Source organism: Papio anubis, chromosome 2 (assembly GCF_008728515.1).
Source record: "Papio anubis isolate 15944 chromosome 2, Panubis1.0, whole genome shotgun sequence".
Taxonomy (NCBI): Eukaryota; Metazoa; Chordata; class Mammalia; order Primates; family Cercopithecidae; genus Papio; species Papio anubis.
Window position 1 is genome coordinate 42,077,481 of NC_044977.1, and position 115,878 is coordinate 42,193,358.

At 40.3% G+C, this 115,878-nt stretch overlaps 4 protein-coding genes, 4 long non-coding RNA genes and 1 pseudogene across 17 annotated transcripts in view; 4 read left to right on the plus strand and 5 right to left on the minus strand.

Annotated features, from left to right (window-relative positions):
- Positions 1-4,423, minus strand: part of LOC103881870 — a 62,288-nt gene extending 57,865 nt beyond the window's left edge. For both annotated transcript variants that reach the window (XR_004182069.1, XR_004182068.1), the window contains exon 1: positions 1,502-4,423. This is a non-coding gene — a long non-coding RNA (uncharacterized LOC103881870). The remainder of the gene's footprint in view (positions 1-1,501) is intronic.
- Positions 4,424-8,963: 4,540 nt separating this feature from the next.
- LOC110742527 lies at positions 8,964-11,967 on the plus strand. The gene is made up of 2 exons (XR_002520293.2): positions 8,964-9,672; positions 10,175-11,967. It is a non-coding gene; the product is annotated as an uncharacterized LOC110742527 (long non-coding RNA).
- Positions 11,968-13,210: 1,243 nt separating this feature from the next.
- On the plus strand, positions 13,211-15,280 carry LOC101011143 (annotated as a pseudogene).
- Positions 15,281-24,011: 8,731 nt separating this feature from the next.
- CSTA (cystatin A) lies at positions 24,012-40,676 on the plus strand. The gene is made up of 3 exons (XM_003894003.5): positions 24,012-24,367; positions 36,490-36,591; positions 40,445-40,676. Exons 1-3 carry the CDS (start codon positions 24,302-24,304, stop codon positions 40,571-40,573), a joined length of 297 nt encoding a protein of 98 aa, XP_003894052.1. The 5' UTR covers positions 24,012-24,301; the 3' UTR covers positions 40,574-40,676.
- On the minus strand, positions 24,359-36,483 carry LOC110742528. The gene is made up of 3 exons (XR_002520295.1): positions 36,386-36,483; positions 28,337-28,463; positions 24,359-24,442 (listed from the first exon to the last, which is right to left on the minus strand). It is a non-coding gene; the product is annotated as an uncharacterized LOC110742528 (long non-coding RNA).
- Positions 36,894-49,157, minus strand: LOC103881872. Its single transcript, XR_001899620.3, has 5 exons — positions 49,009-49,157; positions 41,466-41,534; positions 40,525-40,630; positions 37,516-37,666; positions 36,894-36,978 (listed from the first exon to the last, which is right to left on the minus strand). It is a non-coding gene; the product is annotated as an uncharacterized LOC103881872 (long non-coding RNA).
- A 7,460-nt stretch (positions 49,158-56,617) lies between these two features.
- CCDC58 (coiled-coil domain containing 58) lies at positions 56,618-80,392 on the minus strand. 2 transcript variants are annotated; one of them, XM_003894004.5, is made up of 5 exons: positions 80,289-80,392; positions 68,901-69,026; positions 65,406-65,552; positions 60,263-60,322; positions 56,618-57,195 (listed from the first exon to the last, which is right to left on the minus strand). In XM_003894004.5, exons 1-5 carry the CDS (start codon positions 80,337-80,339, stop codon positions 57,145-57,147), a joined length of 435 nt encoding a protein of 144 aa, XP_003894053.1. In that variant the 5' UTR covers positions 80,340-80,392; the 3' UTR covers positions 56,618-57,144. The 2 variants fall into 2 exon arrangements, with proteins under 2 accessions (XP_003894053.1, XP_009198360.1); XM_009200096.4 differs by having other exon boundaries at positions 80,263-80,346.
- An 862-nt stretch (positions 80,393-81,254) lies between these two features.
- On the plus strand, positions 81,255-107,273 carry FAM162A (family with sequence similarity 162 member A). Of its 8 annotated transcripts, none has more exons than XM_021934108.2 (8): positions 81,271-81,407; positions 84,146-84,222; positions 84,536-84,587; positions 90,734-90,838; positions 99,653-99,775; positions 101,526-101,634; positions 104,574-104,682; positions 107,010-107,273. In XM_021934108.2, the coding sequence occupies exons 1-8, from the start codon at positions 81,374-81,376 to the stop codon at positions 107,100-107,102; spliced, it is 702 nt and encodes a 233-aa protein (XP_021789800.1). In that variant the 5' UTR covers positions 81,271-81,373; the 3' UTR covers positions 107,103-107,273. The 8 variants fall into 8 exon arrangements, with proteins under 8 accessions (XP_003894054.1, XP_021789800.1, XP_021789801.1 ...); XM_031663042.1 differs by lacking the exon at positions 81,271-81,407 and adding an exon at positions 81,412-81,433; XM_021934109.2 differs by lacking the exon at positions 90,734-90,838 and having other exon boundaries at positions 81,273-81,407.
- Positions 107,274-111,725: 4,452 nt separating this feature from the next.
- On the minus strand, positions 111,726-115,010 carry WDR5B (WD repeat domain 5B). The gene has a single exon (XM_003894007.5). It carries the CDS (start codon positions 113,233-113,235, stop codon positions 112,243-112,245), a length of 993 nt encoding a protein of 330 aa, XP_003894056.1. The 5' UTR covers positions 113,236-115,010; the 3' UTR covers positions 111,726-112,242.
- Between the last annotated feature and the right edge of the window lie 868 nt (positions 115,011-115,878).

Here is a 115,878-nt window from a genome sequence, read left to right on the forward strand (position 1 = left end):
AAGAAGAAGAAGAAGAAGAAGAAGAAGAAGAAGAAGAAGAAGAAGAACCTCACAATAGATCAGAGATCTGAATATAAAAGATGATGCTGGCCAGGCATGGTGGCTCACGCCTGTAATCCCAGCACTTTGGGAGGCCGGGGCGGGCAGATCACGAGGTCAGGAGTTCAAAACCAGCCTGGCCAATATGTTGAAACCCCATCTCTACCACAAATACAAAAATTAGCCAGGCGTGGTGGCGCGTGCCTGTAGTCCCAGCTACTCAGGAGACTGAGGCTGGAGAATCACTTGAACCCGGGAGGCGGAGGTTGCAGTGAGCCGAGACCACGCCACTGCACTCTGGCCTGGGCAACAGAGCAAGACTCTGTCTCAAAAAAAAAAGAAAAGAAGAAGAAGCTAAACCATATAAATACTAGAAGAAATCAACAGTGAATTATTAACTTTCTGTGACTCCAAATCCAGATTCAGTAAAAGAAAATACTTATTGATAAATTTGACTACATAAAAATAAAAAATTGTCACATCACAAAAAAGAGCACCAAGGCAAAGTTAAATGACAAATCACTAAGAGAAAAATATTTGCAACATCTATCATAGATGATGGGCGATACCCCAAAACCCAATATAAAAATGGGCAAAAGACATGAACACACCATTACATGAAGTTAAGAAAAAGGCTGTGGAGGTGAGCAGGCTCCTGTCCTGATAGGTTATAAGCAAAGTTAGCACCATCTCTCTTTTAATAAAAAGAGAAATAATCAAGCTGCAAGGGCTTTTATGTCAGATTGTTTTAAGACACATCTGAGGGATACTTAACTGGAAATAACAGACTGAGTTAGGAAGCTGCTACATAGCCTGACAACAGGGTTAGTTTTATCAATGATTAATAACAATTGAAGTCTTAGGATAACACCAAATCGTATTTGCGAGCTTCTATCTGGCTTTAAAAGTAACTAAGTAAGAATGTATGCTTAACTTTGAAAAAACAGCTCTTTCTGTTTCTAACACTTGATCAGACACCATAATGATCTCTTTAGGCAACGATTCCTTGTTAAGCGGCTGGAGTTAAGGTTCCTTCCAACCACTAGATCCTGTGAGACTACGATAATTCTGTGATAGCCCAGTGGAGAAAGCATAACAGAGGTGCCATTGGCCACTTGGTGGCAATACATCCTAATTGCATGTAAAGTTCTTAAATGGTAATAAACAGCCTGCTAACAGACTTGGAAGCTAATTTATAAAGACATTTCAGGCAGTTTACAAGGTGCCTTAGTTGGAAAGATCAGCTAAATGCTTAATATCCTTTAAAGGTGCATTAGAAGCAAAGCAAAACATACCTTGTGTTTGCCAAAAATATTTGTGGTTACACTCTAGAAAATTCTATTAGGAAATATCTTTGGAGCTAGAAAAGGTTCAAAAGGAAAGTAAAACTGCTGACATAGGAGCAATAACCAAAAAATACATAGACAGTAAAGAGATTTCATTAATAATATTAAGAACCTACCACTGTGTAGTCATCTGAGCTGGAACAAATCAGTTAAACTTTCAGGACTTCAATTTCCTTGCCTGAACTGTGAGCTAGCTCAGAGGTCAGCAAATGTTTTCCATAAAGCACCAGGTAAAACCTTGCAGGCCAGCAGGGTGCAGTGGCTGGCACTGTAATCCCAGCTACTCAGCAAGCTGAGGTGGCAGGCTTGCTTGAGTCCAGGAGTTGGAGCCTGCAGCGAGGTATGATTGTGCTACTCCACTCCAGCCTGGGCAACAGAATGAGACTGTCTCTGAAAAGAACACTTTTAAATGAAAAAAACTTTGCAGGCCATATGCTGTTTGTTGCAACTTCTCAACTGTCATTGTAGCATGAAAGCAGCAATTAACAATACATGGCTGTGTTCCAACAAAACTTCATTGGTGGACACTGAAATTTGAATTATACATAGTTTTCACACATTATGAAATACAACTCTTTCGATTTCTTTTCAACCGCTTAAAAATATAAAAACTATTGTTTGACGGCTATTTAAAACAAAACAAAACAAGCAGCTAGACTAGATTTGACTCACGGAGCTGTAGTTTGCGAACCATTGGGCTAGATGTTCTCTAAACTCCAGCTTTATGTCTTTGTTGATTAAACTGGTATTGATTCCTTATTTAGCTAACACTAGGTTTATATGTATTTTACACTATCTTGCACGTTTTTCTACAGCCTAAAGCAGTTTCTCAATCTTGATTTACTTATATCCCCATTAAACAAGAATTTAAAAGATGTCACATCTTTTATACAGCTCATATTATTTGAAAAGTAGTTATCTTTGTTCTTCCAAATATGTATGTGGGTTTCCAAATTTTACATGTCCTTCTTCCTGCCTGTCTTCACCACAGAATCCCAGAATTATCCTCATGTGTCTAAGAATCACTGCCTTATGGTTGTTTAGACTTGAAAATTCCCAACTGGAAAGCCCCTAAAAAACCTCACTTCTCTTTTCTACTGAAAAAAAAAAAAGTTTTCCACTAAGTCTGCTGTAAATGAGAATGGCTAACTTAGACTTACTTCATGGAACAGCGAGTTCCAGGTAAGAGCTCTACTTGACCTTCTGTTCGTCCTTTCTTCCACACGGTCAGAATCTGAAGTATGAGCCGAAACAGGAATCCATGCATTCGTTCTTCTCCCCTATTCACCCGTGAGAACACCCATCTTTCCACCAAGATCTGATCAGTTGGATGGCCACGTAACTGGTTCTAATAGCTACAAGAATAAAATGTTGGAAATTTACACTTATGGTCAGTCTGTGCAAAAATTCCTGTAAATGGTAGAGAAGAGAAAGAAGCTAGCTGCTTTTAGACCCATACCTGGTGACAGGCAGCCTTAAAGCTACTTCTAGAAGGAGACAGGTTATAAAATGCCCCATCTCCATGAATAAGTCTTTCGAGCTTAGGGAGCTTCGTTGCTAAAGAGGAGAAGCCCTGGGGGGATGCACATTGAGTGCCCTCAGTAAGCCAGGAACCGTGCAGCATTTGGTCACAGCGTCTCTCCTATTATGAAGTCAGTGGGGACTTTTAACACCTTTAGGACAGCTGAGGAATCATCTGCCTGGACACAGCTGGAAGCTACTTCACCTTTGGAGTTTTACTACCACCCTCCTTTGCTCCAGGCCTCAGAGTTCTCTGTGCATTTATTTCCTTCCACTTAACTGGGACAATATTCTCAAGTTTTACTTCCATTTCAAGCAGACATCTTGTCTACACTCTCTCCATTCTAGAATTTCATGTCTTACAAACAGAAAGCAGAAAGTCTTGCAGACTTCTGCTTTCTAACATGCAACATCTCCCTCTTGTGACAATGAGGACAGACTGACCACCAGCTTTAATGGGGGAAAGGCCAGGGAGAAGTTCAAGAAGAATAAAAATGCAGGGAAATACCTGAAATATTATCCAGCCACATGTTTACTTTTCAGTACTTATATAGGTTCTTAGATGACTTGCTTGCACAATTTAATATCTGTAATCATCACCCCATCTACTGAAATTAATTGGCAAATACACTTTCTACTTCTAACCCCATTTTCCTCAACTAAGTGCTTCTCTCTACTCTGGCCCTATATTTCCATAGTAGAGTAAGATCACTTGACAAAATTTTATGCAGCTGTTAAATGTCACATTGAGGAAGAATATGTGATAATATTCACAATAAAAATAATAAAGGTAGTAGGAACGATAAAATCACAATTTTATAATGTCTATACTTAAATGTAGCCTTTAGAAAAAGGTTGCAAAATTCCTCACCAGAATTTTAAAACGTGTCTCTCAGTGGTGAAATTACAAGTGGGATTATTGTAATAATGATTTTCTTTTCATATGTTCAAATATTTCTGAAACTGCCTTTACAAAATTATAACTGAGAAAATTACGACAGTGAAAGAAATCAGACCTAACCGACTGTACCTCGCTTCTAACCTTTAAGTTGTCCTTGTTCATTCTTAAGCATAGGCCAAGTTAACTTTCGGAAAGAATTCAGTTCATGGTTTGACTCTGAAACAAAATTGATAATAGCTCTTTCTGAAAAGACCTTCTCCTGTCTAGGGGCCAGTCTGTCTTTGTAGGACTAACAAAGTAACTACAAGATTAGAAATTACAGTTTAAGGGTCATGTAGTTGTTGGCTCTGAGTCTGAACCTCCCCGAATTGTTCCTAGGGATAATATCATTATTGTAAAACCTAAGATGAGTGCTTGAGATATTTTGGAGACCCTGCACTCGATGGATCAGGTGAGACTAACCAGACCGGCAATCTGGCTCAACCAGTGCTGCCATCCCACCCAGGAACAGAAAACGGCAAGAAAAATTCACTTCAACTCCCTATGATTCCATCTCCATCCTGACCAATCAGCACTCCCCACTTCCCAAGCCTCTACCCACCAAATTATCTTTAAAAACTCTGATCTTGGCCAGGCGCGGTGGCTCACACATGTAATCTCAGCACTTTGGAAGGCCGAGACAGGCAGATCACAAGGTCAAGAGATCAAGACCATCCTGGCCAACATGTTGAAACCCCGTCTCTATTAAAAATACAAAAATTAGCCAAGCATGGTGGCATGGGCCAGTAGTCCCAGCTACTCAGGAGGCTGAGGCAGGAGAATTGTTTGAATCCGGGAGGCAGAGGTTGCAGTGAGCGGATATCATGCCACTGCACTCCAGCCTGGCAACCGAGCAAGACTCCGTCTCTAAATAAATAAATAAATAAATAAAAGACAATACTTATCCAAGTTTAATGTGTGTAGGACTCACCTGGGGAAACTTTATTGCAGGGTGCGGTGGTTCATGCCTGTAATCCCAGTACTTTGGGAGGCCGAAGCGGGCGGATCACCTGAGGTCGGGAGTTCGAGACCAACCTGATCAACGTGGAGAAACCCCATCTCTACTGAAAATAGAAAAATTAGCCGGGCGTGGTGGCACATGCTGGAGGCTGAAGCAGGAGAATCGCTTGAACCTGGGAGGCAGAAGTTTCGGTGAGCCGAGAGCGTGCCATTGCACCCCAGCCTGGACAATAAGAGCGAAACTCCGTCTAAAAAAAACCAACCTCTGATCCCCAAATGCTCAGGGAGACTGGTTTGAGTAACAATGAAACTCTGGTCTCCCACACAGCCGACTCTACGTGAATTACTCTTTCTCCATTACAATTCCCCGTCTTGATAGGGCTGTGTCTGGACAGCGGACAAGGCGAACCCATTGGGCAGTTACGTTTCTACAATGCACATGTGCTATTTTTATAATCAGAGAAATACTATTTTTAAAACTAAAGCATTTATTGAAGTATGATTTGTACACTATGTATATGCTGTACTTCAAAAAATGGTTTTAAAAATACAAGAGCAGGGATCTCCAATGACGAGAATAATAAAGAAAAGAAACCTTCCCTGAGATTATCTCAGTCTCTGGCTGGGCTTTCTTGCTCACCAAGGACATTGTTTATACTAGTTAAATTTCCTGTCTGTCCCATGGAAAATGTACTATCTTATTTTTTTTAATTCTCAGCTATTAATGTGCTTAATAAAAACATTTTTCAAATCATACGTATACTAATTACTGATCCAAAGAGAAGACTGTACTACAAATGTACTGTCTCCTCACAAATGACTACAGAACCAGGAAGTAACCTTGATATGTCATATAGATGATGAATGTCCTGGCTCGCTGGTTGAGTCATGAAGAACCTGTTGGGTAAATCTGGTCTAACTACCTGTCCTAGACTTTGTAACTGCTGGCCCCACCCTCTCTCTCCAGGCTCTGCTGTGTCTCATTTGTTTCAGGAGAAATCTGACAGCCTCACCTTCTCACATAGGCTTGCAGGTCAGATAAGGTAGAGGAATGGTATCAGAAGTAGGAACAGCACTGGTCTTAGGCATCACTAGTGAAAAATTATGAATGTGAGTAAGAAGAGCTCCCCTGTCACTGCCAAATCTGGGCCTGACTTCTCTTATAATTACTTTACTTTTCTTATGTCTGACTCAGTTATCTTTACCTCCACTTGGAGTCTTTTTTATTTTTATTTTTTATTTTTTGAGATGGAGTCTCACTCTGTCGCCAGGCTGGAGTGCAGTGGTGCAATCTCGGCTCACTGCAACCTCTGCCTCCTGGGTTCCAGTGATTCTCCTGTCTCAGCCTCCTGAGTAGCTGGGACTACAGATATCTGCCACCACGTCCAGCTAATTTTTTTGTATTTTTAGTAGAGATGGGTTTCACCATGTTGGCCAAGATGGTCTCAATCTCTTGACCTCGTGATCTGCCCACCTCCGCCTCCTAAAGTGCTGGGATTACAGCCATGAGCCACCGTGCCCAGCCTGGAGTCTTAAAGTGGTTTGCATCAATCCACGATGCCATGCCCCTTCTGTCCTCTGGTTTGGGGGTGGCTGTGTAACCCCAGTAGCAGAAGAGGGATGTTTCTGTGATTTGGGCTGAGCACTGTAACTGATTAATATTCTTTTAATCCTGATCTCTGACATTCACTCTGCAGGGAAAGCCTCCAAACTTTACCCTGGATCTCTAGGCCTAGCAGACTTGAGGTTAACACTAGTTTAACCTCCAGGATTTTAACTATCTCCAATGTGTTCATTCATTCAACTATTGAATGTCTGAAATGTGTGCGACACTCTGCTAGGCACTGGGGATACAATGGTGAACAAAACAGACATAGTCCCTGCCTATGAAGTTTATGGCTTAGACAGAGGTACAAGCCAAAACAAAAACAAAAAGAACACTCCAAAAAAGCAAACCAGGAATTCCAGTAGATTGTGGTAAGAGCTCTAATGACAATGTGCCACAGGAGTATACAGCACAGGCACAAGGATGCGGTGGGTAGGAAGATGTGTCCCGGGGAAGAGACATCTCAGCTGAGTCCTTGTGTTAATCTGCTAGATCTGCATTACAAAGTACCCCGGACTGGGTGGCTTAAACAACAGAAATGTATTTTCTCACTCTAGAGGCTAGATGTTTGAGATCAAGGTGTGGCAGGGTTTATTTCTGCTGAGGCCGCACTCCCTGGCTCATCATCCCATCTGCTCCCTGTGTCTTCACATGCTATTCCCTCTGTGCTTTTGTGGCCTAATTTTCTCCTCTTATGAGGATACCAGTCATATTGAACTACAGACCACCCTAATGACCTCAGGTGAACCTAATTACCTCTTTAATGACACTATATTCAAATACAGTCACACTGTGAGGTACTGCAGGTTAGGACTTCAACATATGAATTTAGGTGGGGACACAGTTCAACCCGTAACAGGCATAAAGGATCAATAGAAATCAGCCTGACAAATGGAAGCAAAAGGAAGTGTTTCCAACCTAAGCAAAGAGGCAAGAGGAATAAGGCACCTTAGGAGAGCTTGACAGGAGCCAGGTCAGAGAAGGCTGTGCTAAAGAGTGAGAAGTACACTCTAAGGATAATGGATAACTATTGAAGGGCTTCCATTAAGGAAACAATATAATTGGCTTTGCTTTCTAGAAGAAATATTTGGATATTGTGTGAAGAAAGAGGAACATGATTGAAGGAGGAGGCCAGGGGAAGCTATTGCTATTCTTCAGTGGTGAGATAACCACGGCCTGAGCCAGGGTGGTACAGGCCAGATGGACGGAAGTGAAGGGAGTCGATGTAACTGACAAGCTCTGGAAATTCCTGGATGAGAGGGCTGAGCATCAAGGAAGAGTGGAGGATAACACCCATCTTTCTAACTTGGGAAATGAGAAGAACAAGCCATGGACTGTGAAAGGATGAGAACATACAGGAGAAGGTGAAGGGGTCAGTCGGAAGTAGACCCTGTAACCAAGAGACCACCCAATATTATCCACCCAACATCTCTACTAAGTGCCACATTTTACATTATGAAAGGAAAGAAGAAAAACTACTTAGGTATCCAACCTGGCTTCGTTTTGGTTATGAGACTTTTATCTCTTCTATTTCAAATATTGAAAAATTAACCCAAAAATCCAAATGCATCCTTCTATCCTGTTTTACTTTCTTCATCTCCCTTTATATTTCTAGACCCTTCACAATGCAGCTGAGGACACAAAATATAAGGATGATTGCTATAGTTTATAAGATATCTGGAAACAAAAATATGATGTTTCCATTTAGGAACACTAACTACACATATACCAGACACAGAGTTAAATTTTCTACATACATTTTCCATTTAATTCTCACAATCCTGTGAGGTAGTTAATTACCTCCATTTTACAGACAAGGAAACAGATGCTCAGAAAGGTGAAGTCACCTGCCCAGGTTTACAGAGCTATGCAGATTATTGACCTCAGCTGTCCCTCACTCCAAAGTCCGTGCTATTAACTGCTGTGCTACTCTACCTCCAGCAAGCCCTCCTTCGAGAACTGGGATGAAGTTAAAGCCATTCCACAAAAGCCTTCTTTTTTTCATACCTCTTTTTACTAAAAAATAATAAAGTATTATTAGTAAAAACGTCCAATGAACTTGAGCTCCATTTTAGAATACAGTAGGAATAATGCTCCTGGAACTGTGCAACCCAGCAGGTCCATAACTGTGCTGGCTGGGATCAAGCTACCAGGCCTCAGGCTTAATTCAGGCCATGTATAGAGACTGCCAGCCAACTCACTTACACGAACAGACTTGATGAGTTTCTGATCAAACTGTCCAAGCATCTGGGCCATCCCTTGGCCAGCAATGCAGAGAAATTGGAGCCCTGTAATCATCAGGGAATATAACCTTGAACTCCTGGCTGTCCTGTTGTGTTTTCTTTACTTTGGATTTTTTTTTTTTTTTTAGACAGAGTCTTACTCTGTTGCCCAAGCTGGAGTACAGTGGCGTGATCTCAGCTCACTACAACCTCTACCGCCCAGGTTCAAGTGATTCTCCTGCCTCAGCCTCCTGAGTAGCTGAGACTACAGGCAGGTGCCACCGTGCCTGGCTAATTTTTGTATTTTTAGTAGAGATGGGATTTCACTATATTGGCCAGGCAGGTCTTGAACTCCTGACCTCGTGATCCACCCGCCTCAGTCTCTCAAAGTGCTGGGATTACAGGCGTGAGCCACTGCACCTGGCCTACTTTGGATTCTTAAAGGAAGACCATTTAAACTGGCAACAAAGTCTAGTCTCAGTCCTCTGATTAACAAACACTGTAACCCAAACTGATCCTTAGTTTCCTCAGCTGCAAAATGGAAAACTTGACCAAGACATGTTTTTCCAATGACCTTTAAGGACTCCAGAAGTCCATGTTAGCTGGTTGCCCTCTTCTCCCAATGAGAAAGTGGTGAGATCTATGAATTTGTTCACATATTTGCTGGGCAGCTGCTGTGTTTCATAATCTAGGAGATGTGATGGCTAACAGTCAAGACAACAGTTTCTGCCATGGAAGAGATTATAATCAGATCAGCAAGAAGATAAACAGAAAAATATGTGTAATAACTGAGATAACAGGAATATGTCATACAAACCGAGAACTACAGGAAACCACAGAAGGCTCTGGGTGGTGTGGTTTTTGAAAGCAGTATTGCACATAGATTAACGGAGAACAGAAGGAATCACATCCTTGTCAAGGGGCATTGTATGAACAAGGAGACAGGAGCAAGAATGAGAATGAGAAAGAAGTGCAAGAGGATATAAGAAGACCCAGCTAGAGAGAAACTCTGAGAGAGAATCTGGTTCAAGAAGACCTGTGAGTACTTGGAGGCTATTCTTAAAATTGTAAATGAATTTGATAGATGACAGGAAGTACCCAAGTTAGGAAGCAATATTTTTTCAGTGTATGAGAAAGAGCTTGGTTTTCAGGAGAAACTAGAAGGGTAGGATCCAACCAGGGAGTGTCAACAATAAGCCAATAAGAGGTTGAAAGCTTTAAGGGAGTGATAGCTGTGAAAACAGCAAGGAAGGGTGAAATTGAAAGACTTTGCAGAGTCATAACTGCCAGTACGTTTGCATAATTCCTGGCAATATTTCCCCTCAGTTTCTACGCAGTAAGCTTTTACGTTGTAAATTGCCAACATCTTAGAAGTATTATGCCAAGACCTCATTTGTTTAGTGTAATGTAAGGTTTGGGTTACTAATACGCTATTTCAGTCCTTAAAGTGTCCTCTGTAAGAATCCAGTTTTTCTAAATATCAATGGATACAAAAAAATTAGAAGTTTAAAGTTTAACTCTCCCTTCTCTTCTCTCCTAGGTGGCTGTGTCAGTGCAGGCAAAAAGGAACCCTAGAAGGATCCAAGTGGAAATGACATAGAAGATAATGATAATCCCATGAAGTGGTGAAGCTATAACCACCACCTGTCCCTGTTGATTAAAGAGCTCCACCTGCCTAGGCACAGCATCCTCAACTAGGATTGGGGGTAGGCCATTGGGCTAGGACAAAACTTTGCAGGACTGACACATTACAGGCCCCCGCGTAGTATATACTAGAAGTGCTGCAACAGGAACCCAGAATCCACCTGCACCCACCTCAATATGAGTAGCACGTGTTGCCAACATCTGCTTTGGCTCTTTCCTTCAGCTGTTTTCATGTGTTTTCTCTTTGTAAAAATGGCTTCCACCTACCAGTGGACTACTTTTCCAGATTCCCACCTTTTCACCTCCCTCCTGCCTCTATAAACTTAGGACACCAACATTGTAAGTTACTAGGCTTCTAAATTTAATACATATGAGAATCACCTAGGGAGCTCTTTTTGAAATGCAGATTCCTCAAGAGATTGTAATTTAATTAATCAAACAATGGGACTCAGGAATCTGTAGTGAACAGGCATCCTAGCTGACTCTGGTGTCGGTGGTTCCCAGCCCAACTTACCAGAGCACTGCAAAGTTGAACCTAGCAGCATAATTAATCCATGCTAAAGCCAAACTTATAAATGAACATTTATCAAGAAGTCTTTGAGAGCATGGTTCTATGATTATGTATGAGTCTTAGGGCTCATTTTTCCTAGGGTGTAAACAAAGTCACACTGGGAGAGCCTATGATCCCAGTGTATATTTCTGGCAGGGCATAATTTTCTCTATAGGGACAGGCACAGCAACATTGATTGTATAACGTTACTCCACCCTGGAATTTACTATTAGTCATAAAAACTGAGGCAACTCCAGTATTGCTGGTTCATTTGATGAGTATACAGGGTGGGAAGGCCTCTACAATAACTTCTTTCTCCCCTAAAGGGCAAAAATGCAACTCAACTCACAATCCAGGCTACTGAGCAAAGGTTTGAATGACCCCTGAGCCCATACAAGCTTCTCTACATTGTTCTGAGAGGACCCAAAAGCCACTGGTGTTGTTGAGACCACTGGTTCCTTTGTCCTGAAGAGAAGAGGGAGAGAAATGATTGCTGCTACACTCACTTTGAAGTGAGAAAAGTTGTGGGTGGCTGAAAATTTTACTCTGGAAAGATGTTAGGTAGCTCGTTGTTTCTACAGCCCTGCAAACTATGCTCCTGATACAGAGTGCAGCAAGTGGGGCGGGGAAGTGCTGGGAAGGGAAAGGCATAGTCCCCGGCTGGGGCTCCAGCCCCAGACCTGTGCCCACAGACCTAGGTAAGGACAGGCATTTGTTTTCATGCCCAAATATTGCATTTCCCAAGACCACCCTGGACTGCCATGCTCCTATCCTGTGCCTATAAAAACTCCAAGATCCTAGCGGGCACACACACAAGCAGCTGGACATCAAGAGGAACACACCAATGGCTGAGGACACAAGCAACTGGAAGTTGAGAGGAACACACCAGCATAAGAGCCGACAGGGACCGGCAGATGCCGGAGAGGAACACACCAGCATAAGAGCACACCCACAGGCACTGACAGACTTCGGCAGGCCATCGACTGGTGGAACAATGCAGAGTTTGGCTGGGCTGGTCAGAGAAAAGCCCAGCTGCTGGGAAGCCCAACTGCAGGAGAAAACCACCGTCCCACTCCAGCCCCCTTCTGGCCTTACCATCTACCTCGCTGAGAGCTACCACTCAATAAAAATCCTTGCACTCATTCTCCAAGCCCACATGTGATCGGATTCTTCTGGTATACCAAGGCAAAAACCTGGGGATACAGGACGCCCTCTGTCCTGATGATGAGTCAAAGGGTCTAATAGAGCTGATTGGCACAAGCTACCTACAGACAGCAAAGCTAAAAGAGCTCTTTGTAACACACGCCCACTGGGGCTTCAGGAGCTGTCAGCATTCACCCCTAGATGCTACCGTGGGGTCGGAGCCCCACAACCTATCCGTCTGCAAGCTCCCCTTAGAGGTTTGAGCAGCTGGGCACTGAAGAAGTGAGCCACTCCCCCTGTCACACACCCTGTGAGGGGGACAAGGGAACTTTTCCCGTTTCACTCCCACCCCTCACCCTCTGTGTCCTGGCACCCAGAGAGAAGCCCTAGGGCAGGCACTCCCCCAGCCTTGTTGGCTTTAGTTATGTTCATCCCATCTTCCATCTTCATTCTCAGTGCATCTGCGTAAGCCTCATTGAAGTTAGCCAAGTCCGGGACCACAGAAGCAGATATGGGTTAAACAATCCCCTCACATTCCAATCCCAGCCTTTCTTTCCCCTAAAGCATCTCCATCCCTAACTCACTGCAAAGTACTAACCTCTAACTCATGGAGGCTCAGAACTCACCTTTTGGGGATCTCCTTATGGCCTCACTCCCTGGTTGTTACTGACAACCAGCCCCAGTGGAAAGCCAGAGCCCTCTGTGGCCAGAATGATTTTTTTTTTAATTTGCCTTGTCTTGGCTACAATTATTTTTACTTTTTACAATAAAAAAGTTTTTCCTGTACTTTTAGGAATTTTCTATAGCCTGAGAAGTCAAGGATAGCAAAGAAACTCCAAGTGGCTAGAATACCATGACCCCAATAATTAGTATGTGGTTAGCTAAGAGATGTAAATTCATATGTACATTATACCTTTTGAGAAATAACTATCAGCTCAATTAAAGATAATCATTAAAGAAAATTTAATGCAAACTGTGTATATGTATTTGAGACAGGGTCTCACTCTGTTGCCCAGGCTGCAGTGCAGTGCAGTGGTGTGATCATAGCTCACTGTAACCTTGAGCACTTGGGCTCAAATGATCCTCCTGCCTCAGCCTCCCAGGGAGCTGGGACTTACAGGTATGCACCACCATGACTGGTTTACATTTTTTGTTTGTTTGTTTGTTTTTTGTAGAGACAAGGTCTCACTGAGTTGCCCAGGCTGGTCTCAAACTCCTGCCCTCAAGCAACCCTGCCACCCTGGCCCCCTAAAGTGCTGGAATTATAGGTATGAGCCCCTGTTTGAGGATGAACTGTATATTTAAAAAGAGTTTATAATCTAGAGAAAACGTAAGTAAATATAAATAGCTATATGTTTAGATACATTTTTGTTGAGTTCTCAACATTTCTCTAGAATTATTTAATCCAACATTATTTTTCCAATATTATAAAACTTCCTCCTGCCTTGTGCAGCAACTTTTGAACTGTCATCCTTGCCAACTTTAGGCTGTTGAAATGGATATAGGCAGGTTCCTAGACAAGAATGGAAGTAGAATAGACTCTTGTGGTTTAACAAATCAGAACAAGTTTTTAAATCAAAGAAACGCCGCCGGCTTTACACGTAAGTTGAGAGGTGATCACCTAATTGATGTGATGCATGGATGCTATAAACCACCTTACTTCCCAGAGTGTATTTGCTCACCTCATGCATAAAATTTCACCATTCTATTTCTTCATCTTAAAGCACTTACTCAGTCAAAATGTAGATACCCATAAGATTTTTTTACATGTACTGTTTTGCAAAAGATTTGCAGAGTCTTTTCTAAGAGTTCATTCTATTTTTTTTTTTTTTTGTCATATCCTTTAGACTCAGTAAGAGTCCATTTTAATAGATGACAGAGGAAAAGTAGAAGAGGATAGATACATCTACGGGGATTGGTGAAAGGATAGAAATCTGAGAGCCTGATGGTTTTGACTTCAGCAATCCATAAATTCATTAAGCCTGGAACTTAATGCCTTTACCAACAGAAGAATTATATACACAGATTCATCCATTAGCTAACTATTTTATGCCAATAGACACTGCCGAGGAAGCATAAAGTCTTTCTTCCCACTGCTGTCATGTCTAAGTCAGAGTCTCCTAAAGAACCCAAACAGCTGCAGACACTCTTCATCTGAGAGTTGAGCTTTGAAACAATCGACGAGACTCTGAAGAGCCGTTCTGAGCAATGGGGAACGCTCACCAACTGTGTGGTAATGAGAGATCCCAACACCAAGCACTCCAGGGGCTTTGGGTATGTCACATATGCCCTTGTGGAGGAGGTGGATGCAGCCATGAATGCAAGGCCACACAAGGAGGATGGAAGAGTTGTGGAACCAAAGAGAGCTGTCTCAAGAGAAGATTCTCAGAGACTAGGTGCCCACTTAACTCTGAAAAAGATATTTGTTGGTGGCATTAAAGAAGACTGAATAACATCCCCTAAGAGATTATTTTGAAGAGTATGGGAAGAATTGAAGTGATTGAAATCATGACTGACGGAGACAGTGGCAAAAAGAGGAGCGTTGCTTTTGTAACCTTTGGCAAAAGGAGGGGCTTTTGTTTTTGTACCCATGGCTCCGTAGATAAGATTGTCATTCAGAAATGCCATACTGGGAATGGCCACCGCTGTGAAGTAAAGAAAGCCCTGTAGTAGCAAGAGATGGCCAGTTTTTCATCTAGCCAACGAGGCTGCAGTGGTTCTGGAAACTTTGGTGGTGGTCATGGAGGTGGTTTTGGTGGGAATGACAACTTTGGTCACAGAGGAAACTTCAGTGCTTGTGGTGCCTTTGGTGGCAGCTGTGGTAATGGTGGATATGGAGGCAATTAGGATGGCTATAATGGATTTGGTAATGATAGTGGTTATGAAGGAGGCAGCCCTGGTTACTCTGGAGGAAGCAGAGGCTATGGAAGTAGTGGACAGGATTCTGGAAACCAGGGCAGTGGCTATGGTGGGGGTGGCAGCCATGACAGCTATAACAATGGAGGAGGCGTACGTGACTTTGGTGGTGAGAGTGGAAGCAATTTGGGAGGGCATGGAAGCTACAGTGATTTCTGAAAAAATAACAATCAATCTTAAAATTTGTACTCATGAAGGGAGGAAACTTTGGAGGCAGAATCTCTGGCCCCTATGGTGGTGGAGACGAATACTTTGCCAAACCACATAACCAAGGTGGCTATGGCAGTTCCAGCAAGAGCAGTAGCTATGGCAATGGCAGAAGATTTAAAATCCTGCCAGGAAACAAAGCTTAGCAGGAGAGGAGAGCCAGAGAAGTGACAGGGAGCTTACAGGTTACAATAGATTTGTGAACTTAGCCAAACATAGTGGTGGCAGGGCCTAGCTGCTAAAAAGAAAGCATATTTTAGACAATACTCATGTACATGGGCAAAAAAAGCACTCAAGGAGTGTATTTGTGACTAATTGTATAGCAGGTTATTTTAGTTTCTGCCCAGGTTGGCAGCTCTGCCTTCTTGGTGCATGGCAACTTCATCTGTTCTTCTGATATCACCACTTTGGTTCATCTTGTGAGTCAATGGTGCTCGATTGCATTGTTTTCGTCTCCTTGGAGGTGCTTTTCTTTGCATCTCCAATGGGTTCATTGTAGAACTTCAAATGTCTAGTGTGTATCCAAACAGGAAGCTGATTTTCTCCTGGTGAAACACAAGCAAAACCTCTTCCCCAGGTTATCACCTTCCCTATTTCCCATGTCTTATTTTTGTTGTCTTTCCACCAAATCAGTTTTCCTTCATGTGGACTGTTCTTTTTACCAGTAAGATGTTGTTCTGCAGAAGTAGTAGTTTGATTTCTATAAATGTTTAAAAAAATTAAAGTATAGAGTGCTAGATTAAGTTGCATCTGAGGAGTGGTACACTCCTTACTGTCTCCCTCTTCTTTTTGTTCAACTAACTGAGTTTTGAGTGTTCTATTAGTTCTTTCAACTATGGCCTGTCCTTGGGAATTATAAGGAATTCCTGTTGTATGTGTAATTTTCCACTGATTTAAGAATTTTTGGAATGCTTTAGTACAATATCCTGGCCCATTGTCAGTTTTAATTTTTTCTGGAATTCCCGTTACAGCAAAACAAGATAATACATGTTTTTTAACATGGGAAGTACTTTCTCCTGTCTGGCAGATTGCCCATATGAAATGTGAATAAATATCAACTGTTACATGAACATATGACAATTTTCCAAATGAAGGTACATGTGTAACATCCATTTGCCATAATGCGTTAGGACACAGACCTCTGGGATTAACTCCTGCCTCTTGAGTGGGCAGGTGTAGTACTTGACACTGGGTGCAATGTTGTACAATATCTTTTGCCTGTTTCCGTGTGATATCAAATTTGTTTTTTAACCTTGCTGCATTTACATGAGTCAAAGCATGAAGTTCTTGTGCTTTTATGAATGCAGAGGATACCAATAAGTCAGCTTGTTCATTTGCTTTAGTTAAAGGTCCTGGTAAATTAGTGTATGCTCGAATATGAGTAATATAAAATGGGAAATTCCTTTTTCTTATAGTTTGTTGTAATAAATTGAACAGCTGGTTTAACTGAGCATCCATGCTATATTTAATTAGAGCTGTCTCAACATCCCTTGCAGCCTGTACTACATATGCAGAATCTGATACAATATTAACAGGTTGATTAAAATCTTGTAACACTGTAATGACTGCAACCAACTCTGCCCTTTGAGCCGATTGATATTGAGTTTTGATTATTCGCTCTTTTGGCCCTGTGTAAGCCGCTTTTCCATTGCTGGAACCATCAGTAAATACTGTCAGAGCATTTTCTAAAGGTTCATGTCTGGTAATTTTAGGTAAAATCCAAGTAGCCAATTTTAAAAACTGGAAGATTTTTGGTTTTGGGTAATGATTATCAATAATTCCCATAAAATCAGCAAGACTAATCTGCCATGCACCAGAATTGATAAAGGCTTGTCTAACTTATTCCTTGGTTAAAGGAACAACTATTTTGTCTGGGTCATTACCACAGAATTTTATTATTCGTAATCTTGCCTGACCAATTAATGTAGCTATTTGATCCAAGTACAATGTAAAAGTCTTAATTGTACTGTGAGGAAGAAATGACCACTCCACAAGATCAGTATTTTGAACAATGATGCCTGTTGGAGAATGTGCAGTAGCAAAAATCAAAAGTTGGAGTGGGGCTAAGGGATCTATTCTACTTATTTGTGCTGACTGAATTTTTTCTTCCACTAATTTAATTTCTTTTGTTGCCTCTGAGGTTAATATTATTTTACTATTTAAGTCTGGGTCTCCTCTTAGGATAGAGAACAAATTTGACATGGCATAAGTAGGAATGCCTAGAGTTGGCCAAATCCAATTAATATCGCCTAACAATTTCTGAAAGTCATTTAATGTTTTTAATGTGTCTTTTCTTACTTCTATTTTTTGTGGTTTAATTTTTCTATTTTATATCTGCATCCTTAAATAATGAAAAGGAGTAGAGGTTTGAATCTTATCAGATGCTATTGTTAGTCCTGCGTTGGCAACCTCTGCTTGCAGAAATGTGTAACAGTCAATTAATTTGTCTCTTGTTTCTGCAGCACATAAAATACCATCAATATAGTGAATGATATAACAATCTGAAAATTTGTCTTTAACTGTTTGAAGGACTTGACCTACGAAAGTTTGACAAATAGTTGGACTATTAAGCATTCCCTGAGGTAACACTTTCCACTGAAACCTGGTGGCTGGTTCTTTATTATTTACGGCTGGTATAGTAAAGGTAAAGTTTTCACAATCCTGCTCTGCCAGAGGAATGGTAAAAAAGCAATCCTTTAGATCAATTATAATTAAAGGCCAGTCTTTTGGAATCATGGCCAGGGAGGGCAACTCGGGTTGGAGAGGCCCCATGGGTTGAATTACAGCATTTATGGCTCTTAAGTCCGTTGACACACACCATTTGCCTGATTTTTTCTGAATTACAAATACAGGAGAATTCCAGGGCGAGACTGAAGGCTCAATGTGTCCCTTTTCTAATTGTTCCTTTGCTAATAAACGTAAAGCCTCCAGTTTTTGTTTCGGTAGCGGCCACTGATTTACCCATACCGGTTTTTCTGTTTTCCAAGTTAATGGAATGGGTTTAGGAGGCTCTACAGTGGCCGCCCCTAAAAAGGATACCCTATTCCTTTTCTTTCTTGATTTTCCTCAGTCTCAATTGGGACTTTAATGCCATTTTCATTTTTTCCCAATCCCTTTCCTGGTATATATCCCATCTTAGTCATGATCTTTTGACTCGTGGGGCTGTATAATGGAGCGGGCATAATGATTTCTGCACCCCACTGTTGTAACAAATCTCGGTTTGTTGAAACAAACCCAATAGACTAACAGGAATTGAAGTAATCGTTGGCTGAACAGTACTTTCTTGATTATCTGGCCCTAAACAATGTAAAATCATTGTACTTTGAGACACTTCTGAAGCTGTGCCTACGCCGACAAGTCTTGTAACAGCCTTTTGTTTAGGCCAATTTTTTGGCCACTGATTTAAAGCAATGACAGAGACATCTGCTCCAGTGTCTACTAACCCTTCAAACTGTTTTCCTTGAATAATGGTCTTACAGGTCTGCTCTCAGAGACCTGACTTGCCCAACATGCAGCCTTTCCTACCGGATCAGTGCTTCCAAACCCTCCTGTTCTTTTTATCTCATTGTTTCCAACTTTAATATAAGGTAGGAGTAATAATTGAGCAATCCTGTCTCCTGGACTGGCACTCCAAGGAACTGAGGAACTAATAACCAATTGAATTTCACCTTTATAGTCTGAATCAACCACACCAGTACGAATTTGAACTCCCTTTAGATTTAAACTTGATCTTCCTAAGATTAGTCCTACAGTCCCCTCAGGCAATGGGCCGTATACCCCTGTGGAGATTTTTCGTGGAGGCTCCCCTGGAAGCAGAGAGACTGCTTGTATAGTACATAAATCTACTGCTGCACTGCCACATGTGTGGGGGGGATAATTGCCGTACTGTGATAACTGGCTTATTCCCTGAGGCACTTGTGGCAGTGGGGGTTGTTCCTGAAAACCCTGGGGAACAAAGGGCTGAATTGGGAATGCCCCAGTTTGTTGTGGGGCCTGAGGCTGGCCCCTCCTCTGTTTCCTGACAGTGGTTGCCCATTTTTATCAAATTTAGAATGACATTGATTACCCCAATGTTTTCCCTTTTTACATCTTGTACATAGGCCAGGTGGCTCTTTATCTGTTGTAGTAGCTTGAGTAGTTACATTTTGTTTATTTGAGACTAGGCAATTGTTTTTTAGATGACCTATTTGACCACAATTATAACATTTTCCCCCAAATATTCTAACTTGTCCTCCTAAAGCAACTCCTGTGATTACTTGAGCCATAAACATAGCTTTATGCATAGCTCCTCCAATTCCATCACAGGCTTTAACGTACTCTGATATTACATCTGATCCTGCCGGGACCCTTCCTTTTAATGGCTTAATGGCTGATTGACAATCAGGATTGGCGTTTTCATATGCCATCAACTCCATTATGACTGTATGGGCATTCTCATCAGTAATTGACTTTGGAGCAGATCTTGAAGCCTTGCTACAAAATCAGGGTAAGGCTTTTTAGAGCCTTGTCTTATTGTATTGAAGGAGGGGCAGGTGGTTCCTGGGTCTTGGATTTTCTCCCAGGCCCTAAGGCAGATAGCCCTAATTTGCTCAATGGCCTCATTTGGCATTATTACTTGTTGACTAGCAGTGCTCCAATTTTGACCTATTCCTAATAGTTGATCTATGTCTATGTTAATTGAAGGATTGGCAGTCCTATTTCTTAGGACCTGTTCTTGTGCCCCATCAATCCGCCAAGTCTTAAATTGTAAAAATTGAGAGGGTGAGAGTGATGATTTTGCCAGAATCTCCCAATCATAAGGAATGAGTCTATGTTCACGAGCAATGGAATCTAATAATGTTCTCATGTAAGGAGAGTTGGGTCCATACTGTTTTACTCCCTCTTTCATTTCTTTTAGCATTTTTATAGAAAAGGACTCATATCTGGCTTCAGCTACAGGAGGCTCTCCCTCTTGGGCCCCTTCTCCAGGTGGTCTTGATTCTAATATTAGTGGGAATTGCCACGCTTCAATAGCTCCTTGTTTTCTTGCCTCATCAATAATTTTATGTAATGCACCACTCCGTCCACTAGGCAGTGCTGTAGGATTACGTTCCATGGTGGGCAGCTGAGGATTTAGCGCCCTGCCCTGTGGCGCTGGAAACATTCCTGGCTGTCCATATGGATTTTCTGGGGGCAGCCGATACTGAAGTTTGGCTGGCGGCCAGTATTGATAGGCTACTGGCAGCTGGGTCTTATTTTCTACCGGCTGATATTGTGGACACTGTATTTGGATTGGCATTGCCATGGCAGAGACTCTATCTTTTTCTATTTGATCTTCTTTTGGAGTTTGTACTTGTTTAACCTGCATTTGAGGTTGTAAAGTTACAGGCATCTGAGCTGCTGTAAGAGGAGTTGGCCATCGTGGTTTAGACTCTGATGGCTCTGCTAATTCTGGACCTTTTTCTTCTAATTTTAACGTTTCAGGATCTATCACCTCCTGTAATTGATTATCGCCAACATTTTGCATTGACTGAGCCATTACCGGCTTTGCTACACATTTACAATGTGAACTTTCTGTTCCTTTCTGGGATTCTATCCCTGCCTCTTTTTCACAATCTACTGCACAGCTTTCAGGGACATCAGAAACTGAAACACTATCTTCTTCTGTTTGAAACGGTTCTAAAGCTACTTTAATAATGACCCAATCATTCCATACTGTAAGTGGTATGATTTTACCTTCCCTACTTGCTTGTTTTAATTATTTGTCAATTTTTTCCCAGTCTTTTAGATCTAAAGTTCCCTGTTCCAGAAACCATGGGCAAAACTGTTCTATTGTTTGAAATAGCATAATTAGATTATTGGTAAGAGACTTTAACTCTCCCTCTTTTTAAGAGAATTTTAATAAAGCTGCGATAAGAGGCATATTTACTTTTAGTTTGCCCCATTGTTACCCTAGGTTCTTCCGAGCACACCAGCTTACCGCAAGGCTGACTGTAGACATACTCAGGAGTCTCTCGTCGACTTGTCCTCAATGACCAAGCTCGAGCGTACCTTCACCTTAGAGAAAAGCACCCACGTCGGGCACCAGATGAAGGGGTGGCCTGCCCCTCCACACCTGTGGGCGTTTCTCGTTAGGTGGAATGAGAGACTTAAGAAATGAGACACAGAGACAAAGTATAGAGAAAGAAAAAGTGGGCCCGGGGGACTGGCACTCAGCATACAGCGGACCCACGCCGGCACCAGTCTCTGAGTTCCCTCAGTATTTATTGATCATTACCTTTACCATCTTAGAAAAAGGGAAGTGGCAGGATAATAGGATCATCGTAGGGAGAAGGTCAACAGTAAGACATATGAATAAAGATCTCTATGACATGAATAAGTTTAAGGAAAAGTGCTGTTCCTTGGTATGCATATGCAAACATCTCCATAAAACTTTTTAGTGCATAAAGAGCAACATTGCGGCTAGCACGTCCCACCTTCAGCCCTAAAGTGGTTTTCTCCTTTCTCAGTAAACAGAACATACAATCCGGTTTTACACCAAGATGTTCCATTGCCCAGGGATGGGCAGGAGACAGATGCTTTTCTCTATCTCAACTGTCAAGAGGTCTTCTTTCCTCTTATGGACCTTTGGCAGTGTAGGTGTCCCTAGGTACTTGAGATTAAGAGAATGGTGATGACTTTGCATACTGCCTTCAGGCACTTGTTTATCAAAGCCCAACCTGCACAGCCCAAAATCCGTTAAACCCTGAGTCACCACAGCACATGTCTCTTGCAAGGACAAGGTTGGGGGTAGGGTCACAGATTAACAGCATCTCAGATACAGAACAAAATGGAGTCTCTTATGTCTACTTCTTTCTATATAGACACAGTAACAGTCTGATCTCTTTTTCTTTTCCCCACAGTTACAGGAGGAATACAAAAGACAAAAGCAATATTTGCTTTGGGGAAGTTTTTACTTCTACAATAAATTATTGAGAATCAATAGGAAAGAGCTGAAAGTACAGGGCATAGACCCCAAAAAGAGAAGAGTAGACTTGCTATTTATCATATCCCTTACCAATGGGGAGATTCAATAAGGATGGCCTGGACTAGGATGTAAGTGAACAACTAAAAATGGGCTGCAGGCTTGGAAAAATGTCAGGGGCCTGAATATGAAAGGACTTGACTTCGGGAGGTCACATGAAGATGAGTAGAACCAGTGGCCTATGACAGCTGAGCCAAAATCTTCAGACGACCTGTGGCCTCTTGAGGGAGAACCTTGTCATCTACATTCACTGTTCTTCTTAATCCACAGGGTAAAGGCATTCTGTGGAGAGATTACCTGTGTAGCGCCCCTTAGTTTAGCCCATAAGATACTCACTTAGCTCCAAGAATTTGCCAAGCACCTACCAAACATCATTATAAAGAAACAAGCACCTCCCTGTATTGTGATATAGAACAATCTCCAAAATATATTGTTAGGAATAAAACAAAAAGTGTAATCATTTATATAGAATACCATTTTTATAAAAGAAAACCTATATAGATGTATATTTATCTATGTGTATGTGCATGTGTGTGTAGCCAATTATTATTATTATTATTTTTTTTTTTTTTTTGAGACACACTATTGCTCTGTTGCCAGGCTGGAGTGCAGCGGCACAATCTTGGCTCACTGCAACCTCTGCCTCCCAGGTTCAAGCAATTCTTCTGCCTCAGCCTCCCGAGCAGCTGGGACTACAGGTTCATGCCACCATGCCCAGCTAATTTTTGTATTTTTGGTAGAGATGGAGTTTCACCATTTTGGCCAGGATGGTCTCAATGTCTTGACCTTGTAATCCACCTGCCTCGGCCTCCCAAAGTGCTGGGATTACAGGCGTGAGCCACCGTGCCCAGCCTCCAATTATTTTTATATTTGTATGTGTATAGAATGTCTCTGAAGGATACAGAAGAAGTTGGTGCCAATAGTTGTCTCTGGAAAGTAGAAGGGTGTCTAAGGAATTAAGTGAGTGAATAATTCCTTATATTGTAAAGCCTGGTTCCTTTCAAACATTTTTATCTTGTGTATGTATTATATATTCCCAAAATTGAATAATATAATATACATAAATATTCACACAACATGGTCATTTTGCTTCTAGATAAGTTGCCTACAGAAGCACTCACTCATGTACAAAAGGGGAAAAAAATGCAACATTGTTTGTAAGAATGAAACACTAGAAACAACCAAAATCATCATCAGTAGGGAAATGAGTATATAAAATATGAACTAGTATATAGCAGTTAGATAGGTAGACTAAATAGATAGGTGTAGCATAAAGTAGCATATCGCAGTTAAAGGAAATGAACAGGATTGATCTATCTGTGGATTGATCTATGTGTATATCAACATGGAAAGGCTCAAAAACATGTTGAAGAGAAAAAGGAGCATAACATAGAATATATTTAGCATACAATTTAAGTGAAATTTTAAAAACACACCAAGTAAACGTATAAAAATGACCTGGAAGGATATCAATTCACAATGTACTTTGCCTTCTGGAAGGCAAGGTTGTGTGGAGTGTGGGGCTTCCTCCATATCTGTAATATTTTATTTCTTAAAAATAACTACCAAAATAAAAGATAGCAAGCAAACATGACAAAAAGGTTAAAAATTTTAACTCTGAGTGATAGAAATATAGATGTTTGTTATTTTATTCTTTGTGTTTTTTCTGTATGTTAAACATCTCCAGATATTTAAATAAGAGTAAAGAAGACACATCCAGCCAAGGTCCTCCAGATAGATCGTCTTGCTTTCTTTCTACAGTCAAGTAAATTCTAAATTAACCTTGACATTATTAGTAAATTTTGCTTTAAAAAAAATAAAATTTTGTGTTAGAAGTTTTAAAACATTTGGAAATTCTAGTTGTAGTTTCAGATTTCATAATTCAGATGATGCAACAGGATGGAACCATTGTCAAAGAGAATGCGGGGATGTTTGATGCTTGTTAGGACATGACTCCTATACTTGCCTGTTTGTTCATCCTCCAACCCCTCTTTCTTCCAAATTCCATGTAGCATATTCTGTCCAGGAAGCAAGAAGACTTGCTTGGAGGCATACTCATTTTCCCCGTGCCTCTTTGCTATTTCTGGAAAATAAAGCATTCTATAGGCGGAGCTAGTGAATGCCTCTTTTAACACACGAGTCTCCACACTTCCCTGTTCACTTTGGTTCCAGCATCCTGTCCAGCAAAGAAGCAATCAGCCAAAATGATACCTGGAGGCTTATCTGAGGCCAAACCCGCCACTCCAGAAATCCAGGAGATTGTTGATAAGGTGAGTTGATGCCATTCAGGAAAAAGTCTGAGCCAAAATCTTGATTCATAAGTTGTCCTGGTGGAAAGGATGTGGCTGAACATGAAAACTAGAAGTTTAGGATGTGTGTGACTTTGTTCAGGTTTCTTTACAACTAAGATGAAATAAGAGGTTTTCAGATGAAACCTCGAATAATCCCCAAACTGTGAGTGTGACCTTGAGCGAATCACATTTCTTCTCTGAACTTCATTTTCTCCATGTGTAAAAGAAGAATTTGTATTGTATCATCTCTAAAGCTCAATCCTAGATATGATTCTAGCATTACTAATTCAGTTTCTGATGCAACTTTTCTAATCTCACCAAGTGAAGCCAACATGTAATTGAAGTGTAAGGTTATTAACAGTTTGATGAAGTAGTCTTGGAATGTACTGCAGGGAAATTTTTAAAAAATAGATTGAATGAAGAATAATATTGTAAAGGCAATCTATTTACAAACTTCATACACTTTTGCCCAAATATACAGTGTTTTAGTCTTTTCAGAGTTAAAGGGTGATTCAGCTAATGGAGAAGAGAAGTGATAGTCTAGAGTGACTCCAAAATGTCAGAGGCTGCCAAATTATATATAGAAAAATAGAACTCAATGTTGTTAGCGGATTGATATGTTTTTCTCTTTTTCTTTTTTGTTTTGTTTTTAAGAGATGGGGTCTCACTCTGTCACCCAGGCTGGAGTGCAATGGTGTGATCATGGCTCACTGTAGCCTCAACTTCTCCAGCTCAGGCGATCCTCCCCACTCAGCCTCCTGAGTAGCTGGGATTACAGACTCATGCCACCATGCCTGGCTGATTTTGGGGGTTTTGTTTTGTTTTTAGAGATGGAGTTTCATTCTGTTGCCAGACAGGTCTTGAATTCCTGGGCTCAAGCCATCCACTCACCTAGGCTTCCCAAAGTATTGGAATTACAGGTGCGAGCTACCACACCCGGCCCTGATATATTTTTCTAAGTGTTGTGTGATTAGCTATCATCTAGCTATGCAGTAAACATTTAGTTGCATATTTTATGAAGGAAAACATGTACAAATTACCATTTTAGGTTTTCAGTTTGTTACCTTATTTTCTTGTATTATTCCTTCTTGTTTTTTCTCTCTGAAACATCATTCTATGACAGCATGGAACACAAGATCAGCTTTTGTGTGATTATAAGAGTTGGGATCTTGTATATTCAGGGAACTAGAAAGCTCTCTAAGGGGCCAGATGCCTAGAATCCCATCACTCATTCTTGGGGACTAATTATTTCTCTTTCAAGCGTTCTTTTTAAAAATAAATATCTTGGAGCTTTTTTTCTGGGAAATGATATTAAGTCAGTAATTTCTTCATGTGAATCCGCAGATCAGATCCATGTTCTCAAACTTGAATGTGCACATGAATCACCTGCAGGTCTTGATAAACCTTAGATTCTGATTCAGGTGGCCTGGAGGAGGTCTGAGGTTCTGCATTTCTACCAGACTCCCAAGTGCTGCTGCTGCTGCCACCCATGGCCTCACTTGCCTGCAGAATCAGAGATGTATGGCATCCTACAAGGCCAGGGGGAGATGGCGCTTTAAAAGCCAGGGTGCAGACTGGGTGTGGTGGTTCATGCCTATAATCCCAGCACTTTGGGAGGCTGAGGCAGTTGGATCACGAGGTCAGGAGTTCGAGACCAGCCTTGCCAACATGGTGAAACCCCGTCTGTACTAAAAATACAAAAAGTAGCTGGGAGTGGTGGCAGGTGCCTGTAATCCCAGCTACTCAGCAGGCTGAGGCACGAGAATTACTCAAGCCTGGGATGCAGAGGTTGCAGTGAGCTGAGATAGTGCCACTGCACTCCAGTCTGGGCAACAAAGCAAGACCCTGCCTCAAAAAAGAAAGTCAGGGTGCCAAAATAAAATTTGTCTATTTCATTTGAAAAATGAAGGTAACACCTCTTGCCCTACCGATGTCAGAGCTGTAAGGACTAAGTGAGAAAATGTGCATAAAAATAACTTGAAAATGAAAAACAAATGTGCATAGGTGAAGCATCACAATTGTTTGCTTCAAATTTGTGGCTGAAAGCATCCCTGACCCTAAAAAATCCCCCTGAGACTCTCTAAGGACCAGAGCTGTAGAAAGACAGGGAAAAATAAATTTGAAATAGAGACAGTACAGAAAATTTTAATGATTTTTAAAAAAATCTATCACTTGCTTAGCAATAATTATTAATTTTTAAAATAAGAAGCTACCAGAGGGCCTTGCATTGTTAATAACACCTATCTGTGAGTCCCATTTTAAATTATAAAATTGATTTGAAAGTGTGTGTGTGGCAGAGAGGAAGCTGCTTCCCTTTGGCTCAAATGTCATCAGAGAGGTAGAATGAGAGATAAACATTAAGAACAGCTACCTCACCCCAGAAAGGAGCTTTGCAGTTTTAAAAAGCTTGACCTCCATTCAAACTCTGATTTCGTCTTCATAACCCCTGGGGCAGGCAGGGAAGGTATTGTGTCTATCTTACAGATGATGAAACCAAGACTTAAAGAGATTAAGAGTCACTTAGTTAAGCTGGGCAAGGTGGCTCAAACCTGTAATCCCAGCACTTTGGGAGGCTGAGGCGGGCGGATCACCTGAGGTCAGGAGTTCAAGACCAGCCTGGCCAACATGGTGAAACTCTATCCCTATTGAAAATAAAAAAATTAGGCGGTGTGGTGGCAGGTGCCTGTAATCCCAGCTACCCAGAGGCTGAGGCAGGAGAATCACTTGAACCTGGGAGGCGGAGGCTGCAGTGACCCAACATCGCGACATTGTACTCCAGCCTGGGCCACAGAATGAGACTCCGTCTCAAAAAAAAAAAAAAAAAAAAAAGAGTCATCTAGTTAAGAAGTTAGCTCACCCCCAGTGTCTGACTGCCTGCACTCTCCACCACACAGTGGCAGAACACAGAGGAGCTTTGTTAGGAAAGGGAAATACACTGAGTGGAGAGAGTGTGTTAAGTTTGTCTTCTCAGTGGAAGCACCAGCCTCAAATTTAAGTCAATATAGGAGGCCAAGGCAGGCGGATCACCTGAGGTCAGGAGCTCAAGACCAGCCTGGTCAACATAGCAAAACCCGTCTCTACTAAAAATACAAAAATTAGCTGGGCATGGTGATGGGCGCCTGTAGTCCCAGCTACTCAGGAGGCTGAGGCAGGAGAATCGCTTGAACCCAGGAGGTGGAGGTTGGAGTGAGCTGAGATCATGCCACTGCACTCCAGCCTGGATGACAGAACGAGACTCCATCTCAAAAAGTAAAAAAAATTTAAAATTTAAAAGTTAAAAAAAATTTTTTTTAATCATTAGAGGGACAGGTGCGGTGGCTCATGGCTATAATCCCAGCACTTTAGGAGGCAGAGGCGGGCAGATTGCTTGATCTGGGGGATTCAAGGGCATCATGACAAAACTCTGTCTCTACCTCCTCGAAAATACAAAAAAAAAAAAAAAAAAAATAGCCAAGTGGTACACACCTGTAGTCCCAGCTACTTGGGAGGCTTAGGTGAGACGATCACTTGCACCCAGGAAGTTGAGGATGCAGTGAGCCATGATCATGCCACCACACTCCAGCCTGGCCAACAAAGTGAGACTTTGTCTTAAAAAAATACATAAATAAATAAATAAATATAGGAAATGAATATCAGTGAATCATTTCATGGTTGGTGCATTTCTTGTATATCTCCTAAGTGTCTAGCATTATGCTAATTATTATAGAAGCTACATAAGGGCTGTAAGATATGGCCCCTGGCCTCTAGGAGTTTACACGGTAGTTGGGAAAAATTGAGATATCTGGAACAGTATATAAAACAATATCCAATTAAGTACTTTTTCATAATCATAGGTTTTGGACCAGAAAAGATGTTAGAGATTGCTGGTCAAACCTCCTTCCTTTCAGGTGAATAATTACTGTGAGGCAGTTCAGCTACTCCCGTGTTAAAGCCTGGATTATCACTTACCTGCCCTCTCTTGCAGGAGTGAGCCTTAGGGCACAATTCCCAGTTCAGTGTTAGAAGGTAGAGGAAGAGTTGGAAAACTCGTTGTAGTTTAGGAAGCACTTCCACATCATTTATATCGTTTATGCCCCTACAAACAGCCCCAAGAGGCAAGTGTTATTACAACCACTTTATAGGTGAGAAACTTGAGTCAATTCCTTCTCCAAAATTACAGTTAGGTCCCCATGCAGGAACAGGGAAAATGGGTAGGTGCTGGCAATTCAGGGACAATCTCCACTACCTGTCACTTACTTGCTAGTTTTATTTTTTTGATTTTTGAATGTATTTCTGTTTTTTTCTTTTCTTTGAGACGGAGTCTCGCTCTGTCACCCAGGCTGGAGTGCAGTGGCCGGATCTCAGCTCACTGCAAGCTCCGCCTACTGGGTTCACGCCATTCTCCTGCCTCAGCCTCCCGAGTAGCTGGGACTACAGGCACCCGCCACCTCGCCCGGCTAGTTTTTTTTTTTTTTTTTTTTTTTTTGTATTTTTTAGTAGAGACGGGGTTTCACTGTGTTAGCCAGGATGGTCTTGATCTCCTGACCTCGTGATCTGCCCGTCTCGGCCTCCCAAAGTGCTGAGATTACAGGCTTGAGCCACCGCGCCTGGCCCTGTATTTCTGTTTTTTAAAATCACCTGTTAAAGTGCAAGTATTCTCAGAGGAGCTGAAGTTTATCAGCTTTCCTTGGCCTTCTCAGAGAGCTTCTTAGTGGAAGGCCAACTGAAGAACCCCATTAGAAGAAGAGAAAGAAGGAAGAAAAAGACCATCACATAGAGAAGGGAAGAGTATCAAAGACAAATGTTAACTGCATAGTCAAGGAATTTGATATCACAGTGAAAGAGGAATATTGGATGAGGGCAGAAAGAAAAGAAAGGCAAACAAAGGGGATGGCAATTGAGAAAACTTGAAAGTTTTCGAAGGCAGGAGAAATGAGTTTTCCCATTCTGAAAATAACAGAGACTGAACATGTCATTGTAGCATCATGTACTAAAGTACACTTGGAAGAAAACCCTCTTCCAAGATTCTCTGTATTAGCTGAGGTCATTGCTATATTCATCTTTCCTATTTGGGAAGACAAGTTGTCAGGATGGAAAACAACTGTGGTCTTTTCATTCAGAAAACATTGATTAGGTAGACAGAACTGTGTGAATTGCTATGGGGGTAGCAGGGACATAAAATAGTGCCTGCCCTTGTGGAAATTTATAAAATTGAATGGATCTAAGAGGGACACATCCCAGAAAGACAGAGCCATACATAATCCCATTCATGAAAAGCCACAATCTGTATCATGAAGAACCAAATAAATGAATGGCCCAACAGCAAAAGCCTCCAGATCATTATTGCTGATTCATTATCTATATAATATGTTAATGAGCGTTTGATGAGAATTGTGAGCATGTTTATGAGAAGGAAAGAAATGTTATTTAATTATTTTTAGAAGGGTTATACATGCAATGTGCATGCACACAATGAACACACACACACACATACACACACACATACACACGCTCCCCTTAGTCATAAACCTAATTGCTAAATACTATTCCTGGCTAACACACAGAACATGATTTTTGTCGGTCAGGACACCACACAAACACCTCATCTGCATACCATCCTGGGCACACCCTGGAACTTAGTATGTCATGGCTCTAACCCCATCCACAAATTTGCATTCCCCTCTCTGACCACAGCCTCCTCATTAGTCGCCTCTCCCACTGTCCCACACCCAAAGAACCTGCCATTCAGCCACACCAGAATCCTTCAGGCACCTACCTTCCCATCTTCATGATAACACACCCAGGCCCACTCAGTCTCTCATCCAGCCTGGACCCCATGACAGGAGGATAGCTTCAGATACTCCTCCACTCATGATGATTTCCTTGACCCTGGGAGCTCCTGGCTTTCTAATTCTCAATTAAAGGTCACGCCCACTGCCACCACTTTCTATGCAGCTACTACTGTTCCAGAATCAAAGAACTTTGCCAAAGCGAGGTGCAGAACCACAGAAAACTCACCCATTACAAACCTGTGGATTAATGCTGAACAACCTGGACAGGACCCAGGACTGCCAGAACATACTTTCAGTCATATTTGTTGGTCTTTTTCTAGAAACCCCACACATGTAAATCTCTCTTCAGTTCCTCAATCCCTCCCACCCCCACGTTCCCTCCAGCAGGATGTCTCAGTTCCTACTCTTCTTACGCCAGCCGTCCCCAGCCTTTTTGGCACCTTTGTGGAAGGCAATTTTTCCACAGATGTGGTGGAGGGGATAGTTTTGGGATGAAGCTCTTCCACCTCAGATCATCAGGCATTATATTCTCATAAGGAGCATGCAACCTTGATCCCTTGCATGCAGTTCACAATAGGGTTCCCATTCCTGTGAAAATCTAATGCCGCCTGCTAATCTGACAGGAGGCGGAGCTCAGGCCATAATCCTCACTGGCCCACTGCTCCCCTCCTGCTGTGCAGCCCGATTCCTAACAGGCCGTGGATGGGTACCGGTCTGCAGCCCAGGGGCTGGGGACTCCTGTCTTAGGAGATTGCAGGCCTCTGGTAAGAAAACGCCCCAGCTGACCCTATCTCTTGCTGGATCTCATTCCTCCCTAGACTCTGTTCTCCTCTCTTCAGCCAGCCCTTCCTCTCTTAGCCAGGTGACTTCATTTCTTGCATCCTCAATGCCTTGTCCCATACTTTCTTCTTCCTTCAAAACATACTTAGACAACAAATGTCCACAAGTCACATCTTACTGGCCCTATTGTCCTTTCATGTTATTATTCAAACTCTCCTTCCTTACTCTGTAAAACTCCCCCAAATGTAATTCATAAACTTTGCCACCAATATTTTTCTATCCATTTTCTCTAAAATTAGGCACAGTCCTATTGTTTCTGTAGAATGACTACAGATTAGGGGAAAGTCCTGGGTGTCAGGTACCTCATGGCTAAAATCCTCAGATCTCAGAGAATAAACACCTCACTAAGATTCATGCTCAGTAACAATGAGAAATGCTTGAAGAACTCTGGGGTAAATGCATCATACCAGGTGCTCCTCCCTGGTAGCCTCCTGCCCTGGCTGGAGACCAAGTGACAAACCTCCTCTGTATTCCTTCAGCTCCCGTCACCATCACGCATGGCAGACTGAGAAAGGTGAAGGCCAACTGCATTCAGCAGGAGATGTGTCCATTCACCACCAGTCTCCCACCACTGTTCCCAGCTGGCCTGCATCCTCCTAGTGCCCACCCTGGGGAGTCTTTCAGTGTCAGGCTACCTTCTGAGACTTAAGGTTTCACTGACAAGCTCCCCTACTCTGCCCCTTTCCCTGCTCCTCCGCTCAAATCTCATCACTCAGGTCCATGTCGTCATCTAACATTAAACCATGCAAATCTATTTTACTGGGAAGAGGGAGGGAGGCTGCAGGTTACAAGTAGAGTGAACCAGAAATCAAGGTCCACAGTCTGACATGTGCCAGAGCACTTCAAGAAACAAACCAGATCTTTTAAATCCCCCCTGTCATGGAAAATTCTGCATTTGTGGATTATACAGATATGATGGAAAGGTTAAAGATTTAGATATATTTCTAGGACAGATAGAAATGAATACTTGGGGCCAGGCATGGTGGCTCACCCCTGTAATTGCAGCACTTTGGGAGGCCAAGGCGAGTGGATCACCTGAGACCAGGAGTTCGAGACCAGCCTGGCAAACATGGTGAAATTCGGTCTCTCCAAAAATATAAAAAATTAGCTGGGAATGGTGGCAGACACCTGTAGTCCCAGCTATTCAGGAGGCTGAGGCAGGAGAACTGCTTAAACCCAGGAGGGAGAGGTTGTAGTGAGTCAAGATCATGCCACTACACTCCAGCCTAGGTGACAGAGCAAGACTCCATGAAAGAGAGAGAGAGAGAGAGAGACAAAGAAAGAAAGAAAGAAAGAAAGAAAGAAAGAAAGAAAGAAAGAAAGAGAGAAAGAGAGAAAGAAAGAAAGAGAGAAAGAGAGAAAGAGAAAGAAATAAAGAGAAAGAGAAAGAGAGGGAGTGAGGAAGGAAGGAAGGAAGCAGGGAAGGAAGGAAGGAATGAAGTAAGGGAGGGAGGGAGGGAGGGAGGAAGGAAGGAAAAGAAAGGAAAGAAAAGAAAGAAAGAAAGAAAGAAAGAGAGAGAGAAAGAAAGAAAGAAAAAGCAAGAAAGAAAGAAGGAAAGAAAGAAAGAAAGAAAAGAAAAGAAGAGAAGAGAAGAGAAAAGAAAAGAGAAAAGAAAAAAGAAAAGAAAAAAGAAAAGAGAAGAAAGACTGGCTGGCTTAGGATATGTGCTTTAAAAAAAACATGACTGAAAAGCAGAAGGAACACAAATCAGATATATAAGTTATCAGGCAAGGACTTTAAAATAACTATGATTAATATTTTTTCAACTTTAAGCAGTCATGCTCAACTCATGGCCTCAGATTCCTCATTCATAAAATGAGGTTTAAATGGATACTTTGGCGGTTAGTGTAGAGATTAGCCCTTTCAAACTCAGCTCCTAATTTGACTGGTGTCCAATGCTGGCCACCCCTCCTTTGGAATCTCCAAAAGCTTTGGAAAGGGACCCTAAGACAGTAACCTGTTTCCTTACTCTGCTTCTCCGTGCACCCTTTCTCCACTCTCCTGCCCCTAGCTCTTCCCACTTCTGGTTTGTTCTCACTATTTGTCTTCTCCCTTTCTCCACTTTGAAATTTCGTTTCCATCTCAACAGAGCAGTCACATTTTTCCCGTCTATTCTCAAGGTTACAGGAGAACTGAGTGGAGTGTTTGGCCTTTCAGAAGTGGTCTGAGAGCTCACAGTTTGCATATGTCTACATCTTTGAAAACCGTTCTGGTACTCAAACTGAGGCATCAGTAGTAAGGGATTCAAAACATCTGCCCAGGGAGGATTGTTTGAGTCCAGGAGTTCGAGGCTGCGGTGAACTATAATCATGCCACTGCACTCCAGCCCGGGTGAGGGGGAGATCCTGTCTCTTAAATTTAAAAACAAAAAACAAAAAACAACTGCCCACTGATGGGAAAGACGAAGGACTGCCTTAGGAAAATTCTAGATGCATTGGAGGCCTGATTGAAGTTGTATGGACATGAAATGCTTTCATGAAGGGCATAAAGGCAAGTTCTCAATAAACAAGGTATATTCAGTACACAGGGTTATATCTTTTTTCCTCCAAAGGATAGAAAAGAATTGAGGTTGAAGGACAAAGCCACAGATATAAAGACAACAGGAGATAGGCAAGTACCACCTCAGAAACAGCAATAAAATTTTGGAAGTTGGAAAACAGATGAACAATGGAAAATGCTGAGCAGTCTAAACAGAAGCTAAGCCCACAGAGGGGAAAGTCTAAGCCAGAAGCAAGCAGATTTACCTGCAGAACGTCACAAAGGCGCAGGCATGAACAACACCAAAAACTCGTAGCCAGGAGTAAGGCCTGGGACCAAAAGCAAGAGGACTGATCTGTATGAGGGACAGTGAGACCTCCCCGAGTTCCTTCTCCCTCACTGTCCTCCACCCTGGCAGAAGACGAGCTTTACACTTAGCAGGAACTGAGTCAAGAGCTCATAGTAGACTCTTGCATATCAGGCCCAGCTGAGAGTGGGAATGAAGTACTGTACAGAAAGCTGATGGGTTCAGTAAAAATTTACATATTAAATTTGGGACTCTGTCTCCCTTCTCATGTTTGGTTCGGGAATGCTGACATTTAAACCCAACCCATATCCCTCCATGGTAGACAGAATGATGGCCCTCCAAAGATGTCCATGTCCTAATCCCTGGAACCTGTGACTAGGTTCCTTTACACAGCAAAATAGACTTTGCAGGTGTGATTAAATTAAGGCTCTTGAGATGGAGAGGTTATCCTGGATTATCCAGGTAAGCCCATGCAACCACAGGGTCTTTATTAGAATTATACCCAAATACTGCACTCTAATTAGTATATTGTTTTCCACAGGGGTATAGGTCAGCAATTCTGAAATTATTTTATGTATACGTTAGAACTGAACAAATAGGCAAATACATTGCAAATAATAAGAACCAGGATTCTTCCTCAGCGTTTGAGAAAGGAGTTATAATAAGGAAAGGGGAAAAGCTAAATAAGTCCTGTGGTATTTGATTTTTAAAATTTTATTTATTTATTTATTTTATTTATTTATTTTTTTTTTTGAGGCGGAGTTTCACTCTTGTTGCCCAGGCAGGAGTGCAATGGTGCGATCTCATCTCACTGCAACCTCCGCCTCCCAGGTTCAAGCGATTCTCCTGCTTTAGCCTCCTGAGTAGCTGGAATTATAGACACCCAACACTGTGCCCGGCTCATTTTTGTATTTTTAGTAGAGAAGGGATTTTATCATGTTGGTCAGGCTGGTCTCAAACTCCTGACCTCAAGTGATCCACCAGCCTCGGCCTCCCAAAGAGCTGGGATTACAGGCATGAGCCACCATGCCCGGCCGTGGTATTTGATTTTAATCAGAGGAAAAAAAATATATATGTGTGTGTGTGTGTATATACATATACATATACACACACACACATATACACACACACATATATATATACACGCATGCACATACACACACATACCCATACACACACATATATAATGACACATACATAAATGTGTGTATATGTACACACATACAAATGAGTAAAGATGTGTGCACATGTGTGTGAGTACACATATTATTTTGTAGCCCTTTCCATTGAGTGGGCCTAGAAGCAATGACATCTAGTAACAAGAGACACAGCACCCAAATCTTGGGTCTTAAATACCATTCTCCAATAAAAGGAGTGGGGACTCCTTGGAGAAATAGTTGATTCCAGCGAGGAGGCAAGGAAACTTCAAGATAAACCTGGAACATCTGACTCTACTTGTGTAGAGTCAGAAAGTTAGGAAGTGCTTATAAAATGATGGAGGTGTGTTGAAAGGACACAGGCATCAGGTGAAGGAGCTCCCAATGGCCAAATCTAGGACATTTGAGTAACAAAATAAAGAGTAATGAATTGTAATCCACAGAGTAAAATAAATATCCATGAGTCATATTAACATAAAATAAGTAATTAACTACATGAAGAGGAGAGAACAGCTCTTCCTTACAGTAGAATTGCAAATAATAAATGTACAAGAAATTATTTTTTAAATTACCATTTGGCCAATACCACAATTAATCATTGTTGTGGGCAAGAACCGTCAATGGATGCTAAAATTCATGAATGCAAGTACAGCGAGAAACAAGAGTCCTCACAAGACACTAACTAATTACAAAGGGAAACAAATGGTAACTTTACAGTGGAGAAACCTGGCAGACATCCTAAGTGATCAAAATTAACATCACCAGTAATGAAATGTAGCTCCTGATAGGATGCACTTAAGCACAACATCACTTTTGTGCTATCCTTACAAAAATGTGTAATACTAACATAAGAGGAGATCACACAAACCTAAACTGAGGGACATTCTACCATCTAACAGGCCAGTATTCTCCAAAAACATCAAGGTTGTGAACAACAAAGGAATGAACCCAGATTGTACGAGACTGAGTAGAAATGACAACTAAATGCAATGCAGGATCCTGCATGAGATCCTGGAGCAGAAAAGAGACATTTTCAGGATAACTGGCAAAATTCTGATAAGGTTTAGAGACTACTTAATAGTGATATACCATGTTAATTTCCTGATTTTGGTGATTATACTATGTTATGTAAAATGGCAAAATTAGGGGAACTGTAAATGATATAAGAGAATTCATTATACTAATTTTACAACTTTGAAGCCTGAAATTATTTTAAAATAATGTTTTAATCAAGTAGTAATTATTGCTCTACTGATTTTTGTTAATCAAAGATATATATAACTCTTAGAGTTTAACAGTCAAAATGCTCCTATATTGCATTACCACACTGAGTTTATGTGAATTCAGCCTAAAGCAACAAAATTTGATGTTTTAACCTATGTAATTGTATTAAAATAGGTGTTTTCTATTGAAATAATAAAAATAGCTCACAGATTTCATTACCATCTTTGAAGACTTTTAGGAGGATGAGGTTCCCAGATGTGTACGTCACATAGATGGAGTCTAATATAGCTTTGATTATTTGTTTCCCCTTTTCTTTTCTTTAGGTTAAACCACAGCTTGAAGAAAAAACAAATCAGAGTTACGAAAAATTGGAAGCTGTGGAGTATAAAACTCAAGTCGTTGCTGGAATAAATTACTACATTAAGGTTAGAGTTCAGCACCTACTTTAGCGCCAAAAGATCTATTTCTCATTTTATGTAAAATGTTCCCTGATTTCCCTACCATATAATTCCTTCCTTACAGTTGTCCTAAATTAAGATGCCCAGCATGATTCCTTCCAAGTGGTAGACTCTCAAATTTGGTAAATGATGTGATGCCATTTTTTTTCTTGTGAATTCAGAAAGCTTTATTACATTGATTCTTGATTTCTGGAAATTGTATAGAAAAAGATTTCAGAACAGTTCAGGGCATGCTGGATTTGTGGCTGTGCTGCTTCTTAGGTAAGGAGGGAGGATCACGTCTCATCTGCCTGAAGGCGTGGGGCTGGACCACATGGTATCTTGAAGCCGATTCCACCTCAAAGCTGTATGATTCTATATGTTTAAATTAAATAAATTAAAGTAACGACTCAAATCATTAGCTGGGAAAATAATTTAAACCTTTCTTGTCCTTTAAATAAGCATTTTGATTAATATAATGTAAATATTATTTTGTAATTCAAATTAGTAGATTTAACTTATGGCACTCTAGGTATAGTTTAAAGCAGTGGAGTAGTTAAAATAGTTTAAAAGTTAATTTTATAGCTCTGTCAGAAAATTACACGATACATTGATCCAGTTCTAATTGAAGTTACCAAGATGAAACCAACTGAACAAGTCAACCATGAATATTTAAGAGCCATTTTTGTCCTTATGTATTAAGAAGATGATAATTCTGATTTTAAAAATAAAAACAAATATTAAAGTATGTTTACTTAATCTTTACTTAACCATTCGACCAGGGCACAGTGTGGCTTATTTCTCTTTAACAAACAATTCAATGAAAATATAAACATTTTAAAAGACGTTTTCAGCAAAAAATAAACATAAGTAAGTGGAGCTAGTCAGCTTAGCATAAGAAAGTTTCAGTACCGAGCTATGTATATGGATCAGCCCTGTTCTGCCAAATGTGAGCTCCTAGTAAAGACCAGGTCCCGGGGAGACACATGTCACAGAGGACCCTGCTGTATCCTCAGAAAACAATGGCACCATTTCCTCCATTTTCAATCTGATTTCTTCATGGCTGGAAAAGAACGTTTTCCAGTTAAAAATGATTATGTGCAAAGATAGGAAGCATTCCATCAACATTAGAATATTTATTTTAATAATTTATGATTAATTCAAATGCATACATTTCACATGTTACCACATATTACATTTCACATATTACCGCATATTACCAGCTCACATGTCTCTTCAACAGTTCATCAGATAATTATCTTGAAAATTTCTTCTCTTGACCACTCTTTTGCCCTCTCTTAATCAGTCTCTTTCTCTCTCTCTCTCCTTCTCTCTGTCTCTGTCTCTTTCTCTCTCTGTCTCTCTCATCTTTTCTTCCTTCTGCTATCAAATTTTTCCTACTGGATCTCAGCCACTGATCCCAGTTCCCTTTTACTTCCTGGTAGTCTGGCTGTTGATCCCTTTGCTCTGAGCCACTCTAGATTTAAGGTCTTGCCAGTGACGAGACTTTCTCTATGTATTTCAGGTACCTATCAAGAGGCAGGTGGTAGAATGGAAGGACCACAGGCTTAGGTGTCAGAGTGTCCTGGGTTTGAACCCTTGAAGCTCCTCCTCCTCTCTGAGCCTTCATTCCCTTATCTGCACAATGAGGGTAATAATCTGCTTCGCAGGGTGTTGTGAGGAATAAATAAGCTGGAAATTTATTGAGCACTTACAATTCACCATGCACTGTTCTAAGAACAGGGCTTATATTATCTCATTTAATCCTCACAACAAATCTATGAGATAAGTACAATCACTTCCCTTGGGTTACCAATGAAAAAATTGAGCTCCAGGGTGGTGAAGAGACTAAAAAGGTCATACAACTATAAGATCTGAGTCAGGATTTGAGCCCAGATAGACTGAGCTTAACTACTGGCTGTGCTGCCTCTAATATAAAGCACAAAATAAGAGCTTTTAAAAGGTTACACTGGCCTGGTGTGGTGGCTCACGTCTGTAATCCCAACACTTTGGGAGACCAAGGCGGGAGTATAGCTTGAAGCCAGGAGTTTGAGATCAGCCTGGGCAACATAGCGAGACCTTGTCTCTACAAAGAAAATGTTTTAATTACCTAGGCATGGTGATGCACATCAGTAGTCCTAGCTACTTGGGAAGATGAGGTAGAAGGATCACTTGAGCCAAGGAGTTTGACATTGCAGTGAGCTGAGATCGCACCACTGCACTGCAGCCCAGGCAACAGAGCGAGGCCTCATTCCCCCATCAGTACCCTCCAAAGAGGTTACATTGTAGAGTGAAAAGAATGTAGATGCTAGAGCCTAACAGATCTGTGTTTGAATATTGGCTGTGCCACTTATTAGCTGAGAAATTTATGGAAAATCACTTAATCTCTCTTACTCTGCTTCCATATCTGTAAAATTTCATTGCTCCACCTTTCTTCAGGCCTATAATATAAGTTAATATAATCATTTATATAAAATGTTCATCATAGTGTCTGGCTAACAGTAAACATTTGATATATGGCGTTTGTTAAAATTAGGATAGGAAGTGACATCAGAAGCACAATAAATATTTTTATAAGACAAAGCATTTATTGTCTCAAGCAAGAACCAAAGTAAAAATTCTTACCATAATTTTCCAGGTCTCAGATTCATGTCCAAACTACTGCTTCTGCTTCAACCTTCATACCAATGACTTCCTAGCAAAACCCCTTAGCTTTTTTTTTTTTTCTTTTTTGAGACAGAGTTTCACTCTGTCGCTCAGGCTGGAGTGCAGTGGCACAATCTCGGCTCTCTGCAACCTCCATCTCCCAGATTCAAGCGATTCTTCTGCTTCAGCCTCCCAGGTAGCTGGGATTACAGGTGTGCACCACCATTCCCAGCTAATTTTGTATTTTTAGTTTTCACCATGTTGGCCAGGTTTGTCTCAAACTCCTGACCTCAGGTGATCCACCCGCCTCGGCCTCCCAAAGTGCTGGAATTATAGGCGTGAGCCACAGTGCCCGACCCCTTCACTCTAGAAGGGAGGGTGTCCGCCCCCTGGGCTCTGCTCAATCTTACCAGTGGGCGTTTATAAAGTAGGTTCTGATATAGGTATATGAACCCTGCATCCCAAATTTTCTAGGGCAATTCTGATTTTCTTTTCCCTTATCAGACTGTATGGCAAATAAAGTGTTCCAAGTTGGGAGTCAGAAAACAGCATCACCAAAAATATAGGCTGTCACTGGTTTTCTTGCTCCATGCATCTTTGAAAATAAAATGCTGTCCTTTGTACCCAGATTATACTAAAAATAATAACAAAATAAACCTAGGACCTATGCCTCTTGCCATGCCATTAGTCTACAATTTTTTTTTTTTTTTTTTTTAGGCAGAGTCTTGCTGTATCACTCAGGCTGGAGTGTAGCAGCACAATCTCGGGTCACTGCAACCTTCTCCTCCTGGGTTCAAGTGATTTTCCTGCCTCAGTCTCCCGAGTAGCTGGGATTACAGGCATGCACCACCATGCCTGGCTAATTTTTTGTATTTTTAGTAGAGACAGGGTTTCGCCATGCTGGCCAGGCTGGTCTCGAACTCCTGACCTCGTGATCCACCTGCCTCAGCCTCCCAAAGTACTAGGATTACAGGTGGGAGCCACGGCGCCCAGCCTACTCTAATCTTTCTCTCCTAAAATAAGGTGGTGGATTTATGAATACAAAGAGTCTAAGAATGGGTGGACTAGGTCTAGCAATGCTATTCCTCAGCAGCTTTTTGGACAGACGTCTTTATAGATCTGTAGCTCTCTCACTTGATGTAGACCCATTTGAATAAATCTCCTTTTGCTTTCTCTTTTTTTTAATACTTTTCAGGTACGAGCAGGTGATAATCATTATATGCACTTGAAAGTATTCAAAAGTCTTCCCGGACAAAATGAGGACTTGGTACTTACTGGATACCAGGCTGACAAAAACAAGGACGATGAGCTGACGGGTTTTTAGCAGCATGTTTCCAAAGTGTTCTGATTCCTTCCACTGGCTACTGAGTCATGATCCTTGCTGATAAATAAAACCATCAATAAAGAAGCATTCTTTTCCAAAGAAATTATTTCTTCAATTATTTCTCATTTATTGTATTAAGTAGAAATTACCTTTTCTTTCTCAAAATCAGTGCTACTGCTTTAGAGTATAAATTCCATATAAATTGATGGCAATTGGAAATCTTATAAAAACTAGTTAAGCCTAATGCAATTGGCTAAAGGATAGTACCACACTCACCCCCACCATAGGCAGGCCGGATCATGGACTATCAGTTCGTCAGCCTCCTTGTTCCCTGTGGCTGCTGATAACCCAGTATTCCATCTCTACCCTCATATTTTAAAATTAAATCAAGTATTTTACAAAGTGTGTGTATATGTGTGTGTGTGTATATATATATAAAATATATATATATGTATATATATATAAAATATATATATATATATATATTTTTTTTTTTTTTTTTTGAGATGGAGTCTTGTTCTGTCACCCAGGCTGGAGTGCAATGGCACAATCTCGGCTCACTGCAACCTCTGCCTCCTGGGTTCAAGCGAGTCTCCTGTCTCAGCCTCCCAAGTAGCTGAGATTACAGGTGCCCACCACCGCACCTGGCTAACTTTTGTATTTTTAGTAGAGACAGGGTTTTGCCATGTTGGCCAGGCTGGTTTCGAACTCCTGACCCTAGGTGATCTGCCCACCTCAGCCTCCCAAAGTGCTGGGATTACAGGCGTGAGCCACCATGCCTGGCCTATATTTTTATTCTGAAACAAACGTAAACATAGAGAAAAGTTGCAAAAAAAAACCAAAAAAACAAAAAACTTTTTTTTCCTGGACATTTGAGACTTAAGTTACTTACCATGATGCCCCATCACCAACAAATACTTCAGTGTGCATTTCCTCCAAACGAGGATCTTCTCCTGCAAAACTGAAATACAGCCATCAAAATCAGGAAATTGGCAGGTCATAGTGGCTCATGCCTGTAATCCCAGCACTTTGGTAGGCCAAGGCAGCAGGATTGCTTGAGGACAGGAATTCAAGACAAACCTGGGCAACATAGCGAGACCATGCCTCTACAAAAAAAAAAAAAAAAATTAAAATTTAGCTGGGCATGGTGGTACACACCTGTAGTACTAGCTACTTGGGAGGCTGAAGTAGGGGGATGGCTTGAACCCAGGAACGCGAGGCTACAGTGAGCTATACTCATGCCACTGCACTCCAGCCTGGGTGATGGAGAGAGACGACGTCTCTAAAAAAATAAAAATTAAAAATTAAATTAAGCAATTAGGAAATTAACACTGATACACTGGTAGCATCTAATCCCTAGACACCATTCAAATTACCCCACTTGTCCCAATAATGTCATTTATGACAAAAAGATCCAAGCCAGGTGAGGTGGCAAGCACCTGTAGTCCTAGCTACTCAGGTGGCAGAGGCAGGAGGATCTCTAGAGGCCAGAAGTTCAAGGCCATGGTGTGCAATGATCATGCCTGTGAATAGCTACTGCTGGGCAACATAGCAAGACCCCATATCCAAAAACAGATCCAATCCAAAATCATGTGCTCCATTTAATTGCCATTTTCCTCTTCTTTAATACCTTTATTGAGACATAAATTGAAACATACAACTTACTCATTTAAACTGTACAGGTGAATAGTTTTATACCACATTCACAAATGCATGTAAACCTCACACAATTTTAGAAGATTTTCATCACCTCAAAAAGAAGTCTCATACCTGTTAGCTATCACTTCTCCAGCCTCCTCCACACATACTTCAACCCCTAAGCAACAACTAATTTACTTTCTGTCTAGATTTGCCTGGTCTGGACATTGATATATGTGGAATTATATAATATGTGGTCTTTTGTAACTGGCTTCCTTCACTTAGCATAGTTTTCAAAATTCATCAATGTTGTAGCATGTGTCAGTATTTTATTTCTTTTTATGCACAAATATTTCATTTTATCAATATATCACACGTTGTTTGTTAACTAATCAGTTGATAGACATTTAAGTTGCTTTCACCTTTTGACTATCAGGAACACTGCTACTATAAATATTTGTGTACAAGGTTTTGTGTGTATATATGTTTTCATTTCTCTTGGGTATATACCTAGGAGTAGAATTTGCTGGTTCATATGGTAACTAACTCTATGTTTAATTGTTTGAGAAACTTACAGATGAGAAACTTACAGACTATTTTCTGAAGAGGCCACAGCATTTTACATTCCCACCAACAGTGGATGAGAGTTCCATTTTCTCCATATCCTCACCCACACTTGTTATTATCTGAGTTTTTTTAAGGTTAGCCAACCTGGTGGATGTGAAATAATAGCTCATTGTGGTTTTGATTTGTATTTCCCTGATAACTAATGCTGTTGAACATCTTTTCATGAGATGATTAGCCATTTGTATTAGGTTGGTGCAAAAGTTAGTGTAGTTTTTGTCATTTAAAAATAATAACAAAAACTACAATTACCTGTCTTAGTCCATTTTCTGTTGCTTATAACAGAATATCTGAAACTGGTAATTTACAAAGAAAATGAATTTATTTATTACAGTTATGGAGGCTGAGAAGTCCGAAGTTCAGGGCCAGGCACAGTGGCACATGTCTGTAATCTCAGTATTTTGGGAGGCCAAGGCAGGTGGATCACCTGAGGTCAGGAGTTTGAGACCAACCTGACTAACATGGTGAAACTCCGTCTCTTTACTAAATACAATAAAAAAAAAAATTGACAGGAGTGGTGGCACATGCCTGTAATCCCAGCTACTTGGGAGGCGGAGGCAGGAGAATCACTTGAACCCGGGAGGCAGAGGTTGCAGTGAGCTGAGATCGTGCCATTGCACTCCAGCCTGGGCAACAAGTGTGAAACCCTGTCTCAAAAAAAAAAAAAGTTTGATACTGCTAAAGGCTATACTATACTAGACATGGGATTGCCACCATGTCTGGCCTGTCTATAGTTTTCTTATGACACCTTTGTCTGGTTTTGGTAGAATTGGTGAATTGTTATTAATTCTTCTTTAAACCTTTTTTTTTTTTTTTTTTTTTTTAAGAAATGGTCTCACTCTGTTGCCCAGGCTGGAGTGCAGTGCCCAATCTCAGCTCACTGAAACCTCCGTCTCCTGGGTTCAAGTGATTTTCCTGCCTCAACCTCTCAAGTAGCTGGGATTACAGGCACCCACTACCACCCTGGGCTAACTTTTATATTTTTTCAGTAGAGACAGGGTTTCACCATGTTGGCCAGTCTGGTCTCAAACTCCTGACCTCAAGTGATCCACCTGCCTTGGCTCCCCAAAATGCTGGTATTACAGGTGTGAGCCACTGTGTCCAGCCTTCTTTAAACCTTTAGTACAATTTAGCAGTAAAGCCATCTGGGCCTGGGCTCTTCTCTGTGGGTAGTTTTTTAAATTACTAATTCAATATCCAAACTTATTATAGGTCTATTTAGGTTGACTGTTTCTTCTTGAGTCAGTTTTGGGAGTATGTGTTATTCTAGGAATTTGTTCATTTTATCTATGTTATCTATTATTGGCATACAATTGTTCATAGTATTCCTTTATAATCCTTTCATTTCTGTAAGGTCAGTATTAATGTCTCCCCTTTCATTTCTGATTCTAGTAATTTGAGTATTCTCTCTTTTTGCTCTTAGTCTACCTGTAGGTTTGTCAACTTTGTTCATCTTTTCAAAAAAACAACTTTTGTTTCAATGATTCAATGTAGTGTTTTTCTATTCTCTATTTTATTTATTTCTACTCTAATGTTTATTATTTCTTTCCCTTTGCTTGCCTTGGGTTGACTTTGATCTTCTATTTTCTGTGTCTTAAGGTAAAAGGTTAGGTTATTGATTTGATATCATCTTTTTTGGCATAAGTGTTGACAGCTATAAATTTCCCTCTAAGCATTGCTTTAGCTACATTCCATAAGTTTTGGTATGTTGTTTATTTTCATTCATGTCAAAGTACTTTCTAATTTTCCTTTTGATTTTTCCTTGATTTCTTTCTTGATTTCTTCTTTGACCCATTGATTATTTAGGAGTATGTTAATTTCTACGTATTTGTAAAGTCTTCCATCCTTGCTCCTGTCCCCCATCCTTGTGACTCCCACCTCCACCCTCCTCACCCCATCACCTGCCCCCCAATGCTCAGTCATTTACATCCTGTCCTAGACCACTGCCACTATCCCTTTACCTAAGTACCTGCCCTCTCCACGCCAGCTATGCTCCACCATGGTGGGTGGGCACCTGCCCATGGAGAAGCCAACTCCAACATCTAGTTTCGGACCATCCAAAACCAATATCTGCGCCGGGCGCGGTGGCTCAAGCCTGTAATCCCAGCACTTTGGGAGGCCGAGACGGGCGGATCACGAGACCATCCTGGCTAACACGGTGAAACCCCCCTCTCTACTAAAAAATACAAAAAACTAGCCGGGCGAGGTCGCGGGCGCCTGTAGTCCCAGCTACTCGGGAGGCTGAGGCAGGAGAACGGCGTAAACCCGGGAGGCGGAGCTTGCAGTGAGCTGAGATCCGGCCACTGCACTCCAGCCTGGGCGACAGAGCGAGACTGCGTCTCAAAAAAAAAACAAAAACAAAAACAAACAAACAAACAAACAAAAAACCCAATATCTGCTGTTCTTGGCCCTACTTAATGGATTTGGGGCTGAATTGTTAAGGAAGGAGAGAGGAAGAGGGAGTGGAGGGGAGAGTAAAGGAAAAGGAGAGAATGAGAGAGGCAAAGTGAAGAGAAAACTTGTTTTAAACATGCTCGGGTTGGGCTGGGCACAGTGGCTCACCCCTGTAATCCCAGGACTTTGGGAGGCTTAGGTGGGTGGATCACGAGGTCAAGAAATAGAGACCATCATGGCCAACATGGCGAAACCCTGTCTCTATTAAAAATACAAAAGTTAACTGGGCATCGTAGCGTGTGCCTGTAGTCCCAGCTACTGGGGAGGCTGAGGCAGGAGAATCGCTTGAACCCAGGAGGCAGAGATTGCAGTGAGCCGAGATCGCGCCACTGCACTCCAGCCTGGCTACAGAGCGAGAATCCGTCTCAAAAAAAAAAAAAAAAAAATTGCTCAAGTCAGGTGGTGGTGGCATGCACCTGTAGCTACTTGGGAGGCTGAGGCACGAAGATTGCTTGAGCACAGGAGTTCGAGGTTGCAGTGAGCTATGATTGCACTACTGCACTCCAGCCTGAGTGAGAGAGCAAGATCCTGTCTCTTAAGAAAAAAAAAAAGATGTTCTAAAGCGAGCTTGTCCAACCCACGACACGACCCACAGGCACCCAGGATGGCTTTGAATGCAGCCCAACACAAATTCGTAAACTTTCTTAAAACATGAGTTGTTTTTTTTTTTTTCCCTCATCAGCCATCATTAGAATTAGTGCATTTTATGTGCGGCCCAAGACAATTCTTCTACCAATGTGGCCAGGGAAGCCAAAAGATTGGACACCCCTGCTCTAAAGTCTGCCTCTGGGCTCTGCACTCTGTCCATCACCCCATTAGTGCCACTTGACAATCCTCTGTCCCAAATAATAATAACAGCCAATATATATTAAATGCTTACCATAGTCTAGGTAGTGTTCCAAAGACTTTATAAACAAAACTTATTTAACTTTTTTAACAATCTCATGAGGTAAATATTATTGCTATCCCCTCTTTACAGAAGACTGAGTGTAGAAAGATGAAGTTACTTGCGCAAGGCCACATGACCAGTTAGTAGAGAAGTGAGGATGTGATCCAGGCTGTTTGCCTCCAGGGCCAATGCTCTTAACCCCTACACTTTACTAACATATGCTCAGAATTCCTTCCCTCAGCTATTCTGACCCCTTGAAGCAGATACGTAAGGGAGAGTTGAAACACTGGTTGTTTTTAAATAGCCATTACTAACTCTTACTGCCTCAGAATGGAGAAGCTATCCTATCCATCTGCCTTCAGCTCCTAGCACATAAACAGTCAATAAGTGAACTAAAAGATCTCCACTGGCTGACTAGTATTAGTACTCTGGAGCTCTTAGGTAACAAGAACAACTAGAGACAACTCTACTGGCTCAGTAATAAGAATTCTTTTCTGAGCAATGCAAAAACATAGACACACACACATTGGTAGCTCTTTACACAAAGCAGTTGATCAAAGATACATGAAACTCCATAATTAGGGTGATTAGATTTACTTTAACCTGATTTTGGGGTGGAAAGTCTAAATACATCACACATTTAAAAATTAATCTAATAAGTGACATACAAAACCTATGCAAAGAGAATGACACTCATGCACTGCCATAATGATGTTTTTGTCAATGACAGACCACATATACAACGAGGTCCCATAAAATTATAATGCAGCTGAAAAATTCCTATCACCTAGTGACATCGTAGCCATAGTAAAAATTTAATGCAATGCATTACTCACATGTTTTTGGTGATGCTGGTGTAAACAAACCTACCTTGCCACCAGTCATATAAAAATATAGTGCATACAATTATGTGTAGTACATAACACTTGATAATGATAATAAACAACTATGTTATTGGCTTATGTATTTACTGTACTACACTTTTTATCATTATTTTAGAATGTACTTGCACTTTTTTTTTTAACTGTAAAACAGGCTCTGGCAAATCCTTCAGGGGGTATTCTAGAAGAAGGCATTGTTATCGTAGGAGATAACTCTATGTGTGTTATTGTTTCTGAAGACCTCCCAGTGGGATAAGATGTGGAGGTTGAAAATAGTAATATTCAGCCAGGTGTGGTGGCTCACGCCTGTAATCCTAGCATTTTGGGAGGTCAAGGAGGGTGGATCAGTTGAGGTCGGGAGTTCGAGGCCAGCCTGACCAACATGGAGAAACCCTGTCACTACTAAAAATACAAAAATTAGCTTAGCATGGTGGACCTTGCCTGTAATCCCAGCTACTCAGGAGGCTGAGGCAGGAGAATCGCTTGAACCTGGGAGGCCGAGGTTGTGGTGAGCCAAGATTGTGCCATTGCATTCCGGCCTGGGCAACAAGAGCAAAACTCCGCCTCAAAAAAAAAAAAAAAGAAAAAAGAAACAAATAGTAATATTGGTCATCCTGACCCTGTGTAGGCCTAGGCTAATCTCTGTGTTTGTATCTTCATTTTTAATAAAAAATCTTAAAAAGTAAAAAAATTAAAAATTAAAAATAGAAAAAATCTTCTAGAATAAGGATATAAAGGAAAAATATTTTTGTACAGCTGTGCAATGTTTCTGTTTTAAGCTAAATGTTATTATAAGAGTCAAAAAATTTTTTAAATTTAAAAGTTTATAAAGTAAAATATTACAGTAAGCTGAGGCTAATTTATTGTTGAAGAAAGAAAAATTTTAAAATAAATGTAGTATAGCCTAAGTGTACAGTGTTTATAAAGTCTACAGGAGAGCACAGTGAGTCTCAGGCCTTCACATTCACTCACCACTCACTCACTGACTCACCCAGAGCAGCCTGTAGTACTGCAAGCTCCATTTATCACACCATTTAAAAATCTTTCATACTGATTCTTACTGTACCTTTCTATATGTTTTTTATTTTCTTTTTTAATTTTTTTAGGAGACACAGTTTCACTCTATTACTCAGGCTGGAGTGCAGTGGCATGATCGTAGCTCACTGCAACCTCAAACTCCTGGGTGCAAGAGATCCTTCTGCTTCAGCCTTCTGAGTACCTTGGACTACAGGCACATGCCACCATGCCTGGCAGATTTTCTTCTTTCTTTCTTTTTCTTTTCCTTTCTTTTTTTTGCAGAGATAGGGTCTTGCTATATTGCCCAGGTTGGTCTTGAACTCCTGGGCTCAAGTGATCCTCCTGCTTTGGTATCCCAGAGTGCCTGTTCTATGTTTACATAGATACACAAATACTCACCATTGTGTTATGATTGCCTACTGTCCTGTATTCAGTACGGTAACATGCTATACAGGTTAGCAGCCTAGGAGCAACAGGCTATACCATACAGACTAGGTATGTAGTAGGCTGTACAATCTAGGTTTGTGTAAGTATAGTCTATGATGTCTGCACACTGACAACATTGTCTAATGGCATATTTCTCAGAAGGTGTCCCCATTGTTCAGTAACATGTGACTCTACAATAATTCACTGTCCAAAATAAAAGACTTGAACAAATAGATAAACATATCCTGTTGCTGGTTAGGTATACTTCATGTTAAAGAGAACATAACAATAAATAAAAATAAATAGGAAAAAATATCAAGTAACGTGTGCAGTGATTCTTGATCTTGCCTGCATATTAGAGTCTCTTAATTTATAAATTAACACCAAAATATCCAAGGTGGGGTACTGTCCGGAGCTGCGTGCCCCGGCCATAGCGAATAATAACTGACGATTAAAAACGCCTGAGCTTTATTCATTTCCACCTTACACCTCCTCCCTAGATTTACCTTTTTCCCTGATCTGCTGTCTCATATGCCAGCACAAGATGGCGCTCTTCCTGCTTCTTCTTCACCTATTTTTCCCGCGCCCGCGAAAAATGTTACTTTGTAGCGCAGGCGCCATCTCGCGCCCGGGAAAGTTTCCAACTGACAGCGCAGGCGCAACATGACGTCCGACCGGAGAAACCAATACCTACCTGGTCACGCCCTCTGCGATGAGATCATCTCCGCCTCTGGCCCAACCCCTTCCCCTCCAAGTGTATATAAGGCATTGCATTACCGCCATTAAACGAGACTTGATCAGAGCACTGTCTTGTCTCCATTTCTCGTGTCTCTTGTCCCCCAAATTCCCACTCCCCCCTCCAGGGCCTGCTTCGACGATCCCGCGGGCCGGGATAGGGTACCACTGCAGATCGATTAAAAAATAATCTCTGGAAAATAGTCCAGGTGATTCTGATGTCAGCCAGGGTTGAGTGCTAGGATGATATAAAGAGAAAAGGTTTAATGGAAATACTAGCTCTAATTGAATTAAAAATATATCTTAAAGTATAAAATGTATTACAAAATATTCCACTGAGCCAGGCCAGGCGTGATGGCTCAGACCTGTAATCCCAGCACTTTGGGAGGCCCAGGTGGGCGGATCACTTGAGGTCAGGAGTTAGAGACCAGCCTGGACAATATGGTGAAACCCCATCCTACTAAAAGTACAAAAGTTAGATGGGTGTGGTGGCACATGCCTGTAATCCCAGCTACTCAGGAGGCTGAGGCAGGAACCTCCCCTGAACCCAGGAGGCAGAGGTTGGAGTGAGCTAAGATTGTGCCACTGCACTCCAGCCTGGGTGACAGAGCAAGGTTTTTCCCCCAAAGGGAAAAAAAAAAAAATGTGAGCCAAATTTGTTTAAGCCAGATAGAATAAAAGCAATGTGAAAAAATATTTTTATTTACTAAATGCTGTTGAAATACTGCATTTTATTTTGGAATATAATCAACAATTTGGATACAAATTTCATATATACCATAATGAATTACAAATAGGTTAAAAAGTGAAAAATTGGAATAATTTAAAATCAACTTTAATGCAGAGTTTTTTTTTTTTAAAGCTTATTTTAAAGGATTAGGAGGTGGTGTTTGAATTACCTTATTCTCCAAGAATTGTTGGGATTCTCAGAGAAATGAGAAAAAGATAGACCTGCAACTGGATAAACTGCTGATGGAAAGAGTGTTTGGAAGTTTCTTGGCCATTAACAGCTGTTAAAGGAACAAGTTTCCCCTAAAAAAAAAAAACGGTCTTCCCTCAGCAGTACTCTTGCAACCAAAGGAAAAAATTACATCTCCGAAATATCTTCCCCACCAAATTTGAAATGGAATCTGGAAGCAAGAATTTGTACTCTATTGCAAATATTATTTTGCCTGACCCCAAAGGGAGAGACAGAGAATGTACTCTTGCCTTGCAGAGTTGAGAGACTGAACCCCTACTCTAGCAGGCAGTCCTAGAATTTTCTGCCACAGACTGTGTTTTTGCAGAGTGTGTGGCCACTGGTATTGGGCCAAGTCAAGATTCAGAGGGTATGACCGTGCCCAGGGCTGTTGGCAGGGCTTATTCTGTTCTTTCTGGGAAACAGATTTCCTCCCCTACCTGAGGGAGAGAATCAATCATTACCTGTCTAGTTTCTCATTTGGAGAGTTCCAGAGACTCATCCTGGGCCCTGGAGGCTCAGAGGCTTACCTTGTTGGACTTGAAGTTCAGACGCAGTGACAAGTTTCACCCAAGGAGCTATCCAAGCCCATCCCTGCTGCTCTAAACAATATGAGAAGTATTTCATGAGAAAAATAATGTGCTAACGTCAGTGGATTATTTAACAGGGAGATACTGCTTGAATACTGGCTTACTGGGAATGTTTTAGATAGGCTCTTTTGGTTCAAGAGAATTTATTTTATGTCACAGGGATTCTTTATAAAGATGCATTTGCTTAGAAATCTAGAAAATGCCAAACAGCCAGGCTTCATAAAGGAAAGGGGCCCACACAGAACTGGGTCTCACAGTCAGAATCAGAATCCAGGCGGCTCTAAGAACCTGAGGAGCTGTGGTAATGGGTTTTTGTTCTAGGGCTCCATCATTAATGGGTCTCAGCTGTTCCCCAAGCAGCTGTCTGTACTTCTCTTTGTGTCTACTTTTCTGCCAGCTTCAACTGGCGTTCTTTCTTCTACTCTATATAACTCCTCTCTACCTCACGGTGTACATCCTTACAGCTTCTGTTTTCTCAGAACATTGAGCTTCCATGGCCCCTGTTGTGCCTCTTCACCCCTCTCCTTCAGGCCTCACTTCCTGCCCACTACATAATTCTCTCAGTATTTCTCAGTTCAAAGCTGTGAAAAATTTGATTGCCCAGATCCTCTTTTTGCCCCAAGACATGTCACAGGACACTGGCCAACTTAAGGTTTAGCAGTTCTTGGGTGAGCTGCCCAACCTTAGTCTAATCAACCTAGTGTAAAATGGGTCATCTGGGGGTGCTCTTTCAGTAGGAGCTGTGGGTCAGTCTTAGAAAGGGCTCTGATGCGGCAGGCATCTAATCCACATGACAAATAGATGACTGGATGGATAGGTAGATAAAAAGCAGAAAGGCAGATTAGATAGATAGATAGATAGATAGATAGACAGACAGACAGATGGATAGATAGACAGATGGATAGATAGACAGATAGATAGATAGAGTTAGACAGCCAGATAGAAATACATAGACTGACCAGCATATTTGTCCTTAGAGAAGTAGGGAGAGATTAATTAGGGGAAGAGATTTAGTGTGGGTTGAACAATTGAGCAAGGTGGGAACGGCATTCACATGTTGAAATATTTTATTTTATTTTAATTATTATTATTTTTGAGATGGGGGTCTCACTCTATTGCCCAGGCTAGAGTTCAGTGGTGTGATCATGCCTCACTGCAACCTCTGCCTCCTGGGCTCAAGTGATCCTCCCACCTCAGCCTCCAGAGTAGCTGGGACCACAGGCACACACCACCACACCTGGCTAATTTTTTTGTATTGTTAGTAGAGATGGGGCTTCACCATGTTGCCCAGGCTGGTCTTAAACTCCTGAGTTCAAGCAACCTGCCTGCACTGGCCTCCCAAAGTGTTGGGATTATAGTTGTGAGCCACCGCACCTAGCCAACATGTTGCAATATGTTAGAGATCTGACCCCTACCCTTAGGAACCAAGTAATGGACAGGTCCTGGCTGGGCTAGCTATTAATGCTAAGTTTCATTTTAGAGAAATAAGAGATTTCTCCCAAATTCTTCCACACGATTCTGGCTATTTCTTCATGTAGGGCTTAGTATTCTCCAGAATTTTCCTATAGAATCTGCCAAGGTTCTTCTCCCAAATGAGGCAGTCATGGAAAGTACTTAGAATGGAGCCTAATTTGTGGTAAGCACTTGGCAAATGAGCAATTATTATTATAATCTTCATTAATTTAACAAATATATGAGCAGTGTATCACTTATGGGCTACATTTGACTGCATATAATAGAACCAAATAGGTTAAACCTCTGTATTTGGGTTAACCACCCCTGTTACATCCCCAAATGAACAGATGACAACATCTCACATAATATCTCACCACCTTCATATAATAACAAGTTTAAAGGCAGGTAGCCCAGGGCTGGAATGACAACACACAATTCCTTCTCCTTCTTCCTGTTCAGCCGTCCTTAACATGGTTTTCGTCGTCTTTCGTCTTTGTCACCACATAGGCAAATAGCCCTAATCCTTGTCACTTCTAGCCACCCTAACCACATTCCAGGTAGAAAGAAGGAGGAAAAGAGGAGGAAGGGACAGTTCTCTTTGCACTGTAAATGTTTCTCAAAAATGCCCTAGCCTATCTCATCGGCCAGGATTGTCTGACTGATACTTGGAGCTGCAGGGGAAGCTGGGCACAATGCTACCCTAAACAAAACCAGGATTCTCTTGGTAAGGAAGAGAAAAATGGATATAGGGTAGGAAACTAGCAGTGTCTCATCCAGCTCAGACACTGAGAAGCACAGTGCCAGCCCTCAAAAACAGGTGGAGGAAAGAGATAAGTGAGAAATTGTAACAGTGTAATAAAGATCACGATAGAGGTGTTATTGTGGATGTGCATAAAAGGGACACGTAACTTGTACTTGAGAGGTCAGGAAAGCCTTGCTGAAGGAAATGATAGCTGAGACCTAAAGCATGGGTAGGAGTTGGCCAGGGAAGTGTGAGAATGCACAGATGTTCAGAGGTGAGACTGGGTCTTTTCTTGGAGCACAAAGAAGTTTAGTGGGGAACAGAGTGCATCATAGCGAGCAGTGAGGTTGGAGGTGAGCAGGAGACAGAGGATGGAGTTCCTAAGCCACTTTAAGGAATCTGTATCTGTCTTCAAGGCACTGAGAAGCCACTGTGGGTGCAATTTTTTTTTTTTTTTTTTTTTTTTGAGACAGAGTCTCAAATCTGTTAAAAACCTGTCACCCAGGCTAGAGTGCAGTGGCGCGCTCACTGCAACCTCCGCCTTCTGGGTTTAAGCGATTCTCCTGCCTCAGCCTCCTGAGTAGCTTGGATTACAGGCGCCTGCCACCACGCCTAGCTAATTTTTGTTTTTTAAGTAGAGATGGGGTTTCACCATGTTGGCCAGACTGGTCTTGAACTCTTGACCTCAAGTGATCCGCCCATCTCGGCTTCCCAAAGTGCTGGGATTACAGGTGTGAGCCACTGCGCCTGGCCAGCCACTGGGGGCTTTTAAGCAGAAATTTTTCTTGCTGGTTTTAAAAACTGGAGTGGGAAAATCATTCAATCATAGCAATTATCTTTAAGTGCCAGTAGATTACCTATCCCTTCTTAATGCACCAGGAGATATACAAATGCACCTCAGCCAAGTCCTCTCCCCTTGGACAGGGGTGCCCCCAGCTGGCCATTGCCTTCAGAAGCTGGAAGCCATGTTTGTCTAAACCTCTTGTTAACGTTTTGAATTTCCTTCCCAACGTAATTCTATGGGATAAAATTAGGCTTGTCCTGGAAATGCTACCCCAATGAGGAGGCATCACTTTCTATCTTCTTTATTCTTCAATGTTTATGCTCAATAATAAAGATTCTTTTTTAAGGGTCAATCAAGTTCATCAAGGGTATTCTACAAGGCTAAATACACACAGAAATCATGAGTAACCTAAATAATCTCTAATATGTTTGATTAGATCACCTAACTCTAGATAGAATGTTCATTTTTCTTGGTTTAAAAAGGGCTCACACATTTGATTAAACTCCCAGTTTACAAGATTACAAGTTTATCACTCCTGGACACTGGCACATTAGCAGGGACTACTATAGCAGCACTGGGTACATTATCACTACATTTCCCAAACTAGTATCTTCAGTGTACAACTTATTATTAAAACAGGATCTTGCTCTGCCACCATAGCTGGAAGGCAGTGGCACAATCATAGTTCACTGGAGCCTCAACTTCCTGGGCTCAAGAGATCTTCCCGTCTCAGCTTCATGAGCAGCTGAGAATACAGACAAGCACCATTTCAAAAAATTTTTTAAAAGACTGGGTCTCACCATGTTGCCCGGGCTGGTCTCGAACTCCTGGGCTCTTGATCCTCACGCCTTAGCCTCCCAAAGTACTGGGATTGCAGACATGAGCCACCACACCTAGTCCAGAGTACAACTTATAAAAGAATGACATATTAGAAAACACCCTTTTTATTACTGCACTTCCTTGGTACATTTCAGTCTTAAGTTAAAGCAACTTTTCAAAGACAAGGGCATTATATTTTCCAGGCAGCTGGAAACAGTCATTTGCAACCCACTCTCCACCCCATTCCTGATTTCCTTCTCTATTTTTTTTTCATAGAACTTTATCACATTTTAGCATACCATATAACTTACTGCTGTCTTCCTTCACCAAATATAAGCTCTTTAAAACCAGGTATTTTTGTTTTGCTGAGTGATGTAACAATAGTGGTTAATAGTGCCTAGGAAGGCATTCAAATATTTGTTAAAAGAATTTGCAAATGTATCATCATAGGTGTTTCTTCATATGGCTGTCTGTTCTGCCAAGGAAGGGCCAAACTCACCTGTGAACTTTCGAACCTTCTACTTCTTTTGTGTGTGTGTGAGTTGCTGAATCCTACCTATCTTTCAGGCAACAAAAGCGAATCAACAAATTGTTCTAAGGCAGTAATTACACACAGGACACTTTTTCAGCAGGCAACTCAACTTTCAAAAGCAATGTCATCCATCTTCCTTCATTAGTTGAGGTTTTAAATGCCATTCATCACACTAAACCTATTCATTTATACTATCACTCCACACTGCCACCATTGCACATTTTTCAAATGTTACACTGCAATGATTCAGGCACTCTACTAACATAATTGGATTAACTAGACGGTATTTTGGCCGACTTGAAATTCTGGAAAGACTGTTAATGAATCCTTTCCAAGGATCTGAATTCCCTCCTGAGCAGCAGAATCAGGGAGACCTTCGTCTTTCTGTTCTTGTATCCATCTTTTCAACTCACTTGTCTACCCAAAAATTACTTACTCAACTTTATATAAGCCATTTTTCACTGCGGACCTCTAGGAAATTTTTGTTGAGACTAGACTAAAATCTCCACAGAAAAGTGTCTGACCTACAGTAAGTGCTCAAAAAGTTTTTTCAAAGAATGGTGGGCACTTTATATCTTTATCACTCATTTCTAAATGCATAATCTGATGGTGGTCAATGTACACAGGCCTACCAGAGACCTAGCTGGCTAATCTAACTGGGCCAGAGCCAGGGGGCTTATTTAAATCACTATGGTGGGCAGAGTCCTAAATTGGCTCAAGATATCCCTCAGACCATGAATATGGGACTTGGTGTCTGTCGTTTTAAAAAACCTGGCAAGAGATTTGCGGATGTAATTATGATTCTCATCAGTTGACTTTGAGTTAAGCAAAAAGATGTGGTAGGCCTAATCACACAAGCCCTTTAAAATCATTTTATCTGGTTTGTAGCATAAAGGGAAGTCAGACAGATTCCAAGTATGAGAAGAACTGAATGCACCATTGCCAGCCTAAAGATGGAAGGAATCATGTGTCAAGAAATGTGGGTAGCTTCCTGGAGCTGAGAGTGGCACCTGACAGTCAGCAAGGAAATGGGGACCTCAGGCCCATGATGCAACGATCTGGCAACTCAATGAGCTTAGCAGCAGACTCTTCCCCTAGAGACTCCAGAACAATGCCCAGCCTGGCACTCAACTTGATTTCAGCTTTAAGACCCTAAACAAAAAAAAGGTCAGTCAAATCTGCCCATCTGGCCTACAGAACTGTAAAATACTGTTTGTGATAATTTGTAAAGCAGCAATAGAAAACTAATAACATAACCATTCCATACTAGAAAGTGGTTTTTTTTGCAAGGACCAAATCCTGCAATTATAGCAGGTTTGTTACTAACTCATTTGCTGTCATGCAAGCTCTTCCCTGCTTTTCCCTTTCCTGAATTTCTGCTTTCCTTTTCTATGACCATGGAAATACTGTCCAGGAAAGAATTCCACCAAAAATTAGTTTTTACATCTGAAAACAAGATCAGTTAAGGTACTAAAAGAAAACTTCTTTGGACAGTGTCCAGCTTATAATACTGCCCTTTTATAATCAACCCACAAAGATAAATCAAGGCATAAACTTATCAATAACCAAAAAGGTCCACATCCATGCCATTTATAAAAATAAAAAAGTACAATACAAATTAGATATTGAAAGTGCATGCAAATTCTCTTATGAGAACTGTTGTACAACCTGACAGGATACTAAAAAATGAAAACTAAAATTTCAATAAATAAATAAAAAGAGAACTGTCTCAACATAGAAAACAATCAAATAAATATGTACACTGAGTCAGAAAATTATTTTAATAGTTACAAAACTTTTTTTTTTTACAGAATCAGTATAAAATAGCAGTTGATTTCTCCATAATTATCAGAATTATTTATACTTGAGGTCTTGGCTAAGTGGGGCTGAAATCAACAAAAGGTCTTGGACTGTTGGCTCAGAAATCATCCTAGGAAGCCCGCCCTGTTGATATCTGTCATGCTTAGCTCTTATGAGATGACCCAGTCCTTAAAAAAAAAAAAAAAAAAAAAAAAAAGAATCTCTCTTTATTCATTCTTTGGAGGCTTGAAGTGAATTCGGCAGCGTTCATTAAACACCTAAAATATTGAAACAGAAATAAAAGTCATTGAGTTATCCTGTGTAAATCAGGCCTGGAACTAAATTCAATTTAGTATGCTTCAAAAGGTTATTACCATTTTTGTCCTAAGTCAACAGATTTAGGAAACAGAAGAGTTTCCTCACTAGTTCAAACTGACTTATGAGGTGCTGAATGCACAGAAGGCCTTGACATGTATTTACAAGACAATTCTAATATTTTAATAAAATTTAAGTTACTTAGGGAAAAAATCATCAAGAGCCAGGTAATTTAGTTACTAGGAAACATTTCAACTTCATATTCTGGACATTTTTTAAACAACTACACAAAAATATCTAAAATAAGTTTAAATAAAGAATGCTCAATAACTAAATGTCCACATGGAACTATGTTAAATAAAAATTTGGTATGGTTATTCAATGGAATACAAACAAGGTTAAAAATAATTTATGTTCTGATTTAAAAAGATCTCCAAGATTATTAAGGGAAAAAAACAAAGTGTGAATAGTACACTTTCACTTGTGTAACAAAGGTAGAAAAATACACACACATAAAATCAGAAAAGGTGTATCTGAAAGCATATACCATTTTTCAGAGAGAAGGGAAAGGAGATGGCTGAAGGAAAGGGACAGAAGGTAGAATTTTTACTATATATTACTATTTAAAAAAATTTTTAAAAATATTTTTAATATTAAAAAAATTTAAATCACATGTCAAAACTTTTAAGTGTCCAATTAAAACAATTCTGAAATTGAAAAGAATTTCTTCTCAGAATGTACCCCCATACATCATTAATGTGAAGAACAAATCACTTTTCAGGTAAAAAAAAAAAAACTACCTATGTTGGCTGCCATTGACTATTACAAAAATAAAAGAAAAATCGAAACACAGAGGTTGTGAGGTATTGTTATTATTTTATTTCTTTTTATTTATTTATTTTTGAGATGGAGTTTCACTCTTGTTGCCCAGGCTGGAGTGCAATGGCGTGATCTCGGCTCAATGCAACCTCCACCTCCTGGGTTCAAGCAATTCTCCCACCTCAGCCTCCCGAGTAGCTGGGACTACAGGTACCTGCCACTACACCCGGCTAATTTTCTGTATTTTTAGTAGAGACGGGGTTTCACCCTGTTGGTTAGGCTGGTCTCGAACTCCTGACCTCAAAAGATCCATTCGCCTCGGCCTCCCAAAGTGCTTGGATTGCAGGCGTGAGCTACTGCGTCTGGCCTACTATTCAATTTCTTAAGCTGAGTGGTAGATATATGAATGTTCATTTTATTAATATTCATTAAATTCTATGTGTCACATATCTTTGGCATATGCATCTCACAATTAAAAGAAAATATATAGAAATTATATAGACTCTTTCTAGCCTTTTTACGATTCATCTCACTCATTTCCAGCCCTGATATTTCCCTGAAATTCCCAATCAGACAAGAGGGAGGCTTCAATTTAGTGGCCTGGACACACTGGTTGGGGTGATATATACAACTTGGCTGAGCCTCTCCAAATCCTTTTCCCAAATGATTTCCTGTCCACTTCTGCTGGCCCATTGCACCAGAGTACAATGGCTACATTTTCCTTTTTAAAACAAGTAAGGGCCTCATCTTCTGTGGAGTGGACAGACCATATTTTCTTTAAAACTAATATTAAATCCAAAGTAGTTCACTCTTCCCACCACATTTTACATACACCATAAACTTCTGCACTTGTTGTTTCAAGCCAGATGTTTCACTGTACCCCTTCCCCATCCAATCCCAAGAGTAAATATGATTTCTCCAGAGAGTAAAAATGGGAAAATATTGCCAAATCCTCTCAAGTGACAGACACCTTATCATGTTGGTGGAAAGGGCAGGAATAGGAAACCTTGGCAAAGAGGATAAGATAGAGAAATGTGATAAAGCAAAGAAAGTCAATTTGTATTTTGCAATTTGTTCATGTCTCAGCAAGCTGGTACATTCTGGTTTTGGTTCAGCTAACCTCTCTTATAAGCATACAGCTTAACAACATTCCAGTAGTTAAATTCAAATGATAAAACAGAATTTTCAGTACATTTTCTCAGATTTAATAGATTTTTGCCCTTTGTAAATCTTTTAGAGTTTTAGAGAGGGGTAAATGGATCTACTTTTTCAGAAAACTAAAGTCAGAGTTTTATGAATTTTGACTATATGTAAGTTTCTGGGATCTGGTCCCCTAATCTTGTTCCTAACAAGAACTATGCAATGATAATAAGGAGGTTGTAAATCTATGAGCAATCAAAAGCCTTATTATCAATACCAGTAAAACTACATATAATAACAAGTTTTATGATCAGATAAGTTAGAAGAGAAGCAACTGTATAGGTTACCTAATGATAGGAAAACTTACGGAAAGTAACTGAGCTCAAAAAAGCTAATTTTAACAAATAGCCTCCTTGAAGGTTCTGAGTAGTTACTCTAAATGTCAACTATGCCTGTAATTAGTGTTAGGAGACATAGAGAATGCCTCTAATGCTGTTATGATGGCAGCTCATTTAGTTCTATCATATGCTTATAAAGCTAATTTTGTTTTGTTTTGGGTTTTTTTTGGAGATGGAGTCTCACTCTGTTGCCCAGGCTGGAGTGCAATGGCTTGATCTCAGCTCACTCCAACCTCTGCCTCCCAGGTTTGAGCGATTCTCCTGCCTCAGCCTCCCAAGTAGCTGGGATTATAGGTGTGAGCCACCACGCCTGGCTAATTTTTGTATTTTTAGTAGACACAGGGTTTCACCATGTTGGCCAGGCTGGTCTTGAACTCCTGATCTCAGGTGATCCACCCGCCTTGGCCTCCCAAAGTGTTGGGATTACAGGCATGAGCCGCCTTGCCTGGCCCAGTAAAGCTAATTGTTATAAAATGGCGCTAATTAGATGCTAACTGAATCCTGCTCTCCCTCCCCCACCCCCCAAAAGGTTACAACCCTCAACTGTAAATGTAAATGAGTGATCTCTACTCTCCTTACAGCCTCAAGGCACTCTTTACTCCCCTCCCTTGGTTTCCCTTTGTTAGTTCAGTTTTCCTGCTACTTCTTTCCAAATCCCAACGTTATTTTGTACCTTCCAGCTCCTGTCATTTACCACTTCTTCAACATTCAGTTCTGACTGCATCCATTTCAACTGCAAGGAAAAAAAAATTAAAGTTATAAAATTTAAAGAGCAAGAAAAAAATTGAAGTTATAAAATTTAAAGAGCTAAAACCACACTCATGTTTATCCAACAAAACCTGCTGCTGCTCTAGTATTTTTGTCTGTTAATGGCAGAGTTTGGAAGCTTCTTTGACACAATCAACTTTCCCCATATCTAATCAATTGCTAATCTCAAACTTTGCTGCATATTCTAATCACCTTGAGAGCTTTAAAAAAAAATCCCAAGGCCAGTCAGTTCACAGAAGACATACAAAATGCCAGTCTTACTAATGTATAAAGAAATGCAAATTAAGCCATAATATGACAAAATGAGTAAGTCTGATAAAACCTAACATTAGTGAAGGTATGGGAAAAGATATACTCCTATATATTCTTAGTAAGAGTATAAATTGTTACATCTTCTATGAAGGGCAATTTGTCAAGACTCACAGGAAATGTACATTCTCATGTCCTTGAACCCAATGATTCCAGTCCTAGAGATTGATGATACAACTATAGACTTGCAAAGATAGCACAGAGGAAAAAAAGGACAAGGAAGTGTAAACCTGATTTGAATAGAGAATTAAGAAAAAAAAAACCTCAAGGAGGAAAGAGAATATAGGTGGAAGTGATCTAGAAAGGCATGCGCTTCCTCACACCTTAACCATACAGTCAGAAGTCTCAGGCTAAAAATGCCAAGTCTTTAGCTTTCTTTATAACTGCCAACCTAATTACTCCGAGAGAAAAGTAGCCAATTCCATTGCCAGGCCCTGAGAGCAGGGCTCACAATACTCCCAGTAACATTTTGTTAGAGGACTTGAAGGGGAAAAAGCTGGCTAGTTCCAGGCAGGAGGCTTGAAAATATTCAGGAAAATGAGGAGAAAAAAGCATGAACTATAGGTTGATGCCACCTAAGAGTTTAACACCAGGATGACTTCCTCAGGCCAAAGTGAAGAACCCAGACCAGATTTGGGAATAAAATGCCAGAGAGCTCAACAAGATCTGGGCAAGCATGAATCTGACACCCAGGCCAAAGACCCTGGCCAACTAGGAGCGCAGTTCAGGCAGGAGGTTTGAGACATTCGTGGCAACAATGATAAGAATGGAACTTGGTACAGGTCCAATAGCTCCTTGCAAACTCCCTTCTTAGATGCAGAACTGGTGTCAAAGCGTAGGTTGGTACACATGGCAAGAACTGTGGAACAAGGAGAAGAACTGCATTCAGACAATGAGTCCTGTGCTGTGCAGTAGTAACAAGCCTGAAGAAGCCCACCAATGCAACCTAAGTTCCCATTTTAATCAGCCATACAGACCAAAATCATTAAAGCTCCACTTCTCTGACAAAGCCTGGACTGACTGCCAAAGAAATAATTTCAGTTGAAGAACAGTGTGAAAGTCACTAAGATAGTCTTCAAAACTGCTCTCAAGTATTTCAAGGGATACTATGTAGAAAAGGGTTCAGAATTATCCTGGGTAACTCCAGAGAGAAGAATAAGAAGCAGTACTTACATATTATGGGAGCAGAATTTCACAATATATATGAAAATCTTGGAACAATTAGAACTGTCCAAAAGAGAATACACTGACGCTGAGACAGGGGATCCTCCCCTGCCACAACACCCTGCCCTTAAGCCGTAGTGAAACAAAAGCTAGAAACCACTGGTTGGTGATATGACAAAGAGGATTAATGCAACAAATATGGAGTCCCAGAGACTCGTAAAGGAAAGAAACTGCTACTTCGTAGCAGCCAATATGCAAGGTCTTTCTTACATCCTTGAATCTTCCCCACACCACCCCCCTCCTCAAAAAAAATAAGAAGTTATTAGGTATCAGCTCCATTTTACAGACTCAAAATCAGAATTTTCAGAACAAGATTACAAAGCCACCAAGGTAGGTGGGATTTATTTCCTTAGAGCTGTCTGCCTTTGGATTATTTTTTAAAATTCTACAACATTGCAGATATTACAGCCAACTTCTAATATAATTTTATCAGTGCTACCAACAAACTGTCACCTTTGAGACAGTTGTCTCTAGGTCTTCAACAGGTACACTTAGGCCACTAACATGTGACAGCAGTTACAGAGGTCCAGAAAGGAAGGTGCTTTTTTTGAGTTAGAAAGGTTCAGGTAAAGTAGTGGGGAGTTTCTGACTGGCATCTGTCTATAAATAAAATATACTCACTAAAGTATTTGACTATTAGTCACAACTTAAAGAAACTGACTGAATCCAGGGTCAGAAGAGATGGGTTAAAGTCCCAGTTCTACCACTTACTAGCTTGTGGCTTTGGGGGTGTCAGTTAGTATCTCTGAGTCTTTTTCCTCAGATAGAAAATGAAGAGGTAGAGTTGTACCATCTCCAAGAGCTCTCTCTGATTCCATAATCTTCATAGCAAACTTGAAAATTAAAAAAAAAAATTCACGTTTCCTTATTTGCTTATGTACTAACCCATGGTTACCCCCAGCCCTATATGTTATCGAGCTAGAAAGCAAACCTCATTCAACTCACTGATTGGTTTCTCAACCCCTCCTTGCAGTGGTCATCCTGGTGATTCTATCTGGGCCCTAAAGACACAAGGGCAGATCTGGAGGCTGAGTAAATTGTGTGTCACAATCACTCCCAAACACTCAGTAGTTTAGAGTTTTGAACTTTGCTCTCCACTAACTAGTCACTCTATTCTGTTTGACTTGATCTGTAAACAGTGACTTTTCAGTTTCTGATTTAACAGCCTTTGCCCTGCAGTTTCCTTTGTCAACACCTTCAAGAGCATTGAAATACAAACTCCAATATTACTAGACTTTCACCAGTTTTATATAAATTATCTGTATGCCAGCTGGACACGGTGGCTCAGGCCTGTAATCCCAGCACTTTGGGACGCCAAGACGGGGGGATCACACGGTCAGGAGTTCGAGAGCAGCCTGGCCAACATGGTGAAAACTCGTCCCTACTAAAATACAAAAAACAAAAAAATTTAGCTGGGCGTGGTGGCAGGCACCTGTAATCCCAGCTACTAAGGAGGCTGAGGCAGGAGAATCTCTTGAACCTGGGAGGTAGAGGTTGTAGTGAGCCAAGATTGCACCACTCTAGCCTAGGCGAAAGTGTGAGACTCCATTTCAAAAAAAATAAAAATAAATACACAAATAAATAAATAAATAATCTATACGCCTTCATGAACAGCAAGGGGAATAAGATCAACATCACTGCATTAGGTCACTGTCCAAGGGATCCACCAGTGCCTGTTGCATGAGCAGGTATGGAACACAGACCTGATGCAGTAGTCATGAACAAAGAGAGCAGCAAAGACAGTGGCTGAGTCCTGGATCCAGTGAGACATCCTGAATTGGCGGAATGATCGAGAAAGTGCAGCAGCCCGGCCTGCTCACCTTGTGTGCAGCCAGCTACAAGGAAAGAGGTTTCTTTTCTTTTCTACTAATAGTTTTCAATAGATGATGAGGTCCCCTTTTTACAGTTTAGCTACATCTTCTAAACAAAGGGCAAACTTCATGACTGTGCAGTATGAAAAGCATGACTCAATCCCACAAGGATCCATAAGTCACCTATTATGCCATCTTAAAATATAAACATGAAGTCAGGTGTGGTGGCTCACACCTATAATCCTAGCACTTTGGGAGGTGGAGGAGGGCGGATCACTTTGAGCTCAGGAGTTTGAGACAAGCTTGGGTGACATGGCAAGACCCCATCTCTACCCAAAATACAAAAAATGAGCTGGGTGTGGTGGTTCACGCCTGTAGTCTCAGCTACTGGGGAGGCTAAGGCAGGATTGCTTGAGCCCCAGAAGCAGAGGTTGTAATAATTGAGATTGCACCACTGCACTCCAGCCTAGGTGACAGAGTGAGACCCCATCTCAAAAACAAACAAAAAAAACATGATTTTGATAATTGTACACTGGTCCTGTAGGAAAAGTCCCTGTTCTTCGAAATAACTAATGAGTTTAAGGGTAAAGTGGTACAATGTATACAACATACTCTCAAAATGGTTCGTGGAAAAAATATATTTATGCACACAGGTGTGTGGGGAGACAGGGAGAGTGAGGAAGGCAGGGAAGGATGAAGAGAAGGAGAGAGGGAGGGTGAAGAGAATAAACTGTAAAGCAGGTGGGGCAACATATAAATATTAAGTGAATATAGGTAAAGGGCACATGGGAGTTCCTTGTACTATTCTTACAACTTTTTTGTAAGTTTGAAATTATACAAGATAAAAAGTTGCCACTAAGAGTCCCCTCAAAAGAAAGACAGCAATAAATCCCACATAATAAAATATGATGTATTTTTCTATTGTTTCCTTGACTTGTCACACACGAGGGCTGTAAAGAAACAGTTCTGCTGCGTTAACTGTATTCTGAAGTCTACACCCTATCTACATTATAGTTGACTTGGGAAAATAAGGCTTCCTCTGACACATCCTAGGTAGGTACTTGCTGTTTTCTTAAAAGTAAAAACACTGCAGGAATGGGGGAGGAAATGGGAAAAAGGCATGTCCAAGAAAAGGCCAAAGATCCCTAGCAACTTTTACACAGTAGGGAAATAAATTATGAGGTACAAGTGCATCTGGTTATATTTAAATCACACTATATTTTTATGGCTAACGAGGGTAATATCATGAAGTTAAATAGTCTATATTACATTTCAGCAGATTTCTACAGAATGAAACTGGAGCTATTTTCAAAATATATTAGAGATGTTTTTTCTCAAGTTATGTCTCAAAAGGGAGATACTATACAGATGTGATTTCCCCAGAATTTCTGATGTGGTACTTCACCTGTAGTGATCCCTTGTCTTTAATAGAAAGAAACAAATAAATGAAAATAAATTATGACTATGTGCTCATTTTAGACAAAGCTGCTATGTTGCATTTGTTCAAGACGTGCTCATTAATTTACCAATTAATATCTAAACATAATAAAATAAAGCCCACTAAAATTGAAGCACTCGTCTCTCGGTTATTTTTTTTTAAGTAATAGCCATATTATATGCCAAAATTTTCATATTAAAATTTTTACTTTGAAGGCTACAGTTGGAAAAACTTTGCCTGAGAAATGTTAATTCTGTTCAACTTACCTTTGTCTGCTCTTTTCTAAGTTGCTTTAATAACGTTAAATCATCCAAATTCTTTTCTCTCTCTTCCCGGAGGTTTTTTACTACTGCTGAGGTCTGGGCTATACAATTTTTTATGACTCTGTCTCTACTGGCATGAGCTGCCATCAACTAAAGAACAAAGGAATGAAAGGAGAAAAAAAAATGCATCAATTTTCACATTTTAGTGCTTTTCAAAAAAGTTCTTGAGACTATACAAATTTAATACTTTCTAAAACAATTTCTGATGACTGAAACCATGAAAGAGAAGATTGTGTTGAATCAGCTACTTCATCTAAAAACATAACCGGCAGCATCTCTGAGGGTGGAAGGTATGAAGTCTGGGGCTGTCCTCCTCCTCAATATGCTCCCGGTATTGCCCTCGGCTTCCTGCATTCCCCACACTGGACTTTTCACTTCGGTTTCGTCTACCTTACACCACTGACTTTTCCTGTGATTCCATTCATGTGTTCCTCTATTCTACAACCACCCGCGCATGCCTGGCCACTGACGGCTATTCTTCCTCTCTTTGTCCTTTCATATTTTTTTCTGTCTTACATTGTTAACAAGTGAAAGAAATTATAAACTAAGTCATGTATAGAAGATTTCACTACAATAAAGAATAACAAAGAATGCTACATTTACCTATGGAAGACAGAGCCCTTTTCAAGATTATAAAGTATAAGTACTGATAAGGAAAACTTATATATGAAGCACAGATTAGTAGTTGCATCAATTGTGTGTGCTGACTGAAATTAAGGATGTCTGACAGAACAACTCTTTGATAACCTCCATCTTAATGCAACAAATTAATAAAAACAGTTCTCATTTATTTCCCATCTTGATTCATAAAGTATCATGGTCGTGTTTCAAACATACTTCCATAATCACAGCCACATTTTGATAATACCCCAAAATCTGCATTTGTAAAGCACTGTTTCAAGTTCGTAGACTTTATTGTTCAGTACTGATGTTTATGTTTACCATGGGAATAAACAATGTAAAGCTAAAAAAAGTCACAGATTGAAGGGAATATGCTCTAATAAGATCTCATTGACATTTACAAGTTTTATCTTGAGTAACATTTGAGATTTGAAATTTCTAAAACGAGTGCTTCATAATAACTTTACTGATCATCTCCTAGGAAGAAGTGCTATTTGAAAAGGCAAATATCCCTTCTTTAGCTATAGAAGGAAGCTGGGTCAGGGATTAAAGTCAGGGTGAATATGAGCAACTTGGACATTTCATAGAGTTCTGCTTCTTGACTGACATAATACTTAAGGGAACTCAGTGGTACTTATTGGTATGGGCACTCTGCTGCAGGCTTGATCCCTGGCACAAAGCTACTTGAAAAATTAAGCTTTACTTGATATACATGTTGCTGAATCCTTCCAGGATAAAGATACAGAGAAAAACTCAAACACGCACACAGGATTTCCAAAACAGAAGAGTTCTAAATTTAGTATGCAAGCTTATCCTGACTCAACAAGGAGATAAAAAATAACAACTTGTGACTCTCACAGGGCCTGTTAAAAAAAATGATAGCAGTAGCAGCAAACATTTTTTGAGACAGGGTCTTGCTCTGTCACTCAGGCTAGACTGTGGTGGTGTGATCTTGGTTCACTGCAACCTCTGCCTCCTGGGCTCAAGCAATCCTCCTGCCTTAGCCTCTCAAGTGTCTGGGAATGTAGGCGCACGCCACTAAGCCCAGCTAATTTTTGTATTTTTTGTGGAGATGTAGTTTCGTTATGTCACCCAGGCTGGTCTTGAACTCCTGGACTCAAGCGATCCTCCTACCTCAGCCTCCCAAAGTGTTGGGATTACAGGCGTGAGCTGCCGCACCTGACCAGCAATATTTATATACAAAACACTGAGTACTGTAGGCACTTTATAACTCAATGCGCCAACAACTGTATGAACTAGGTACTATTATTATACTAGTTTACAAATATTAAAACTGAGGCAGACAGCCGGGCATGTTGGCTCACACCTGTAATCCCAGCACTTTGGGAGGCCGAGGTGGGTGGATCACTTGCGGTCAGGAGTTCGAGACCAGACTGGCCAACATGGTGAAAACCCCATCTCCACCAAAAAATACAAAAAAAATTAGCCAGGTGTGGGAGCATGTGCCTGTAGTCCCAGCTACTGGGGAGGCTGAGGTGCGAGAATCATTTGAACCCAGGAGGTGGAGGTTGCACTGAGCTGAGATCCTGCCACTGTACTCCAGTCTGGGTGACAAAGTGAGACACTGTCTCAAAAAAAAAAAAACAAAAAACAAAAAACCTGAGGCAGAGGTTATGTAACATATTCAAGGTCACCTAGCTAGGAGGTAGCAGATGTGAATAATCTAGATCTAGAATCCATATTGTTAATCACTACACTATAAACATCTAGGTTAACAGGAAGATTGTAAATGGAAACAATTTTACAGATTATGGAAATTATATGGGTAGTGAGGTGAGAGAGGGAGTATCACCAAAGTGACCATAAATTTTAGTTCTTCAGACAGAGGTACCCAAAGAAAGTGAACTGTCTAACAAACTCATAGCCAATTAGGACTAGGTCCCATACTATCGACTCTGGACACTGAATTCCACTCATTAAGTCCACAACCTTATGGTTTTCTCAAGCCACAAGACTTACCTGCTCATTTAAAATAACACACTTTAACACAGAACAAAAATATCAGTAGTTAATGCTCTGAATTTAACTGACATGGATAAGCTCGTCCAAAACTGTCTGAGAGAGGCAGTTTAGGTTTTAAGGATGCCTTCTTCATGACTATGAATCCAAACAATAACCTTGTGGTAGAACTTAAAATAGTAAGTGTCATTTGAACTTTAGCTTCTGCATTAATGAAAGAATATAGGTAAATAAATTATGAAAAAGATTTTGCTGCATCATTATTTCCTTCTGCTTTTGGAGATTAAAAAAGAGAAATAAAGGGGGGGCAATGAAAAAAATATACTTGAGAAACCAAAGCCTCAGGAAAGGACAATTGATCCATTGGTTTTCCTTCTCTCCCAGTTGCCAAATGCTTCTATTCCCCTTCCTGAGGAGTGAGAAAAAGAAGATTTAAAGGTGTGAAGGGTTTTAATTCTTCTTTATACCAGTTGTCTGGCTTTTTAGGACTGATGTACTCACAGTCCTTGCTCTTGTTACTGTCTTACTTCACTGTTTCACTCTCCCCTTTCATTCCTTTGTACATAAGGTCTCCGTGAGGTAAAGGCTGCAAAACAACTGCTCCCATTCTTTAGAACCATTTCTTCTCAGGTTTGGTAAGATTTCACAAGCATAAGGTCACACATTTTCTTGAATGTGTAGTAACCAGATCAAAACTTATATACACCATCAGGTATAGGCAAAGAAACCTGAAGATGTCATTCCTTTAGTCACAGCTGAGTTACAAGATAACTGATTTCTTATTCAGTCTGCAAAGAAAGACATGAAAGAAGCAAAAGACTCAAAAAATACACTTACAGACTCATAAAGTTGTTTACAGGTTTGGCTGGCATCAATTTTCCCTGCAAAGGAAGCTGTTGGAACCGTAGTGTTTAATTCATGTACTATTCTGTCATCAATTGTCCTCATCACCTTGAGTAATTCCTATATGTATTTAAAATAAAAGAATATAATCCGAATGGAAAGTTAGTGATAAAAAATAAGTATTTAAGTAAAAAATAAAGCTCTTGGATATTTTACAATCCTTTATGTCAGGAGTGAGGAAACCAAGCCAAATACAGTGTAACCATAAGAAAATGTTCAAGGATGATAGGTAGGTTAAGTAATGGTAATTTTAACAGTGGGCACCAACTCTGCCTCCTTGGCTCAAATGTGACTGTCTTAAGAGTTAAGACTGTTTTACTCACGTTGAAATCCCGTTTGCTGGCATGGTGTTTAGCAAACAGTGTATGCTCCTTCCATCTCCAGCATACAGCCAATAAAGTATACTACTAGTTTTTACTTTTTCTTAGTAACCCTAGCTCATATGTTCCAAGGATCCCTCTTCCCTCAGAAAGCCTCCAATTCTCAAAAAAAAAAAAAAAAAAAAAAACCTAACAGAAAAATAATATCAAAAGGGCAGGGAACTTGAAAAGACTGGTACTAACTACCCACATAGCATAGCCCTCCTACCCACATGTGATCAGTGTGCTTCTTTTCACTTGTCACTAGAGAAAGGCTGGACATCAGCTACATCTCGTCTTCAGTTAAACTCTGGGAGAAGTTTCTGGCAGTATATCTTTCTCTTTCTTTTTTGTTTCTCAGATTTACAAAATATCCAAACAAGAACAACAACAACAACAAAAAACCCCAGTCACTTACAAAGCATCAAGAAAATGGCTAGGCACGGTGGCTCACACCTGTAATCCCAACACTTTAGGAGGCTGAGGCAAGAATATAGCTTGAACCCAGAAATTCGAGACCAGCCTGAATGACAGACATAGTGAGACCCTGTCTCTACAAAAAAAAAATTTTTTTAATTAGCTGGGCATGGTGACTCATGCCTACAATCCTAGCTACCTGGGAGGCTAGGGCAGGAAGATCACTGAGCCCAGGAGTTCAAGGCTGCAGTGAGCTATGATCACACCATTGTACTCCTGCCTGGGCGATAGTGAGATCCTGTCTCTTAAAAAAAGAAAGAACGAAAGAAAATAAAACAGAATTATATAATACTAGGAATACACTTATTATTGAAAACATCCAAGTTAACATTCAATATTAATATGTATTAAAAGCAACGTTTGATTCTTTCTCCCTCAATATACTATCCTACTTCTTACCTTTGCCAAACTTAAATCCATGACTGAAACCAATTCCTTTCTTTCCTCATCCATTTGTTAAAATAAAAATTCTTATTATGATTAAATTATTACTTTCATTTTAGAAAAGTTAGAAAAACACTTTAAATAAAAATCATCTATAGTTAACCATTATCAACACTTTAATATGTTCCTTTGGTCTTTTTTCTACACACACCTATTAATGTTTTTATAAAACTGAGGTACTATGTAACATTTTAAAATCTGGCTTTATGACATTATATTATGAGCACTCTGTTCTTGTTGCTAGAAACGTCTTGATTTTTTTTTTTCTTTTTTTTTTGGGGGGGGACAGGGTCTCACTCTGTTGCTTAGGCTGGAGTGCAGTGGCATGATATTGGCTCACTGCAGCCTTTGCCTCCTGGGCTCAGGTGATCCTCCCACCTCAGCCCCTCAAATAGCTGTGACCATAGGCATGTGCAACTACACCCAGATGATGTTTTTGTATATTTTTGTAGAGAGAGGGTTTTGCCACATTGCCCAGGCTGATCTCGAACTCCTGGACTCAAGCAATCAGCTAGCCTCAGTCTCCCAAAGTGCTGGGATTACAGGCAAGAGCCACCACACCCAACCCTGAAGATATTTTAAATAGTTGCCTAAGTATTCTATCCTGTTCAAGCACTACAACTCATTTGGTTACTTTCTCTTTAACGAACATTTAGGTAGTTTCCAATTACAAACCACTTAGTCCATTCAATCTAAGTCTGTAGTCTAGATTCTGTTCTATCATTCCATTAATTTTTAATTAGTGAATTTAATGGCCTTTTCTATACCTCAATCTAGAAGTGAAACAGCTTCCAGAAGGCTCATAATTCAGACTAATAAAACACTGGCAAATATCAGGTCTAAAACCAAGTTCATTATCTTCTCGTCCTGTATCTTTCTATTTTTTAAACAGTATTCTCTGTAAACTGGAATTCTTAAGGGATAATCTCAACATATTCACTGGGCAACCACCATACATAGTGGAGGATATATGTATTGTGCTTAAGTGGCAAATTCCAAACAAATGATGGTAGTACTATTTGGGGAGTTCAAAAAAAAAAAAAAAAAAAAAAAAGGTAAGTAGAAGACAGGGACCCACCTTGCCACTTTACCTCCTATGACTGGCCTATTAAAAAAAAAAAAAATGTCTCCTTTAAACTCTCCTTCAAAACCTTCCTTTTCACTTGCTAAACTGAACTGATCTTCTGAGGCCAAGGGTTAAGCTGTGCCTTTTGGATAGAGGTTTTCTTGGTTATGAAAGCCCTCAGCAATATTTGTCTTTAAATAATGCAGCGGTAAGAGAGAGTACCACAGAGTTCATTCATTTATTAACTCATTCTTCATTCAAAATATAATTACAGTCATTCCTTAGTATCCATGGGGGTTTGGTTCCAGGTCCTCCTATGGTTATCAAAATCCAAGGATGCTCAAGTCCCTGATATAAAATGGCACAATATTTGTATAAAGCCTATCCATATCCTTCCATATACTTTAAACAAACTCTAGATTACTTATATCTAATACAATATAAATGCTATGTAAATAGGTGTTAGTTATACTGTAGTGTGTAGGGTATAATAATAAGAAAAAGTCTGTACATGTTCAGTATGGATGCAACCTTTTTTTCCGACTATTTTCCATCCACGATTGATTCAATCCATGGATGTAAAACCCATAGATATGGGAGGGCCAATTGTCCTATGTCTAGTAATGGTCAGGCACTATTCAAAACATCAAGGCCACAGTAATGAATAAAAGAGGTCCTTGCTCTTATACAGCAAAATTCCTGAAGGGGGAGATAGAAATTAAACAAGTATCCTATAAACAAGATAATCTCAGGTACTAAAAAGTACTATGAAAAAGAAAACAAACTAAGGTAACGAGATGAAGAGTGACTGAGTGGTGCTTGGGGGCTACTTTAGATAGAGAGATCAAAAAAGGCTTTTCTGAGGATGTAGCATTTAAGCTGAAACCTAAATGACGTGATTGAACCAACTATAGGAACATTTGGGCTGGGGGTGGTGGCTCATGCCTGTAATCCCAACAATTTGAGAGGCTGAGGCAAAGTAGGAGGATTGCTTGAGCTCAGGAGGTTGAGGCAGTGGTGAGCCATGATTGCACCACTGCACTTCAGCCTGGGCAAACACACAAAAAAACTAAGGAGAGGTAGTTGGATATATTTTGAAGACAGATATATCCAACTGTTGGGTATATTTTGAAGACAGAGCTAACAGAAATTGCTGAATTGGTGGTCAGGGACGAGAAAAGAAAATAGGATGACTTTCAAGCTTGAGGCCTAAGCAACTAAATGTATGGAAATGCCATTAACTTATGGTGATGGGAGACTGGGGAAGGAAGAGACTTGGAAAGAGTGGGAACATCAAGAATTGCATTCTAACTCAGGCTGCCTGATGATTACTGTTCATTGTTTGTATGTGGTAATGGTATGGTGTTAGAAAGTCATAATCTCTTGGAGATACAGTCAGAAATTTTACAGGAAAAATGGTATGGTATTTGGGATGACCTCAAAATAATCAGATTAGGGTGGGGTAAGTGGTAGTAGCGAACAGATGAAACAAGAGTGGCCATGAATTGGTTGTTGAAGTTGGGGAATGGGTACATGAGTGTTTGTGGTACAGCCTCTCCTTCTGTGTTATGTTTAAAATTTTGTAGAATAAAACTTTTTTTTTTAAGTTCTGTTGTGGCAACAGATATTGGCGTGCATGCAGAGAAAAGGGAATGCTTATACACTATTGATGGAAATGTAAATTAGTACAACCTCTATGGAATACGTGGAGATTTCTCAGAGAACCAACAACAGAACTACCATTTCACCCAGCAGTCCCACTACTGGGTACTTACCAAAGGAAAAGAAATCATTATATAAAAAAAGACACCTAGAGGCTGGGTACGGTGGCTCATGCCTGTAATCCCAGCACTTTGGGGAGGCCGAGGCACGTGGATCACGAGGTCAGGAGTTCGAGATCAGTCTGACCAACATGGTGAAACTCCGCCTCTACTAAAAATACAAAAATTAGATGGGTATGGTGGTGCGCACCTGTAATCCCAGCTACTCGGGAGGCTGAGGCAGGAGAATCTCTTGAACAAGGGAGGTGGAGTTGCAGTGAGCCGAGATTGTGCCACTGCATTCTAGCCTGGGCAACAGAGTGAGACTCTGTCTCAAACAAAAACAAAAAAAGACACTTGTACTCATATGTTGATTACAGCACTATTCACAGCAGCAAGCTAACTGTCCGTCAACAGTTGACTGGATAAAGAAAATGTAGTGTATGTATACACACATATATATGGAATACCATGCAGCCACAGAAAAGAATGAAATCATCCAGGTGTGGTGGTTCACGCCTGTAATCTAGCACTTTGGGAGGCCGAGGCAAGTGGATCACCTGGGGTCAGGAGTTCGAGACCAGCTTGGACAACATGGTGAAACTCTGTGTTTACTAAAAATACAAAAAATTAGCTGGGTGTGGTTGTGGGTGCCTGTAATCCCAACTACTTGGGAGGCTGAGGCAGGAGAATAGCTTGAACCCGGGAGGCAGAGGTTGCAGTGAGCCAGATCGTGCAGCCTGAGCAACAGGAACGAAACTCTGTCTCCAAAAAAAAAAAAAAAAAGAAGAAGAAAAAGAATGAAATCATGTCCTTTGCAGCAACATGGATGGAACTGGAGGCCATTAAGTGAAATAACTCAAAACAGAAAATCAAATACCAAATGTGCTTGTTTATAAGTGGTAGCTAAACAATGGTGCATATACACATAAAGATGGAAAGAATAGACATTGGGGACTCCAAAGGATAAGGGGAAGGAGGAAGGTGAGGGTTGAAAAACTACCTGTTGGATACAATGTTCACAATTTGTGTGATGGGTAAATTAGAAGGCTATGAGTGCCAGGTGCAGTGGCTCATGCCTGTAGTCTCAGCTGCTTGGGAGGCTAAGGCAGGAGAACTGCTTGAACCCAGCAGGCAGAGGTTGTAATGGGCCGAGATTGCGCCACTGTACTCCAGCCTGGGTGACAAAGTGAGACTCCATCTCAAAAAATAAACCCGTATATGTACCCCTAAATCTAAAATTTTAGAAATTAAAAAAACAACAAAAAACAAAGCTTTGTTTTGGACTTGTTACGTTTGATGCCTATTAGATATCTGAGTAGAAGAGTGGAATAGAAAGTAGAATATGCCAGTCTGACACTGATCAGGGGTGGAGTTATACCAATAAACTGATGTTCTTTAAAGTCATGAAACTAGAAGAGATCACTGAAGGAGACTGTACAGAGCGAAGGGGGCCAATTAATTATGGAATTCTAGCATCTACAAGTAGAGGAAAAATTCTGTGATGTCACTGAAGTCAGAAGAAAGGTTTAAAGGAGGGAATGGTCATTTGTGTTGAATGTTACTAACTCAAGAATTATATGGGGCCGGGTGCGGTGGCTCACATGTGTAATCCCAGCTCTTTGGGAGGCTGAGGCAGGAGGATTGCTTGTGGCTAGGAGTTCAAGACCAGCCTGGGCAACATAGTAAGACTCTTGTCTCCACAAAAGTAAAAAATTTAGCCAAGTATGGTGGCATGTGCCTACAGTCCTAGCTACTTGGGATGCCAGGGCAGAAGGATCACTTGAGCCCAGGAGTTCAAGGTTACAGTGAGCTATGATGTGCCACTGCCCTCCAGCCTTGGTGACTATGCCTCAAAAAAAAAATTGTAATGAATAAACAAATGATTCTATGAACAGAAATTAAACTTTTAAACTTGGGAGGATGGAAATCATGGGTGACCTTAAAGAGAGCCATTTAAACAGAGTGTTTAATGGACAGAAAAGGCAATGTGGCTTAAGTACAGAGAGAAAGATAAAACATGGTGTAACATGAGGTCTATTATTAGAGGTCATATGATAGGATTTTAGTCTTTTCTGAGACCCACAGGGAACCAAACATGTATTTTTTGTCATGATTAAGGTTACACGATGAGATCTGTGTTCTAAAATGACTGCTTAGGTTAAAGTATGGAACATGGACTGGAGAGGAACTACAGTAGATGTCAAAAGATCAGTTAGACACTGCAGCAATCCAGGTGAGATTACGTCGTTTGACATTTCCTGGGATTTTTATTGACTCTGAACTTCAACCAGTTTTAAGTTTGAACACTGGCTATACCTTAATCACTTTAGCCCGATTCATCTCCAATAAAACAATTTGGACATACTACTAAGTTTCTTACATAGCAATGGGAATCTATCCACATTAACTAGGTAATGAGTCCATCAATTTTATTGTCTTACCAATGGAACCTATAAATGTGGATTATCAAATAGTCATGTATTGCTTAATAACAGGGAAACATTCTGAGAAACGTGTCATTGGGTGATTCTGTTGTGTGAGAATCATAGCATGTACTTACACAAACCTAGATGGTATTACAGCTTACTACACACTTAGGCTATATAGTATAGATGACTGCTTTTAGGCTACAAACCTATACACCAGGTTACTGTACTGAATACTGTGAGCAACTGTAACACAGTGATACTTGTATATCTAAATATATCTACACATGGAAAAGGTACAGTAAAAATATGGTGTTATAATCTCATGGGAACACATCTGTATATGCAGTTGGTCACTGACTGAAACGTCATTATGTGGAGCATGACTGTATATCAATTTTTCTGTGTGTACCAGAGAATTATCAATATATGATCTAGAGCTTGGCTTTCAACTTGGCAGACACTAGCCACATGAGATTATGTAAATTAAAATTAAATGCAATTTAAAATTTAGTTCCTTAATTGCAGTAGTCACATTTCAAGTGTTCGAGAGCCACCTGTTACTAGTGGCCACCATATGGAGACAGCATAAATGTAGAACATTTCCACCATCACAGAAAGTCCTATTGGACAGTGCTGTATTCTAGAAAATATAATGACAATCCCTAAACTGATAACGTACTTGTTCAGGAATTGCTGAAAACTGTATGCCATTCTTAAACGTCACAGAAGAGATACCAGAAAAGCTAAAGAGAAAGAAAAAAAGGGAGGTAAAATGATTGGGGAAGGAAACATTGTAGCAAAATAAAGTGTGGGTGATAAAGTAGTAGATGCATGCCATTTATTCAATCACTTGAGTTATGAAAAGAGGGAGATTAGAATTTTATTTATAGGAATCTGTTGAGAACAGCGAATGTGTGGTCCAACATAGTGGCCCCTCAGTGTTTTTGTGGTGTAATGAGACAGGAAGTGATTTCTTTCAAAATTGAAAAGGCAGAAGGAAAAGAACTGTAAACCATCTCACCAGGCTCACATTTCTTCACAGGGAAAAAAGTGCCAAAGCTCTTAAGGCAACTCCAAGAGGTTCTAGGCAAAAGTTCGCGCTGCCCTCACAGATTATCAGCAAACGAAGGTGAATGCAGGCACAAAAATGCTGCATTTTTGGATCATTTTTGGATCATTTTGGATCATCCATAAGGAATTACTGACTACCGACCTGAGGCCTAGCCCCAATGGCATACACTCCTGTCCACACAAATTCACCAAGAAAATATACAGAAGACACCCCTGAACAGAACAGACATCATACACAATAAACCGTAACACCTGTCCACAGAAATAACACAAAAACACACACAGTTCAATGGTTCTCTGAAAGCCGCATCTTGTGTAGAACCCTCATGAGCTTCTCAACGTTAAATCATAGCCAAAGATAACTTTATAAATTCTGTAGTACCCCCAGCTTCTTTTTTCATCTTCCTCAAAACAAGAGATCTGATTTATCATGAATCTCTCATTGTAGGCTGACTCTGCAATTATACAGGCATTTTTCTTGGAATGCATTTTATGCCTTCTCTCTAATTGGTAGGGTAAAGATCTCATCCTCTTGGAAGGCAATTTAGGTATTGAAGCAGTGCCTATATTTAGTAGTGGGCAGGAGTAGAGAAAACTTTCTATTGCCTCTACAATTATACTATAGTCTATTCCTAAGATTCATTCTCAGGTAAAGTTATTTTATAATTCTACATATTTTTCAGGGTACATACGGGTGAGGAGTAGGAAAGTGGTCATTGTATAACCAAAATACAGTGTACTCCAAAGAATGACATGGAACTCCCTTAATCTTTCCTCTCCTCTCCCTTTGACTGACAGTACCCAGAAGTAACGTGATTGGTACTTGACATCAAGGTCCCTTTTACATGATGCTCTTTTCAGACAGATCTGGTTCCTCAAACTCTATTTTTACAACAAAGCTCCCACAGTGCTTCCCCCAAACCAGAAACACTGCCAGAGTCCTCTAACACCTAACATCCCCAAGGACAGGAATAGAAAGCAGCCCCATAAGTATAAAAGGAACCATTATTGATGCTAGAAAATAATATATCTAGTATGTGCCTAATTACAATGTGATTCAAAATCAATTATGTCAATGAATGTTCCTAATAGAAATACTAATATTTAAACAAGCATGTTGAAGTGCTGGGGGGTGGGTAGGAAGAAAGAGACATGTATGAGGACAATGGCAAGAGACATGACAAGAGCCACTTTGGGATTGGATTTTAAAAGGTCTTACATGCCATGTTAAGATGGCATATAAGATGTTTAGATCTAGTCATATGAACCTAAAACTTAAAAACATAGCTTAGATTATAAAATTCAGAATATAATAGCATATGCCACAGTATTATGGAGATTAGATTGAAGGGGGAATACAGTAGAGAAAAAAGTGCCAGAAGATAGTAAGGCCTGTTGCAAAGCTAGTTCCAAAAATGACAGGGGCCTAAACAAAGCCACAGGAAGTAGTGATGAGTCTTCCTAAGGCACCTCTTTGATCATCTCACCCCTTTGCCCAAAAAGGACTCCCTAACTGACACTTGACACACAAGGTCTTCCACAAATCTGGTTGCAATCTTGTGTAACCCCAATGTGACCCTGTGTAAATAATGTGTTCTAGCAATACTGATTTTCTATTTCCCTTAAATACATAAAACTCTTTTTGTCTATTATCCTATTGCCTCTGCCTAGAATACCCCTAGTCCCTGCCTGCCTAAGGCCCAACTCAACTATATCTCTTGATTTGTTTCTCTCTAAATTCTTTTAGCATTTTATTCTTTTTTTCCCCAATATTTGCCACATTTTACAGCCCTACTTAGATTACATTCCTTGTTTTATACTCCATCTACTGGGTTTTCGCAAGTGCCAGGAGGCTAGTAGGTATCTGTCATGGGTTGAATTGTGTGTCCCCAAAATTCATGAATCCCTAATCCCCAACATGACTGTATCTGGTGATAGGGCCTTGAGGTATGTGATAAAGGTTAAATAGAGGTCATAAGGGTGGGGCCCTAATCCAACAGAACTGATGTCCCTATAAGAAGAGGAAGAGATAGCCTGGGCGCCATGGCTCACGCCTGTAATCCCAGCATTTTGGGAGGCCAAGGGGGATGTGGATCACCTGAGGTCTGGAGTTTGAGACCAGCCTGGTCAACATGGTGAAACCCCGTCTCTACTAAAAATACAAAAATTAACTGGGCGTGGTGAGGGGCATCTGTAATCCCAGCTATGGAGGTGGAGGTTGGAGTGAGCCAAGATCATGCCACTGCACTCCAGCCTGGGGGACAGAGCGAGACTGTCTCAAAAAAAAAAAAAGAAGAGGAAGAGATACCAGAGATCCTTCTCCTTCCATGTGCAGGCACAGAGAAGACATAGTGACATAGAGAAGACATGGTGAGAAAGCAGCCATTTACAAGCCAGGAAGAGAGGCCTTACTATAACTAATTGTGATGGCACTTTTTCCCCCCTTAAATCAAACTGTGTAGCCTAGAAACTGATGGCAGCTTAATCTTGGACTTCTAGTCTCCAGAACTGTGAAAAAATAAATCTCTACTGTTTAAGCCACCTAGTTTGTGGTATTTTGTTATGGCAGCCCTAGCAGACTAATACAGTATCCAATAAATTCTTGAATGCGTGCTAAAATGGGATTCTAGGCACTCGATTTTAAACACTCTTTTCTAGATTTTATTTCAATTTGGAAATAGGATATTTTCCAGATATACTAAATCTAATTTTTGTAATGAAAATATAAGAATTGCAAAAATTTAAAACACTTTAGGCCGGGCGTGGTGCCTCATGCCGGTAATCCCAACACTTTGGGAGGATGAGGCAGGAACATTATTTGGTGAGACACTGTCTTACAAAATTTCTTTTAAAAAATTACCCGGGCGTGGTGACACGTGCCTGTAGTCCTTGCTACAGGGAGGCTGAGGCAGTATTCAAGAATACCACTACCTTCAAACCGTTCAAAGTAAAAAGCTTACTACAGATAGGTCAATTTTTCAGTATCTTGGGTTAGGTAATGCAATACATACTTAAGATCATGATTTTGGAATTCAACTCTGTAACTAAACAAAAGCACACTTATGACTGAATTGGAACAGATAACTTTAATGGCAACTTGGTCAAAACCAGATCCCTATTCTTTAATTCACGGGTTAATAATTAGCCCTAGATCTCTGATATTTGAACATAAAAAGGCAGAACCTTTAAATATAACATCTTTTCTAATGGGCAAGGACACTAGAGCAGGTACTAGAATTAATCCTCCCTCCAAGCTTCCATACGTTCTGTCCCACAAAAACAGCAAATTGTACCAAGTGTTTGTTTTATCAACTAAATAACTCTACTTCACTTTTTTCTCTCCCACAAAAACTCTACTTAGAAAAGTACGAGACGAATGGCAGAAGCTGGAAACTGAGTTCAGGGAACTGCTACAAGATTGTTACAATCCTTATCCACGGATCCCGAGCTTTACCACCGCGGATTACCCAGAGCTTCCCACTCAAGGCCTGTGAGCCGCGGAGAGAACTATGATCCCCCTCCTCCCTCCTCCTACAGAGCAGCCTTGCTCCCTAAGGCCAAACCCGTGCCCCCCATGACCTCCAATGGCTCTACAAAAGAGCTTTGAATTGCCCGCTTTTTCTAAAGCTGGTTCATACTCCCTCGCAAAGCAGGGAATAGGGTCTGGGGACAAAAGGAGGGACATGCCTGCCACATGAGGAAAACCCCATCACCTGGAACTCGGCGAACTCCTCACAGTTCACACCGCCACTGGGCGCCGCCATATTGGACAAACACGAGGACCCCGCTGCAGGCCAATCACCGCGGAGCAAAGGTGACCGCGGAGCCGCCTGACAAAAAATATAGCATGAGGGGAATTCTTAGGAAGGCTGAGTGCAAGACTTGACTTCTACGTGGTCCGCATCCACCTCGAAACCTGTCACCCTGCTGTCCTAACCCCTTTAACATGCCCTTCTGGAACTGCGCCAGACGCGTGGATCAAAGATTGTCAGAACTTGAAGGGACTGTTTACTCCAATCCCATCTTCACAAAACGGAAACAATTTCCTTGTCGTTCCCCTACCAGGTCGTTGAAGGAAATCTAGGCAAGTGAGGCCTAATACCTCTCACTCCAGTGCCTATCTTCCTCCCTCGACCCTGGAGCAGAGGGGTCTTTGTTAAGAATTTGGGACCACTAAGAAACGTCAAAGAAAAAACGGCATTTCTGGCAGAGTGGGTGGGTATGAGTAAGGTGTTTAGGATGGAGGTGATCAACTGTTTTTAGAAAATAGGTAAATAGAAAACAAATTGAAAACATACACGTTAATTTCTCAGATTTGCCTGAGGGATGCTCCAAAGCCAAAAGGTCACTGAGCACTGAGTCTAATTACGTGTTTTCTGATAAAAGCGTATGTTCATTGAAAACACTGGAAGAGCGGCATACTGGAATACTGGTTTATCTGGTGTATTTCGGGCGTTTACAGCTCACGAAAGTTGCACTTTTCCCTTCTATTTCACACAGGTCCTTCCGTGGATGCATATCCGCTAGGGCAAGAACCCACGGCGCCACACTCCACAATACCATTTCCAAAACTGGCTCGGAACGCGGCGCCAGGGGCACTAGGCTGGCGCCGCCGGTCTCCAGCGCGTCGCGCACGTCCTGCACGCCCGGCACCGGCGCATGCCGGTCCACAGCGTCGCGCACGCCCCACCCCTGGCGCCGCCTGCGTCCTTCCCTCTCCAGCACTGGGTGACATTGAGCTCACTAGCGCCGCCGTCCCCGGCGAAGTTCTGCGCTGGTCGGCGGAGTATAGGTGGCCATGGGGACCCTCCGCGGTCTGCTCCTGACAGCGGGTGAGACGCCGGTCGGGCTATGGGAGGTAGGGCAGCTGGCCCGGCCGCTGCGGGTGGGGGAATCCTGAAGCCTTCCTAGGCCCCGGAGTGGCTCCATTCCATGACGCACTTTCTCGGTTGCTCGGAATCCTGCCTCCTTAGTGTCAGTGTGGGAGAGAACTAGGTGAGCAGCTACTGATAGACATTGGAGACTGCCCGTGAGTTACCCTCATCTCCATCCACTCAGCTCCCACCAATTTAACTGCCGACGTGCCTACCCTTCTCCCCACCCTAGTCCTCAGACTCCCCTGAGCTCAGTCTGTAAAACACCTACTATCCCTAGACTTCCCTTTTACCCATTCATGCAGCTTTCCACCCTAACCACCCCTATTTGTTGCTCTACTTGAGTCTTCCCTCTTCCCTGCCCCTTCCTCTCTGGAGTTTATCCCAGAAAACCTCCAGTCTGAAGTTTCCCCACTCATTAAATGTCTGATTAGGCCAAGGATTTAGGTCTTACAGATTAATAATAATAATTTTCTTAAAATGGAGGATACATTACTTTTAAACACTTATACAATTAATTGATTCGAATTTCTTGGAGGAAAGTGTGTAATTGAAGGATCTGCAGTTTGTTTTGGTGGTAGACATTTGTGTGATGACTGTTTTGGACTTAGGTAATGAAAACTCTTGGGAGGACCAGCAGAGCCTTGGCATAGTAGGGGTTGAGAAATCAGAGGGCTTGCATTTTGCCTCTTTTCTAGGTACCAGAGATCTTTTGTTCAATGGCGCTACATTATTAAAAAGTTGTTAATTCAATTTTTAAAGGAAAAATAGTCCCAAACTTGGCTATTCAAATAATATAAATGTATATTGTAAATGTAAATGAAATAATGCAAAAAAAAAGTGAATGTTGCATAGTTTCACAAGTTTGGTATATAACCCTCCCCACCCCAAGGTTATCCTTTACACAGCTTATCTGATGTTCCAGTGGAGAATGGACTGGAAAACATGTCTCAAACTAAGGAGTATTATTATATTTGCTTCGTTTAAAAGCAAACACTTTCTCCACTAAAATCCTCAGTACTATGATTGATTTCATTGATTTTGTCAGTTTTGTTGAACTAATTCACCTAAAATATCTTCTGTACATCATATTAACCATTATAAAGCTTTTCAACAAGGCAAGTGAAAGGATCGTTGCTCTGTAAAAAAGTTAAAATGGACTGCAGGAAAAGAACTTTGACATCTTGGAACTAATACTGAGTGTATTGTAAGTAGTTCACCTTCTTGCTTTGATAGTATATTTATGCATCTTGAAAATTCCAAAGCCTCTCTGCAAACTTCTGATATGTGAAAACTTCACTATTGACCACTTAACCAAAGCAGAATTCCTTGAGTGATTTAAGAACAATTTATTTTACTTCAGATATAAAATGTTTAATAGCACACTAAGGATGTTATATGAGCAGCTCTCTCCATATGATCTTCCACGAATATCTGATGCTTTGTGAGCAACTCCAGAACAACCTACTGCCTTTCACCCACTTCCTAGCTAAACACTTTCATATATATTATTTTGTTGGATGGATTTCTCATAGCAGCCCTCTCAGGTGAGTCTTACTCCTCCCACACTTTATAAGTGAAGAAACATAGGTTAGAGATGACTTGTCCAGGATCACTTTGCCAGCAAATGTTAGAGCCAGGATAGGAGTTGGTACCCTCTAATTCTGGAATTTTTGTGCTTTTTGCTGTTGTTCAAACTGTTCATTCAGGGGCTGTGCGTGTATGAATTTGTCATGACTAATTAGGTCTCAATCTGAAATGAAAGAGTCATGAAATGCAGATTTAGTTCTGAAATGCAAGTACATCTTCATGTGCAAATGGCTTTTCAAGAAAGAAGACTGATTTAATAAGCAGCCTTAGCCAAAGGAATGAGAGATCAAATAGAAATGTAGGCCCAGTGTGGTGGCTCACGCCTGCCATCCCAGCACTTTGGGAGGCTGATACCGGAGGATTGCTTGAGACCAGGAGTTTGAGACCAACCTGGCTAACTTAGCAAGAGCCTGTCTCTCCGAAAAGCTTTTAAAAATTAGCTGGGCATGGTGGCTCAAACCCGTGGTCTCAGCTACTCAGGAAGCTGAGGCAAGAAGATCACTTGAGCCCAGAAGTTTGAGGCTGCATTGAGCTATAATATAGTCATGCTACCACACTCCAGTCTGGGCAACAGAGTGAGACCCTGTCTCTGGGGGAAAAAAAAAAAAAAAAAAAAAGCATAATCTAGGCATCCCTTATTTATCTAGAATATTTGGAATAAGATTCTCTACATAAATGAAATTTCAGATGATCAAAACTTAACCTTATAAATGACGGACCTTTACTTTTGTTTCTGTTGGAAATCTTTGGTATACTCCCTTAGCAAACAATATAGCAAACATAGGCTTTTATGAGCTCGAATTTGTTATTTTGTAGATGTAGTTGCAGATACAGATCAGGGTTGTTAAGTTGTGGTACTGGACACTTCCATGTTTGAGAGGTCCTGTGAACTTCTCAAATTTTTATGATTGTGTACCATTTTTGAGAGAGAGGGTCCATAACTTGTATCTGCTACTCAGAGCAGTTCATGCTCTTTAAGTTAAAAAGCACTGATACAGATGATTAGGAACTAAATGGCCATTTACCCACACTATGCTGGGTTTCATGAGGGTAAACACTAGATCTGTTTTGTTTTTACTCAATCCTTACTACTTATTGGTGTTCAGCTCATAGTAGACAGGCAATGCATATTTTTTGGACGAAGGACGCTAGGACATCTCTTGGAACATGCTGCAAATATAAGGTGAGTTTTCACACCTCTTTTCTCCTGAAAGAATAAAATAGATATAACTTTTAGGATATTGTATCTTTCTACAGAATGATTATTAGTTCAAAGGAATAGAATGACCTTACAAGAATGTTTCTTCTTGAAAGAAAGTTTTGCTGCCCTAAACTCTGTTGACTGGTCAGATTTGAAAATGAATTTATTATCGTCATTATTGTTACCAATGTAATGGACTATGGGCTGCCTTCCTTTTAGTTTAACTGACATTTCAGAGCATTAGAGTAGAGAGATATCTTAGAAGTCAGGTAATCTAGTCCTCTAATTTTTACAGATGAGGAAACTTAAGGGCCAAGAAGGGAATCGGCTTGCTAAGGATCACACAGGTACAGACCTGGGACATAGCCAATATCCCCTGGCTCCCATTCTGATTTTATTTCTATCACATTCTGCTACCTTATTGTTCTGTTTGTTCTTGCTAACCAACCTTAAATGAGAACATACCCATTTTAACTAACCCCACCTTTGGCTTTGCTTATTGCTCCTCTCCAGGTCTTACCAAGTATTTATTGAGTACACAATGAATGCCCTGTATGTATACTGTGAAGGCTCTAAAATGAATGGACTGCACCACTCCTATGGCTGATTTATTGCAGTGAACAAACAAACATATAATACACCAGAATAACCTATACAAAACAGTAAATATATATAAAGCTTTAGATTACAGACAAGATTATAAGTGCTGCTGTGGTGTCCTGGAGCCACTGACTTTGTGCAAGTCTCTTCCCAATTTCGTATTCGGTGATGTTACATTAGTAGCTTAAGATCTGCTATGGTAAGGGTTATTGGCAAACACTACAAATCAGGACTTGTCTCCACTGGCCCCCTCCAGTATACCATCGGCTTCAAGAATTCTGAAGTTCTTGAAGGCTCCATTGAAACAAAGGGGTTTGAGAGTGATGTGAGCACATGTAGGGGTGGTAATGAGTCTGAAAAAGGCTACGAGAGGAAAGATTACCTTGGATTTTGATCAGGAGGTAATAGGAGATAAAGTGTGGTGTTTGGAGAAGTTTGAACCAAATGAATTTGAACCAAAAAAACCTTTTAGCAGGAGAAGTAATACAAGAAACATTTCTGGAAAATTAACACAGTAACTACATACCAGTTGAACTGCTGCTACCTATGAAGATGTTACAGTAACTGATGTGTGAGGTGATGATGGAAATAACAAAGGAATATATTCAGGAAGTGTCTTGAAGAAAGGATGAGTTTGGAGATACTGAGTAAGGAAGGACTTAAAGACAAGTTTTTTAATATTGAGGACTACGGAAGTATTGCCTCATTGTCAGAAATAAGAAAGTTGGAAAAATAATCAGAAATGCCATCAAAGATTTGTGTTAGTTTGGCAGAGAAGATAGCACATTATTGAGTAGGTTTAGGTGGCATTGAGTTATAGGTGGTGAGAGGTTGAAGACCTGAGGGCAAAGGAAGAGTAAAGTTATGGAGATAAAGATATGGGAGCAATTAGTCTGGAGTGGATTTTTAAAACAGAATGGATGAGTCCTTTTAGCACAGAATAGAAACAAGGACTAAGCCTTGGAGGTGTGACATAGGAACTGGGAAAGAAGACATTAAAGAAGATAGGTCATAGAGGTTGGAGATGAAGTGAGGGAATATGGTGGTACAATGTAAGAAGGCATTGAATCCTTGTAGAAGGATGAGATCAGTAGAGTCATATGGCCACAAAAATGGCAAGAATAGAGTCAGAAGGGCTAATGATGAGAATCTAAAAAAATGGTATGACTAGAAAGAGGTTACTAATGTTGGTAGAGTAATTTTATTAAAATGATTGGAGAAGGAAACATTGTAGCAAAATAAAGTGTGGGTGGTGAAGTGAAGTTGTGGATACATGCCATTTATTCAATCATTTGAGCTATGAAAAAGAAGAAATTAGAATTTTATTAATAGGACCTGGCCGGGCGCGGTGGCTCAAGCCTGTAATCCCAGCACTTTGGGAGGCCGAGACGGGCGGATCATGAGGTCAGGAGATCGAGACCATCCTGGCTAACACAGTGAAACCCCGTCTCTACTAAAAAAAATACAAAAAACTAGCCAGGCGAGGTGGCGGGCGCCTGTAGTCCCAGCTACTCGGGAGGCTGAGGCAGGAGAATGGCGTGAACCCAGGAGGCGGAGCTTGCAGTGAGCCGAGATCGCGCCACTGCACTCCAGCCTGGGCGATAGAGCGAGACTCCGTCTCAAAAAAAAAAAAAAAGAAATAGGACCTGTTGAGAACAAGTGAATGCTTTGTCCAACATAGTGGACCTTCAGTGTTATTGTAGGGTAATAAGACAGAATTTTCACTAACTACTAGTAGAAGTTACTGGAGAAGTAGTCAGCCTTTCTGGAAAGTAGTTTAGATAGATAGATAGATAGATAGATAGATAGATAGATGAATGAATGAATGGAATAGATAGATAGATAGATAGATAGATAAGATAGATAGATAGATAGATAGATAGATAGATAGATAGATAGATAGATAGAATAAGATAAGATAGAGATGTAGATGGAACCTTAAAGGGTTTCATACACTTTTACCCTTCACTTCCAGAATTTTGTTCTAAGAAAATAATTAGAAGTACCATCAAAGATGTATGTAGAGAACTGTTCATTGAAACATCACTTATAATAGTGAAAAATTGGAAACAAATCAAGTTGTAGGGAATTACTACATTCAGGTTATAGCTGTGTGTTGGGTGTTATACAGCTACTAAAATTATTAATATCTTGGAAAGTATTTGTGACATAGCAAGATACAGGATTATCTGATTATGAAAAATGTATATGTTGTATGTAAGTATAGGAAAGGTCTGAAAAGAAATATTAATGCACCAAGTTGTTATCCCTAAGTGGTGTTATTATGAGTGCTTTTATTTTTCTTCACATATTTTTTTAACTAGCAAATTTTCTTTAATGAGCAAGTGTTACTTTTATATTTTACAAAAAGTTTTTTACATAATAACATGGTGTATAACAACTTGGTGGTACAAAGGTTTTTACATAGCGAGACCCCATCTCTACAAAACAGATTTTTTAATTAGCCAGACATGGTGGCATCTGCCTATGGTCCCAACTACTACAGAAGATGATATAGGAGGATCGCTTGGGCCCAGGAGTTCAAAGTTACAGGGAGCTATGATCACTCCACTGCACTTTACCCTGGGTGACAAAGTGAGACCTTGTCTCTAAAAAAAAAAAATTAGGTTTTTTAGTTTTGATTTTAAAAATGGGGGAAATAACATTTGGCAGGAAAAAGGCAGTGGAAAATAAGGATAAGTTTGGTACAACATCCCTCAGGAGAGGGATTACTACTTAAGAATGAAGGAAGACTGGTATTTCTCCAAGCCTGCAGGGAAGGATGAGAAAACGGATATAGGGAGTCTGTTTCTGTCACAAAGCCCAGGTCAACAGCTAAGGCCTAGAGAGTTTCAGATAGCCACTCTGGGGAGTGGGTTGTAATATTGATCCTCTGATTCCCAGAGAGTTGTCATATCTCCAGTCACATCACCTATGGTTCTCTCCAAGAGGACCTTGAAAGATTCTGAGAAAGAAAAAGCATCCCTACCTTTCCTCACTGTCTATCATGGGGTTAGAAAGCATATTTATGGAAAGGAGGGGACCACCAGGAGAAAAGCTAGTATTTCAACCAGCCTCACCCTGGCTGACCACTATAGCCTCCAGCTAGCAATAATATTTCTGAAGCACTGGTTTTCAAATTATGGGTCCCCCATAGCAGAAGTGTCACCATTACCTGGGCAATTGTTATAACTGCACATTCTCAGGTTCTGTCCATACTTACTGTATCAGTGGGGCACAGTAATCTGTTTCACGGGTCCCCCAGCTGATTTTGATAGATAAAAAAGTTTGAGAATCTTTACTCTTAAGATTAGCCATTTGCCACCCAGAGCCTTAGAGACAGCTGTGAGGCTTCATCTTAACTTCCTGCTAGGACCCTGGAGACACAGAACTTGTCAGCCAGGGACAAGCTGCAAGTCCAGCCAGAGGGTTAAAGGGCTGTTTTTCTTTTGGTTGGTATGTTTTTAATCGTGATCCACCAAAGGATGGAAAATGTCTGGCTTGGGCATCTGGTCAATATATTCTGTCTCTTTGAGAGAAAACGAAGGTCTTAGTAATGATATTAAAGCTTGTTTATACTGTCATGTTGTTATAATTGCAAAATAAAAAGACCACATCAAATACTTCAGACATTTTTTAGTGATAACTTTTTTACATTTTAAATTTTATTTTATTTTATTTTTGAGAGAAGGTCTGGCTCTATCACCCAGGCTGGAGTGCAGTGGCATGATCTCAGCTCTCTGCAAGCTCTGCCTCCAGGGCTCAAGCCATCCTCCTGCCTCAGCCTCCTGAGTAGCTGGGACCACAGGCGCATGCCACTGTGCCCAGCTCATTTTTGTATTTTTTGTAGAGATAGGGTTTCACTATGTACTGACAAAATTTTTAAAAATATTTTTTGAGCAAGACCTTGTCTTTAAAAAAATATTTTTTACATTAGTCTATTATTCTAATATCTATAATAAGATAATATTCGTATGTTTTTTTTTTTTTTTTTTTTTTTTTGAGACGGAGTCTCGCTCTGTCGCCCAGGCTGGAGTGCAGTGGCCGGATCTCAACTCACTGCAAGCTCCGCCTCCCGGGTTTACGCCATTCTCCTGCCTCAGCCTCCCGAGTAGCTGGGACTACAGGCGCCTGCCACCTCGCCCGGCTAAGTTTTTTGAATTTTTAGTAGAGACGGGGTTTCACTGTGTTAGCCAGTATGGTCTCGATCTCCTGACCTCATGATCCGCCCGTCTCGGCCTCCCAAAGTGCTGGGATTACAGGCTTGAGCCACCGCGCCCGGCCATATTCGTATGTTTTAATCAGCATTTATACTGTAGGGAGGTAAAAGTTATTAGCATACAATATGAAGTTGTAGTAAGAAAAAGTTGGGAGATATAGTCTGATCTAGGTGAACCTCTCATGTCTCCAAGTTCCTACCCCCCATGGCTACCTCAGGTACCTCTGACATCAAATTCTACTTGTCTTCCCGTTATTCATTCTGTTCTGGCCATACTGGCCTCCTTTTTATGGGCTCTAGAATCTTTTAGGGTCTTTGCATTTATAATTCTTTCTGTTTGGAATATTCTTCCACCAGATAGCTGCATAGCTAGCCCTTGCTTCCCTTCAAGAGTGATATTCTCACAGAGGACTTCCTAACTACCCTATATAAAATTTCATGCACAGCCCATTCCAAACACATACTTCATGTCCCCATTGTTTATTTTTTTTCTCTCTGGCACTAAGTATCTAACATATATATATATATATATATATATATATATATATATATATAAAACTTTTTCCCCAGTAGAATGCAAGTTCTATTGGCACAGATTTTTATCTTTTTTGTATATTTCCTAAAACAATGCCTGGCACATAGGAAGTACTTTGTTGAATGAATATCTCCAGCATACATTGATGTCACTGATAGTAATATACATATTAGCATTTTTTGCTGTATTATTTCTCAAACTGAGCTAGCTGAGAGGCGGTTTGTCTTCTGTTCTCCTAAACTGCCTTTGTTCTAATTAGGAGGGATGGGGAGGGACAGCTGTCTTACAAAATAATTATTGATTCTTTTTCTGTTTAAAGAGCAGAGTCCTCCTAGCTTGCTGCCAGTTAACCTTGTTCCTTTTGTAAGTGCCTGCCAAAGGAGGAATGGGACAGCATTGTGTGAGATGGGGCCTTGTAGGTCACATTAAACCAGTGGTTCTCTGGGGAGATGAAAAAGTCCTGGAGATGGATAGTAGTAATTAGTTGCACAGCAGTGTAAATGTACTTAACGCCACTGAATTGAACACTTAAAAATAATTAAAATAGTAAATTTTATGTTACGTATGTTTAACCACATCTTAGGGGAGAGAAACTCCTAGGTTCTCAAAGTACAGTCCAGAACCAGCAGTAGCAGCATCACCTAGGAACTTGTTAGAAATGTGAATTCACAGCTTCCATTACAGAACTGTGGATGCAGAAACTGGAGGTAGGCAGCCTCATGATTTGTGTTTTAACAAGGCATTCTTCTGATTCACACTAAAACACTAAAGTTTGAGGATCACAAGATTTAATAATTGTGTCTTAATCCTCAGTGCTATTAAAAGCTGTTGAAGAGTTTCATAGACTTTTCCCATGGCCTCTTAACTGCATAATTACCTTTATCAGAAATCCTAATTATATTTGGGTAAAATTGAAAAGTGTTCTAGAAGCATTTTATCGAAGTTAATGTTTTACATAATATTTTTAAAAAAATAAACTTAACAGAGAGCCTGCTGTGTTTCAAGTGTCTTACCAGATGCTCCCATATTTGCTTTTCCATTTAACCCTCAAATCAGCTTTGGTACAAGAAACACTGCATTATCCATGTTTTAAATGAGGAAATAAGCTAAAAGCAATTTATTTATCTCCTTTCCACTAGGTATTACAGATGTTGTGCTTACCAGACCCAGGCAAAGCGTTCTGGGATTTATAGCCCTGAAAAAGGAAATAAATGAGGCCTTTTATGAAAAAGACCATGTGGCAGGTAACCACAGTTAGAGATTCCAACTTCAGATGTGTCAAGAGTAAGGACCTCTGAAAATCCATTTTTACCTAAAAGCAATGATAACACTGCCGGAAGTTGGCAGAAGCAACTTTTCCAGAACTCTGGAAAATTACCAGGCATTTGTAACAATCTGAGGAGCATTTATCAAAAAAAAAAAAAAAAAAAAAAAGACTGAAATCGTGGTAGGACAGCAAGTCTTGTGGAATTTTAACTTGCTTTATTCCTGTCTTCTCTCAGCTTCACAATAGCCTTGAAAACCAGCAGCCTCACAAGTCACAGTTGCTTTGAAAACCAGCAGCCTTGCAGGCACTGAAGAAGGCGGAATGGGTTTAGAGTTCTCCAAAACTTTCAGCTCGAGAATTGTTACTATTTGACTTGTCTGACAGTTCGCTGGAAACCCCATTCATAGGGCTTGTCTTTTTTCACCTGACTTGGAGTTTATTCACTGCAAACAGTGTTTTCCCTGGTGCATTTGTTGAAAATAATCAGCAGCACTTGTTTGACATAACATGGAGTGCGTAACAGCTGTATGCCAAAAATGACATAAACCAGATGAAATGGACACACTTATAGAAAGACAAAAATTACCAAAACTAAGTCAAGAAAAAATAAAAAATCTGAAAAGTCCTATAACAGGAGATTGAACTAGTGATTTTAAAACTTCCTGCAAAGAAAAAGTCCAGGCCCAGATGGCTTCAATTGTGCATTCTACCAAACAGTTAAAGAAAAAGATAGAATTAATCTTTCACAAACTCTTCCAAAATACAAAAGAGGAGGGATCACTTCCCAATACATTGGATGAGGCCACATTATCCTCATACCAAACCCCCCTGCAAAAAAAAATCTCAAGAAAACTACAGACCCATATAGATCCCTTATGAATATTGATGCAGAAATCCTCAAGAAAATACTACAAAATGAATCCAGTGACATGAAAAATTATAGATTGTGATCAAGTGGGATTTATGCTAAAAATGTAAGGTTAGGGCTCCTGACAACATCATTCACCATGTTAATAGAATGAAGGAAAAAAACACACAACCACATCAGTAAACACAGAGAAAGCATTTGACAAAATGCAACTTCTCTTCACTATAAACACTCAGAAACTATGAATAGAAAGGCACTTCCTCAACCTGATAAAGGGCATTAAATGAAAAACCTGCAACTAACATCTGACTTAATAGTGAAAGGCTGAATGCTTTTCTGCCATGACATGACAAGGATGTCCATTCTCAACATTTCTATTCAACACTGTACTGGAGGTTCTCGTTAGGGAATTTAGGTAGGAAAAACAGTAAGTGGCAAAAGAAGTAAAACTATATTCCCAGATAACATGATCATGTATATAGAAAATCCTAAGGAATACATACACACACATACCCTATTAGACTAAATGTTGAACAGTTTTTCAGTATGCAAGATAAATGGGCAATAAATGATGCAAACATGAAGAAAAACAATTCCATTTATAATAGCATCAAAAAGAATAACGAAGTTTAAAACGTACTCTGGAAATTGCAAAAACACTACTGAAAGAAATTAAAGAAGACCCAAATAAATGGAAAGACATCCCATGTTCATGGTTTGAGAGACTTAATATTTTTAAGATGAAAGTATTCCTCAAATTGATCTACAGATTGAACACAATCCCCAACAGAATCCCAGCTGGGGCCTTTGCAGAGATTGGCAAACTTGTCCTCAAATTCATACAGAAATTTAAGGGACCCTGAGTAGGCAAACTAATCTTTAAAAAGAAAAGCCAAGTTGGATGACTCATACGTCCTGATTAAAAACTACAAAGCTGTAATAATCAAGACTGTGTGGTGCTGGCATAAGGACAGATATCTAGATCAGTGGAATAGAACTGATAGTCCAGAAATATACTCTCATATTTACGGTCAATTGATTTTCTATTTGCGCTAAAACAACTCAGGAAAAGAATAGTCTTTTAAACAAGTGGTGCTGGGAGAACTGGGCATTTACATGCCAAAATATGAATTTGGATCCTTTCCACGTAAAGTATACTACTATAACTCAAAATGGATCACAGACGTAAATATTAGAGCTAAAACTCTGAAATTCTAGAATATAGGAGTAAATCTTTGTAACCTTGTATATGGCACCAAAAGCTCAAGCAATAAAATAAAAGATGGATAAACTGGACCTCACCTAAATTAAATTTTTTTATACTTCAAAGGACATCATTAGGATAGTGAAAAGATACTCATGGAATGGGAGACTATATTTGTAAATTATATATCAGATAAGGAAAGAACTCTTACAACTCAAAAAGACATAACCCTACTTAAAAAAAATGGGCAGAGGAACTATATAGATATTTCTCTGGAGAAGATATGCAAATGGCCAATTAGTACATGAAAAGATCCTCATTATTACTTTTAGATAAATGTAACTTAAGACTACAATGAGATACCACTTCATTCCTACTGGGACAGTTATAATCAAAAAGAACAACAAATGTGGATATGGATGTGAAGACATTGGAACCCTCATATATGAAAATGTGAAATGTTACAGCCACTTGGAAAATGGTCTTGTAATTCCTTTAATGATTAAATGGAGAGTTGTATCACCCAGTTTTTTCACCCCTTAGTATATACCCCACAAACGAAAATACATGTTCCTTAAAAACTTGTACACAAATGTTTATAACGACGTTATTCATAATAGCCAAAAAGTGGAAACCACCCAAATGTCCATTAGTTGACTAATGTGTAAACAAACTCTGGTATAGTGGAATAAAATTAGTCAATAAAAAGGAATCAAGTACTGACAAATGCTACAGCATGGATGAACCTTGAAAATATAAGTAAAAGAAGACAGTCATAAAAGACCACATGTTGTATGATTCCATTTATATAAAATGTCCAGAATATGCAAATCCATAGAGACTGAAATCAAATTAGTGATTTTCTAGGGTTGGGGGAAGGAGGAAACAGGGAATGACTGCTAATGTATTCAGGATTTCTTTCTGGGGTGATGAATGTCTTCTGGAATTAGATAGTAGTGATCAATACACAACTTTGTGAATACATGAAAACCACTGAATTTCACACTTTAAAAGTGAGTTTTATGATAGGGAATTATGTATCAATAAAAGTATTATTTTTAAAATCTTAAACATGAACATATTTCGTGAGAAGTCCACAGTAGTATCTTTTAACTTGTTATGTTCAAAAGATATATATATATATATTTTTTTTTAACAGCAAGGGGGAAAAGTGAGGAAATGATGCTTTTCACCATCATTGGGAAAACTGCCTCTGTAACCATGTTTTACTCCTACTGCCTCTCTTACCTCCCCTTACTGCTCCAGACTCTGAGGCTGCAAGCCACCCAAGTGGGAGTTTGGAACTTCCAAGGCACAGTCTTTTTATCCACTAGCAAATTCATTTTCAACCACAAAGGTCTGAGGGCACACTCTTACTACATTCAATACATGTCTTGGGCATTCAATTTCTATCATCTAGAGCATCATATAGTGGCAAGGCCCTAGTTAGATTTATCTCTGGTGCCTTTCCAGCTTTCATTTCTGTTCCACTCTTCCACATCCTAGAGACTCAGGGGCTCTTAGATGTCTTCTGATCTCAGGAGCTTATACCAGACCTGGCCCCATCTGCACCACAGTCCCAAGATCAGAATTACTCGCCTTTTCTCCCACCTGATCAAAACTATTTCTGGTTGTCTCTGCTTCTGATTTTAATTAATTAAAATTATTCATGCTAAAGCTGAAGGTAAGAATTCCTAATTAAAACTAATTTCTTAAATGTATTTTATGAAGGTATTTCCTAGCTTTATTCACTGAAAAGGCAAAAACAGTGACAAACTGAAAAAAAATGAGCCCCCCACTAAGGAGTCTCTAAAAACATTTCTTTAAAAGAACCAGAGCCCGTTGAGAGGAATGTGTGATTCCAACTCAGGGGCAGAAAACATTTAAAATCAGTCTAGAATATCTTGTCAGAAAGAAAGCTATCAATGACCACTAAGGATGTGTTGAAAGGACTCGACAGCCAATTTAGAAGGGTTCCTAATAACTAAAGATGGGATTAAAAGGAACAACTGAAATAGTCTAGAGCACATCACATGTGTAAAAATGCAACATAAGGCAGTTGCAAGAAAACCAATTTGTTCATTTGAAAACTGGCAAAGGGCAATAATCCAGCATTTATTCCACATTTTCTGCTTGATTTATGCCTTAAGATAACCAAATAGTTAATGTGAAAGGGGAGAATACCACCATTTTGCAATCCCTAATGAAATAAATGGATCTAGGTAATAATCACCATTGTCTGCTAAAAAAAAAGAAAAAAGAAATTAGATGAAAGGTTGATGGGGAACCTTATGAAAGGTGAATCAGACTGATAGCATCTACTGATCAATCTTAATATGAAAGACAAAATTGGCATATGCCTATTGATGTGGCATAATAAGACATACACAGTACCTATCACCTATGACATTCTTGCTAAAAGATCTAATCTGAATCTTTCAGGCCTCAAAAATCTGTTTACAAGGAATAGAGGAGTTTGGAGAATATGTTGGATAACACCATGGGGGTGTGATAAGCAAAATCTAAAATTGAGGGACACTTTATAGGACTAATGACTGGTTTCTTTAACAAATAAATGATTTTTAAAAATGTAAGAGGAGAGACCTATAGATTTAAAGAAACTCAGGAAGCATTAGCCATACTCAGTTTGTGCACCTATTTTGAATAAGCCAACTGTAAAAAAAAAAAAAAAAAAAAGAGCCTATCAGAAATTTCATCTTAATGGGATTTGATCATAATATACTGATATTAAGGAACATTTTAAAATTATATTAATATTTCAGATATGATTTTGAAATACATACTGAAGTATTTATGAATGAACTAATATAATACTTAGGATTTGCTTTAAAACAATCCAGTAAGGGGTAGATAATAGGTAGAGTTTAGGGGAAACGATATTTTAAAAATTTTTTAAGTTCAGGGGTACATGTGCAGGTTTGTTACATAGGTAAACTCATGTCACAGAGGTTTGCTGTACAGTTTATTTTGTCACCCAGGTACTAAGCCTAGTACTCGTTTGTTATTTTTTCTGATCCTCTCCTCCCTACCACGCACAACCCTCAGGTAGGCCCCAGTGTTTGTTGTTCCCTTCTGTCTGTCCATGTGTTCTCATTATTTAGCTCACACTTATAGATGAGAACATGCAGTATTTGGTTTTCTGTTCCTGTGTTAGTTTGCTAAGGATAATGAATGACCTCCAGCTCCATCTGTGTTCCTGCAGAGGACATGCTCTCATTCTTTTTTTAAGGCTGTGTAGTATTCTGTGGTGTATATGTACCACATTTTCTTATTTTATTTATTTATTTATTGAGACATTCTCACTCTTGCCCAGGTTGGAGTGCACTGTCATGATCTAGGCTCACTGCAACCTTCAACTCCCAGGTTCAAGTGAGCAATTCTCATGCCTCAGCCACCCAAGTAGTTGGGATTACAGGCATGCGCTACTGTGCCCGGCCTAAAGAAAGGACCACATTTTCTTTATCCAGTCTGCCATTGATGGACATTTAGGTTGATTCATGTCTTTACTGTTGTGAATAGTGCTGCAGTCAACAACCACATTCATGTGTCTTTATGATAGAACATTTATATTCCTTTGGAGATATACCCAGTAATAGCATTGCTGGGTCCAGTGGTAGTTCTGTTTTTAGGTCTTTGAGGAATCGCCATACTTCTTTCCACAATGGTTGAACTAATTTATACTCCCATCAATAGCATATAAGTGTTCCTTTTTCTCTGAAACCTCTCCACAGCATCCCTTATTTTTTGACTTTTTAATAGTAGCCATTCTGGCTAGGCGTGGTGGCTCACGCCTGTAATCCCAGCACTTTGGGAGGCTGAGGTGGGAGGATCACCTGAAGTCAGGAGTTCAAGACCAGCCTGGCCAACATGGTAAAACCCCGTCTCTACTAAAAATACAAAAATTAGCTGGGCATGGTGGAAGGTGTCTGTAATCCCAGCTACTCGGGAGGCTGAAGCAGGAGAATTGTTTGAACCTGGGAGGTGGAGGTTGCAGTGAGCTGAGACCACATCATTGCACTCCAACCTGGGCAACAAGAGCAAAACTCCATTAAAAAAAAAAAAAAAATAGCAAAGGCTTGGAGCCAATCCAAATGCCCATCAGTGATAGAGTGGATAAAGAAAATGTGGTACATATACACCATGGAATACTATGCAGCCATAAAAAAGGATGAGTTCATGTCCTTTGCAGGGACATGGATGAAGCTGGAAACCATCATTCTCAGCAACCTAACACAGGAACAGAAAACCAAACACCATGTGTTCTCACTCATAGGTGGGAGTTGAACAATGAGAACACATGGACACAGGGAGGGGAACATCACACACCAGGGCCTGTCGGGGGTAGGGGATTAGGGGAGGGATAGCATTGAGAGAAATAGCTAATGTAGATGACGAGTTGGTGGGCGCAGCAAACCACCATGGCATGTGTATACGTATGTAACAAACCTGCACGTTCAAGACATGTATCCCAGAACTTAATAAAGACTGAGAATGGCCAGGCACAGTGGCTCACGCCTGTAATCCCAGTACTTTGGGAGGCTGAGGTGGCCGGATCACCTGAGGTCAGGAGTTGGCGACTAGCCTGACCAACATGGAGAAACCCCACCTCTACTAAAAATATGAAAAAGTTAGCCGGGCATGGTGGCGGGTGCCTGTAATCCCAGCTACTTGGGAGGCTGAGGCAGGAGAATCGCTTGAACCTGGGAGACAGAGGTTGTGGTGAGCCAAGATTGTGCCACTAGACTCCAGCCTGGACAACAAGAGGGAAACTCCATCTCAAAAAAAAAAAGCAAGACTGAGAATATAGTTACTATATAGAGATGTTCATTTGGGGAGAAATTCAATAGAGTCTTGAATATTCTCATGATGTGCAGAGATTATTTTAAATCATAAATCATCTTATATCTTAAATATGTTTTGCTTAAATATACTTGATATTTCTATGAAAATGTTTTATCCTAATACTTGCCAACAAGAGTCATATTTGTGTGACCTTTTGAAAGTTGAGTAATAACTGTAATGCTACTTTGCTTATTTTTCATAAAAGTGATTTTGTTTAATATATCTGAAAATGCATTTTTCATTTATTTTTTCTTATTCTTCTTATATGTATACATCAAGTGTGGCATTTGAGAATCTGTTGATAAAATTTACAAAAGTAGAATTACAATTTTATGTTCATGATGAAAGAGTGACTTAATAATATTCACCTGATTGTATCTCTTATTTTGTGTGCTTTTGTTAAACATATGTCGATTTATTTTGCCAACATTATTATATAGACAGAGAACTCCTTTTCTTTCAGGTTAGTTCATGCGATCCTGGTTCATGGAACATAACGTGAGATTTTATGGGTGACAGGGAGAGAGATCAGGCTTGACTTGAGGGCACATGGGAAAAGAAGGGGGCTATCCTTTCACAAAGATTTAAATATCTCGTAAGAACTGTTAACCAGTGCAATTATGAATATGTGTATTTGTGCCTAATTTTTATTTTTTAAAAGCTCAGGTGATTATAATTTTATCTGTAAAATGTTGAAAGTGTAGTCTGATTAAAATAGTATATATCTAAAAATTAAATAAATAATAGGCATTGTGGCTGGTTGTGAGATGGCATTGCATTGTGGTTTTGATTTGCATTTCTCTAGTGATCGGTGATGTTACTTTTTATTCCATATGCCTGTTGGCTGCATGTGTATCTTCTTTTGAAAAGTGTTTGGTCATGTCCTTTGCCCACTTTTTAATAGGCTGGTGTTTTCCTGTAAATTTGTTTAAGTTTCTCATAGAGCTGGATATTAGACCTTTGTCAGATGCATAGTTTGCAAAAATTTTATCTCATTCTGTAAGTTGTCTGTTTACTCTGTTGATAGTTTCTTTTGCTCTGCAGAATCTGTTTAGTTTCTGCACAGTAAAAGTTAAATGTATTAGATCCCATTTGTCCATTTTTGCTTTTGCTGCAGTTGCTTTTGGCATCTTCATCATGAAATCTTGGCCCATTCCTATGTCCAGAATGGTATTGCCTAGGTTGTCTTCCAGGGTTTTTTAGAGGTTAAATGATACTTATTAGCCATATAGCAATCATTGTTGAAAATGGGTGATGAGTATATAGGGGTTCGTAATACTACTCTCTATCTGTGCTTTGAGTTTAAATTTTTAAAATAAACTACATATATTCTTATATATGTAGTTTTAAAGTTATATTTAGTTCAAAACTACATCTAAAATTGATTTCTAATTAGGGACTTGTGGCTTACAAGGAGCAAGGCTTTCTAGAGTTACTTCTTGCTGACCACTGCAGCCCCCTAACCAGTTTATCAGCATAGTATTGGCAACTTGGGGACCTAGTTTATCACTTTTGGGAGGTTACTAATCTTCACCTAAACAGCCCTGATGCCATAATACATAATATTGCCACCAGAGCCATTGTTATGATAAGACACATGTGAGAAGTACTTATTTAAAATTTACAGCTGGTAACATTTTTATGTTGTAAATTCCTAATTTCCTAATCAATAAAACATTTATATTTTAAAAGAGCATCAAGCATAGCACTTTAAATATAGTATGTGTATCTTACATATAGTAAATTCATTTCCTAAATGAACTAATTTTTATAAATGAAACGTAACTTGCAGGTATTTCTTATTTTGAGAAAACATCACATTTTCTTTCTTTGAAACATTTTTCTCTCTTTTTTAGGAAGCTGTTTTAGGTTATGTGAAAGAGATGTTTCCTCATCTCTAAGGCTTACCAGAAGCTCTGATTTGAAGATAATAAATGGATTTTGCATAAAACCACAGGAAAGTCCCAGAGCTCCATCCCGTAAGTTTTTATTTTTTCTATTTATGGAGTAGATAGCTCCCAAGGAGTAGGAAAACTTGGAATCAAAAGAACCGAAAAGAGAGAGGTTCCTATATCATACCCTCCCATGTAGAGAGAACACATTGTGTTTACATTGTGTATGTGCACATGACCAATATGAGCACAGTATGGGAGGCCTGAGGGAGGTCCATGTTCCTACATCATACAACATGGGAGGCCTGAGGGAGGCCCATGTTCCTACATCATACCTCCCATGTTTTACTCATATGCAGGCTCATGTCCTACATCACACTTCTCATGTTTTACTCACACGTAGGCCCATGTTCCTACAGCAGACCTCCCGTGTTGTACTCCTACTGTTCATGGGCACATGCACAGTGGTTTCTTCATTTTCACCATTTGTCATTTTCATCTTGCCTCTACGGTTGGACTGGAGCTTTCTCTTTTTTTTTTTTTTTTTTTTTTTTTGAGACGGAGTCTCGCTTTATCACCCAGGCTGGAGTGCAGTGGTCGGATCTCGGCTCACTGCAAGCTCTGCCTCCCGGGTTTACGCCATTCTCCTGCCTCAGGCTCCCGAGTAGCTGGGACTACAGGCGCCCGCGACCTCGCCCAGCTAGGTTTTTTTTTTTTGTATTTTTTAGTAGAGACAGGGTTTCACCGTGTTAGCCAGGATGGTCTCGATCTCCTGACCTCGTGATCCACCTGTCTCGGCCTCCCAAAGTGCTGGGATTACAGGCTTGAGCCACCGCGCCCGGCCCAGACTGGAGCTTTCTCTAGGAGAATGGATGCACCAAAGTAAATAGTAGTCCAGAAATTATGTTTTAAAGAACTCCAAAGATGAACCAAATTAAGATACTATGTGTTAGGTAAAATATAAGTAGGACCTTCTCCTTATTACCCTTACTGGCTCTCCCTTTGCACTGATTTTTATCTCTAGTCCCGACTTATTAATGAAATGACTCAGATGGCATGTATTCCCTTCAGACTCAACAAATCTTTTAAGTAGTATTCATGCTCTTTCTTTCTTTAGCTGGGTCTTTTCCTGTCTTCTTTTAGTTACAATACTGCTGTTGTCTTAGTAATCCAAGTTTGATGTTCTCGGGACTCCTTCCTCTTTGTCTTAAGCAGTCTCCACATGCTTTCAGTCATCCTCAGACTGACTTCATCTCTCTTCCCACTGCTGCAACTCTGGTTCAGACTATATCCCCTCACCCTTGTATTACAGTCTCCCATTTAGACTTTTTGCCCACTCTACCCTGTCCCCCTTTTCTCTCTCCATCCATTGTACAGATAGTAAGCCTTCCTAAAACATTAGTTTCTTCCGTGTTTCAAAATGTACAGTAGTTCCCAATCAACTCTAAACCCCTTAGCCTGACATTCAAGCTCTGGTAAAATCTGATTTTACCTTACAAACTTTTTCTTAATCTACTGAAGTCAGACAAGCTCCTCACTGTTCCCTCCTTGTTCACCCTTACTTCATATTTTTGTTCTTGATGTTCTTTCAGTTTTCAATGGATGAGGCTTATATTGGGAAATAATGCTTTTATTTTACCTCATGGGATTTTATAATCTTATTTGGAAAATGAAGCATCCTAAGAAATTCCATTCAAATAAAGCTCTAATTAACTTGAAGTTTCTCAGTGTTTCTGTTTAGTGACTAGTTAAAAAGCACTAATACCATTTTTCTGTTATTAAATTTGAGAGTTATAATCTCAAACACGTAAGATTTCTTGTTTGGTTTTTCTCATAGGCACTTACAGCCACAGAGTGCCTTTACACAAACCTACGGATTGGCAGAAAAAGATGCTGATATGGTCAGGTCGCTTCAAAAAGGAAGATGAAATCCCAGAGACTGTCTCGTGAGTGCTGAATTTAGTATTACAAGCAGCTTTCATTTCTCACTAACGTAAGGGAAAAACAATGCCTCTGAGTTCCAACTGTTTAGAACTTTTCAACCAAATTTGTAAACAGTTTTCACTTTTCCAAATGTTTTATCTTTGGTAAGTACTTGGAATATAAACAATGCTAGAAAACCTGTGTCTTATCATTGGTATGTTACATAGTGACTAGTGAAGAACTGTCAGGTACTCTGAAGTCAATTGATTATTTGATTTCATCCCCCGGCTACAGAAGTGTGACTTTTTTAAAGTTTGTTTTTAATCTAGGTATATAAATTAAGTACTACTGACAATGACTATATTCCCCCAAATCCATTTAAGTACCCAACCTTAGACATAAAAGTATTTAATTGCAACACTCTGGAATTCAGGAAAGAGTGCTTCCTGTCACCAACTTCCTTAAACCTAAGGGAAGGGATCTTGGCTGGGATCTTGGAACTTTTTCAGAGTTTGTAGATAATGAGTGCAGTTTCCTCCAACCCAGTTTCTCAACTCCGTACTATTGCTATTTGGGGCTTGATGATGCTTTGTGGTGGGGGGGTGTCCTATTTGTTGGAAGATGTTTGGCAGCATCCCTGGCTTCTGCCCTCTCAATGCCCATAGCATTGCCTTAGCGCTGACAACCAGAAATGTCTCCAGACACTGCCAAATGTCCAAGGGGCACCGGGGGGGGGTGGGGAATCTCCCCTGGTTGAGAACCAGTGCCCTAACCTCATGTTAAAGACCCTGACTGGCTGGCACCTTGGCTAAAAAGAGATTCTGAGAAATAGATGTCATCTCCTGTGAGGCATCATCCTATTCAGGGACAGGGACTTTGGACAAAGCTCCTGGAAGTTCCCTGTCAGCAAGAAACTATTCCTGGATCTTCTGGTCTCTGGTTTCAAGTCATGACTGAAAAAGATCTGAGCTCATTCAGGACTTCTTTCCCAGGGAAATATGTAGTATTTATTTTCTGTTTACAACAACTTTAATAGAGCTTTTCTGCTTCTGCCAGTCAAATTGATAGCACATTACTTTAACTAGAATTATTTCAGCAGGAAAGCCCTGGTTTTTCTTAGCTCAAGTCATGTATTCTTCTGGGTAATAAGAGAATACTGGAAATAACCATGACATCAGGTTCTTGCCTATGCCTTCATTCTTCCTATACCAAGAGAAAATAAGCTGGTATTCACCCATGGCCGTAAGAGATGCTGTATAGGCTTTGTTGTAGAACACCTTCCTCAGTCTGCCTAATAGTTGGTTCCAAGATCCCCTCAGGCCCAAAATACTGCCTCATGAATCACTCTGGAAGGGTCTTTTCTGGGCCTAGGCAGCCATTCATCCTTGTACTGGTGGTTCTGAACAGGCACTGCTTAACTTGCCCGTTCCTGTTACTCCGTGTGGGATGGATTATTTTTCATGAGGATCATGGCACTTCAAATCCCATAAAATACCATCAACATGGGAAGTCAGTTTGTGGTTAGTGGAATCTCAAGTGCTCCTAACTGACCAATTTGACGGTCCTTAGCAGTTGTATTGAGTCCCTGCCAGCCTGCAGGCCCAGCTTAAATGCCTGGAGAACCCCATCCACATGCTGCTTCACAGGTACCAGCTCCTACATCACATTGTACATGCCTTCATCTTCCTCCTTCCACCTGCAACATCCCAGATCCTTTGCCTCCTTCCAAGCATTTTTAAAGTAATCCTCTCCCCAATTTTAAGAGTAATATATGTTAAATATCTCAGGGGAAAGAAAGCACTTCAATCCCATCATCTAGAGATAATCACTTCCTATTTACACATCTACTGAGAAGGCCAGAAGTTAATCTTGGGCCCCATAAGGGCTCCACATCCCCTGCCTTGAGGTTCTGCCAGACACCGAGGTAACAGAATCGTGACCACCAGGTGTGGCAATGCATGCCTATAGCCCTGGCTGCTCAGGAGGCTGAGGGAGGAGGATTGCTTGAGTCTAAGATTGTGAGTCCAGCCTGGGCAACATGGTGAGACCCCATCTCTTTAAATAAAGTAAATTAAAAATAGAACCATGACTCACTGCCTGCTTGCAAAATCACCAAGGTAGATTGGCCTTCTCTTTAGAATCTTCTATGTTAAGCCTCTTAGGTTTCACACAAGAATGATGAACCAACCATCAACTTTTTTTTAAGGCACATGAGTTTGTATTCAGTGGATAGGTTAGAAAAGCTGCACTTTGGCACTTGCCAAAGACCACAATATCAAGTTCACTGTCACTCAATTTTAGCAAAACATTAGTTTAAAAACATAAATATTAAGGAGCATTGCTTAAAGGACCTTCCTACTATTTTAGATATTCTCAAATCTATTCCAGGTTCAAGACAGAGAGAAAAAAGCTGGGTATATGGAACACATTGGTTAACTTTCTCCAATGTTTGATCTTTCTGAATTGTGCTTTGTGTTGAAACATATGAAGCTTATTGTAGTATCTGTTGTCAAGATGTTTTCAGATGATGACTAGATCACATAATATCTTCTTAAGAACCTCAGGGAGAAATGGCTACCTGTTTCACTTTTAGCATTTATAGACTGGTTGGAAACCTGAGAGCTGAAATTGGGGTCCACCATAGCAAGTATAGATTAATATGCCTTGCCCATGTTTTTTTTTTTTTTTGGCTTTGTTCGTGACTTCACTTTTTATTCTTACTTTTGTACTTAATTAAGTGTGTGCTATCTTGTATTTTATATATAAATGAGTTATTAAAAATGCCTCACCCTCCCCAAAGTCCTATGAGATCTCTAGGCCCTTTTTAAAGAGATCTCTAGGTCTCCCTATATATATTTATAGACACTACTATACTTTGAATTTATACACAGCTTTTTATCCTGCACAACTTCTGAAAGGGAAAAGTTAATAACTTTCTCTCATGATCTCATTGTATTACTAGGTTGGAGATGCTTGATGCTGCAAAGAACAAGATGCGCGTGAAGATCTGCTATCTCATGATGGCCCTGACAGTGATAGGATGCATCGCCATGATTATCGACGGCAAGAAGGTGAGAAGGGGTTTTTCTCTATCCAGTGTGTATGTTCTCCACCAAAAACCTAGAATAAATAAGGGATTGACCCTTGTATTTACCCTCTGAGAAGAGGAGGCTACTTTCTACATTACATGAGAAAAGATAAGCAAAAAAATAAGGCATATTGGGAACCAGCCTGGAATGTCATCCTTGGGGATAAATAGCAAATCCTAACTTTGGCGTAGTGAAGGAGGACTAAATTCATTTTGTGTAACGTCAATTTAAAAAGTGTTTCTGATGATAGATGTCATAATGTAAATTAAGAAATATGACACTGGCATATTTAATAACCCATTCCATATTTCCAGAGTGCTGTTGGTACCCAAGTGTATTTACCCTCACCATAACTGCCTTCATCATGGTGAGCTTTCCTAGCAGGGTTCTTTATTTGAAGCTCAGCCAGACAGGGCCATATGTCTAAGGACCATAGCTCCTAAGCAGTACATAGGAATGCAAGTCCGGAAATCTTTAGCACAGATTATGATAATAGCTATCACTAATGAACACTCACTGCATTCCAGGTACTTTTCTAGCTGATACCTCGTCTGAACCTCACAAAAACACTGTAAGATAAGTAGTATTAGGACCTCATTTGTAGATGAGGAAAACTATAGCTTAGAAAGCCTTAGTAACTTGCCCAAGGCCACACATGTCCCTAATGATGAGCCACAATGTGAACCTAGACCCAATTCAGGTAATAGGAAAATTGCTCCCATTTATTGAGTGCTTATTATGTAACAGGCACTGTTAAGCTCACTTAATCACCCCCATAACCCTAACAGGTAAATAGTTTTCCCAAACTCACATAGCTAACAAGTGGCAAGATAAAAATTTAGACCCAAGTTTGCAGGATACCAAACCTCATACTATACTATCTTGCTATTAAGCTATAGTTATTTTTATATTCAGCAGCTTTGGTCAAATTCTTCTTTTAATACCATGTATGATTCTGTATATCACAGCTTCCATGTGGAAAGAGATGTCTTACAACTACTTTAAGATACTAAAAATGTTCTACACACTCACTCTTAACTGACTTTCTTATCCTCAGTAATTCCAGAGTAAAAGGAAATGTACTTTTGGCTGTCTTCAGTCTTGTAGTTAAATGGAAATACTGACCATTTTAGGCTGACCTCATGGGAGTACAAAGGGGCAGATGTGCTGAGCTGGGCGAAGTTTTCTTGAAAACTCTGTTCTACCCCTCTTCATTTTTTCTTGTCTCCCTCTTTGACCTCTCATGCGTAGTTCTCAGGTTAAAACCAGCAGAAACGTGGACAGGACTGTAAACTTCTAGGATCTGAGAAATTTGCATTGCTTTTGTATATTCAATTGTACTAGCTGAGTTTAAATACTCCAGAAGCAAATTATTCACCTGGAATCACTTCTAGCATCATCCAGGGCTATATGCTGTGTACTTCAGAGAGTTCTTCTCCTGTTCTTTATCATGAAATTGTAACATTTTAGTTTTATGGAATTTCCATTTCCATAAATGCTACTGGAATGGAGAACTTTTTAACTTAATGTGATTTGGAAGAGAAAAATTAGCCATTGTATATTTTGCTCTCACCGTCAACTTTCCTTTCTCCTCCCCCTCCATATACCCAATTCTTTTACATATGAAATTACACAAATAGGAGGAAATATCAGCTTAGGGTACTAGTTTCACTTATTTGGTATAAAAGTTTTGAAACTGGCCTGTATGTAAGCTTCATAGAAATCTGACCATTTACATGGAGGGAAACGAGGGAAGAGGACGGTTGCCTCTCCCACTCAGAGGATGGAATTGTAGTACAGATACTCGTGGAAATCATCAATGGTAGTATTTTGGTAAAGTCTGGAATCTCCAAAGCTGAATGTTTTTGGTAAAAGAGAAGTAAGGAACTAGAAGGGTCTGAGTATGCAGATAAGTTGGGGAAGGAGAAAAGATAGCAACAAAGAAAAGTGAAAGAAGAAAAATGGGATAGAAATGGCAATGAGAAGGTATTTAGTATAAAAGAGAAGTGGGGTGGAATGAGGAGAAAGTATAAGAGAAAAGGCGAGGATAAAGATTGAAAGAAAGGGGCCAGAAGGGAAGAAAAAGGAGAGGTGTGGCACTTCTTACTTATGCTTGAATGGATGAGCTGCTGCTCTCGGAAGCGTACGAGGAAGTTGAAGCACATGGAGGAGACTGCCACGCCCAGTGTCCAGACAGCAGAGGACTCCATGCCTCTACTACCCTGTTAACCTGCTGTCGTCAATGCAAGGTAAAGATACCCTCCCCTGACCAGCATACAAATCACCTGTTCAAATCTCTTTTGCTTTAGGCTGCCCAAAGAAACGAGACTTTAACACACTTGAACTTAGAAAAGAAAGCTCGTCTGAGAGAGGAAGCAGCTATGAAGGCCAAAACAGAGTAGCAGAGGTATCCGTGTTGGCTGGATTTTGAAAATCCAGGAATTATGTTGCAACGAGCCTGTATTAAAAAGGATGTGGTATGAGGATCCATTTCATAAAGCATGGTTTGCCCAAACCTGTACCATTTCCGTATTTCTGCTGTAGAAGTAGAAATAAATTTTCTTAAATAATGACTGTCTGTGTTTTATTGTTTTGATCCAAGTAAAGTGTAGCCTCTCAGCCTTTTGGACAAAAATGAAACAATTTATTTCAACTTGAATACCAACTCTTTAGAGAAGCAGGTACCATATCTTACTTCTCTTCCCATTACCAAAGTAACGTCTCCACAGGCGAACTCATTTTGTAGAGATAAGGAAGGCCAGTTGAGTATATGGCCCAGGTGCAGCTTGGAGGGCCAGCCTTCTCAAATGCCTTGGTGTATTTGGTGGGGAGGCTGCTCCCTAATAGAGCAAGCCCTGAGAAGCAGCCAGACCACATTCTATAATCTTTGAACATGCTGCCAAATGGAGGCTTTTAGGAGAACAGTTTTTTAAACATCCTGACAAGGTCCAGCCAGGAATTTCTAAGGACTTAGAAATCCCAGCATCATGGAGTTGCTTGGGGTCAACACAAGTCACCCTCTTAGCTTCATGCCTTAGAATTCTCAACTGGCTGTTTTCCTACGACCTGAGAAGCTAAATTTCTCAATTACAAAAATCTCATGTATTATCATTGTTAGAAGTATTTGCACCTCATGTATATCTCATTTACAGTTTGACCTTGGGATATTGAGTTGTTTCATATTTAGGTATGAATACAGGTTTCTATTTTAAACATAGATTCTCACATGCTTCTTAATTATTCATGGATGACAAGTCATTATAGTAGTCCCCTCTTATTCACGGCTTTGCTTTCTGTGGTTTCAGTTACCTGAGAATATTAACTGGAAAATTCCTATAACAATGCATAAGTTTTAGATTGCATACTATTCAGTGTAGCATGATGAAATCTCTTGCCAATCCATTCCATCCACCTGCGATGTGAATCATCCCTCTGTCTGGTGTATTCACACCATATGTGCTAGCCGTCTCTTGTTATCAGATCAGCTATTGTGGAATCAGTGCTAGTGTTCAGGTAACTCTTATTTAATAATTGCCTCAAAGTGCATTGTGCTGTGCCGAATTTATAAAATAAACGGTATCATAGGTATGTATGTATACGAAAAACAGTATATGCAGGGTTGGGTACTATCCACAGTTTCAGGCATCTGGGGATATATTCCAAGACTTTAACAAGCTTGAACTTAGAAAAGAAAGCTTGTCTGAGAGAGGAAGCAGCTATGAAGGCCAAAACAGAGTAGCAGAGGTATCCCTGTTTGCTGGATTTTGAAAATCCAGGAATTATGTTGCAACGAGCCTGTATTAAAAAGGATATGGTATGAGGATCCATTTCATAAAGTATGGAATATATCCCCAGAGGGTAAGGGATGACTACTATATACAGCCATGCCAACATGCTGGTTCTCAGAGAGTTGTGAGAGAGATTAAAAATACATGCAGCTGTTTGGGCACTTTTTTCCCAAATAAAAATACCCAGTAAAATGTAACATACTACCTATAGCTTGATAATCTATCTGAGGATGTTTATGATGTCTGTCCATATACTTTATTTTAATTTGGCCTTAGCTTCTTTGTAGATATCAAGTTATCACTTGCAAGTTTATTATCAAAAAGCATAGTTTCTTGTACATTTTAGAAAATTAGTTTCCTTATTTTGAGACACCTACACCAATGTTTTAAATATGGATAAATTTTAATGCGGAACTTCTTTTAAAAATAAGTAATCCTCTTCTTTTTAGAGTAATACAACAAAAATGTGTTGTATCTTGGAGATTTACATTATGAACGTAGTAACATTGATGAGCTTTAGTTTAATGAAACCCTTTTTTTTTTTTTTTTGAGACAGTCTTGCTCTGTCACCCAGGCTAGAGTGCAGGGCATGATCTCAGCTCACTGCAACCTCCGTCTCTCAGGTTCAAGCGATTCTTGTGCCTCAGCCTCCTCAGTAGCTGGCATTAGAGGTGTGCACCACCGCATCCAGCTAATTTTTGTATTTTTCATAGAGACGGGGGTCTCACCATGTTGGCCAGGCTGGTCTCAAACTCGGACCTCAGGTGATCCGCCTCCCTCAGCCTCCCAAAGTGCTGGGATTACAGGCATGAGCCGTGGTGCCTGGCCAAACGTTCTTATTACAAATATTTCATTAAACTAAAGCTCACAACTGTTACTATGCATCAGGAATTTACACAGTCATTTCTCCTTTGTGTCATTCTCCTATTTGATAATGTATAGTGACTCTTTATGGGTTATATACCAGTTTCTTGGCCAGAATTCAAGATCTGCCCCTAACTAACCCTACTTCTCCCAATACCCTCACATACCAGCCTTATAGCACTCATCCCCTACTAGTAACTCTGATATCTCATATTCTTCAGAATGTATCAAGCAAACAAAATTTAATGAGCACTACTATAAGGTACCATAAACTACAAAAGAGGACAGTTTTGCCCTTGTTGCTTTCAGTTAAATTATTGTACTACTTTTTGCTTAATTTCTAGATTTTTTTTGCATGTTTATCATGTCTCCATAGGTAAAGTGGGCAGAAATATTTTTCTACTTTATATTTTCTGTAAGTGCTATTTGAATAAAGTTAATATATGAGGTTACGGTTACTTTTTAATCATCACGATAGTTTTGGGAATTTATTACTAAAATTTATTAAAGCAGGCAAGGAATGAAGTTGTATCCTTCACTGTCATTCAAACATTACTTGAGTCCCTTTACTATACAAAAAAGCCAAAGAATACAATACAGAGACATACTTCCTGATTCCACAGAATTCATAATCTGGAAACACAGCCCATGAAAGCATTTCAATACAAACTGGTAAATAATAGGGACAGGAAAACCTAACTCAGCTGTCAGCTGTGATTACAGGCAGGCAGGCAGTGGATGGTTCCATCAGTGATTTCTTTCTTTTTTTGAGTCTCCCTCTGTCGCCCAGGTTGAAGTGCAATGGTGCTATCTCGGCTCACAGCAACTTCCGCCTCCCTGCAAGCTCCGCCTCCTGGGTTCAGGCCGTTCTCCTGCCTCAGCCTCCCGAGTAGCTGGGACTACAGGCACCTGCAACCATGCCCGGCTAATTTTTTGTATTTTTTTAGTAGAGACGGGGTTTCACCGTGTTAGCCAGGGCGGTCTTGATCTCCTGACCTCGTGATCCGCCCACTTCGGCCTCCCAAAGTTCTGGGATTACAGGCATGAGCCACTGCGCCCGGCCCCATCAGTGATTTCTGAACTGAGTTTGAAGCATGGGCAGGAATTAGTAGATCAGACACATAACCAAGAAGAGCAGTCTTCATCAGACGTTTAGCTTGCCTGAAAATCACAAGCACAATCTAAAAAGGTAGTGAAAGGTCCTTCAGAAACACCATTTATAATGTTGTTCTGGTTTTTTTCTTGAAAAAAACTAAATTTTTAGACTCTTAGAATGAACCTAACTTTGGCGTGTTTTTCCGGTTTTTATTCTATGGACCATTTCATATCTCATCACACAGGATATTACCAAAAGTGTGCAGGTAGCATCTGGCATGTCTTTCCAATCCTCCACCACCATCCCAGGCTTATGCACTTGTTCATCTGATCTCCCAAACCAGAAACCCTGGAATTATTCCAAATTGCCTTACTCCCCACTTTTAATCAATCATCCTGTCCTGTCAATTTCTAAATATTTCTCAAATACACTGATCCTCTAGGATAGTCACTGAGAGGAATGGGAAATTGTCCAGTGATAGACAAATGAAATTAATAATAGGCCTCAAAATTAGAAGTCAGTTTTTAAAGAAGACATACAAGTGGCCAACACACACAAAATATGCTCAACATCACTAATCATCAGAGGAATGCAAAATATAACCACAATAAGATACTCTCTTAAACCAGTTAGAATGGCTATTATTAAAAAGTCAAAAAATGGCTGGGTACAGTGGCTCATGTCTGTAATCCCAGCACTTTGAGAGGCCGAGGCAGGTGGATCAAATGAGGCCAGGAGTTCGAGATCAGCCTCGAACATGGTGAAACCCTGTCTCTACTAAAAATACAAACATTAGCCAGGGATGGTGGCACACCTCTAATCCTAGCTACTTGGGAGGTTGAGACATGAGAATTGCTTGAACCCAGGAGGCAGAGGTTGCAGTGAGCCAAGATTGTGCCACTGCACTCCAGCCTGGGCAACAGAGTGAGACTCTGTCTCAAAAAGTCACGGCAAGGATGCAGAGTAAAGGCAGAGCTTATACACTTGGGAGGAATGTACATTTGTACAACCTGTATAGAAAACAGTATGGATATTTTCAACTAAAATAAAACTACCATTCGATCCAGCAATCCCATTAGTAGGTATCTACCCAAAGGAAATTATATTTAAAAATCACTGGCACTCATAGGTTTATCGCAGCACTATTTGTAATAGCAAAGTTATGGAACGACCCTAAGTGTCCATCAAGAGATGATTGGATAAAGAAAATGTGGTGTGTATACTTATATACATACACACACGCACATACACACCACGGAATACTACTTAACCATAAAAAAAGAATGAAATCTTGTCTTTTGCAACAACATGGACGCACCTGGAGGCCATTAAGTGAAATAATAATAAAGTCAAAAATCACATGTTTTCATAAGTGGGAGATAAACAATATGTACACATGGACATGGAGAGCAGAATCATAGACACTAGAGCCTTCAAAGGTGGGAGGGGGGTGAGAGATGGGAAAGTATTTACTGGGTACAATGTATACTATTTGGGTGAGGGTATACTAAGCCCAGATTTCACCACTATGCAATATATCCCTGTAAAAAAAGTTTCATGGATATAAATCCATAAAGATTACAAAAAGTTTCTCAAAAAAGATTGGTAGTCAGAAGCTCTGAGTTCTAGATGTGCTTTTTCAACTATCTCATTTTGTAAATGTAGTATATGAATCTCAAAATTTAACAATCGACAATTTTTAAAATACAAAACTGCCAAAATTAAAACAAACCATCTTTTTAAATATCTAAGTTTTTTGGCCAACTTGGCTCTACTACTTGATTTCCAAAAGGATTAGTGGTTACTTATCCACAGTTTAATTGTTTTGTCATTTTCTAACGCTGCTGATGCGATGAGGTTTTCTGTAGGATGACAAGCTGCTGAGATCACGACATCTGTATGGCCTTGTAATTTCTGTACAATCTCTTTAGTCTGAAGGTTCCAAATGTAAACCAGATTATCCTCGGAACCAGACACAATCCACTTTCCACCAGTAACTGAAAAATTGGCAAATATGCAATATTTCTCATTCTTATGACCGGTGTATGTTTTCAGACACCTGCCTCTGCTATAATCCCATAGTTTAAGAGTGTTGTCCAAAGTTGCAGTGAGAATATATTTACCATTTGGAGAAAATCTTACAAAAGAGATAGGAGGGTTATCATCATCAACGAGCGTTTTTAAACACTGACCTGATGCAGCATCCCAGATTCTACAGAGGCCATCATAGCTACCTGACACTATCAAGGACCCACTACAATTAAAATGAACAGCAGAAACTGGATCAGAATGAGCAGACAAAGTCTTGAGACACTTTCCTGTTTTCACCTCCCATATTTTCACAGTCTCATCAAAAGATCCTGAGATTATAAGGTTGGATGGCGGATTGAAGTTACAACAAAATACATAATTACTGTGCCCCTTCAGTGTTTTCAAACATTTTCCAGATCTCACATCCCATAATTTTAGAGTTTTATCATCTGAGGCAGAAACAAGACGACTGGAATCGGATGACCAGGCAACATCCGATATTTCCAAATTATGACCATAGAGTGTTTTCTCATATTTTCCATCATATGCTCCCCAAATTATGATTAGCCTATCAGCAGAAGAACTTGCTAGCCATTCTCCATTAGGACTAAACTTAACTGATGACACTGCTTCCGTGTGTCCCACGAGAGTACATCTGAGAGCATAGTTTGGGTTTTTAGGCACTTCCTTGCTCTGACTGGCCGATGAGGAGAGGGCCAACTGTGCTCTGGCGTCTCCTGACTCCTTTGTTGCCATGGCTCTGAAGCTCCAAGTTAGCAGGTGTGCTAGAAGTCCAGCCCTGAACAAGGCAGTCCAGTACTTTGGCTTTCTGTCCAACAAAATGAAGATAAACGCACTGTATTTAAAAAGTACGGTTCTGAAAGCTTAAAGTTTCTGGACAGTCTTTAAACTGTGAGATATACGGAATCAGCAGCACGGCTTGGACTTCAGTTTTTCATCGTTTTGTTAAGTACTTGAGAAATACTGTTAGAAGGATCCTGTGCGCTGTCAGCAAGTAGGACACAAATGTTCGGCATTCTGTTAACATGTAAAGCCTTCAAAGCAGGGGTGACGCGAGGGGCTCTCTCTACAGAAAGTATTCTTTCACTACCGCCCCCCTCCCCAGGTCGAAATGTTTCAGAATGCTGAGCAACCCTACCAGTCAGACTAGGTAACTGAAGATGAATGAACCGCCGCTTTTAGCGGATTTCAGAAGCTAAAAGCCTACGAAGCCACCGAAACTGGAAATTCTGACCGGCCAGCTACTTTTTTCAGCACGTACCAGCAAGTGCGCACGGCCGCGTCAATAGCCAACAAAGCCGGAAAAGCAGCCTGGCGCATGTGCAAAGGAAGTCCCTCCTATCACTACCGAGCCAAGATGACCAATGGGAGACGGCCATCTGCGCCTGCGCAAAAAAGTTGCAGCTGTTCATTTCCGGTCCTTTTCGCCCCGCCCTTCAAATGCGAAAGCGACTGCCCTGTTGGGTGAGTGCATTAGCTGGACATGGTTTGTGCGAGACCTGACTGGCTACTGTGGGGAGCAGTGGATCGTTACTTCAAAGACCGTTTCTTTTTGGAAATTGTCACAGAGAAGGACTACATTTGCTTATGCCTACCTTAGCTGCAGGCGTAGGCCCACACTTGACGCGTAAGCTGCCTAAATGGCAGCTAACGTAGATCCACCCAAACGCCGGAAACGGGGGAAGCTCCTGCTTTGCGTGGGTTCCGCTCCCTCCTGTTTGTTGTGGTGTGGAGCCTGGTGGCGTGTGTGGCGATGGAGTCACAGGGTGGGGGACAGAATTTATACCAGATTGTAAAATTCCTGGTTTACGTTTCCCCTGTAAAAGTTTCGTAAAGCTTAAGAAACAGGTCTTTTGGGGGCCTTTAAAAGCCGGTGTTCTGCTGGGAGTAACGAGCAGACGTTTTAGCACGTACGGTTTTAGCTTCCACAGAGAAGTCGGGATCTCAAAGTTGCTTGAAACAGAAAAGGACAAAGAGGTTGGTGGAATAAGGTAATAGATGGGTAAGGTTACTCTTAAGGAGGCTTTAGAGTTTTACCCAGTTTTAGGAGATGATTAATAATGAAAGTGTATAAAATATACATGCTATTGAAGTTACAACAGAAGACATAATTACTCTACCCCTTCAGTGTTTTGAAACATTTTCCAGATCTCACATCCCGTAATTTTAGAGTTTTATCATCTGAGGCGGAAACAAGACGACTGGAATCTGATAACCAGACACTTTTAAACAATAGGTTTACCAAAAAACTGGAAGCCCTACTAGTTTCTCCAACCTGTAGTTGCTCGATAAAGAGTGCCCGAGGCCAAGCACTCACGCCTGTAATCCCAGCACTTTGGGAGGCCCAGTCGGGCGGGACACTTAAGGTCAGGTGTTCCAGACCAGCCTGGCCAACATGGCGCATCCGTCTCTACTAAAAATACAAAAATTAGCTGGTGGTGATGGCGCACGCCTGTAGTCCCAGCTACTCAGGAGGCTGAGGTGGGAGAATCGCATGAACCAGGAGGTGGAGGCTGCGGTGAGCTGAGATCCCACCAATGCACTCCAGCCTGGGCGACAGAGTGAGACTCCGTCTGAGGAAAAAAAAAAAAAAATGCCCAAGAGAAGCAGAAAAAGCGTGGCTTAAAAGATTTTACCGCTGGCCTGTCACGATGCAAATGTCTCCTCAGCGTCAAGAATTTAAAAGCACTTGGAAACAAAGGGTCTCCTATTGTATACTTATTAGGGATAATTAAAAGTCTTTGCCTTTGTAAGGCAGAACAGGCACCCTTAGGTCACCTGTAATAAACCGACTGTAGTTAAAACATCATTACTTTAAGACCCTACCAGTCTAGGGGGAAATTTAAACAAGAATGGACAAATATTTTAGTCTTAGCTAGTGCATATTAACTGTATAAACACAGTGAGGAAGTCCTCAGAATGAGAAGGACTCTAAAATGGTTTATTTCTATACATTAAATTACAACTGTTTTTAGCTATTAAGGTATCCATGGACCTCCCCTTGTTAACACTTTTAGAACTTTTTTTTTCCTTCAGCATTATCTTAAAGTTCAGTTCTAACTAAACCCTGCTGCTGCTTTTCTCTTCCCATTAGCCTGGATTAGTGATTTTGCTGAGAAGTTTAGAAACTGCACCAATTGAAAACATGGTGGCAGGCGCCTGTAATCCCAGCTACTCCGGGGGCTGAGGCAGGAGAATCACTTGAACCCAGGAGGCGGAGGTTGCAGTGAGCCTAGATTAAGCCATCACACTCCAGCCTGAGGAACAAGAGCGAGACTTAATCTCAAAAACAAAAAACAACCAACCAACTTTGTAGAGACGGAGTTTCACTACATTGCCCAGGTTGGCCAAGCAAAATTTCTTACATGGTCTCATTAA

Bases quoted from the DNA above. Each gene is read 5' to 3' on its own strand.
- CSTA (XM_003894003.5), top strand. From the start codon at position 24,302: ATGATACCTGGAGGCTTATCTGAGGCCAAACCCGCCACTCCAGAAATC. The intron at 24,368-36,489 runs GTGAGTTGATGC...TCTTTTCTTTAG, and splicing joins TCCAGGAGATTGTTGATAAG to GTTAAACCACAGCTTGAAGA. The intron at 36,592-40,444 runs GTTAGAGTTCAG...AATACTTTTCAG, and splicing joins GAATAAATTACTACATTAAG to GTACGAGCAGGTGATAATCA.
- CCDC58 (XM_003894004.5), bottom strand. From the start codon at position 80,339: ATGGCGGCGCCCAGTGGCGGTGTGAACTGTGAGGAGTTCGCCGAGTTC. The intron at 65,553-68,900 runs GTAAGTGTATTT...TTTGTTCTTTAG, and splicing joins GTAAACAACTTTATGAGTCT to TTGATGGCAGCTCATGCCAG. The intron at 57,196-60,262 runs GTACAAAATAAC...TCAATATTTTAG, and splicing joins TAAATGACAGGAGCTGGAAG to GTGTTTAATGAACGCTGCCG.
- FAM162A (XM_021934108.2), top strand. From the start codon at position 81,374: ATGGGGACCCTCCGCGGTCTGCTCCTGACAGCGG. The intron at 84,588-90,733 runs GTACAGACCTGG...CCTTTCCACTAG, and splicing joins GCTTGCTAAGGATCACACAG to GTATTACAGATGTTGTGCTT. The intron at 104,683-107,009 runs GTGAGAAGGGGT...CTTTTGCTTTAG, and splicing joins TGATTATCGACGGCAAGAAG to GCTGCCCAAAGAAACGAGAC.
- WDR5B (XM_003894007.5), bottom strand. From the start codon at position 113,235: ATGGCAACAAAGGAGTCAGGAGACGCCAGAGCACAGTTGGCCCTCTCC.